At 44.9% G+C, this 144,179-nt stretch overlaps 1 protein-coding gene across 7 annotated transcripts; it reads left to right on the top strand.

Moving 5' to 3' along the window:
- On the top strand, positions 90,318-137,762 carry ADGRF1 (G protein-coupled receptor 110). 7 transcript variants are annotated; one of them, XM_021098132.1, is made up of 16 exons: positions 90,353-90,599; positions 105,407-105,477; positions 106,667-106,820; positions 109,748-109,805; positions 110,554-110,703; positions 112,603-112,776; positions 114,840-114,940; positions 116,270-116,328; positions 119,690-119,841; positions 122,131-122,294; positions 124,128-124,316; positions 125,758-127,131; positions 128,644-128,685; positions 130,455-130,514; positions 135,941-136,007; positions 137,546-137,762. In XM_021098132.1, exons 3-16 carry the CDS (start codon positions 106,701-106,703, stop codon positions 137,617-137,619), a joined length of 2,784 nt encoding a protein of 927 aa, XP_020953791.1. In that variant the 5' UTR covers positions 90,353-90,599; positions 105,407-105,477; positions 106,667-106,700; the 3' UTR covers positions 137,620-137,762. The 7 variants fall into 7 exon arrangements, with proteins under 7 accessions (XP_020953794.1, XP_020953792.1, XP_020953795.1 ...); XM_021098134.1 differs by having other exon boundaries at positions 90,354-90,599; positions 106,730-106,820; XM_021098135.1 differs by lacking the exon at positions 124,128-124,316 and having other exon boundaries at positions 90,318-90,599.

Genomic DNA, 144,179 nt, shown 5'->3' with positions numbered 1-144,179 from the left:
AAGCATTTAGGACTCTTTTTGTGGTAGCTCTGAACCTCCTCAAAGGTTTTCTCTTTCTGACTTCTTGCATCATTTAGTATCCACTCTGCTTCTCAACTTGGGCGACGTATCCTATCTTCTGTTAAGTGTTTCCTTTCCTACAGTTCAGGTCTTACTTAGATCCAGAGCTGTGTTATCAGACACAGGGCAATCATGAGGTCATGTGATCTTTTTTGGGGGGCGGTGGCTGCCCCACATCATATGGAAATTCCTGGGACAGGGATCAGATCTGAGCTGCAGTTGCAATCTAAGCTGCAGCTGTGGCAGCGCTGGATCCTTAACCCACTGTGCTAGGCTGGGATTGAACCTGCGTCCCAGGGCTCCCAAGACGCAGCCCGTCCCATTGCGCCACAGCAGGAACTCCACTGTCATGTGGTCTTAAGCCTCTTTGAAAGTTCCCACTTCAAGTCTAGGACTTCACACGGCGGGGGTGCTCTGTACATCCTTGTTAAATACATTTATGAATGACGCCCTTTGCAAGAGCCGTGTCTCCACTGGTAATATGGAAACAACTGTACCTATTTCATCAGAATTCCTGCAAAAGGGGTAACTTCTGGTAAATTTTTTTAAAAATTCAAAAACAGGAATGAGTAATCAAGGTTTCATTTATTCCCACATTCCCAGGAATGGTTTATTTGCTTTTGCACCAGGGTCTACGTTTTGGCTCTTGGGGAAAATAAGTGGGGATTTCAGAGCAGGCTGAAGGGAGAACTGTTGTTGTTGCTGGTTTTTTTTTTTTTTTTTTTTTTTTTTTTCCTTGTTTTTTCAGGCCATACCTGCGGCATGTGGAGGTTCCCAGGCTAGGGGTTGAATCGGAGCTGAAGCCCCTGGCCTACACCACAACCACAGCAACTCAGGATCTGAGCCATGTCTGCAAACTACTCCACAGCCCACGGCAATGCCGGGTCCTTAACCCACTGAGCGAGGCCAGGGATCGAACCCACAACCTCATGGCTCCCAATAGGGTTCCTTCACCCCTGAGCTTCGAAGGGAACTCCAGGGGAACCTGTTTGAGTCGGAGGTATGTACACTCCACTTGTGGGGGAGGGGAACAGGGACCCCGGGGCTCCTGCCTACTGGAGCAGGATTGTCGCAACTGATGCCACCTCACTTCCTCCGCCTCTTCCTTTACCCCCATCTCCTTGCTTTCTCAGGACCACCCTGTTCTTCCTATCTAGCATCCCTTCTTCTCTCTAGTCCTGCAAAGCGAGACCAGGTAGGGCTGGCCTGATCCCAGCATCCCCACAACCACTTTCCAGAGTGTTCCCGGCAGAGATCCACAGCCGATCCTGCTTTTCCTCTGCCTGCCTCAGATAATGACAAGCTGGGCTCAGTCACTTCCTGGGTATTTTCCCACAGCAGAAATCTTCAGAGTAACCCCGTCAAACCCGGGTCAGCCTCTGTAACCGAGACCGTTCACATTGTTAATTTTCTTTCCATCCCCATTGTTTCCAATAAATCTCTTTCCAAAGGACTACTTACGAGACACGTAGCCACCTACCACTTTTTAAAAATTTTTTGTCTGTTTGATTCCAGGAATTGGATTTCTTCACAGGAATCATTGCCCAATCTCTTGAAATGATTTAAGACAAAGGTTTTCAATCTAATGAGATGGGATTGAAGAGAATGGGTTCCAGTTTTCTGAGCAAAGAATAAAAGATACCTGGATGGAAGGGCTTTGGGTAACTCCCACAGAATGGGGAATCTAGTGTCTGAAACTCACAACCCCCTGTTTTGGGCACAACTCCATGCCCCCACAAATACCTTTGTAAATTAAGAGTCATTTGCATTTTTAAAATCTCAAGCCATTCATAGAAACACCCTATTTTGCCTTTCTATTTTTCTTTTTTTTTTTTTTTTTTTTTTTTTTGTCTTTTTGCCTTTTCTAGGGCCACTTCCCATGGCATACGGAGGTTCCCACTTCCCATGGCATACGGAGGTTTCCAGGCTAGGGGTCTAATCGGAGCTGTAGCCACCAGCCTACACCAGAGCCACAGCAACAAGTGATCTGAGCCACGTCTTCAACGTACACCACAGCTCATGGCAACCCACTGAGCAAGGCCAGGGATTGAACCCACAACCTCATGGTTCCTGGTCAGATGCGTTAACCACTGTGCCACAGTGGGCACTCCCTTTTTTTTTTCTTTTTGCTATGCCTGCAGCATATGGAAATTCCCAGGCCAGGGATTGAACCCTGTACCACAGCAGAGACCCAAGCTGCTGCAGTGACCAAGCCCAGTCCTTAACCTGCTGCACCTGCCACAAGAGAACTCTCCATTTTGCCTTTTATTTTTTTTTTAATTTTTTGTCTGTTTAGGGCTGCACCCGCAGCATATGGACGTTTCCAGGCTAGGGGACTGAATCGGAGCTGCAGCTGCCAGCGTATGCCACAGCATCAGTAACACGGTGTCTGAGCCACTTCTTCGACCTACACCGCAGTTCATGGCAGTGGTGGTGAGGGAGGCCAAGGATCAAACCCGAGTCCTCATGGATACTAGTCAGGTTCGTTACCTCTGAGCCACTATGTGAATGCCCCATTTTGCCTTTTAAAAGCCAAAGAATCATGTTGGAATAATTTGGCAGTGAAGTGACATTCAGATTTACACAAGGAGGAGTGGGGGGGGGGGAACCCATTTGTCTATCCATCCTTAGGGGAGGAAATGCATCTTTAAGAAATTAAGGGAGAGAATAGTTTCATTTAAAAGTCATTCAAGTTTCTTTCTGAACTGTCAGACTTAATATCAATTATCCATTTTCCTTTCTTTTTGTGCTAGCCTTAGAATCCTTCCTGACTCAGAAGCTAACTTTCATCTTCTGCTTTGTTTCAAGGCCTGTATTAGATTAACCTCCTTTTCCTTCCTTGGAGAATGACTAATGAACAAGCAGCCATTAAATGTAAAAATTCAACTTCTCTATATAGTGGATTTTCTCAAGCCCAGTAGGCCTTGGTGGTGATATGAATGGGATCCACTGTAAAGGCTTCACTTCGTGCTCCGCTGTGGTTGCCGGAAAGGCAAAATATATTTTAAACCCGCATCTTGAATAACCGATACCAAGTGCTTTTAATCGGCTCTTCTCTCCCCGCAGGGTGAGATTTCAGGTTTGAGTGTCCAGGGTCTCGGAAAGAGGACAAGACATTTTCAATGTCCGCAGGACACAGGCATGTGGTAAGAAATACTTCTGATAATTGTAGAATTCAGGATTAAAAGGGTCCAAGGCTATAATTTAATGCCTTCATTGTAAAGATTAAGGAAATAAGATGCAAAGTTAATAATGGGTGTAGCCCGCAGGTTTATACAGGTCTGGCTACAATTCCCGTGAATGCTTTCTCTGATCTGCTATGCTCCGAATTCAGGCACTGGAATGTCTGATCCGATTAAATTCCGCCTGTTCTGAATGTCAATTAATTGCTCCTTCTTATGGGGTGTTCCCTTGAGGGCTCCCCAAACCTATTCTGATCTCTGTTTCTTTCCCCCCCTTTTTTTTTTAATGGCCGCATTTGTGGTATATGGAAGTTCTCCCCAGACTAGAGGTCAAATCTGAGCTGCTGCTGAGGCCTACGTCGCAGCCACAGCAGCTCAGGATCTGAGCCGCATCTGCAACCTACACTGCAGCTTGTGGCAACTCCGGATCCTTAACCCACTGCCCAAGGCCAGGGATGGAACCCATATCCTCATGGATACCATCTGTGTAGGGTTCTTAACCTGCTGACCTCTGTTTTTTTCTGTCTTCCTTTTCCTCCTATCTTTTTTCTTTCTCTCTCTCTCTCTGCTTTTTCTTGTTAACAAGGCTAAGACCAGCATAAAGAGCCAGGTAATAGATGCAAGTATCGTGATAAAGATGATAATGTTGGTTCTGATAACAATACCTTGCATGCCATTGGTTTTCCCAGTGTGCAAAGCCTTCTTTTTTCTTTCTTTTTTTTTTTTTCAGGTACACACCTACAACATATGGAAGTTCCCAGGCTAAGGGTCAAATCAGAGCTACAGCTGCTGGCCTACACCACAGTCACAGCAATGTGGGATCCGAGCCGAGTCTGTGACCTACACCACAGCTCACAGCCAGACTGGATCCCCAACCCACTGATCTAGGCCAAGAATTGAACCTGCATCCTCATGGATACTAGCTGGATTCATTTCAGGAACTCCATTTTTTTCCCCAGTGTGTAAATCTCTTTCAATTTCATTTTTTCATTCTATCACAACCCTTGTTGATAAATTAGGTTGATATTTGACCATATTACATGGAAACCAAGACTGGGGAAAGTGAGCCGATATGCCTGAGGACCCCACCCCAGGAAAGGAATTGAACTCAGGGGTGGAGCCTGTGTTTATAGACTCTGAGCCCAGGACCACCCTGCTTCTCTGGGGGACAGTCCACTTAGAGAGTGAGTCAAAAGACACCTTGCTGTCAGAAAGTTCAAGGTGATTAATTTATCCCAAAGGTTTCAGGTGGACAGAAATTTTGACAGGTCCATAAAACATGGGAATTGTTCACTAAAGGAGATTGTGTAATCCACACCCCCACCCCCCAATAGAGCGTTTACCTGAAGAAGCTGGTTCTTAGTTATTCCCTGAAGCATTCCAAAGTGTGTTTCCAGAAAATGATTTGGTGATATGTGTCATAAACCTTAAAAAACAAGACTAGTGGTGATCCTGGGCAAATTACTCAGTATCTTCTAAGTCCATTTCTTCATCTGGTAATAATAGGATTTGGGAGAGGATTAAAGAACATGACGTAAGTATCCTGGCATAGCGAGTGCATTCAAAAAATATTGCCAATCTTTATTTTTTTTATTTTTTTTAATTTTTTTTGTCTTTTCTAGGGCTGCTCCCGAGGCATATGGAGCTCCCAGGCTAGGGGTCGAATCAGAGCTGTAGCCACCGGCCTACGCCAGAGCCACAGCAACGTGGGATCTGAGCCGCGTCTGCGACCTACACCACAGCTCATGGCAACGCCAGATCGTTAACCCACTGATGCGTTAATCACTGTACCACAATGGGAACTCCACCAGTCTTTAATCATGATGATGTTTTCACTTGTAGAAGGAAACAAACACAGAGATTTAGCCATACAGACATTCTTAGCTATGTTATTATAAATAATAATGAAATGTTGGAATCAACCAAAGGTCCAGAAACAGGGAAGTGGTAAAAAGGCCTTTTGGTCCAGCTAGGTGCTAGACTGTTCGGCAGTCAATGACATGATTATAATTTAAATATGTTAAACTTATTTGAATTAGTATTTAAATTATAAAGTATAATTTATATTTTATAAATCATAAGAGATGTTATTACATGGTAAGAAGTTAGCAATTTCTTTGATGTCTTTTATTATTGTTATTTTTTTGGCCATGCCTGAGGCATGTGGAAGTTCCCAGGCCAGTGATCAAACCGATGCCACCAGAGTGACCTGAGCTGCTGCAGTGACAACACCGGATTCTTAACCCATTGTACCACAAGGGAGCTCCAATTGTATTTTAAGAGAGCAAATCATAAAATATTAAGGACACCGATTTTTTTGTGAAAGTGTGTATGTGTGTGTGTGTGTGTGTGTGTGTGTGTGTGTGACAAATACAGACATAAATACAACTCTGGGTGGGTCTATCATTCTGTTAATGATAATTGACTGGGGACAGGATTATGGATGCTTTCAAGTTTCTTATTTTATTTATCTGTTTAAAATGTTTTCCCGGAGTTCCCACCATGGCTCAGTGGTTAACGAATCCGACTAGAAACCATGAGGTTGCAGGTTCGATCCCTGGCCTTGCTCAGTGGCTTAAGGATCCGGCGTTGCCGTGGGCTGTGGTGTAGGTCACAGACAGGGCTCAGATCCCGTGTGGCTGTGGCTCTGGTGTAGGCTGGCGGCTACAGCTCCAATTACACCCCTAGCCTGGGAACCTCCATATGCCGAGGGTATGGCCCTAGAAAAAAGGCAAAAAGACAAAAAAAAGAAAAAAAAATTTTTTCCCAACAATGAACTGATAGTTTATGTGAACACGGATATATTTATTTTTAAAATTCCAAGCTTTCTTACCTCCCATTGTCTTTGCTACGTTTGCTGCTAGGGCCTAGAAACAGACCACATTCACTAAACCCTCACTTAACAAATAACGCTCACTTATCCGCTCCGGGCCAGGCGATGTTCTAGGCACTGATTGTCAAGATAAAACAAGATGGACCAAGCTGCCCTCCAAAGGGCTAAGTGGAGGGAAGCTCCAAAATAAGCACATAAAGGAGTTTTCTCGTGGCTCGGCAGTTAAGGATCCCGTGTTGTCACTGCAGTGGCTCGGGTCACTGCTGTGGCATAGGTTTGATTCCTGCCCGGGAGTTTCTTCATGCCATGGGCCGGGCCAAAAAAGAGAAGCACATAAAGCACATTAATGCAGAGACTGCTAGCATTCCCTGCATGGGGATGACACACAAATTTGTGAAGCGTTTCTTTTTTTTTCCTTTTTTTCATTTCTTGTGTTGAATGGAGAAGCAATGAGGTCGTACTGTACAGCACAGGGAATTACATCCAGTCTCTTGGGATAGGACATGATGGAAGATAATTGAAGAAAGAGAAGGTGTGTGTATGTATGCCTGGGTCGCTTTGCTGTCCAGCGGGAATTGGTGCAATATTACTTTAATATTAATATACTTTAATATTATTAAAGTATATTAAAATCAAATATACTTTAGTCAAAAAAAAAAAAAAAAAGAAGGGGGAGCAGACCTCACATTCGGATGGAAGAGCAGCCCTGCCTAAGAATTCTGGGCTATTCACTTCCGGCTCCTCCAAGCGCCCTGCCGTCTGAGGCCAAAGTCATTTACTTGGATAAAGTCTGCTTATCTCTTGTTAGCTCCTTGTGGGGAGTGTGTTGTGTCAATATTGGTAACTTATACCTTAGAGTGAGTCATTTCCTGAGAGCAGATTATCTGACCTTAACGGGGAAAAGGAGAGGAAGTCAAAGGACACCGAAGACAAGGTGGGGGCCAAGGAACTGACTTCGCAGTCCCGCCAGTCTCAGAAGGGTAGGGGAGAGTTCCCACCATGGCTCAGCGGTAACAAACCCGACTTGATCCGTGAGGATATGGGTTCGATCCCCGGCCTCGATCAGTGGGTTAGGGATCGGATGTTGCCATGAGCTGTGGTGTAGGTCACAGACTCGGCTCAGACCCTGTGTTGCTGTGGCTGTGGCGTAGGCTGGCAGCAGTAGCTCCAATTCAACCCCGAGCCTGGGAACTTCCATATGCCATCCGTGGGGCCCTTAAAAAAAATAAATAAAAAGAATAGGAGATGAGGAGATGAGGGGGTGGGAGGCAGGCCCCGGTGTGCAGTAGACCCTGAAGTGGAGAATCGGCAGGTGAGTGGGGTCCAACCTCACGCCCTTTTCTCAAGTTTCCGTGTACTGATCTCAGTTCTAGCAGCTTCCCCTCAGATCCAAAAGCCAATGTCACCTTCTCATCTCTTCGCTTCTCCTATTGCTTCCCTTCTATTGTGCACAAGTGAATTCATGTTTTATTTATTATTTATTTAGGTCTTTTGTCTTTTTAGGGCTGCACCTGCGGCATATGGAGGTTCCCAGGCTAGGGGTCAAATCGGAGCTATTATTGCCGGCCTACGCCACAGCCACAGCAATGCCAGATGCAAGCCATGTCTTTGACATAAACCACAGCTCACAGCAATGCCAGATCCTTAATCCACTGAGCGAGGCCAGAGATCGAACCCGAAACCTCATGGTTCCTAGTAGGATTCGTTTCTGCTGCACCATAACAGGAACTCTGAATTCGTGTTTTAAATGTAGTTTAAATGTTAGCTTTGCCATGGGCTTGATCTGCTGGACCCCTTGACCTCACTTTATTAGATAACATTTGTTCACGTTTCTCCTATGCAAGGATTAATTTTTTTTTCTTTTTATGGCCGCACCTATGGCATATGGAAGTTCCCAGGCCAGGGGTTGAATCTGAGCCACATCTGTGACCTACACCGCAGCTTGGGGCAATGCCGGATCCTTAACCCACTGAGCAAAGTCAGGGATTGAACCCTCAACCTCACAGGCACTATGTCAGGTTCTTAATCCGCTGAGCTGCAACAGGAACTCCAGGATAAATTTTTACATCGTGTCGTAGTTAGAAATGGAGGGACTTCACTTTTCTTATAAATGTCGATATCATTGTGGACAGGGTTTCTGTCTATGGATATTTTTGTGAGGTTCAATAGCATCTTTCAGCAGACGCAAAAATACTCTCTTCAGGGTGGCACAGTCTTGGGTACATATTGGGTGTCTGGTAAATATTTGTTGGAAAAGTTGAGTGAAGAAACAGAGGAATGCAAAATTTATTTGCTACAGGTGGGTACCACTCAGCATCCACACTGGAGCTTCAGGCAACAGCAAGTTGCCACGGCAACAGCCAGACTGGATCCTCTGCCATTGTGTTCCATTCCCACCCTTCCCTCTGGACCACGGCGTGTGGAAAGAGGCAAAGCCTGGATCTGAAAGCATTTGAGCCATGGGGCTGCGTCATAGCCACAGGATGAAACAGAAGATCTAGCGACCAATCTGACTGGCCCGGTGGGACCAGTACCATGGTAACTGGGTGATAATTTGGCATAGATCAAATGGCTCTTGGATTTTTCTGAGGGAAAGGAAGAGCCAGAGAGAAGAGAAATATTGCTTGGATGGCAAGAAATTTCAAATACCAGCTAGGTGTTTAACACTGTTGAATTTCCTACGATGCCACTGAATGTCTGCCAGGCTTTCCTCTGCTGGTCAGACCCAATGGTCTTGTAAGGCTCTTGAACTCCAGCAAGCAGAGAGAGGCTAGAACTTCTGGCAGGTATATTTATGGGCCATTAGAGACAGGAGGGCAATCATAATTCCTGCAGTCTACATCCTTCCCACCTAAAACCTAAACAAATGTCACCCAGCAGCATGGGTGTGCTAATCCCTCCTCACCCTGACCATATCCCTGCCCTTTACTGCTTCCCTAGAAACTAGACAGTTTCTAGGGAACGGGAGAATGTACAGGGAGCCACAGTAAACAAAATGAATTATAGCAGCACTGATACAGTGGAGGGTGGAGGAGTTGATCTTACATAGCATATGGAAGTTACCAAGCTAGTTCCCAGGGGTTGAATCAGAGCTATAGCTGACACCCTGCACCACAGCCACAGCCACAGCCACAGCCACAGCAACACCAGATCCGAGCCCCCATTTGTGACCTACACCACAGCTCACGGTAATGCCGCATCCTTAACCCACTGAGCAAGGCCAGGGATTGAAACCCGCATCCTCGTGGGTACTAGTCGGTTTCATTTCCACTGCGCAACAATGGGATCGCCCTTCTGTGGGCTTTTTCTGTGTTTCTCATCTTCATCTCCCTCCATCTTCTTGGTTGTGTTGGTTCTCATATCTGTACCAGGCAGATGGAGTTGAGCCTTGATAACTTCCTGTTTTCAGAAAGATCGATCCGAGAAGAGCGAAAAGCGAAGTGTGACTTTTCCTAAATTCTGAGGTTTGACCAACATTATTTTTAGAAACCGCATTTTTATTCTGTTCTTATTATGTGCTTCCACTATTCAGATGGCACCAGTGAGACCACTGGTACCAGTTAACACTCCAGAGGAAGTGCTGTTTATTATGTTTTAAAAAGGTCCAGTCTCTTGAGGAGTTCCAACTAAGAACCATGAGGTTGTGGGTTCAATCCCTGGCCTCACTCAGTGGGTTAAGGAGCTGGCGTTGCTGTGAGATGTGGTGTAGGTCACAGACGCAGCTAAGGATCTGGCGTTGCTATGGCTCTGGCATAGGCTGGGAGCTGTAGCTCCGATTGGACTCCTAGCCTGGGAACGTCCATGTGCCACAGGTGCGGCCCTAAAAAAAGACAAAAAAGACAAAAATTAAAAAGATAAAAAAATTAAAAAGGTCCAGTCTCAGAATTTCCATTGTGGCTCAGTGGAAACGAATCTGACTAGTATCCATGAGGACGAAGTTTCTATCCCTGGCCTCGATCAGTAAGTTATGTTGCCGTGAGCTATGGTGTAGGTTGCAGATGCGGCTTGGATCTGATGATGCTGTGGCTGTGGTGTAGGTAAGTGGCTACAGCTCTGATTCAACCCCTTAGCCTGGGAACCTCCATATCCCACAGGTACAGCCCTAAAAAGACAATAAATAAATAAATTTAAGATAGGGTTTGCAGGACGGGCAATCCTGAGAAGGTGACACTTGACCAAAAGTTTGAAGGAAATAAGGGACAGAGCCATTTTGAAATCTGAGCAAGGACATTCTTAAAAAAATGAGGCCAGTGGAAAGGCCCCTGGGTGGGGAATAGAGCTGGTGGGTGTTTGAAGAAGCCAAGCTGGGGCCAGAGGGGCTCAGGCTGGAGCAGAGGATGTACCAGAAGAGGAGTAGGAGGTGGGAGCTCAGATGAGGGAGTGGGACAAGGCTTGGGGAGTGGGAAAGTGCCTTAGCTTTGGCTTTGAGGCGAATGGGAATGGGAATATAAAGATTTATTTATTTAAAAAAAAAATCCTTAGGAGTTCCCGTTGTGGCACAGTGGTAAACGAATCCGACTAGGAACCATGAGGTTGCAGGTTCGATTCCTGGCCTTGCTCAGTGGGTTAAGGATCCCGCGTTTCCGTGAGCTGTGGTGTAGGTAGCAGACATGGCTTGGATCTGGCGTTGCTGTGGCTCTGGCGTAGGCCGGTGGCTACAGCTCCGATTAGACCCCTAGCCTGGGAACTTCCATATGCTGCAGGAGCGGCCCTAGAAAAGGCAAAAAGACAAAAAAAAAAAAAAATATATATATATATATATATATATAAAATAGTAAAAAAATCCTTAGAACAGGAATATCACTTCGAAGGCTACGGCTGTAGCCCAGACCAGAGATGTTGCTGCTCAGACTGGTGTGGTGACCGTGGAGGGGGTAAATGGTCAGATTCTAGATGGTTTACGAAAATGTTGCTAATAGGATTTCCTGGTAGGTTGAAGTGAAAAAAAAAAAATCTTAATATGATACGCACATGTATGCTTGCCTGGTTAAATGAATGGGAAACATACCAAACAGTTAATAATAGTTACCTGGAGGGGAGGAAGGGAGTGGAGGGGAGGGGAGGAGGATTTTGGCTTTGAATGTGTACATTTCAGTGTGTTTGGCTGGTTGTAAATCATGCCGTTGCTTTTGGCAGTTTAAAAGCAAAAACCCAATCACTTCCTTGTAAGAAGAATGTTCCTGATGCTGCTTTGACTTGCCCTCACCTGCCTTTAAATGTTGGTGGGGCTCACTGAGCCATTTGTCCCTGGCCCATTTCCCAATCCTAAAAGCAGGGCTTTGGCCATCCGTGTTGGTTTTTCTCACCATCTGCCAAGTGGCTTCGCCCGGCAGGAAATAATGTGTACCCTTCAGCTCCATATATACTAAACACAAATTTTAAAAAAGGAAATATCATCTCTGAACACTTCTGCTGTCTCTGGTGACGCTGGGGGTTACAGCAGAACACCTCCGGCCGTTTGGGTGTTTCCCACCTCTGCTAGTCCTTTAACTTCGCATGTGACATTTTGTGGCACAGTCTTTCTGAGTAGCAACCAGGGTTGTTCACACAGAAAAAAAAAGAAGAAAACGTGAAGCACCCCAGACTCTAAGCCAAGAAGAGACTGGGGAGATGGGCTGCCAACATTTCCTTCCCTTGAAATTCTTTTCTTATTTTTTTCTTTCTTTGCGCTGTTGCAGGTCTCAGGAGGCAGAGATGACAAGTGGAAGGAGACAGCTGTGGCTTTGTCCTGGGTCTGCCTTTCACCCACATTCCTGCTCGGCTCACAGAAATATTATCATGCTGGAAAGAAAAAAATGCCTTCTGCAGCGCAAGGAGCTATGTAGCCTTTGTTTATTCCGTTCCATGGAGGGAGCAGGGGGCACTCCACATTCTGCCTAAAAATATCCGCAGTGTGCTTCAAAATATTTGTCACCCATGCAGAGAATTCTGCAGATCCTCACTGCAGAGCCTTGGAAAGGAGGACACAGAAAGGTGGGCGGAGAAGGACTTCCTCTCACCTGCGTCTCCCCACAGCAATTCCAGAGAGCAGATGTCTTGATCTTCTGGGCCAAGCTCTGGGCTTTCCATGTGTTTGCATGGCTTTTGCTGTGTTTTGCTTACTGTGCTAAATGCAAACTTGAAAGAGACACATCCCTTCCCCCATGAACCCGAGATTCGTCTTGCATACTGGACCCAGGGACAGTTCTGACCCTGCGGTCTCCATTCAATGAGCCAAAGTGTCCCAGGTATCATTCTGTCAACATCTGCCGTCTAGTCTCTGTTGAGCAGTTCCTCATCCAGGTCCAGTGGGGCACCCCTGGTGCCATGCACTCCCAATCCTTTGCTTAAGTCACAGAAGCTCAGTTTGTGGTGGGTTAAAACACTTGTTTCTGTGAGTGTAAATGCTTTTTATTGATACTTAGGTGCCTTTTCCAGGGACCCTCTGGGTACTGGGGTGGAGACCAGGTTCCAGGCATCCTGAGAGCTGCGGGTCTTCAGACTTGAGGGTACAGAGGCTGGTGTCACTCAAACTTGCTTGTCCCTGACACTCACAGACAGCAAGGCACTGGTTTTCCTTTCCTTCTTTCTTTCTTGCTTTCTGTAGGGCTGCAACTGTGGCATATGGAATTTCCCAGGCTAGGGGTTGAATCAGAGCTGTAGCTTCCGCCTATACTACGGCCACGGCAACACCGATCAGGGCCGCATCTGCAACCTAGCCTGCACCTTGCAGCAGCACTGGATCCTTAACCCACTGGATGAGACCAGGGATCGAACCCGCATCCTCACGGATACTATATCGGTTCTTAACCTGCTGAGCCACAACAGGAACTCTGAAACATTAAGTTTGCCAAAATCTGGCATTGACTGAACCAGGGAACTTTAGATCTTCCAACTGAGCTATTTTGGCCCCCACTCTCTTTTTTTCCTTTTAACACGTACAAATGCAATTGCTGTCAAATCCCTAAAAGCGGCATTTCCTCAACTTCTCTTACGTGTGATGAGCCATCCCTCGGCTCTCTTGGGATGTTACCTCTGTTTTTATTTCTTTTTCTTGTTAATTGTAAACATTAGCAGAAACCAAAGGACTGGTTCCTTCTCCCAGCAATTCTGATTGAGGACATATTTCTCCTGTACTAAAATAAAATTAAACTCTCTTCCTGGAGTTCCCGTCGTGGCGCAGTGGTTAACGAATCCGACTAGGAACCATGAGGTTGCGGGTTCGGTCCCTGCCCTTGCTCAGTGGGTTAACGATCTGGCGTTGCCGTGAGCTGTGGTGTAGGTTGCAGACTCGGCTCGGATCCCACGTTGCTGTGGCTCTGGCGTAGGCCAGTGGCTACAGCTCCGATTCAACCCCTAGCCTGGGAACCTCCATATGCCGCGGGAGCAGCCCAAAGAAATTAGCAAAAAGACAAAAAAAAAAAAAAAAAAAAAAAAAACTCTCTTCCTAAAGAGTCAGCTGGTTTGAGAACTCAGGACCCTCTCATGCTGCCTGGGTTTATCCACGGATAAATGCTGAACCGTGCTCTTGGGTATAATTGAGTTTGACTCCAGTGTTTACTCATTGAATAGTCTGTTTTGTTTCGTTTTGTTTTTTTCCTTTTTAGGGCTACACCTGTGTCATATGGAGATTTCCCAGGCTAGGGGTCAAATCAGAGCTACAGCTGCCGGCCTCCACCACAGCCACAGCAACCCAGGATCCAAGCTGCATCTGCGACCTTCACCACAGCTCACGGCAACCCAGATCCCCAACCCACTGGGGAAAGCCAGGGATCAAACCCAAGTCCTCGTGGATCTTTGTAGGGTTCGTTAACCACTGAGCCACGAAGGGGACTTTGAACAGTCTATTCATTAATGACCCAACTCTTAGACCACACCTCCCTGTGGTTCCCCCAGCTTATGGCTTTTGACCTTAACTCTACAATTAATCCTTTCAGTACCCCAGGAAGTAAAATGGGAATTGTCCCTTCTTCAGTGGGTATGTAGAAGACAGGTATGAGACGCGACCTGTGTCACGATCCTCAGAACAAAGAGTCTGTGGACGTGAAAGCGCCACTGTGGTTATTAGAACAAATAATAAGAGAAGTTGGCATCACACGCATGCAGTTACACAGCCCTGCTCCCACCTCTGCTAGTCCTTTAACTTCACATGTGACATTTTGTGGCACAGTCTTTCTGAGTAGCAACCAAAAACCCACTTAGGTAGAAAGAGCCCTGTAGGATCTCACGGGAGTCCTGGCCTTGCCGTTAATGTGTGGGAACTCAGCCAAATCAACTGATCTTATTGGCAACTGTAGGATCCACAATCCAGAGCCATAAATAAGGGACTTATTCGTGGTCTGGATGGCTGGGGGAAAAAAGAGAGAGAGGAGAGAAAATTTTACCTGTAGAGAAATGCCACCCTATTATAGGTGTTTTATTGAGAAATGTCATCTTTTGAAACATAGCTTCTATAATATTAGTTCACTGTCAACTGGTTACTTTTTTTTATGCTATTAATAAAATCAGCATTAAGTAACTGTAAGTGTATTTACAGTTGCTTCTGAAAACCCATCAAAGGAACGTAAGTGGAAGGAGATTATTTTTTCTACTTGAAGAGACCATTAAGAGTCTAAAATAAAATTTTGAAAACATCTGTCTTACTTGAAACATTCATAATTTTCTAGCAAATAAAGGTCACGCATATAGCAGTTAAGAACATGGGCTTCAAAGCTAGAGTGTCTGGGTTCCAAGCCTGGCTATGCTGCCCTGGGTGACCTTGGAGGAGCTGCTTAGTGTCGGTTTTCTCATCTGTAAAATGGGTATGACAATAATAAGTAACTCACAAGGTAGTTGAGAGGCTTGTATAACTATCATTGTTTCCTGAACACGTCTTATTAATTGAATACTTTCTATTTCTAAGCCCTTAATTTCCAGAACCACCCCGAGAGGGTTGTCCATATACGTCAATTAGGCGATGCATGCAAAGCCCTTCAGACTGTGCGCAGCCATTCTCAGGCTCAATCAAGGCTACCTAGTGCTTTATGTCCCCAAAGAGGGTGCCAAGTGAAATCAGCATGCCGTTGGAACGAAATAAATAATTTAACAGGAGGAAGGATGTTTCAATGGGAGGCAATCACCATGAATCTCACTTCTGAAGTGAGTTCATTTGAATTTGTCAACAAGCTCCTGCTAAATGAAATCGGCTGGAGAGCTATAACTTAAGGCTAAAATTAAAGGGTGAATTAAAAACAGTGCCAGCGGGTTAGGTGGTGGGGACGGGCCTCGCAGAGTGCCAGGCCTGCTCTTTTTGGGCTTCCTGTTTCCCTTAATCTGACCCAACAGTGCCATTGATTTAATGGTGGAAAAGCAGGGACTAGGGGTTTGTAGTGTGTCAAGCAGGCTGAATAAAAAGCAAAATGATGAAGGAAGATTAAACACGCTGCAGCAGTGCTTTTCACACTTTTAAATTTCAGGATTGCTCTATATTCTGGAAAACTTATTGAAAATCTCAAAGAGGGCTTTTGTGTATGTGGGTTGTTTCTACCTTATTGGATGTTAAAAAAGTTACATTACTTAACAATCATAAAGCATGTCTTGATCACATGAATGATAATTTTAAAATAAAAAACAGCCATTTAAAAAAAAAAGTGTTATTGGAGTTCCTGCTGTGGTTCAGCTGGTTAAGAATCCAGGAGGATGTGGGTTTGATCCCTGGCCTCACTCAGGGGGTTAAGGATCCATTGTTGCCACAAGCTGTGGTGGCATAGGTCTCAGATGTGGCTGGGATCCAGATTGCTGTGCCTGTGGCACAGGCTGGTAGCTGCATCTCTGATTCGACCCCTAGCTGGGGAACTTCCGTATGCCATGGGTTTGACTCTAAAAAGAAAAGGGGGGAGTTCCCATCGTGACCCAGCAGAAACAAAACTGACTAGCATCCATGAGGATGAAAGTTGGATCCCTGGCCTCGCTCAGGGGGTTAAGGATCTGGCATTGCCATGAGCTGTGGTGTAGGTCAGAGACAGGGCTCGGGATCTTGAGTTGCTGTGGCTGTGGTGTAGGGTGGCAGCTACAGCTCCAAATCGACCCCTAGCCTGGGAACCTCGATATGCCACGGGTGCAGCCCTGAAAAGACAAAAAAAATTTGTTTTTAAATTAAAGTGGGAAAAAAGTGCTATTGCTTCACATTTTTGCAAATCTCTTTAATGGTTGGCTTTTCAATAAATAGCTTGATTCTCATAATTGCTTTTTCATTCACTCTGTTGTGATATATTGTCTTGGTAGAAAATCTAATCTAGTATTTAGCTGGAAAAAGGAGAATTCAATAGCATTTCAGGAAAATATGGATATTCTTCTTTGATAATACGCTAAAATTTGACAGGTGTTTGGTTCTTTTTTTTTTTTTTTCCATTTGTCTTTCTTAACGTTTCCAAGGAAAACTTTTCTTTCTTTTTTATTGTGGAATAGTTGGCTTACAACATTATATTGGTTTTCAGGTGTACAATGTAATAACTGGATATTTTTATAGAACATATGCTCCATACAAAGTTCGTATAGGAGTTCCTGTCGTGGCTCAGTGGTTAGTGAATCTGACTAGGAACCATGAGGTTGCGGGTTCGATCCCTGGCCTTGCTCAGTGGGTTAAGAATCCAGCGTGGCGGTGAGTTGTGGTGTAGGTCGCAGATGCGGCTCGGATCTGGTGTTGCTGTGGCTGTGGTATAGGCCAGTGGCTACAGCTCTGATTAGACCCCTAGCCTGGGAACCTCCACATGCTATGGGTACGGCCCTAAAAAGACAAAAAGGCCAAAAAAAAAAAAAAAAACCCCACAAAATTCATATAAAATATCAACTACATGCCTTCTGCTGTACATTACATGCTTGGAACTTGTTTACAGGTATAGGACTTTGTCCCTCTTAATCCCCTTCACCTGTGATTCTTTTAACATGTCTTTTTTTTCTTTTTTCTTCAGTCTTTTTAAGGCCATACCCAGGGCATATGGAGGTTCCCAGGCTAAGGGTTGCATCGGAGCTGTAGCCGCCGGCCTACGCCACAGCCACAACGACACCAGATCCAAGCCACATTTGTGACCTACACCACAGCTCATGGCAACGCCAGATCCTTAACCTACCAAGCCAGGCCAGGGATTGAACCTTCTTCATGAACACTAGTCAGATTCATTTCTGCTGAGCCACAATGGGAACTCCCCTTTTTTTTTTTTTAAATAATTTTTATTTTTTTCCCTGTGATTCTTAAAGACTCATTTCAATGTGACATTTCAAACTATACCAACAAAATTTTCATACTCTGTATAAATGGGACACAGTGAGGGTGAAAAGGGAAAATCATGCCCCCTTCTCTCCTCTCTCCCCTCCCCCTTCTCTCCCCCCCTCCCCTCCCCTCCCCCTTTCTTTCCCCTCCTCCCTCCCCCTCCCCTCCCCTCCCCCTCCTCCTCTTTCTCCTTCTCCTCCTCCCCATCCCCCTCCTCTCCCTCCCTCCTCCCTTCCCCTCCCTCCTCCTCCTCTTCCTTCTCTCCTTTACTTCTCCTCTTCCCCCTCCTCCTCCCTCCCCCCTTCTCTTTCTCTGAAAGAGTTTTAACCTCAAAGACATCCTGAGACGGTCTCAGGGTCCCCTAGGGATTCCTAGAACACAGTCTGAGAACCATTGTCTTAGGGAGATAATTCCCCCACCATCACTAGCTCCCCCGCCCTATCTTCCTCTGGGCTCTTGTGGTCGCAACGAATACAAATTTGCTCAGGTTATCTCAGAAGAGGCGTCTTTATTTTCTGGCTATGGATGACCTTGACCTGTGCAGTTGTCTCCGGCTCAACTTCAGGACCACGTGCTCTTTCCCATGACACCTCACCACCTCCATTCCTCCCTCTCTTTTTCTCATCCTTTCTGCCCCCTCAACTTGCAGCTAGCCTCCTTCTCAATTGCAAGACATTTTAGACTCAGCTCCTGTGGATGACTGCACATTCCCCTCATGTTCCGCAGCTCACATTTCTAAGAGAAGAACTCATATTGGTCCTATTTCGGTGCCAGGCATAGCATATTCATCAGTGATGCTAGAATCAACTGTGCTTGGGCCAGATGGCCCTCTGAGCCCCTCAGCTGCAGGTGGTAGAGTAATTCACAGGGTAGAAAGCATATTTCTTGTGTGGTGGCTGAGAATGTACCCCCAATATGATCAAAATCACACTTCCTTTTGAAACATTCAAGCAGGCTCAGTATTCTTCATGGGCAGCCCCTAAGACTCCACCCTGCTAGGAGGTGTAATGCAGCAGTGAAACCTGAGGTATAGAGACACGAGATTGGATTTTGATCCACTTGTTACCTATGTGACCTTGGGTACATAATTTAACCCCTTAGTCCTTGAACATAAAGTGAAGATGATAATGGTACCCACCCTTAGGGTCCTATAGGATTAAGTGGGGGCCGCAGTGTAAAGTATTTAGCCTCTAATAAGTACCCCTAAGAGTTAGTGCTCATCTCTGTTTTTCTTCAGCGTTGGACAAGGGGGGGTAGTTCTACCAGAGGATGGAGACCAGCAACGGGGTCAGCTCACTCATATGCCTCTTTTTCTCTTGATTGACTCAAGCCACCTTATCCTCAATCACCCCATTTGCTCATTTGGAAATAGCGCTACTCTCGGCCACTTAAGCGCTAGGAACCTTAAACACCTTTGCTGTTTTCTTCTCAGTTCCGTGCTTCTTCCCCAGCTGTCACAATCTTCCCCCTCTTTTCTACTCTCCCACTCCCTTTCCCCTTGCCATGTGGTCCCTCTTCTTCCTCTGTCTTTCTCTTAGTTAAGGTACATGATAAACTGTGATAACACAAAGCACCCCCCCAAGATGTTATAGCTTAAAAAGGGCAAAGAGTTTGTTTCACCTTTCGAACTGGTCCAGAAGCAGTGGTGCAAGGAATCTGTTCTCTACCAGGTCATTTGAAGGTGCAACTTCCCTTCCTCACGTGGTTCTTCCGTCTCCTAGGATACGAGCATCACCTGCATGGTTGAAATTTGTTCACTCTGCATCCTCATTGTCCAGACCGCAGTAAATGGGGAGAGAGGAAGTGGAGGGCAAGCAGATTTCTTTTCAAAACACATATTTGGGAAGTTGGCACATTGGCCAACACTTAGTTACAAAGTCACGCTTAGCTTCAAGGGAATCTGGGGGTGTTGTGTGCTCAGAGGCATTCCTGCTATGGTGCAGTGAGTTAAGAATCTGACTGCAGTGGCTCAGGTTGCTGAAGAGGCACGAGTTCCATCACCAGCCTGGCGCTGTGGGTTAAGGATCCAGTGTTGCCACAGCTGCAGCGTGGCTTGCAGCTGTGGCTCAGATTCAATCCCTGGCCTGGGAATTTCTAAACAAAACAAAATAAACCCTAGAGGAGATAAGACTTCTAAAAGGAAGAAGGGGAGTATGAGAGACAATTCTTAGTCTTTGCCCTGACCATAGGTCTATCATTGGAACTCCCAGGGCATAGAACTTAAGGTTTTAGCAGCATGTTTCCCAAACTTTACAGTAATTGAACATGCTATCTGTTTCTCTAACTGAAATGCTTCCACCACTCACCTCTCCATCTTTGCCTGGTGTTTCTGTGCCTGAATCTGAAGCCCTTGGGCCTCCCCTTGGGCCAGATGGACCCAAGAAGGGAGGAGAGGAGTCACTGACCCCTATGGCTCCCTACCCATCCTGAGGCCCTCTTTCTGCACCTGTTTCCAGCTTTCTCACTTCCCTTCCCAGGGTAGGTGGTCTCTGATGCCCTGGAAGTAAGAGGACCTTACCATAACTCCAATGGCCTGGGAAGGTTATTGCAGGGCTGGGATAATGTTAGTCCCAACCAATCAAATCTTCTCCTTTTTTTCAATGTTTTGCTTTTAAGGGCCGCACTCATGGCCTATGGACGTTCCCAGACCAGGGGTCGAATAGGAGCTATAGCTGCCAGCCTACATCACAGCCACAGCAACTCTGGATCTGAGCCACCTCCTTGACCTACACCACAGCTCACGGCAACGCTGGATCCTTAACCCACTGAGCGAGGCCAGGATCGAACCCACATCCTCATGGATACTAATTGGATTCGTTTCTGCTGTGCCACAAAGGGAACCCTCAAATCTTTTGATTGAGACCAAGTCCATGTCTATGGACATCAGAGGAGATAAGAGTGTGGGCTAGGCTGGAGATTGTTCCACTGAGGAACTGTGATTGCCCATAGGAATTCCTAGCTGACAAGAAACTCAATTTAATTCACTTAAAATTTTTTATTATGTGAATATCAACATGCTTATAAAGGTTTTCCTCTGCCCTCTTTATAATCATGCCCTAATCTGCCACTCAATTTCTCCCATTCTTGAGCTTAACTCAGTGGGAAACATCACTTTAAGAGGGAAATTATATTTTAAATGGCTTTTTGTTATTACTGTCTTTGTGTCAAGACCCAGAGTGATTCACATGTCTGTGCAACCACATGGAGTTCCCATTATGGTTCAGTGGTAAGGAGCCTGACTAGTATCCATGAGGATGCGGGTTCAAGCCCTGGCCTTGCTCAGAGGGTTAAGGATACAATGTTAACGTGAGCTGTGGTGTAGGTCACTGATGTGGCTCGGATCCTGTGTTGCTATTGCCGTGGCTGTGGTGTAGGCTGGCAGCTGTAGCTCTGATTTGACCACTAGTCTGGGAACTTCCATATGCCGTAGGAGTGCCCCCCCCCACCTCCCTAAAAAACAATTCGACCTGAAGAACCCAGTTGAGAGGGAGGAAAATTATATCGTCTGCTTCCGTGACCTTGGTTTCCTTCCCCCCAAGTCAATATTTTTATCAAACATTGGAAAGGAGTTCCCATCATGGTTCAGTGGAAACAAATCTGACTAGGAACCATGAGATTGCAAGTTCAGTCCCTGGCCTCGCTCAGTGGGTTAAAGATCCGGCGTTGCCATGAACTGTGTAGGTCGAAGACATGGCTCGGATCCTGCGTTGCTGTGGATGTGGCAAGACAGGCAGACTAGACCCCTAGCCTGGGAACCTCCATATGCTGCTCTAAAAGGACAAAAGGCAAAAAGAAAAAAAAAAAATTGAAAGAAATCTTAAGTGGCCTGATTATTAATTTGGGATAATACAAAGTTGGCAAGGATGGTTAGTGAGAAGTGAGAATCCAGATTGGAAGATGTCTCAATGAGATTGGTGGGCATTGACCATCTCTATTGTACAGTTTAACATGGGTAAAGCTTCGCCTTTAGTCAAAAAAAAAAACAACTAAAAAAATATAAAAATATAAATTAAGTATAAAAATATAAAAATATAAATTAAGTAGGCATTCCTGTTGTGGCTCAGTGGTAATGAACCTGTCTCGGATCCGTGAGGATGTGGTTTGACGTGTGGCTTGGCTCAGAGGGTTAAGGGTGTTGCCATGAGCTGTGGTGTAGGTCACAGACACGGCTCAGATCCTGAGTTGCTGTGGCTGTGGTGTAGGCTGGCAGCTGCAGCTCCAATTTAACCCCTAGCCTGGGAATTTCCATATGCCACAGGTGTGGCCCTAAAAAGGCAAATATATATAGACACACACACATATATATAATAAAAATATAAACACTGAAATTAACTGACCAAAAGGCAATACAAGTCAATTGCGACTGCCATACTGCTGCTAAAAATTCAGTGTGGTCTTAGGCTGCATGAAGAGAAAAGCATGGCCAGCCCAAGAGGGGTGATAGCTCTGTCCGTTCCGTTCATTTTGTTTTTCTGAGATCGTATTGTGTTTAGGGATGTTTCTAAAGTTCTGGATGCTACATCTTCTGAAGCACACTGATAAACTAGAATGTATTCAGAGGAAATTAAGTGTCAAGGATTTTGGAAACAGTCATGTATGAACTGAGGACTCTTCTACTGAAAATAGATGGCTTTGGGGGGAGACTTGGGAATGAGTCTTAAATCCTGAAATTAGCTGAGAACTCAGGGTTTTTATTTTCTCCCTTATATATTCTCCTATAATTTCCCTCTTCCTGGGAGATTATCCCGGAAATGTAAGAATGCTATTCTTGTATTATATGTATAAATGTCAAGGCTTTTTTTTTTCTTTTTTTTCTTTTTCTTTTTTTGTCTTTTTGCCTTTTCTAGGGCTGCTCCCACGGCATATGGAGGTTCCCAGGCTAGGGGTCGAATCGGAGCCGTAGCCGCCGGCCTACACCAGAGCCACAGCAACACAGGATCCAAGCCGCATCTGCAAGCTACACCACAGCTCACGGCAACGCCAGATCCTTAACCCACTGACTGAGGCCAGGGATGGAACCCGCATCCTCATGGATACTAGTCAGATTCGTTTCTGCTGAGCCACAAGGGGAACTTCCTTGTTTCTTTTCTTATCCCTTTGCTGGTCTAAAGGTAAGGTCGCCCCGAACAGGGTTTGTGTCTGTTTAGCTATTTGCCACATTCCCAGAGCCTGGTAAATGCATCACATATAATTGCTGACAGATACTTTGCATTGAGTCTGACATGAGAGATTTTATAACATCCTAGAGGCCTTCTGAGTCTAAATTTTTTTTTTTTTGTCTTTTTGCCATTTTTAGGGCTGCTCCCATGGCATATGGAGGTTCCCAGGCTGGGGTCCAATCGGAGCTGTAGCCGTTGGCCTATGCCAGAGCCACAGCAATGCTGGATCCAAGCCGCGTCTGCAAACTACACCACAGCTCACGGCAATGCCGGATCCTTAACCCACTGAACAAGGTCAGGGATCAAACCCACAACCTCATGGTTCCTGGTCGGATTCGTTAACCACTGAGCCATGATGGGAACTCCCCATCGAGGCATTTTTTAGTGTTATCTTGTAGTATCCCCTTCCTATTCTTCTAGCTGTCTCCTGTGACTAATAACAGTGCACCCTCTCCCACCTTCAGTCTTGGGAAATACTTTCATTTAGCTAACGAGGTGCATCCTTTCTGGAACAAAGGTCTCAAGGCCCTTGAAAATGACTCCATGGGTCTGCTCTCCTGTCATCCCCACTTCTTCTTCCACTTCTTTTTAAAAATTTTTATTTATTTATTTATTTTTTGGTCTTTTTGTTGTTGTTGTTGTTGTTGCTATTTCTTGGGCCGCTCCCGCGGCATATGGAGATTCCCAGGCTAGGGGTTGAATCGGAGCTGTAGCCACCGGCCTACGCCAGAGCCACAGCAACGCGGGATCCGAGCCGAGTCTGCAACCTACACCACAGCTCACGGCAACGCCGGATCGTTAACCCACTGAGCAAGGGCAGGGACCAAACCCGCAACCTCATGGTTCCTAGTCGGATTCGTTAACCACTGCGCCACGACGGGAACTCCTAAAAATTTTTAAATTAGAGTATAATAGATTTACAGTGTTGTACATCTTCCACTTCTTGACTTGCTTATTCCATTGGCTCAAAACCACAGAGTCACCTTTCGCTCATTCTCAGTCCTGAGATGCATCCCGATTTCGTCCATCACACAGTGGCCTGGCCCAATGCAGGGACCTTGACCAGAAACATGTGCATCCTACCATAAGTGGCAGTGGTATGTGTGTTACCAAAGGCTCCTGTTGAGGGCAAACCAGAGATTCTGAACGTGGGACGGAGGCTGGAGAATCTTCGAGGACTATCTCTACCTGTCTGACTCTGGCAGATGTTCAGGAAGGTCCCACTCACAAAGCCGTGAGACAGGAGCGCATCTTGCGATCTGAGTGCAGTTCCTAAGAGGCAGAGGAATGGCCTGGATGATCCCTAGAGTCCTTCTCAGTTGGAGGCATGGGACTTTGCCTTGAGAAGCCCCAGCGTGGAGAACAGCTGCGGCTTGGACAGGAAATGGTAGCAGATGGGAATTCAGCATGAAGGGAAAGGCCTTTGTTGTCCTCGGCCTCCTGGGTCTCCAAGGCTCGGGGCCAAAACACTGGAGACTGGGAAACGCAGTGGGAATGTCTATAGCTCCAGGTCTTCAGATGGAAACTTAAGCAATTGGCTTCTAACATCTACAGTGGGAAGAACTTACCTCCATGAATCGTGTGGGTTGAGAGGTCACCATGGTTTTCATTCCACCCTCTAAGGGCTGAGGTATAGCCCAGGACTTTCACGAGGGCAGAGAGCTGAAATCAGGAACGTCCAAAGGTCTTTCTCTCTCCAGTAGAGGTGCCCTACCTTGAGCATCCCAGCCAGGAAGTTATCTTTTCAGTAGGTCTGGGGACCAGCCTTCACATCTCTTTCAGGACCTGCAGAGTTCCCAGCCACTGGGAAGCCTGGCAGGAAACTCTGGGAGCTGGGGACATGTGTGACCCTTTGGTCCCAGCTCTTCTGCTCCCAGCTCATGGATCTAGGACATAGGGTCAAAGTGGTGGAGTCTGGGGAGTTCGGGGTAATGCTGCAAAACACAAGCTGCAGCTGGTCCTCCTCCCCCTGCCTCCTCCTCCCCCCTGTTACCTGCTCCTGATCATCTGTTGTGGGAACCTCTCCCCAGTTGACGTAGGGAGTCTTCAGGGATGCTCCTCTTCTTGGCTCTGTTCCATCCCTGACACAGTGCTTTTCAGGGACTGTCAGGAGGGGCAGGTGAACTCCTAGGACCCCTTGGCCCTGGGGAGTCTGTTTGCAGCAGCAGGTCAGTCACAGCTGAAGGTTTCTATGATCTGTTTCGGGATGTTCACGGGGTCATGTTTTCCTCTTGGCGGGCCTTCCCACAGCTTCAGGTCACAGACTGGCTTGTTATTGGTGGGAAATTCTTGATGGGACCAGAAGGAAAGTTTTCCCTCTGTGATGCTGCTAGCATTATGGGCTCTGGCTATTGTGGGGTTTTGGTTTGTGTGTTTGCCTTCGTTTTTTGTTTTCTATCATTTCTACTGTTCAAACAGAAAAAAAAAAAAGCATATCTATTATTAGCATGTTACATTTTTAAGAAAGACAGATGCTACTGCTGCCCCATTCATATTTGCATACGTGCCAATCCTACTTTTTTTTGGGGGGGGGTGCACCTGCAGACTGCAGAAGTTCCTGGGCAAGGGATCAAACCCTTGCCACAGCAGCCATCTGAGCCACAGCGGTGACACCACCAGATCCTTAACCTCTAGCCCATCAGGGAACTCCAATCCTACTTTTTACAAGCACTTTTGAGATGTGATTGATATTAAACAAACTGCATGTATTCAATGCATACGATTGATGGGTTTGAATATACACATATTCCTGTGAAATCATCACCACAACCAAGATAATAAACATTTCATTATCTCCAGAAGTTCTTCCTATAGGAGTTCTGACTTTGGATTAAGACTTCTATGGTGATAAAATAATGATAATAATAATAATAATGATAATAATGATAATAATAATGTATTGTGTGCTTGACTGGGACCAGAGAGTGTGCCAAGGGCTTGTTGCTATTATCTTCACAACAATGCTGTGAATAACATACTAGCCTCATTTTTCTGATACAAAAGCTGAGGTTTAGGTAGGGTAAGGCATCTTTCTAGAGTCACGCAGCTACTGAATAACAAAGGGGAGAAGGACCAAGTGATCTTCCCTTTAATTGCTACTCTACAAAAATGGTCTGTTCTCCTGATCTCACCGGTGAACTTGGCTATGAACATGCCAGCTATGATGAGCTCTCCTACACAGGCTTCTTGAAATTCTGAGAGGGAGAAGAGTATAGTTTTTTCTACAGCAGTTTAAAAGATATCCCACACCTTATAATTCATAATGAAAGACAAGGTAAGTCATTCCGCAAATAGGAAGGAAGGAAGAGAATGAAAGCAAGAGAAAGAAAGAAACAGAAGAAGAGAAAGAAAAGGGGTTACCATAATACCACTAATATTTTGACAGGTTTTTCTATAGTCTTTATCTAAGTCATAACATTTGAAGAATAGAGACTTAAGAAAAAAACTCAAAACCTTGAAACTCTAATAGCTTCCCTAACCGGGTGATCGTGGATCATTGATTTAGAAAGTTCCATGGGGGCACAAGTTATCAGTGACTAAGATTAGAAAATGTGTCTGAAACAGCCAGGAGAGGAGGTTCAGGATTGGGGATCCTGCAGGTGGGTCTCATCTGGCTCAGGACAGTGGGTAGCAGAAAGTTCTGGAAGCACGAGGTGGCTCTGGAATGCTGGTGGGGTCCTGCAGTTGAAGTTTGCCTGGGAGCCTTAGAGACTCTTTCTAGAGTCTTCAAGGTCAAAGTTCTGACTCAGTCCCCTGCTCAAAAACAGTGGCTATTGGTTGCGTTTCTGTCAGTGACACAGGGGATCACCCTTTAGCAAGTTAGAAAGAGCGTAGTTAGAGGAAGAAGAGTTAAGACAGAACAGAACGTCTTGAGGATGAGTCACTGACTTCCAGCCTTTCAGCCACTGTCATTAGCAGAGTGGTGTTAGGAGAGCTGGAAAAAAGAATAGGACGGGTTGTGCCTTTTTTTTTTTCCCATTATATATTTTGTTCAATGTCCTTTCTCAGAGCATCTCCCCACTCCTGGGGTAGACCTGAATAGACAAGCAATTTTGGCATTTGATTATCTTCTGTAGTTTGTGTTATGAAATTTCCTGTGGGAGACAAAAAAATCTGTTTCTTAAATTTTCAGCAAATATAAATTCATTTGCACCTAAAAGCAATGTTTGAGAGCTCTTTTCTTTCCACCTCTATGATAGAAACTTGTGCAAGATTCTGAGAAAGCGTACAACTTTGTTCTAACTTCGGAAGATCTAATTAAGGATGCAAGACATAGAAACATAAAACAAATAATAATGGGAGGTCTTACAGGGCTCACAATGGACAAGAATGCTCATGCTAGAGAGGAGAAAGATTCATGCCTCAGGACTCAAAGTTTGATGATTCGATAATGCATGTTTTTCAAACTCTGAGTCTCAATTTCTTAGTAGACTGTAAAATTGAGTGGATAAAAAATATGGTAGATGGGGAGTTCCCATTGTGGCGCAGCAGAAATGCATCTGACTAGGAACCATGAGGTTGCAGGTTCGATCCCTGTCCTCGCTCAGTGGGTTAAGGATCCGGCATTGCCGTGAGCTGTGGTGTAGACTGCAGACGCGGCTTGGATCTGTCGTTGCTGTGGCTGTGGTGTAGGCCGGCAGCTGTAGCTCTGATTCAGCCCCTAGCCTGGGAACCTCCATATGCCGTGGGTGTGGCCCTAAAAAGCAAAAAAAAAAGTAGATGGGAGTTCCCTGGTGGCCCAGCAGTTAAAGATCCAGTGTTGATACTCTGTGGCTCTTGTCACTGCTGTAGCATGGGTTTGATCCCTGGCTGGGAACTTCTACATGCTGTGGGCTTGACCAAAAAATATATATGTGTAGAAAATATCAAAATGCATTGCAGGTAGGAAGGCTATGCATTTCATGAGCATTTAAAAATTTTATTTATTTATTTGTTTTTTATTTTAGGGCCACACCCACAGCCTATGGAAGTTCCCAGGCTAGGGGTCTAATTGGAGCTGCAGCTGCCGCCCTATACCACAGCCACAGCAATGCAGAATCCGGGCTGCTTCTTCGACCTACACTATAGCTCACGGCAAGGCTGGATCCTCAACATACTGAGCAGGGCCAGGGCTTGAACCCACATCCTCATGGATACTAGCTGGGTTCGTTACCGCTGAGCCACCATGGGAACTCCCATGAGCATTTTTTTCCAAAACTGTGACTACCCACACATCCATAGACACAAGTGTATGTGATAGGTTTTCCTATCACGTATTTCTTCTCACAGATTCAATCACTCAAGTTTCAAAGATGCTCCATTCTCCCAAGTAATCTCCAATATAGATCTTCATTACCATTTACTAAATGCCTAAAACTCCCCAGGCCCATGAATAACAATGCTCAAGGAAACTTTTTAGGAAATGACAATGACATACTCCCAGTACACACGTCAGCCAGAAGACGTCTCCACGATGACACCAGCTCACATTCACGGAACATGATTCGTGTGTTAGGAATTGTGCTAAACCTCTTTCATACATTATCTCATCTATTTCTCATAACAACCCTATGAAGAGGCTACTCTTCTTCATCTCATGTTTTCAATGATCCAAGAGAGGTTTCAAGAGCTACAGTAACTTGCCCTGGGTTCCCCAGTTAATAGAACTCAAGCCCAAGCCTGTCTAACTCTAGAGACAAAGGATCACACCACAAAACTGCATTGCTTTTCCAGAACAAACCCCTCGGAGTTCCCATTGTGGCTCAGTGGATTAAGGACCCAGCTTTCTCTCTGTGAGGATGTAGGTTTGATCCCTGGCTTTGCTCAGTGGGTTAGGAAGGCAGGTAGGCGCCAGTGTTGCCATGGCTGTAGCATAGGCCGGCAGCTGCAGCTCTGATTCGACCTCTACCCTGGGAAACTCCATATGCCCCAGGTGCGTCCATAAAAAGAAAAAAAAAGAAAAAAGAACTCGTATCTCATGGAAAGCTTTGTGATTTGTAACACCTCCTTTTGTGGACTTTAAAAATGTTCCTCAGTTAGCACTAGTGAAACTGACACCATTTATGACTTGAACCCAGCATACACCCAGATTGGGACTTGAACTCATGGTTTTTAAATTAGGATCACTCGCCTGGTATCTGGACTTACTGAGGGGTTCAGGCTTTTTGTGCCCCAGCACAGAAAGAATTCAGCGAGAGACAAAGTGACAGGCAAGAAATAGATTTATTAAGATAAGTCTCTCGGGAGAGATGCAAGCGGGCAGGCAAGGAGGCTCTGCCCTGAGATTAGGTGACCGTTTTATCATCTAAGGGAAGTGGGGGTGGGAAAAAAACCACCTCTTCCTCTTTCCTCCAGTGGTAGCTCCTCCTTGGTATCAAGTAAGAGAGTATTTGACCCTATAGGGTCAAACGAGGACTGCCATGGTGCTTATTCAAATCAGCAGAAGGGTGGTCCTTAAACTCCTGCCCTTGGTCTGAATCTGAATGCAGCAGGTCTCACTCCGTCCCCCACCCAGTGACCTGAGACATATCTCACGCCTCCACTAGTCAAGCAAGCCTGCCTCGTTCTGATGGCCCTCTGAGCAATTATTAACTTACGGTGGTCTCCCAAATCCCCTAGGTGTCTCTCTCTATCCGTCGTCTCCTATTGGGACTTCTACACCTACCTGTGTAACTAGTCTACTCCATCCTCATCACAAGAGTAATTTAACCCCCTTTGCTCCCTATGGAAAGTGGATAAAGGGAGTTTCGAGGGCTGTGGGTGTGGAGGGTGGGGTGGTGTTGGAGGAAATTGATTCCTGATCTGATTCAAAGAAAGCTGCTCTGTCCTCCTCCTGCAGACCATCTGAACAGGCCTAAAGGCTTCGATTCAGAGGCAAACCTGCCTTCCCTCCCACTGGACAGTGGGCATGCTCCTCATTCCTCCTCCTTCCTCCCCTTCCCCGAGAATGAAATTTCCTCTCACCCGAAAAGAGCAGCAGCAGAACATGTGAGGAATCCTAGGAGCCCCAGAACTAGCGTTAATCTCTCTAGGTCAGCAATCAGCACACTTTTTCCACAAAAGACAGGATAGTCAGTTTTATTTTATTTTATTATATTTATTTTATTTTGTCTTTTTAGGGCTGCATCTGCAGCATGTGGAAGTTCCCAGGCTAAGGGTCGAATTGCAGCTGCAGGTGCTGGCCTACCCCACAGCCACAGCAATGCCAAATCCAAGCCGAGTTTGCAACCTACACCACAGCTCACGGTAACGCTGGATCCTTAACCCACTGAGCAGGGCAGGGATTGAAATGGTGTTTTCATGGATACTAGTTGGTTTTGTTGCCACTGAGCCATAATGAGAACTCCAATATTTTATTTTATTTATTTATTTATTTTTAATTTTTATCTTTTGGCTGCACCCATGCTACATAGATGTTTCCAGATCAGGAATCAAACCCAGGCCAAGGATCGAAGCCAAGCCACAGCTGCAACCTACGCCACAGCTGTTTCAACACTGGATACTTAACCCACCGTGCCACAGCAGGAATTCCAAGGATAGTAAATATTCTAGACTTTGTGGACCATATGATCTCTGCCACAACTCTTCAGTGAGGCCATTGCTGTGAGAGTGGACAATGCTTGAATGAGGCCAGGTTTGGACGGTAGACTGTGGTTTGCCAACCCGTTCTAGATCCTAAAATGGAATCTTCTCGGAGTTCCTGTCATGGCACAGTGGTTAATGCATCTGACTAGGAACCATGAGGTTGTGGGTCCGATCCCTGGCTTTGCTCAGTGGGTTAAGGATCCGGTGTTGCCATGGGTTGTGGTGTAGGTTGTAGACGCGGCTCGGATCTGGCATTGCTGTGGCTCCGGTGTAGGCCAACGGCTACAGCTGCTATTCGACCCCTAGCCTGGGAACCTCCATATGCCATGGGAAGCGGCCCTAGAAAAGGCAAAAAGACAAAAAATAAATAAATAAATAAAATAAAATGGAATCTTCTTGAACAGCCAGTTCAGGAGAAGAAAAGCATAACTTTGGTCGTTTTTTAGTTCTATGTTCACCTGGAATCCCTTCTGGGGTGTGTCCTCGTGCGCCAATATGCAATGGCCTTTCCCCAGCAGGTCTGCAACAAGACCTAGGAATCTGCTGAGTATGGCGTGTTCCCCAGGTTTTGCCGTGGCATCCTCTTGCGTAGGTCAGTTGACCTGTTGTCGTGTTGAAGTGTGTTCGTGTGGGAGGTCTCCTCCAGCTCCAAAAGAAGGACGCCTGCGAGGTCCTTCAAGGTTCCTTTCTGCTTCACCCAAGAACGGGGCTCTAGAATAGTCCTCACCAAATGAAGCCAACATCTTCCACAGAATGGGCAGCAAAAATGACCCACCTGCCTAAGTCACGGGTAAATCTGTGGTAAGTAAGGCCTGTTCTCACACAGGAAGTTTCCCTCCACTAAGAGAAAGCCCTCTGCGCCCCCAAATCCCACCCACGCCAGAGGACGGCTATTTGCATTTTCACTCTCTGGAATTCTACTCTGTTAGCTGGCGGCCAGCTTCTTTTTAAAATTTCTTCCATTTTTAAAATTTCATGGCCACACCTGCAGCAGATGGAAGTTCCCACGCCAGGGACTGTATAGGAGCCATCGTTGTCACCTACACTGTGGCGGCAGCAATGCCAGATCCTTTAACTCACAGCACCAGCCTGGGGATCAAACCCGCACCTCCGCAGGGATCAGCTTCGGTTGGATTCTTAACCCACTGCACCAAGGCAGGAACTCTCAGTCCAGTCTCTCATTAAAAAGAGGAGAGCCATCCCAATACAGTGTTGAGCTGGAAAATAAAGGTGCGAAATTTTACGTAATGTGACCTAATGGTTTTCCAAAATTATGTGTATTTGAATTCCTTCAAGGAGTCACTCTTTCCTTTCTCCCTTTCTTTCTTTCTGTCTGTCTGTCTTTCTTAATTTCTTTCTTTCTTTCTTCTTTCCTCCTTCCTTCCTTCTTTCCTTCCTTTTTCTTTCTCTCACTGTCTTTCTTTCTTTTTTATTATTTTTAAAAAACTTTTTAGGTACGGAAAAGAACATTTATTCAGAATCGTAAATCACAGCAAATTTCAATAAAAATCAGCTAATGAACATCACAAGTATTTCTTTCTGGTTTATGATTTTGGCTTCTACTTGGATAGTTCTCTTAGTATATTTGAATTTGGGAATGCTCAATAATTCTGAGAAAAGAGTAAAAGGAATCTGAAGTTAAGGAATACACAAGAGCAAGATAAACATATTCTAGAATTGCTGCTGTGTTTAATGGACTACATAATTGTGTAATCAAATTACTCTTTCATAATATATATTGAATAAATAACATGTAGGTGCTTAGTCACAGACATGTTTGTTTCTCCAGGACTTTCTTTCCTTCCTCCTTCCTTCCTTTCTTTTTTTCTTTCTTCCTTCTTCCTTCCTTCTTCTTCCTTCCTTCTTTCCTTCTCTCCCCCTCCCTATTTCTTCCCCTCTTCCTCACTCTCTTTCCTTCTCTTTCTCTTTTTTTTTTTTCTCCTTATTAACAATCTCCTACTGGGAGTTCCCATTGTGGCGCAGCGGAGACAAATCCAACTAGGAACCATGAGGTGGCAGGTTCGATCCCTGGCCTCGCTCAGTAGGTTAAGCATCCAGTATTGCCATGAGCTCTGGTGTAGGTTGCAGATGCGGCTCAGATCCTGAGTTGCTGTGGCTGTGGTATAGACCGGCAGCTATAGCTCCAATTCGACACCCGGACTGGGACACTCCATATGTCACGGGTGCAGCCCTAAAAAGACAAAAGACACACACAGACAAAAAAAATTCTCCTACTACTAAGACAATATATCCTAGGAACCAGCAGGTCCTTTTTCCACCTACTTAGAGGGTAGGTGTGGGGATATCAGCTTAAAGGAAGAAAGGTGAACTAGACTGCTCTCTCTGGGAAAGGAAACACGGAGAAGCTAGAAGAAAGATCTGGGCGTGAGGAGGATGGTACCGAGGGAAATGAACTTGCAGGGTGTTGAGAGGAAGGCTGGCATTGAGGTGGAGACAGGGGTGGTGAGAGGTGTGGGTGGGCAAGGTGACGAGCCTCTTCCATCTCCTCTTTGGAATCTTCTGTGACATTTATGTCTAAAGCATTGTGGCGTTGAGTCTTCATTCTCCGAGCAGATAAGGAAGCAAGTGAGCGCGCTGTGGAGACACATCTCCCCACCATGACAGCGAAAACACGTGCTTTCTTCTCTTTCTCACCCTCACACACCCACACACACCCACAATCTATATTTATGGAAATATTTTCCTTTTGTAGATATGTAATGTGCAGCAAAACACACCAAAATCTTCACTTTTTTTTTTTGGCTTTTGTCTTTTTAGGGCCACACCTCTGGCACTTGGAGGTTCCAGGCTAGGGGTCAAATCAGAACTGTAGCTGCCAGCCTATGCCACAGCCACAGCAACTAGGGATCCAAGCCACGTCTACGACCTACACCATAGCTCACAGCAATGCCAGATCCCTAACCCACTGATCAAGGGCATGGATCGAACCCGAGTCCTCATGGATATGAGTCGGGTTCATTAACCACGGAGCCACAATGGGAACTCCCAACATCTTAACATTGTTAATTCTTCATGGTGGGAATAGTGGTCATTTTTATTTTTCATGCTCATTTTTTTTGTTTGGGTATTTCCTGAACTTTGTAAAAGGAACATGTATAAATTTTATCCCCAGAAAAATGAAAGCAAACAGGCTTTTATCAGTTGTTTTCATCTAAGTGTTTATATAGAAGGAGAAAAAAGGGAGAAAGACATTTGAGAACACTGAGTATTTGAAGGGAGCTCCAGGAGGTGTTGGGAGGGGAAGCTGGGGGATCCCAAATCTTCCCAGACCCCATTTTCACGAGGGATGCTTGGATAAGAACATTAGAAAAGCATAAATATAGCATTGCGTTTCCTTTCCGAAATCCCTCAGGGAAAAGGCGTGGAGGGGGAGCCGGAGTGTTGGTTGATGAGACACTTTCCCACGTTCTGGGTCCAGAAAGGGAGATGAACTTGCTTTAAACATTAGAAGGTGGGGAGTTCCCGTCGTGGCGCAGTGGTTAACGAATCCGACTAGGAACATGAGGTTGCGGGTTCGGTCCTGCCTTGCTCAGTGGGTTAACGATCCGGCGTTGCGTGAGCTGTGGTGTAGGTTGCAGACGCGGCTCGGATCCTGCGTTGCTGTGGCTCTGGCGTAGGCCAGTGGCTACAGCTCCGATTCGACCCTAGCCTGGAACTCCATATGCGCGAGAGCGGCCAAGAAATAGCAACAACAAGAACAACAACAACTAAAGACAAAAGACAAAAAAAAAAAAAAAAACATTAGAAGGTGGGAGAGGTCCCGTTGTGGCTCAGCAGGTTAAGGACCCTACCTTGCCTTTGTGAAGATGCAGGTTTGATCCTTGGCCTCGCTCAGTGGGTCAGGGATCTGGTGTTGCCATGAACCATGGTGCAGGTCGCAGGCATGACTCAGATTCTGAGTTTGCTGTGGCTGTGATGTAGGCCGGCAGCTGCAGTGCCGATTCAACTACTAGCCTGGGAAGTTCCCTATGCTGCAGGTGTGGCCCTAAAATGAAAAAACAAAAACAAAAACAAAAAGAATTAAAAAAAAAATGGAAGGTGGGGAAATGGATTTTTTAAACTTTTATTGCATATTGGACTACAGTTGATTTACAATGTGGTGTTACTTCCAGGTGTATAGCACGGCGCTTCAGTTATATGTACACCTCTACCCACTCTTTTTCAGATTCTTTTCCCATATAGGTTATTACAGATTGGGAAATGGATATTTTACATTCTTTTTCTTTTTTAAAAAAATTTTATTGGAGTATTTTATTTTTTTATTCTTATTTGTTTGTCTTTTTAGGGCTGCACCCGCAGCTTATAGAGGTTTCCAGGCTAGGGGCCTACGCCACAGCAAGGAGGGATCCGAGCCGCATCTGCGCTCTATGGCACAGTTCATGGCAACGCTGGATCCTTAAGCCGCTGAGTGGGGCCAGGGATCGAATCTGCATCCTCATGGTTGCTATTCAGGTTTGTTTCCGCTGAGCCACGACAGGAACTCTGGAGTATTATTGACTTACAATGTTGTGTTAATTTCAAGTGCACAGAAAAGTGAGTTTTAAATGAACTCCTTCTGTATTTCTGTTTTACCATATTTCAAAATACTATTATCATACTTTTTTGTCCCTCCACCCAGGCTGACTCTGGGCAATCTAATTCTCGAAATCTTCAATCGCCTTTTTTAGAGAGGGTTTGTTTCAGATGGGTTTTTGTTTGTTTGTTTGTTTTTGCTTTTTGCTTTTTAGGGCTGCACACACGGCATATGGAAGTTCCCAGGTTATGGGTCGAATCGGAGCTGCAGCTGCCCGCCCACACCACAGCCACACCAGATCCGAGCCATGTCTGCAACCTACACCACGGCTCAAGGCAACACCCACTGGTGAAGACCCCCTGAGGGAGGCCAGGGATCAAACCTGCATGGATAATGGTTCATGACCAATGAGCCACAGTGGGAACTCCTTACATGTTTTTTGTTTTGTTTTGAGGAGCAGTGTTCAGTGAGATGAAATGAAGATGTTTAACGAGAAGAAATAAGGACAGAAGCAGAGGATAGACAGAGGGTCTGGAGTCCTTAGACCAGTGCAATGAACATTTAGGGAGTGCTTATTGGAGGGGTGATAGCATAACAAAGGATGATGGAGAAGGCCTCCCGGCACCCATCAGAGGCAAGTGGGGTCTCATTGAAAAACGTCGCACCAGACCACCTGACCAGAATCTCCAGGGCACCTGACCAGGGTGCTCCAGGGTAAAGATCCAAGTGTCATTATTTGCAAAAATCACCAGAGGTGGCTCCAATCCGCAGCAAAGGTTGCAAACAACAGTCTTAAAGCCGAGGCAGTCAATCAAGTATATTCCATTAAAAACAAATACATAGGGAGGAGGGGGGAGTGGGAAGGACAGGGAGTTCAGGGGTAGCAGATCAAACTATTACATTTCAAATGGATGAGCAATGAGGTCCTACAGGGACCTGTGTCCAGTCTCTTGTGATAGAACCTGATAGGGGATGATATGAGAAAAAGAATGTATATACATATATGTACGCCTGGGTCACTTGCTGTACAGCAGAAAATGGTACAACACTGGAGTTCCTGTCATGGCTCAGTGGAAACAAATCTGACTAGCATCCATGAGGATGTAGGTTCAATCCCTGGTCTCACTCAGTGGGTTAAGGATCTGGCTTTGCAGTGAGCTGTGGTGTAGGTCGAACATGCGGCTCAAATCTAGCATTGTTGTGGCTGCGGCTCTGATGGGACCCCTAGCCTGAGAACCTCCATATGCCTCAGGTGTGACCCTAAAAAGACATAAAAAGGGGGGGGGCTACAACATTGTAAATCAACTCTACTTCAATTAAAAAAAAGGAAAAAGATAACACACACAAAAACACAGAAATAAAAGCCAAGGCAAAGCAGGTAGGTGGTTGCAACTGCATGTGCAAGGAAAGGAATGTATGAGTCCGGATTGGTCACCGAAGAGGAGGAAAAGATTGATTTTTTCCTTGAGAGGTGACACCGGGTGAAAGAGTCACAGAAGAAGGGACACATGCTCCATTGTAAAGGACACGAAGTTTACTGAGTTAGACAAAGGGGCTGGGTGGGGTGCATTCCAGGCACAGAAAGCAGCCAGTGCCAAGGTGCTGGGAGATGACACCTGTGACACTCCGGTGCTGTGTAGGGAGGGCCAGGCAGCATAATCCTTTGTGAGGCTTCGGTCACACACCACAAACTGGGTGACTTAGACATCAGGAATGTGTTGTCTCAAATGCAATGAGCCTGCAGCATGGATTAAGGTACAGGTAGAGGTGAGAAGGAGCCCGGGATAGTGACTTGTTTTTCTAGCACTCCGGGTACAAAACGTCAGCAGAAAGCTTTTACGAAGGGAGACCAGATAAGACTTGAGGACCAGATGATGTGCCAGGAGGAAGTGGGAAAAGGGGACTAGACCCAAAAGTAACTCAGAGGTATGGCCGGGAGAATGGTTGTGTTTGTTTGGTTTTGTTTTGTTTGAAATGATTTTTATTTTTTCCATTATACCTGGTTTACAGTGTTCTGTCAATTTTCTACTGCACAGCAAAGTGACCCAGTCACACATACATGTATACATTCTTTTTCTCACATTATCCTCCACCATGCTCCATCATAAGTGACTAGATATAGTTCCCAGTGCTATACAGCAGGATCTCATTGCTTATCCATTCCAAAGGCAGTAGTTTGCATCTATTAAACTCCAGACTCAGAGTTCCGACTAGGAACCATGAGATTGTGGGTTTGACCCCTGGCTTTGCTCAGTGGGTTAAGGATCTGGCATTGCCGTGAGCTGTGGTGTAGGTCACAGATGTGGCTCGGTTCCTGAGTTGCTGTGGCTATGGTGTAGGCTGGGAGCTGTTGCTCCAATTACACCCCTAGCCTGGGAATCTCCCTATGCCACGGATGTGGCCCTATAAAGACAAAAGACAAAAAAAAAAAAAAAAAAAAAACAGACTCCCAGTCCATCCCACTCCCTCCTCCTCCCCCTTGGCAACACCAAGTCTGTTCTCCAAGTCCATGAGTTTCTTTTCTGTGGGAAGCTTTATTTAAAAATATGGAGGAGTTCCCATCATGGAGCAGTGATTAACAAATCCGACTAAGAATGATGAGGTTGCGGGTTTGATCCCTGGCCTTGCTCAGTGGGTCAAGGATCCGGCGTTGCCATGAGCTGTGGTGTAGGTTGCAGATGTGGCTCGGATCCTGAGTTGCTGTGGCTCTGGTGTAGGCTGGTGGCTACAGCTCAGATTCGACCCCTATCCTGAGAACCTCCATATGCCACAGGAAGCAGCTCTAGAAAAGGCAAAAAGACCAAAATAAGTAAATAAATAAATAAAAATATGGAATGCTTCACGAAATTGCGTGTCATCCTTGCGCAGGGGCCATGCTAATCTCCGTATGCTTCCATTTTAGTGTACATGGTACCGAAGCAAGCACTGGTTTTAACAAAGATGGGGAAACATCTTTTGGGGGGACGTTTCAGGCTTGCCGGGAATGAGGTGGTGGAGACCACCTCCTGGACCTGCCAGCAGAGCACCAGAGATACAGGACCACAGCTCCAGAGAGGAGATCTGAGACCTAAAGAGGAAGCCAACTGCAGAGGGGGCATAACTGAACCCTTGAGGTGTTCATGGCCTGGAGGCAAAAAAGGACAAAACTAGGTCAAAGGAGGGTCCTCCGTTTGGCTGTCCTTGTGCAGGAGTCCTCTCCTGCCTCTCACTGTAGGGGGGCTAGTTCTGGAGGCCAAAGACAAATGATGTCTTGGCGTCTTCTCCTGGGCCAGCGTGGATGGCTGTGACCGCTCTGGGCCCTGTCTCACAAAGCCTGTCGGGGAGGGCGTGAGGTCCTCTAAACCAGAACAGCAGGGCGGGTGCACATTGTCCTTGGAGGATTGGAAGTCTGGGCTGCCATCAAAAGCCAGGCCATCGAGTTTCCCCTAAAGTCTATATCCACATTCCACTGGGTCTCCAGAGAAGACCAATATGGCCTCTGGAGGGATTAGCCTCTCCACACGTAAGGATGACTCTGAATCTTCCTGTTCCTGTGCAAGTTGGCATCCTGCTGCTCTCCTCGTTTCCACAAATGGATCTAGCCTAAAGTCTGTGCTCCATAATTAGGGCCATTAGGCCAGGAACTACATGGAAAAAATACTGGATTAGCCATTGGAAGAGCTGAGTTCCAATTCTGGCTCAGGACTGGGTGAGCCATTGAGGGACCTGAGTTCCCATCCTGGCTCAGGACTGGATGAGCCTCTGGGAGACCCGAGTTCTAATCCTGGCTTAGTACTAGATTAGCCACTGCGGAAGTTCCAGTCCTGGTCAGGACTGGATGAGCCATTGGGGGACTGGAGTTTTCATTCTGACTCAGTTTCTTAGACACTCCACAAGTTACTTTATAGAGACCGAAAAAAAACCAAAACCCTGAATTTACCTCTTCATCAGTAGAAGGAACGAGGTCAACCAGAGGATCTCTAAAGCTCCTCGAAGTCCCAAAAGTCCATGATTTTAGATCGAGAATCTTCAGCATCTGCTGTACCCGAAATTTCAATCCAGACCAATATATTTGTAAGAATGGAGGGGTGAGTTGGTTCTTTGCATACCTTTTTTTTTTTTTTGCCTCCTTTGGCCCTAAAGCTGCTTTTCTCCCCTCTGCTGTCTTCTGTCACCTGGTGTTTACTCAGAGAACTATAAACCAACAAAAATTGCTAAAAGCAAGCAGTTTGGGCTAGATTGACTTCTCAGCAATTAAACCAAACGGTGACCCTGAGGATATATTTGTTTTTTCTCAGCCACTTCGGCACCACAGACAGACTTCTCCCGCAGCAATAGGGCCCCGTTTGCCAATTCATGCAGGTAACAAGCCTGTCTCTTTCCTTGGTGATGGAGACTTTCCTGTTGTGGCATGAAAGGAAGGCATTATCAGTTTTATTATTCTTTTTGAATGAAAATGGTTTGAATCATTTATTTGATGACGCTTCCTTTACAGCCTGGGTGGAGTAATGACTAAGTTAGGAGAGGGCCTTATAGGGCAAGCTGGGTCTTCTTAGTTATGGAAAGACATCGTTTCTTTTCTTTTTCTTTTTGCCTTTTAGGGCTGTACCCACAACATATGGAAGTTCCCAGGCTAGGGGTCATATTGCAGCTGCAGCTGCCAGCCTACACCACAGCTATAGCAACGCAGGGTCCAAGCCTCATCTGTGATCTATGCCTCAGCTCACTGCAATGCCAGATCCTTAACCCACTAAGTGAGGCCAGGGATCAAACCCACATTCTCATGGATACTAGTCAGATTCATTTCCACTGCACCACAACGGGAACTCTAGAGGAAGACATTTTTCTTGAACAGAAAACACTTTGCTTGACCAAATCCAGGTGGCCAAGGGCCAGTCATTTCCGCTGCTTGAATTTTGGTTCTTGAGAAATAAACGTGAAATCAGAAAATAAGGGGTCTGTGTCTTATAGAAGGAGGCCTACCATGGAGAGGTGGGGTAATGTGCCAGGAACATCTTAGATTTTGTGATAGAAGAGGTAAGATCAGAACCTCATGGGCCCCCATTTAATCCAAGATGCCATGCTTCTTTACATGTAAATATATGCATTGGCATCTTATAGAACACATGGGATACTCTCCTCAACCGTGGTTCTCAGCATGGTTTTCCTCCTAATATTTTATACATCCTCATTGTATAAGGAAAAGAAGTGTCTCAGATGCTGCTATGAGACTAATACTAGGATAAGGGATTCAGGGTGTTTTAGGGCACAAGTCCTTCTAAGGACTGGAAATAATACTACATTAAAAACAAAAATTAAAAAAAAAAAACTGAATTCCAGAGTTCCTGTTGTGGTGCAGCAGAAACAAATCCGACTGGGAACAATGACGTTGCAGGTTCGATCCCTGGCCTTGCTCAGTGGGTTAAGGATCTGGCATTGCCATGAGCTGTGGTGTAGGTCACACACGAGGCTCAGATCTGATGTGGCTGTGGCTGTGGTATAGGGTGGCAGCTGCAGCTCCCATTCGACCTCTAGCCTGGCAACCTCCACATGCTGAGGGTGTGGCCCTACAAAGCAAAACCAAAACCACCACCACCACAAAACTGAATTCCATTTCTCCTAGACAGTGGATGTTTCTGTCCTTTGGAACAATCCCACAAAAACCAAGCTATGAAAGAGACCAGGCCTAATTATGAACCTATGGGCAACATACCTTAAACATGCACAAAGCTGTAGGAAGAGTATAGAAAAATAATATTTCTGAAAGCTGAGGTTAGAAGGAAACTGGGGAAGCCACAGCCTCCATCTCCCTGTCCCTGGGCAGCAGTACATGTAAATTACGAAGGTCATGTTCACTGCTGAGATCACAGGGCCTGGTAATTCTATTACCCCTTCTGAAGGGCATTTTAAGAAACTTTCATAGGAGTTCCTGCTGTGGTACAGTAGGTTGAGGATATGGAGTTTTCTCTGAAGAGGTATAGGTTCACTCCCCGGCCCGGCACAGTGTGACCTTGGTGGCAGCTACACTTCTCCAGTTTGATCCTTGGCCAGAGGGATTTCCATAGGCCATGGCAGCTAAAAAAAAGGAAAAAAAAACTCTTCATAGCCATCCTTTTCCTTTATCCATTCGAAGTCTCTTTCTCTCTAATTGGAACTGCATATTCTCCAAAAAGTAACAAATCAAAAAGAGAGATCTAATCATTCATCGCATTTACTTTCTAGGTTAATTGGCACTGATTTCTTCATCTTTTCTTCACATCTTTAAAGCTATTCTTAGACATCTGTTGTGGGATCAGCTTATCACTAATTCCTAGAACTTTCTTATTTCACAATCTCTCTCGGACTGTGAAGGGACTTCTCAGGTCAGTTCCTGCATAACTCAGGGCAGAAACATACTTTTGTATAAAAGTCCAGAGTCTCCCTACCCTCACCCAGGGGCCTCTTTTTTGGCGACCTGACCTTTAGGATGAAGCATCTCGATAATAGGAAGCCGTAATCCACAATGAAGGAGACAAAAAAACTGCAAAAGCAGACAACAGACTGGGGCCAGGGATGAAGACAATGTATCAGACTGGGGCCAGGGATGAAGGCCCCAGCAGCTCTTTACATCCTGACTCCTGGGCAGCCATTATGGCTTAAAACACCTTAAAATCAATAGCTGATGTTTATAAACATGACCACGGGTCATTCAGACAAGATGCCACCAAGGGTATTAGCAGTAGAATCAACTGAAAGACTTGGAGAAATGGGGAGTTCCCATCGTGGCTCAGTGGTAATGAACCTGACAAGTATCCGTGAGAATGCAGGTTTGATCCCTGGCCTTGCTCAGTGGGTTAAGGATCGAGCTTGCTGTGAGCTGTGGTGTAGGTAGCAGACACGGCTTGGATCTGGCGTTGCTGTTGCTATGGTGTAGGCGGGCAGCTGTAACTCCACTTCAACCCCTAGCCTGGGAACTTACATAGGCTGAGGGTACGGCCCTAAAAAGACCAAAAAAAAAAAAAAAAAAGAGTTGGAGAAATGTGTTTCTTACTCTAGAATACTTTCGAATCAAATTTATTCCAGGAAAGTTAGTCTTGGTGGAAAAATTAGCTAGAAACGTTACTGGTGGATATTGTCAGAAAAATGTCACTCAAGAGATTTTGTTGTTGTTGTTGTTAGTAACTCAGAGAGATAAGGAAATAGGAAACAATGAGGAGAGACGTGTCCCGTTGGAAAACGAGGAACAATCCTGAGGACCAGGTCTGATTGGTTAAGGGTTAGGAAAGTTATACCTGAATATGGGTTTCATTTTGTATAGAAATTTATTTTGAACACTCGATTTGAAAATGCAGAGCAACCTCCCATCAGTATGCTGGGTTTTTGTTTTCTTTTTTTCTTTTTTATTTTTTGCCTTTTCTAGGGCCGCTCCTAGGGCATATGGAGGTTCCCAGGCTAGGGGTCGAATCGGAGCTGTAGCCACCGGCCTACACCACAGCCGCAGCAACGTGGGATCTGAGCCGAGTCGAGACCTACACCACAGCTCACGGCAACGCCGGATCCTTAACACACTGTGCAAGGCCAGGGATCGAACCCTCAACCTCATGGTTCCTAGTTGGATTCGTTAACCACTGAGCCACAACGGGAACTCCCCGCTGGGTTTTTGTTTTCATTTTGTTTTCTTTACAGCACATGGAGGTTCTAGGCTAGGGGTCAAATAGGAGCTGCACCTGCAGGTCTACACCACAACCATGGCAACATCAAATCCGAGTTGCCTCTTTGACCTACAGCGCAGCTTTCAGCAACACTGGATCCTTGACCCACTGAGTAAGAGGGACTGAACCCACATCCCCATGGATACTAGTCAGGTTCTTCACCTGATGAGCCACAAGGGAACTCCCCATGAGTACTCTGAACATGTGTAATAGTGTGGAGTTGGAAGAAGTTAAAACTGGGCTTTCGACTTAAAAGTACCTCCCCGTGGCCTTGGTTGATGTCCCCAGCATCCTCTGGCTTTTCGCATAAGTCACCCTATCTAGAGCCATTCACCTCTGGCTTCAAAGGACAGATGAGGGTGGGGAGATAGGCCAGGAAACCCAGTTTGATATCATACCTATATTCAGCAACTTCGCTTTGACGATAAATTCATCTTTATCAGGATCACCTTTTAGTTTGTTTGGATCGTAATCGCATATGGCAGTTAGGTCATACCCTCCTCGACATCACAAACTTGAACCCATGGAAGCCGTGCCAAGCTCTGTAGATGTTCTTAATAAATTATTCATCCCATGGTCACTTAACAAATATTTATTCATGCCAGCTCTGTGCCAGGCAACGCTCTAGACATGAAAAAAGCAGACCAAAGTTCCTACCCTGATGGAGATTGGCTTTACGGAGGGTATATCTAGTTTCTGTATGCGCTGCATTTTTTTTGCTTATCACCAAAATGAAATTCAAAGAGCGCAAAATGAGAAGCAGGAACCAAAAACACAGATGAGAAAAGAGGGATGAGGAGCCCTCAGCAGGGAGCTCTTTCAGGTCTGCTGTGCCACAGAATCATCAGGGGAGCTGTTAGAAAGACAGAGCACCAAACCTCACCAGACATGCCTCGGGATGCATCTTCCAGGTGTGAGGTCTGGGCGTCATCCGAGGTGGGGGGCCCAGAATTGTTCCCCAACTTCCTGTTTGGAAATCACTGAGCTGGATGTTCTTTTGCTATTTGTATCTGTCCGTGTTCCAGCGGGGAACAAAAGGCACATTCAGGGGAATAAATGAAGGAAAGTTTACAAAGGGATGAGATTCAAATGTGTGGGCAGGCTGTTGGGAAAGCCTTGAAGGATGGCCAGTCACAGGGGGCAACTGTTATCATCGCTAAGCCTGAGGGAGAGAGAGGAGGCTACCCCCTCAGAACCATAGGCATGGAGTTCCCGTCGTGGCGCAGCGGAAATGAATCTGACTACGAACCATGAGGTGGCGGGTTCGATCCCTGGCCCTGCTCCGTGGGTGAGGGATCCGACGTTACTGTGAGCTGTGGTGTAGGTCGAAGATCCAGCTCGGATCTGGCATTGTCATGGCTGTGGCGTAGGCCTGCGGCTACAGCTCCGATTAGACCCTTAGCCAGGGAAGTGTGGCCGTAAAAAACAAAAGACAAAAAAAAAAAAAAATAGAGGCAGAGGGTGGAGGGGGCCTCTTGACAGGGGTTGTGACTTTGAGTTGGGAAAAACAGCCAGTTGGTTTGATTCAGGAAGTCCACTGGTCGAAACCGCCCAGGCCAGCATCCGAGGGTGCAAAGATGGATGGAGGATATAACTGCAAATGAGGATATTCTGCCCAAGCCCTTTCTCAGCTATGGAAGCATATGCACATATAATGCTACCCCAGTTGATCTAAAGCTATATTCCTAGTATTTCAGGGGAAAATAGTTTTCATGAATGATCTCTTACCACCTTATTAACTCCACTTGGTGCCGTGGAGACAATAAAATATCAGGTTTGTGTTCTTGCCTTTTTTTTTTTTTTTTTTTTTTTTCTTTTTTAGGACTGCATCCTTTGCATATGGAAGTTCCCAGGCCAGGGGTCGAATCAGAGCTGCAGCTGCCGGCCTACGGCACAGCCACAGCAACACCAGTTCCGAGGCACATCTGCAACCTACACCACAGTTCACTGCAACACGGGATCCTTAACCCATGGAGCCGCAACAGGAACTCCAGCTTTTTTTTTTTTTTTTTTGAAAGGTGTTAATGAGTAATCATTATATTCCATGTACTGTGATAATTTTTTAAAAAATTTATATAAAAATTTTTAAAAACAACAAAAAAAGGAGTTCCTGTCATGGCTCAGTGGTTAATGAATCCGACTGGGAACCATGAGGTTGCAGGTTCGATTCCTGGCCTTGCTCAGTGGGTTAAGGATCCAGCGTTGCTGTGAGCTGTGGTATAGGTTGTAGACGCGGCTCAGACCCCGAGTTGCTGTGGCTCTGGCATAGGCTGGTGGCTGCAGGTCTGATTAGACCCCTAGCCTGGGAACCTCCATATGCTGTGGGTGCGGCCCAAGAAAATACAACAAGACAATAAATAAATAAATAAATAAATAAATAAATAAAACAAAAAAGTTATAGAAGTACACTTCAAAGTAGGAATTATTATTCTACTGAAAAGAAAATTAATGCACAGAGAGGTTAAGACAGTTACCATGGGTTACCCACCGTGTAAGCATAAAGCGATAATTTGAGGTCAGATCTGTTTTATAACAATGTCTATGCTGTTAATCTTTATGCTGTTTTGTGAAGCTTCTTCTGGAAAATGTAAATCCCACTCCCCTCAGGAATTTGGAAGGCTATGCTCTGGGCAATTTTATCAAGAACAAGAAACCAAACTTCCTGAGTTCCCTCATGGCTCAATAGGTTAGGGATGCAGTCTAGTCACAGCTGTGGCTCTGGTTACAGCTGTTGTGTGGGCTCGACCCCTGGCCTGGGAACTTCTGCATGCCACAGACATGGTCAAAACACAAACAAGAAAACCACCAACCCAGCACAATTCCTTGTGTTCTTGAATATAGGCTCATATTTATTCATGATATCAAATATTTTTGTTTGTTAAATATTATGTAGCTCCCCATTCATACTGAGGAAGCAACTTGGCCTTGTAGATTGCACATGTATGATTTCCTGCATTCATGGCTCAGGGCTTCAGCATCAGGTTGGTATGTTATCTCTGTGCTCTGCTAGTGCTTCTGGGTTTGGAACAGAGCTAGGACGACCAACTGTTCTGATGTAGCCTGGACGGAGGGGGTTCCAGGATCTGGAGCTTTCATGCCAAAACCGAGACTGTGCCAGACATATCAGATTAGTTGGTAAATGCCAGGCTTTTTATTTTTATTTTCTTCTTTTTTGGCTGCCCCGTGGCATATGGAGTTCTAGGGCCAGGGATCAGATCCGAGCCACAATTGTGACCTATGCTGCAGCTGTGGTCAGATCCCTAACCCACTGTGCCCAACTGGGGCATCAACCTGCGTCTCAGGGCTCCAGAGATGCTACCAATCCTGTTGCACCCCAACAGGAACTCCATATGCCAGGTTTTTAAAAAGACAGCTTCAGTTTTACAATGAGAGCCTCAATAAATTCTTAAAACACACGAAAAAAATTTTAACTCTAATTTTTTTTTTTTGGTCATATTTTCCCTCTGTTTAAGACCCTGGTTAGATTTATCCCTGCAGTAACCTAAGTCTACGTTTTGGTCCTTCCTTAAGACAAATTAAGGACTTCCCACTGTGGCTCACTGGAAATGAATATGACTGTTTTCCATGAGGACGAGTGTTCAATCCCTGGCCTCCCTCACTGGGTTAAGGATCTGGCATTCTGTGAGCTGTGGTGTAGGTCGCAGACACGGTTTGGACCTGGCATTGCTATGGCTGTGGTGTAGGCTGACAGATGTAGCTCCGATTCGACCCCTAGCCTGGGAACTTCCATATGCCAAGGGTGTGGCCCTAAAATGTCCAAAAAAAAAAAAAAAAAAAAAGACAAATAAGTTGAGACAGAAGGGTTACATAATAGGATAGGGATAGGGAATTCAAAAAAGGTTCAGTCCAGACGAGTCATCTTGGCAGCCAAGTCAAGGATGGTGAGTGATGAAGGATGTGGCTCGTCCTCAATATAGCCCAGATCCCCATCTCTTAAGGTTTCAGTCCTAGACATGTGATCCTTGGCTTCGAGCACACAGGACTTATTGCACGATGCTGTCACTGCTTGTTTACTTCTTGTTTCCCTTGTTAGACAGAAAGATCACTGAGGTCAAGGGCCCGGCAGGCTCAGGACTTAGAACTGAGTCTGCTCCATGGCAGGGGAGCATCGGGGATACAAGGCGATGGTATATTTACTCCAGATTTGTTTCTAAACTTCCTCTGCTCAGTGTGACACTGGGCTTTGGTATTGCCCTTGAAGTACAGAAGGCATTTGAAGTGGGGGCCGGGGAACAGGGTGCCTCTTATCATAGGAGAACTTCCTGCTAAGTAAGTTTCCAATTTCATTCCCTAAAGATGGATCTGTCCTGGTGACTGTCAGTCCACCCCCCGCCCCGACCCCCACCCCCCCGACTCTACTTCACAGGAGTCGGGGTACACAAATGAAGACAGCCCCAGGCCCCCTAGGTCAGCTGGCTCTCAGATTCTCACAGGGCCCTCACTCATCCCTGTTGTTTGGGGGATGCCAGACAAATGAAAAAAGTTTATTTTTTACGGAAATAAAGGTGAGGTTCACGTAAGCCACTGAGGTTTCCTAATTAGGAAAAAAGAACTCATCCATCCTGTATGGTATTTTTTTTTTTTTTTTTTTTTTTGTCTTTTTGCTATTTCTTTGGGCCGCTTCCGCGGCATATGGAGGTTCCCAGGCTAGGGGTCTAATCGGAGCTGTAGTAACCGGTCTACGCCAGAGCCACAGCAACTCGGGATCTGAGCCGCGTCTGCAACCTACACCACAGCTCAGGGCAACGCCAGATCCTTAATCCACTGAGCAAGCGCAGGGACGGAACCCGCAACCTCATGGTTCCCAGTCGGATTCGTCAACCACTGCGCCACGACGGGAACTCCCTGTATGGTATTATTAAAGGGAGAGATGGAGTTCCCATTGTGGCTTGGCAGGTTAAGAACCCGACATAGCCTCTGTAAGGACGCAGGTTTGATTCCTGGCCTCACACGGTGGTTTAAGGATCCAGCGTCGCCATAAGCCGCAGTGTAGTTCGAAGATGTGGCTTGGATCCCACGTTGCTGTGGCTGTGGTGTAGGCTGGCAGCTGCATGCTCCGATTCGATCCCTAGCCTAGGATCCTCCATATGTGGCAGGAAAAAGAAAAAAAAAAGTAGCGAGAAGGATAGTAGAGAAGGAACTCATACTTACAAAGCACCTACTTTGTGTCGGGCAGAGAGCTAGGTTTTTCCATGTCCAAATGACTTGATTCCACGCCAGACTATTCTGAGATGATCATTTCTATTTACAGGCATGGCTGAGATGTGGCAGCATAATTTACCTAAAGTCATACAGCTGGCAAGAGGCAGAGGAGAGATCAGAAGCCTGATCCACGACACTCAAAAACCTCAGCCCTCGTTTGCTAACATGTAGTCCTGAAGTGTCACAGCTGCCTCCTGGTGGCCCTGAAAAATCTCTGGATTGGCTCCTGAGCCACCAGATTTCTTTCAGTTGCTAATGTTACCCAGTACTAATCATGATCAGGAAATACTCGGTTCTTGGCAGAGAAAGCTTACAAGATGCGTGAAGCTAATGGTGGGGATGTGAGCAACCCTTCCTATAAAGAAGAAACCATGGTTGTGGGGCTTCCTTATATTATTTGAGTGAAGACAGGCCCTTTGTCAGTGCTAATACAGTCTCGGCTTCAAGGTCACCAGTATCAGTTATTCACAAAGAATTAAGGCTGCTGAGGCTCGCCTTCCCTGGAGGGTGGACAGCTGGCCTTCCCCAGGACCTTTTCTGAGGGTTTGGGCTTTCGTATTTTGAACATCAGCGCCCTCTGGAGGTGAATGTTAGAGAAGCAAATGCAAGAGAGGACTCCCAGAGCTTTTTGCTCCTGCCTCCAAGGGCATTAGACAAAGGGCTGGGGACTTTGAAGGAACTTTTCCCCTAGTGGGACCCCAAGTAGGAAATATCATGGCACCACTGATAAGGAAATCAGTGGTCCCTTAATTCCGTGTCCAGCTTTGTCCCCCATGATGGATCTTCCCAAGGGTTCCATCCTGTTTACCTGTCTCAAGGTAATTAGGGCTCCAGCAGCAACTTTTCACCAAGGGGAGAGGAGGGATTCCTGGTGAAAAGGCAGTACCATTACACACAGAGTCTGTATTTTCTTTTCTTTTCTTTTTTTTTTTTTTTTTTGTTTAGGGCCGCACCCACCACATATGGTATTTCCCAGGCTAGAGGTTGAATTGGAGCTACAGCTGCTGGCTTGTATCACAGCCACAGCAACTTGGGATCTGAGCCACATCTGTGACCTACACCACAGCTCATGGCAATGCCGGATCCCTGAACGAGCAATCTGAAGGAGGCCAGGGATCAAACCCATCATGGATACTAGTTGGATTTGTTTCCTCTGTGCTACAATGGAAACTCTCAAGTCTGTGTTTTCTTTTTTTTTGCTATTTTTTGGGCCGCTCCCACGGCATATGGAGGTTCCCAGGCTAGAGGTTGAATCGGAGCTGCAGCCACCGGCCTACGCCAGAGCCACAGCAACGCTGGATCCGAGCCGCGTCTGCAACCTACACCACAGCTCACGGCAATGCCGGATCGTTAACCCATTGAGCAAGGGCAGGGACCGAACCTGCAACCTCATGATTCCTAGTCGGATTCGTTAACCACTGCGCCACGACGGGAACTCCTGTGTTTTCTTTATTAAGATAACAAGAAGTCCTAGAGAGGGGATGGAGATTCATGCCATGACTCTGTCCCTGCTGGGTAGTCCTAAGCCAGTGGTGGTAGGAGCTGGGGTGAATCCAGCCTAGTGCTTGTTGAACACCCCACTGTCTGCTGGGTTATACTTAAAAACTCATTGATTTCCTTAAGAAGAGGACTGCTATCCTTTGGTTCTTTTAAGCCCTTGGTTTAGTTCATTTCTAAAAGACAGACTTGTCCCTTCACTAGAAGGACCCACAGTAGGAAGAGGAAATGAGGTAGTAGTACAGTCCCAACAGGGTGAGCCTGGCAAATCTTGTGCCTGTGGTTAGGGTTGAAGGGCAGAAGAAGCCTCCTGTTTTTCTTCCCAGTAAGAGCAATTTAAGACATTCAGACTTACCATCTCACCTAGAAAGCCTTTGCTGCTGGTCTATACCTGACTTCAATACCTGTTTGGAAAGCTAGGCTTTAATTGTGTTTCTCAGTGTCAGTAATAACCACCTTGTAGTAACAATTCTGGTGACTAGATCTGTGCCATCTTCCTGTGGCTGAGGCCCTGACTTAATAATTGAAGCAGACACTTTATGTTCCCACCCCATCCTTTCAACCCCTGCCTTTACTGAGCTCACTGGTTCAACTTGCAACTGCCAGCACCTGTGTCCACTCACCTGCTGGCTTTCTGAGGCAGGAACTCACTCTGGGCATGTGCAAAGCAAGCCAGAAGTGCCAGGGAATTGATGGCCACCTTCCCAGCAGCCTTCCACCAATAACTGTAGGAAATTTGATATACCATCCACAGAACTTAAGGACAGTGTGAAACCTAGTATATCAGCAAGATCATGTTCAGAGGCAATGCTTAGAAGCCTCTTTCTTTAGAATGTCCACAAGTGTTTTAAAAGCAGATTGGGTCTTTATTAGGATTTCAGGAGTTTCCTGTTGGCCTAGTGGTTAAGGATCCAGTGTTGTCACTGTTGTGGCTTGGGTTCAATCCCTGGCCTGGGAGAATGCCATGGGCCCAACAACAACAATAACAAAGTAATTCCAAAATCTGATGCCAATATCAGTCAATAACTCTCTAAATATCATTGGACAAGATGGTATAGCTAGTATTCATTGGGATTTATTGCTCAATCTAAAGAGATTCTAGCCTGGTGTGTTTAGCAGACGATGGTCTCTTCCATTCAATTTACCTAACTTGAAATAGTTTTTGTATTAGTTATCTCTTGCTGTGTAACAAATTTCCCCAAACTTAGTGGCTTAAAACAATAATCATGTGTTATCTCTCACAGGAATTCAGGATTGGCTTTTCTGGGTGGTGGCTCAGGGTCTCTCATGAGGTGGGCCAGGGCTGCAGTCATTGGGAAACTTGACTGGGGTTGAGGATTCACTTCCAAGTTTACTTACTCACAAGCCTGGCTATTGGTGAGATGCCCCAGCTGCTCTTCACATGAGCCTCTCTGCAGAGCTGCTTGAGCATCCTTACAGCATGGAAGCTCACTTACACCAGAGTGAGCCATCCAGGGGGCCAAGGTGGAAGCTATGATGTTATTTCTGACCTAGCCTCTGAAATTATATGGCCATTTCTGCTTCATTTAACTGGTCACACAAATCAGTCCTGATTCAGTGTGGAGGGGGCCACACAGGGAGTGTGTGGCAGATGGTGGTCTTCTTGGAGGCTGGTTACCATGGGTTTCTAGGGAAAAGTTCATTCCATGTAAGGGTTTACAGAGAAGTCCCCTTGTGGCACAGATGGTTAAGGATCTGGCATTGCCACAGCTGTGGTGTGGGTTCAATCCCTGGCCCGGGGAACTTCCATATGCTGCGAGTGTGGCCAAAAATAAGGGGAAAGGAGTGGTTAACTGGAGAGATGAATGGAACAACAACAGATTCAACTTACTTTGGAAAACACCCATTGACTGGAAGACCAGAAACATTTAAAACATCATTCTTATTTGTAATTTCCCATAATGCTATCTAAGACAATGGGTAATGGTCTGCAACATTCTTTCAAACATTCTACCACCTACAGGATAGCTTTGCCCTGATATCGAGAGGGAAACTCCTTAGGAACATGTAAATGGAACCACAGTTGAGCAAAGCAGAGAGGTTTTTGTTTTTGTTTTGTCTTTTTAGGGCCACACCCACAGCATATGGAGGTTCCCAGACCATGGGTCTAATCAGAGCTGTAGCTGCTGGCCTACACCACAGTCACAGCAATGCCAGATCCAAGCTGCATCTGTGACCTACACCACAGCTCATGGCAACGCTGGATCCTTAACCCACTGAGCGAGGCCAGGGATCAAACCTGCATCCTTGTGGATATGGATACGGGTTTGTTTACAACTGAGACATGACAGAGAGTCCAAAAGCAGAGAGTTTTGATGTGGAAGAGTCAGCATTCAGATGGCAGGCTTTCTTCTAAGATCTGGGAGTTCTCGGAAATCTAAGTCAGAATCTTGAGCCCCAGAGTCAGGCGGGGCTGAGGTGTGGGTCCTGCTACTTGCTGACATTTTCTGGGCTGGGGATAAAGCTGCATAGAGGAGCTCTTTGTTAATCTCCGGGCAGAAGGAGTCCCCTGGCCTGATTGCCTCGGGGTTTGTTTCCTGGCCAGGAAGCTTCCATCACCTGGTGGATGGAACTCTCCAGAACAAACAGGCTCACACCACCAAGCTTTGAGCCCTGGGCTGGGCCCTGAGCTCCAGGCAACAGAGATGAACTGTGGACTCACCATCGGCGGCAGCCAATACCAGGGCTCTAAGAAGTTTTGGAGTTCCCGTTGTGGCGCGGTGGTCAACGAATCTGACTAGGAACCATGAGGTTGCAGGTTCGGTCCCTGGCCTTGCTCAGTGGGTTAAGGATCCGGTGTTGCCGTGAGCTGTGGTGTAGGTTGCAGACGTGGCTCGGATCCTGCGTTTCTGTGGCTCTGGCATAGGCCAGCGGCTATAGCTCCAATTGGACCCCTAGCCTGGGAACTTCCATATGCCACGGGAGCAGCCCTAGAAAAGAAAAAGTTTTCATGTTCGCTGAGTCCCTGCTACCAGGGGTCGAGTTCCTGCTGTAGGAATGGGAACAAAACAAAACAAAATCTAGGAGTTCCCGTCGTGGTGCAGTGGTTAACGAATCTGACTAGGGACCATGAGGTTGCGGGTTCGGTCCCTGCCCTTGCTTAGTAGGTTAACGATCCGGCATTGCCATGAGCTGTAGTGTAGGTTGCAGATGCAGATCGGATCCCGCGTTGCTGTGCCTCTGGCATAGGCTGGTGGCTACAGCTCCGATTCGACCCCTAGCCTGGGAACCTCCATATGCCGTAGGAGTGGCCCAAGAAATAGCAAAAAGACAAAAAAAAAAAAAAAAAAAAAAAAAAAAAATCTAAGGAGGCAGCATTGAAAGAAACCAGGGCAAAGGAAATGGCAGCAATTGGCAAGCTGGGCTCTATTTCTCTGCCATGGACAGAAACTGAGAGCGCCAATCTTATCTTAGGGGGAGGAGTCCTTTTAGCCATTCAAAAATAAAATAGGAGTTCCTGCTACGCTGCAGCAGGAGGGGTGGTGTCCCGGCAGCACCTGGACACAGGTTCAGTCCCCCCCGCCCCCTGGCCTGGCACAGTGGGTTAGAGAATCTGGTCTTGCTGAAGTGGTGGCATAGGTCGCAAGTGCGGCTCGGATCTGATCCCTGGCCCAGGAAATTCCTTGTGTGGCGGGGGTGGCCAAAAAAGAAAAAAGAAAATAATAAAATGAAATAACAGTGCTATGGAATTTTCAAAAATAGCACACTATGATATGTTTGCTTCATGCTGCAATATGTTGAAATACATTCTCTTTTCACTTTGTCACAACTTTCTGAGGTTGGTTGTATTTGCTTCTGGCTGCTCTAACTAAAATGGCACCCTCCCCCCAAAAAAACCTACCCTCTTTCCCTCTCCTGGGAAATATTTATTTATTTGTTTATTTATTTACTGTCTTTTCAGGGCCACTGTAGCATATGGAAGTTCCCAGGTTAGTGGTCAAATGCGAGCTACAGCTGCTGGCCTACCCCACAGCCTCAGCAACGTGGGATCCAAGCTGCATCTGTGACCTACACCACAGCTCACGGCAACGCCAGATCCTTAACCCACTGACTGAGGCCAGGGATGGAACCCGCATCCTCGTGGATACTAGTCAGATTCGTTTCTGCTGAGCCACAAGGGGAACTTCCTTGTTTCTTTTCTTATCCCTTTGCTGGTCTAAAGGTAAGGTCGCCCTGAACAGGGTTTGTGTCTGTTTAGCTATTTGCCACATTCCCAGAGCCTGGTAAATGCATCACATATAATTGCTGACAGATACTTTGCATTGAGTCTGACATGAGAGATTTTATAACATCCTAGAGGTCTTCTGAGTGTAAATTTTTTTTTTTGTCTTTTTGCCATTTTTAGGGCTGCTCCCATGGCATATGGAGGTTCCCAGGCTAGGGTCCAATCGGAGCTGTAGCCGTTGGCCTATGCCAGAGCCACAGCAATGCTGGATCCAAGCCGCATCTGCAACCTACACCACAGCTCACGGCAACGCCGGATCCTTAATCCACTGAACAAGGTCAGGGATCAAACCCGCAACCTCATGGTTCATAGTCGGATTTGTTAACCACTGAGCCACGACAGGAACTCCATTCTGAGTCTAAATTTGATGCCCTCTTTATTGTGCGGTGCTCCCTCCCCATTTTCTCAATATAGAGCCAAAAGCCCACGTCTAAGGAAACGGGCCACGGAGCTGCAAAACTACGTAAAGGAAGAGCTCACATCAAAACCCAGAGCTTCTGGAATTTTGTTAGTTGGTGTTGTTTTTGCTGCCATGGGCAAGCTAAGGATTTTGTGCCAATACATAAGCTTAATGCTTAGATTGGAAACCATCCTTTTGCTTTTTCCATTGTGGCTGGTTTGGCTTCTTGGTTCATAGGTCTGGAAACACACTTTGGGTAGAACTCAGCACCATCACATCCCATCCCTTTGCTCTTCCACCTCTGCTATCAAAATGGCCTAGGAGTTCCCATCATGGCTCAGCAGGTTAAGAGCCCAACATAGTGTCTGTGAGGATGCAGGTCCAATCCCTGGCCTCGTGCAGCGGGTTAAGGATCCAGCGTTGCAGTTGCGGCTCGGATCCAGTGTTGCTGTCGTGTGTCATAGGCCAGCAGCTGCAGCTCTGATTTGACATCTACCCCAGAAAACTTCCATATGCTACAAGTGTGGTCTTAAAAAGAAAAAAAAAATGTCCTATAAGGAATAGCTTGCACACAGTTACATGCTGCTCAGATGTAAATGTCTTAAGTTGCTATGTGGGAAGAGCTTACATCTAAAACTGTGAGCAAAATATCTGCAACAGAACTTCTATGAAGCCCCACGGAAGTTCAGACGAGATCTTGTTTGTTTTGATTATGTATTTTCAGGGTCAATAGACAACTGTTCTTCCATCTTTGGCTTGACCTAGGTTTTCTTCTTTGCCTACTTCTGGCTTTCTTCTTTGCTTCTCCACTTTTGTCCCTCCTGAGAGCTGAAAAGTAGCTGTCAGGATTGAACATGCCTTTTAAACCACCCAGGAACTCTGGTTGCCAAGCTGGGGAAGCCACAGCAACCACTCCCTCATGGCCATGGGCTTGCAGAGCCAAGAACAATCAAAACACATCAGCTGGGAGTCCACCCTTACAAGCAAACAGATTGGTTCAGCTTATATCACTGAAATAGCTTGTTGACGGAGTCCAGTTCTACTGAGCAGAAACACATGTTTATACCCAAAAAACTCAGTTCGGTATGTTCTCCCTGAAAACAGGATTGGAACCCATGAGCCTTTGGCCCTGGTAGATTTGTTTTACAGGCTCCACCTTACCCATCGCTGCTGGAGTGAACTGCCTTTCCAAGTCTTTGCTTTGCATCTCAGTGGTGGAACAGAACAGCACTGCTTGATAAACTCCTTGAGAACAATAGCAATTAGGCAGAAACTAAATTCAGTGGTGGAACAAAACAGCCCTGCTTGATAAATTCCTTGAGAACTATAGCAATTAGGCAGAAAATAAATGCATTTTTCCCCCCCTTGGTTGGTCCCTGAATATATTGCATCAAGCAGGTGCATGTAAAATTTCCCAATAACTTGTTAGATTTCCTTGTTATTTTTTTTCCTTTGGAAAGATAGCAACAAGGGAAAAGAATCCATGGAAAGATCCCAAGTCGTGGGATGTGGGTTCAAATCCTACATCTGCCATTTATTGACTGTAAGCCCTGAGTGAGTGGGTTCACGGTTCAAAATATCCTGTTTTGGTTTTCACCTATAACCCAGGTACAATCACAGCTGTCTTGCAGGGTTGTTATTAGAGTTTGGAGAATGTGAGTAGGGAAACGGACAGGGTCCCGTAGACAGCAGATCTTCACGCCTGGAGGGATTATTATTATCATCATTTGTTAAATAGCTGCTGTATGGGTCAGGATTAGAGCAGCCACAGTCTAACTGAAAGGCAGTGGAGAGGAAGCTGGGGGGAATCTTTTGTTGCTGCTGAGTCTTATGTTCCTTGGATAACCTGGGCCTTAGCTTTTATATCTTAAAGAAAAATGAGGAAATACCATTCTCCTCGCTTAAAACTAACGAATTAGGGAGTTCCTGTCATGGCGCAGTGGTTAACGAATCCGACTAGGAACCATGAGGTTGCAGGTTCGATCCCTGGCCTTGCTCAGTGGGTTAAGGATCCGGCGTTGCCGTGGGCCATGGTGTAGGTTGCAGATGCGGCTTGGATCCTGCGTAGCTGTGGCTCTGGTGTAGGCTGGTGGCTACAGCTCTGATTGGACCCCTGGCCTGGGAACCTCCATATGCCGCGGGAGCGGCCCAAGAAATGGCAAAAAAAAAAAAGACAAAAAAACAGAAACAAAAAAACTAACGAATTAGTATTTTGAAGAGCACATGCTGTTCCAGGTACTCCACTAGGTTTTCCTTAAAAGATAACCTCATGGATTTCCCGTTGTGGCGCAGCGGAAAAGAATCCGACTAGGAACCATGAGGTTGTGGGTTTGATCCCTGGCCTCCATCAGTGAGTTAAGGATCCGGTGTTGCCGTGCTCAGACGTGGCTTGGATCTGGCGTTGCTGTGGCTGACAGCTGCAGCTCCGATTCAACTCTAGCTTGGGAACCTCCATATGCCACGGGTGCAGCTCTAAAAGGACAAAAGACAAGGACAATCACAACCCTGGATTGTTGCTCAGGTTGTGCATATATAGAAACAAAACCCCAAAAGATTAAGTAAATGGGACAGAATCCAGACACTAGTGAGTGGCAGGGTTGGCATTTCGAGCCCAAATTTTTTAAAAATGGAAATACAGATGATTTACAATACTGTGTTAATTTCCGGTGTCTGGCAAAGAGACTATATATCTATTCTTTTTCAGATTCTTTTCCGTTATGGGAGTTCCCGTCGTGGTGCAGTGGAATTGAATCCGGCTAGGAACCACGAGGTTGTGGGTTCAATCCCTGGCCTCACTCAGTGGGTTAGACCCCTAGCCTATGTCGCAGGTGCAGCCCTAAGAAGACAAAAGACAAAAACAAAACAAAAACAAAAACAGATTCTTTTCCATTAAAGGTTATTACAAGATATTGAAAGGAGTTCCTATTGTGTCTCATTGCTAGCAAATCTGACTAGTATTAGTATCCACGAGGGTGCAGGTTCAACCCCTGGCCTCGTCCAGTGGGTTAAGGATCCAGTGTTGCTGGGAGCTGCAGTATAGGTCACAGACAAGGCTCGGCTCCCGAGTTGGTGTGGCTGGTGTAGGCCGGCAGCTGCAGCTCTGATTCCACCCCTAGTCTTGGAACTTCCATATGCCGCATGTGTGGCCCTAAAAACCAAGATGGGAACTCTCATATCTTTTTTTTTTCTTTTAATCTTTTAGGGCTGCACTGGTGGCGTATGGAGGTTCCCAGGCTAGGGGTCAAATAGGACCTGTAGCCGCTGGCCGCAGCAAGGCCATATCTGAGCCACGTCTGCGACCTACATCACAGCTCACAGCAATGCCAGATCCTTAACCCACTGAGTGAGGCCAGGAATCAAACCCGAGTCCTCATGGATGCTAGTTGGGTTCGTTATCCACTGAGCCACGACAGGAACTCCCCATATCATTTTTTGAAGGTTCCTCTTGAGCCTGAATTTTTTGACATACGTCATGCATAAAATGAAGATACTGCATTAAAACTTATGAGTACCTGGAGTTCCCATCATGGCTTAGCAGAAACGAATCTGACTAGGATCCATGAGGACACAAGTTCGATCCCTGGCCTTGCTCAGCGGGTTAAGGATCCATCGTTGGTGTGCGCTGTGGTGTAGGTGGCAGACCCGGCTCAGATCCCACATTGCTGTGGCTGTGGTGTAGGCTGGCAGCTACAGCTCTGATTCAACCCCTAGTCTGGGAACCTCCATATGCCATGGGTGTGGCCCTAAAAAGACAAAAACAGAAAACAAAACTTATAAGTATCGAGTTGTTTATTGTTATTTTTTCACATACTGATTATGTTATTACTGCAGGCCCAGATGTTTGGGGTATTTGGGATATAAAGAAAATAGTAGGAAACCATCTGTCATGTTTGAGAGATAGAGAATCTCTTTGGGATCTTGTGTTCTTTGGCACATAAAAATTGCCTTCCCAAAATAGAAATAATTTTCCTTTTTTTTTTTTTTTCAAAGACATTAAAAATGTAATTAGCCTTTCCTTTTGGAAAATGAGGAAGGGAAATGGGAGGGTGACCCCAAAGCCTTGTGCAGACCAAATGAAATGACTAAAAAAAGAAGCTTGGGAAGTAAAAGACATGATTTAGATATAAGGCAGTGTTGTTATATGTATTAGGATTATTTGTGGTATTGATGCACCACTGCTGCATCGAAGGTGCTGCCATCCTTGCAGAGCGAAGGCTGAAAGATCACACATGTGAGGAATGCTGAGTGAGGGGTAGAACAAGAGCCACAGGAGTTTGGAGGAGAACTCTGCCAAGGGTGATGTCTGCAGGTAGCCTGAAACGCAGAGATCTCTAGATTAAAACCAAACACCTTGGAGGTGATTCATCCTCATAGGATTTGAAGTGTCCACCTGAGTAAAGAAAGGGTCCTTAAGTCTTCTGGTCTCCCCTGGACAGGTAGGGCTGGACCAAGAGCACATGTGAATGTTATCTTTACAGACAAGGAAACTGAAGTCTCCTGATGTGTTCAGCGTCCAATAGGAAGGGCGTGGTGGAGACCAGATCTTTCCAACTTGGGTTAAGGAAAGTGGAAAGAAACCAGCATTTAGAGCCAATCCCTCCCTTGACTCGTGATGTGAATTCAGACAACTGACACTGAAACTTTGAGAGCCTCATATTTTTTTTTTTTTTCCATCTGTAAAAGGAAGGCAAAGAACAAAACATCAGTGACCTCCTTGGGGCTGGTCTGGGGAAAAGCGATATAGCACAGGTGAGAATACACCTGGTACAGAAGTGTGTTTCTCTCTAGCCATCCCTGTCATTGAGGTAAGGAATTTAACCCCTTTCTTTTCCCAGCAGAAACCAACAAAGAACTCACGTTTTGTGCGCTGGAAGGAAGGGGAGATTTTATTTCCGCCTTTACTGGAATGAAGATGTAAACAGCTTCCAAGATGGGCTTTATTTTCTCTTTGTATTCTCAGCCACTGTCAGAGAGCCTTGAACTTGGGAGGCACTCCAGAACTATTTCAGAAGCTGAAAAATATCACCAGGGTGTTAGTAAAACTGCAGACTGTCCCTCTGCCTCCCCATCCCATTTTTACATTAGAAGAATATCAAAGCAACATCATGTGAGAGAGTTTTGCTTTCTGGTTGGGTCAAATAGGCCCTATTGAGCCAACTCTCATAAAGATACAAACTATAGGAGTTCCCGCATCATGGCTCAGTGGTAACAAACTGGAGTAGTATCCATGAGGACTCTGGTTTGATCCCTGGCTTCCCTCAGTGGGTTAAGGATCCAGCATTGCTATGAGCTACAGCGTAGGTTACAGCCTCAGCTTGGATCTCACCTTGCTGTGGCTGTGGTATAGGCTGGCAGCTGCAGCTCTAATTTGATGCCTAGCCTGGGAACTTCCATATGGCTTGCATGCAGCCCCCAAAAAGACCAAAAAAAAAAAAAAAACAAAAAAACAAACAAAAAAAAAGATACAAACTATAAGTGGTGGAAAAAATCTACAGAAAACCTCAATTACTTGAAGACACTAGAAAGTGAACAAACATGGACAGTGGAAGAGAGACGATTCATGTACAAAGTGGATGACATTGGGTACATTTCTCTTTATTTTTAATTTTTTTAAAAAATTTATAGCTTTCAGCCTAAGAGCAGGCCCCAAACTATTTCCTGTGAAGGTGAATAAAGCTAGTGGAAAATGGTATCCCAGATGGAAGAACCAAAAGACAGAATCCAGGGCAAACGAAACTGCTGGAAAGCAAAGAGAAAAATCCTGAAAAGGATAGACTCAGAGAGGGAAAAAGTCCATCTTTTTCTAAACTCTGCCTAAATCACTGACTGACCTCTGAATCATGTGCACAAGGAAGGAACATTTAAAGAAATCAATATTCTTCAGCAGAATGTAACAGAATCCAGAGTTACTGTAACATATTTTTCATATGGTCTGAAATATAATGCAAAATTGATTGATGTATGAAGAAACAGGAAAACCTCCTCTATACATAAGGAAAGTAAAAAAATATGGAGTTCCCGTCGTGGAGCAGTGGTTAACGAATCCGACTAGGAACCATGAGGTTGCGGGTTCAATCCCTGCCCTTGCTCAGTGGGTTAAGGATCCGGCATTGCCGTGAGCTGTGGTGTAGGTGGCAGATGTGGCTCGGATCCTGCGTTGCTGTGGCTCTGGCGTAGGCTGGCAGCTACAGCTCTGATTCGACCCCTAGCCTGGGAACCACCATATGCCGTGGGAGCGGCCCGAGAAATGGCAAAAAAAAAAAGAAAAAAATATAACATTGTCATATGGAGTTTATAATGTTTGTGGATATAATACATATTATAACTATGACATTAAAGATAGGAGTTTCTGGAGTTCCCTTCATGGCTCAGCGGTTAACGAACCCGACTAGGATCCATGAGGATACGGGTTCAATCTTTGGCTTTGTTCAGCAGGTTAAAGGATCTGGCATTGCTGTGAGCTGTGGTGTAGGTCAAGGGTGCGGCTTGGATCCCGCATTACTGTGGCTGTGGTGTAGATGGCAGCTACAGCTTGGATGCAACCCCTAGCCTGGGAACTTCCATATGCCATGAGTGCAGCCCTAAAATAGCAAAAAAAAAAAACACAGATGAGTTTCTATACTCTACATGAAGTGGTACAATATTAACTCTAGACTGTCTGTGAGAAATTAAGACTGTACACGGTCATGTGTAGAGCAAACACTAAAAATGTAAGGCAGTAGGTACAGCTAGGCAGTCAATAAATAAAATCCAAAGTTTCTGTCGTGGCGCAGTGGTTAACGAATCTGACTAGGAACCATGAGGTTGCAGGTTCGATCTCTGGCCTTGCTCAGTGGGTTAAGGATCCGGCGTTGGCGTGCGCTGTGGTGTAGTTCGAAGACGCAGCTCAGATCCCGCATTGCTGTGGGTCTGGTGTAGACCGGTGGCTACAGCTCTGATTAGACCCCTAGCCTGGGAACCTCCATATGCCATGGGAAGCAGCCCTAGAAAAGACAAAAATAAATAAATAAATAAAATACAATCCCAATTATTTTCATTTGATTCCTGCCTCTCAGATGTGATTCCAATTGCAGATTTTCAGGTTCACCCAACAGCCGTCTCAGATTATAAGCACAACCCATAAAGGGGCTCCCCAGAGACCTGACTCTCTCTAGCCTTCATGAGAACAAGAAGGAAAGAAATAGAATTCAGAAGGGACATCCTAGATTTAGGAACACAGGCAAGACCAGAGGCACATAAACAAAAAAGCGCAAAGTCCCTGGAGTGGCAGGATGGGAGATGGGTAAGAAGCTCAGGATACTTTGGTTTTAAGCCTGCTTCCTGTAGCAGGTTGGCCTGAGACTGAGAGAGGGAGGTGAGGACCAGCCACGGTCAACCACAACCGGCATTTTGGACCAATTGGGGTAAACAAGTTAACCGGCTGCTAATTACGCTTCCAAGATATTTCAGAAGGAAGGAAAAGCACAAACAAAAGGCTTTTCTCTCTTCAACCTGGTGTTTTTGCACCTGTGTTGCTGTGTCACAATGTAGGGAAGTTGCATAATGTGGTTACTATCCACCCCTTGGTCTATTCCCGCACCACATACACCCTGAGGATACAGTTTCCAAGTCAGTGCTGGCTATTTCAAAATTAACAGCTGTGGGGGAAAGAAGGCACCTGAGAAGTCCCTATTAAGCCAGCCCCACGTCCACGTGATTTGTGTCTAAACAAGGAATCACAAAGACTGAAGAATTCTTGGGGATGCGAGTTCCACCGGGAATGTCAAACCATCCTTTGGCTCAGATCTGGTGTTGCTGAGGCTGTGCTGCGGACCTGCAGCTGCAGCTCTGATTCGACCCCGAGCCCAAGAACTTCCATATGCCGCAGGTGTGGCCACAAAGAGAAAAGAGAGAGAGAGAGAGAGAGAGAGAGAACTCTCAGAAGCAGGAAACAGTTGGACTGGGGGGTGATGGAGTCCAGGTGGTGGAGAGAGCCTTGGCCAAAGAATCAGCTTCTCATCCACATCCTGCCTCTAACTTCCCGGGATCTGGCCATACCAAGCCCTTTCTTTTTCTTTTCTTTTCTTTTTTTAATTAATGATTTTAATTTTTTTCCCATTATAGCTGGTGTACAGTGTTCTGTCAATTTTCTACTGTACAGTAAGGTGACCCAGTCACACATACATGTATACATTCCTTTTTCTCCCCCAAGCCCTTTCTGAGCTCCTGTTTCTAGACCAGTAAAATGAAGTCGTTTTTCAGATGTGTATTAGCTGGGGCCCTTTCCTCAAATGAATCTAAGCTGGTGGCCATAGTTAGAAGCACGATGGATCTGGTGGAACTTGGGGTGTGAAACCACGACCCTGAGCTGCTCCGCTTTGCCTGACGCCCTCTCAGAGTTCCCTCGGAAACCTCCTCCCCCATCTCGGGCTCCTCAGAGCAGAGTCTGGTAACACTGCATTCAGGGATGATCCAGCATTCTCTGCCAGCCCAGAAAAAAGCCCTGCCTGTATTTCCCTGTTGACAATGTGACAAGGAAAGTTCATGCACATCACAACAACCAGCGGCGCCTCCAGCCCTCAGATTGTGCTTTTGGGTGTGTCCTGTTCTGTGTCTCGTCAGCAGGGCCCCTGGAATCAGCAGAAGCATCAGGAGACTGCAGTCAGCCTCGCTCTGGCCAGTGCACTTCTACAGCGGAATGAGGCAGGCTGCCAGGATTTTAACACGAAGCAGGCACCCCTGGGGAACACTGACAAATGATCAGGGGTTGTCTACACATGGCCAGGAGCCAGCAGCAGCCAGCTGGGCCTTACTTCCTGGTGAACATGACAGTTCCAGGCCCGTAAATTTTCCAGGACTGGAAGCAAATGAATTCTAGCAGTATTCAGAATAGCACCGTAGTCCTTGTCCTCTTTATTAGAATTGTTATCCTCTCGATTACTGCGACTGGTATTCACTTGTGATGGGTCTTCAAGGATGAAACAGCCCACTCTTAAAACACAGGTGCAGGGAGACAGTGGCTATAGAAAGGAAGGAACTGACAGATCCAAGATGGAACCTCAGTTCTACCTCTTGGTAGTAGTGTTATGTTGGTTTGCTTGTTGTTTTGTTTTATTTTAAACTTGTCTGAGTTCCAAGTTTCTTTATTTCTTTTCTTTTTTTGTCTTTTTGCCTTTTCTAGGGCCGATCCATGGCATAAGGAGGGTCCCAGGCTAGGGGTCGAATCGGAGCTGTTCCCTCCAGCCTACACAACCCACAGCCACAGCAACGCAGGATCTGAGCCACGCCTGCAACCTATACCACAGCTCACGGCAATGCCAGATCCTTAATCCACTGAGCAAGGCCAGGGATTGAACCTGCAACCTCAGGGTTCCTAGTCAGATTTGTTAACCACTGCGCCACGATGGGAACTCCGCCAAGTTTCTTCATGCTATGATGGAAGTAAATTGCCAATAGAGCTGTATTTATTTCCGTCGATGGAAAAGAATCAAGCACCACCCTAAAAGTTGCCGGTTATGTTTTATTCAGGGAACTTACTGAGGACTATAGCCTGGAAGACAGCACTGAGGATCTGTTCCAAACAGAGAAGGGAGGAGTTTTTGCTGAGCAAAACCAAACAAACAAAAAGCACAAAAAACCAAAAAACCCTGTAGTCAAAAATCAAGAACAGACACTAATGGATGTTTTAAGTGGTGTGTGGGAGAAATCTTTCCATGTGATCTTTTGGTGCCTCCATTACCTTTGTTAATTTTTTGGTGTTCCTGAAATGATCTAATACCTGGAACAGTCCCTGGCAAATAGAAAGCCCTCAATAAATGCTAGCCGTTGTTATCATATTCCCCAGTCCTATTTTCTATATTGAATAATCATGTGTATTTATTGAGCACATGTTCTGTGTCAGGCACTGTTCTAACATACTTCAGGTATAATTCACTTAGTCCTTTCAACAATCCTGTTTTGTGGACAGACCATTAAAAATGAGGCAACCAGAGTTCCCATTGTGGCTCAGCAGAAACAAATCTGACTAGCATCCATGAGGACAAAGGTTTGATCCCTGGCCTTGCTCAGTGGATTCAGGATCCAGCCTTGCCGTGACCTGTGGTGTAGGTCACCGAAAATCCAACGCAGCTTGGATCCAGAGTTGCTGTGGCTGTGGCATTGTAGGCTACAGCTCCGATTCAACCCCTAGCCTGGGAACCTCCATATGCTGTGGGTGGTGCGGCCCAAAAAAACAAAAAGAAAAAATTAAAAAATGAGGCAACTGAGGCGCCGAGGTTAACGAGCTGATCTAAGGATACACAGCCAACAAGCCACAGAGTTGGATGAGTTATGCATGTCTGCGTTGTATTTTAATCGTCACTTCCATGATTGTCTCTTCGTGGTGGATTGCTTCAGTGTGGGGCTGGATGCTTTGCAGCATTTTGAAGCTCTCAAGTATGCATAGTAATTCACTCCAGCTGTGTTTGTCTCCTCCCTGTCCTGGGAAGTACCCTGCTCCTCGTCTCATATGGGTCTTTCTTCTCGGAATGGCTTCACCTCTCATCTCCGATCACCCAGATCCTAACCATCCTTTAAAAGTCACATCAAATTTTATCTCACCATTTAGTTTCCCCTGATCTCTTGCTGTACATCACCTCTTCAGCAATGAACTCCTACATCTTTTATTGTATGTCCAAGTCATTTCTGCTCAAAACAATTTCCTGCCACCACCGGCCCTGACACACTCCTTTTTGATAGAAGTTATGTTCACAGATAGATCCGTTTCCATCGGCTAGACTGCAAGCCTGGCAAGCACAGAATCAAGACTTGTTTGCTATTTTTCCAGGATCTGATGTAGTGCCTGACTCAAAGAAGACGCATCCTAAAAACCCGTTGATTGGGAGTTCCCGTCATGGCTGATTGGTAATGAACCCAACTGGGATCCATGGGGATGCAGATTCGATGCTCGGCCTTTCTTAGTGGGTTCAGGATCCACTGCAGTGAGCTGCAGTGTAGGTCCCAGAAGTGGCTCAGATCTGGCATTGCTGTGGCTGTGGCGTAGGCTGGCAGCTGTAGCTCTGATTCAACCCCTAGCTTGAGAATGTCCATATGCCTCAGGTGTGGCCCTTGAAAGCAAGCAAACAAACAAACAAAAAATCTGTTGATTGGATGAATGAATCAATAACCCATTTTGTGTGTGTGTGTGTGTGTGTGTGTGTGTGTACATTTCCTGTTTGTCTGTGTTTTTTTCAGATTGTAAGGTCCTTGAGACCCAGACCTGGTTTTCAATTTAAGACCCTAATGTTTAGCAAATGGTAGGGCCAGGGCAGAAACATTTATGGAGCTGAATCGGAATTGTCTGTCCTAATAGATGGCTCTTGCTCTGGAATTAGGACAGCTCTCTGTCAAAAGCAGGCAGTCCCCTGTGAACTCTTACATAGAATGAGAGACATTTTTCATCTCTGAGCTGGTTGCATGGCGGGCCCTCTGTGGGCTCGTTCCATTACTCTGCATGTGACTGAATGTCCTTGACTTGACCTTGTGGGAATAAGTAAACTGTGAGATTCGAAGAGAGATGTTTGTGGGAGGAGGGGACCATGTGATGTGGAACAAAGTTTATTTGTAATCCCCTGACTCAGGAGTGACTTCTGGGAAGTAGCCAGAGGTGACTCCACCAAGAGCCTTGCCAGCCTCTTCAAAGACAAGACTCTTTTTATGGGGTGAAACTGTGTACCAGACCCCAAATCTTTGTGTTCTGAAGGCTTTTCCTTTAGCCTCCCCTCAGTCTCAAAAGCCTGACTCAAGAGTTAATGATGAGGAAATATTGTTACAGCTAAAAACGAGTTAAAACAGTCTCCATGATGTTATGTCCTGCCTTCGCCACTCACTTATTACTAACGTTTACTTTCTAGGTAGAGATATATCGCACCCAGTGTCCGGCTTTTCACAAATGATCTCTTCCTTGCTTAACTGCTTTCTTTTACTAATGGTTCCTTTCTAGTTAGAGGTAATTTTCTTTTGTAATTGAAACACTCCCTAACACCCCTTCTCTGTAAGCAATCTTCATTCCCCAGAGAAGGTCAAGGAATGATAACCGCGAAGACAACCAGAAGCCATCACCAGATCCACGGATGCCGGATCTGACAACTCGGAAATGATCTATGGACGAAGACTAAGACAGACACCTTAATCAATAAACCCTGTCTTCCAAGCTAAACCTATAAAACCCCTTGCTATCCCCTCTCAATTCAGGACATAGTTTTGAGGCATCGGCTTGCTGTGTCCTCCTTTGTCTGGCAAAGCAACACAGCTGTTCTTTCTCTTCCTCCAAACTCTGTCTCCGAGACTTAATTGGTACCAGTGCACAGAGGCCGGATTTTCGGCTACAGGGACGGCCCCATGCCAGCTTGACAGGAAGTGGGAGAACAAAGGGACAGCTGCCTCCAGGTCCCATCCTGACCAGCACCAGCTTTTTCTGGGCTAGTTCTTAGCATGACGTTTCTCCTTCAGGAGTTGAAAGCTGAGCTCAAGGAATAATGATGTAGCCTTTTGTCCTGGAAGACCAAATTCACTTATTTTTATTAAAAATTAATGTTTAAAATGCATCCAAGAGCTGGTACCCCAATGCACATCTTTATAACAGGAGCCATCTGACCCTCCCTGCCTTCTAAGTTTATCTATTTTTGGAAATATACCTGATCAATATCGGGAGTTTTACAAAGAAATATAAATTTATCTTCAAAGAATAGGAAAATGTCAGTGGCGTGTGGAACAGGGAGGGGGGAGGTTCATTAAACGGAAAGTTGATTATGCTTTGGAGAATGTTTCAACCTTGCTCTCAAAGCAGTGCCCAGATAACATCATGTTCAACTTTAAGGTCACTCTGTCTGCAACGCTTTGTGAAGCTGGAAAAATGAGGGCTCCTTCACTTGGGGTCGGGATAGGGTAGGGAGAAATTCTGGGCATTGACAGATGTAGGAAGTGCTTGTTGTCTCTTAATTGTCTTTGCTTAAGAAGAGAATAGACGTCCACACGGCTCTTTGAAGCTCTGTGGGACTATTTTCCTTGTGATCACAGAGAAAGCTCATGATTGTTCCTGGAACGCTCGTCTCACCATTTCACCATTTATTGTCCTTGGATTTAATGCCTGCTTTGCATTTGGAAGAAAGATTCATTCATGCTGTGCCAAGAAATAAAGAATTCTATTGTCTTCCTGCCCAAATTGTTCCAAGACCATCTTTATTTTTTTCCCCTCCTGAGGCTGACAAGGCCAGATAGCATCTTGCTTGGCCCCATCATCTGGTCTCCAAAGGAGATATTGTGATCTTTTTTTTTTTTTTTTTTTTCCCTGAGTATTTCTGCTGTGATAATGTTTCACAGAGCAGACTGGGCCCTTTGGTACCAGGAGCCCCCTTCGCCCCACAAATTGCCAAATCAGACTGACTATAATTCTCCACCATCATGATGGTGGAGTCACTGGCCTCGGCAGAGCCATGATGAGCCCTGGGTGGCCGCTCATTCTATCCTCAGGGAGCTATGAATGTAGCTGGTTTCCGTGATGGGACTTGCTTCATCCCAGACTCTTCCTTTATTACTCACCAGAACCAAGGCCAATTTAATTAAAATGAACATAGAAGGGTGAAAAGGGGCGGGGGGGGGCAAAAGGAATTCTGAGTAAATTGGATATTTCTTCAGAGGAGAACCAGCCCCTAGGGCTGCAGCCTAAATGATTTCCCATAGAATGTTCGTAATCATTTAGATAGTTTTGTTCTGGAGTTCCCATCATGGCTCATCGGAAACGAACCCGACTAGTATCCATGAGGACTCAGGTTTGATCCCTGGTCTCACTCAGTGGTTAATGATCTGGCGTTGCCGTGAGCTGTGGTGTAGATCACAGACACAGCTCGGAACCTGAGTTGCTGCGCTGTGGTGTATGGAATGGATAAGCAAAGAGATCCTGATTACAGCACAGAGAACTATATCCAGTCTCTTGGGATAGACCAGAATGAAGGATAATATGAGAAAAAGAATGTGTGTATATATATATATATCTACATACATATACATACACATACATGTGTGTATGTAAGTGTGTGTGTGTGTGTGTGTGTGTAACGGGGTCACTATGTTGTATAGCAGAAATTAACACTGTAAGTCAACTCTACCCTAGTAAAAAGTAAATTTAAAAAAAAGAGAGAGAGAGAGAACACGACTTTCTCACTCCCAGACCACAAAGCTGAGAAAATGGTTGGGACAGGACCCTAAAGACCTCATTGTCTGAGGCAAAGGGCTCATACCCTCAGCGGGTTTGGCTTCTATGTCGCTCTGGTCTCCATGATCACACCTTTCTGCCTGAAATTCTACCCTTGATTTCCAAGACACCAGCACTTCCCAATTCTCCTTCTCCAGCCCTGAGGATTTCTCTTCACCCCAACCCTCAAATGTTGGGGTCCTTGGATTCTATCCCTTCTTACTCGCTTCCATGTCCATGGCTCCACCATCTACCAGCACACAAATGATCCCTATCATTGTATCTCCACCTTCATTTTCCCCCTATGTTCCAACTGCTTCCTTCAAGAGCCCTTCTCCTGGATGTCACAGAAGGAGCTCAAACTCAACTTTCTCAAAATTGCATATAGCTTACCCGTAAACACGGTTCTTCCTCCTGTGCCCCAATCCAGGAGATGACACGACCATTCATCTACTGACCCGAGTCAGAAACTTGGGTGGTCATCCTAAATTTCTCTCTTTCTCTCATGTCCTATGGCCAATTAGTGACCAAGTCTCATAGACTCAGCCTTCATAGCATCTCTGATATGTATCTACGTACCCTCCTTTTGCTCCATCCCTACCTTTCCCTGGGTTATTAAAATGTTCTTCCCACCTCTAGGTTTTTTTTTTTTTTTTTTTGTTTTGTTTTTTGCCTGCCATCTATGTCCCACAAGGCAGCTGGAGGGATGTCCCTCAGTGGCTCCCTCTTGCTTTTAAGATGGGGCCCCACCTCTTTCATGGGACCAATAAATCATGTACCCCAGCCTACGCCTTCCCTCCCAGTTCTCCAGTTTTATCTCTTATAAAGGTTTTCCACTCCATTCCCCCACATAGAGACATGCTGAACATACACTCTCTTTTCAAATTACTCTGAATAATGCTCTTACTTTTCTGACCTTCCTTACTTGCCATTGATCCACTTCCCTCCATCCTAAACCCCACTGTATATCGTATTATCAACTTGACTCAATTCCAGAGTTATTCCTCTTCTAACCACTAGGAGGCTTTTCCTAAGTAAGAGCCCAACCTCTACCTCCAGGTACAATCAAGGGTACCTTCCTTTGAGTCTCAAGGCATTCTGCATGATATTTTGCATGGAATCAATAGCCCTCTACTACCAACATTGCTCATTTTCATTTCAGCACTTATCACAACTGAATAAACGTTTCTCTGAGTGGTCAAATGAATGAGTGAATAGACTCGCAACCATCCCCAGTTGGACAAGCGCAACTTACAATTCTCCAGTATTAACCACTGAAGACTTTTGCCCTAGAGGATGTCTGCTATGAGAAAGGAGATAAAGCCATTTGGCTTACCCAATATTTTTAATAATCAAGCATATGACTTTTCTCTTATTTAGCATTTGGGAGTGGTTACTGAGTGTTAGCACAGAAGCATTCCCTATTGTTTGCCAAACATTAAAATGGCTCTTTCAAGGTAAGCACTTTTAATGTTTTTAAGTATGTTGAAGATCAAATTCCAGTTTTTCGTTAGGGAATACTTTAGCAATTTGGATTTTTGTGTTTTGCAAATGGATTTGTGTTTGACTCTTCTGTGCTAGCAACACAACGAATTTGAACGTGTGGACTGCTATTTTATGTTTTGCTTCATAGCTGTGAGGAACAGATCCTCAGGTTCATCCATGTGGAATATTTGCCTAAAGATGGCAGAGGAAAGACACATCATTCCTATGGATATTTACTGGCATTTACCCTGTACCAGGCACTTTCTCTGAATCATGACAACAGTCCAGGGATGCAGGGGTTCATTTACAAAAGAGGAAAATGAGGCTCTCTATATGTAATTCAATAGAATGATTCCTGTCCAGTAGTGGGTTTTGTTTTGTCTTGTTTTTCCATTTTTGGCCACCCAGCAGCATATGGAGCTCTGGGTCAGGGATCAGATCTGAGCTGAAGTCACAACATAAGCAACCTAAACCACAGCTGTGGCAACACCCAGTCCTTAACCCACTGTGCCAGGCTGGGGATCAAACCCATGTCCCAGCACTCCCAAGATGCTGCCAATCTCGTTGCATCACAGTGGGAGCTCCTAGTAGAAGGTATTTAATCAAGAGCCTGCTTTGATTTTTTTTTTTTTTTTTTTTTTTTTTGTCTTTTAAGGCCACATCTGGGCATATGAAGTTCCCGGACTAGGGGTTGATTCCGAGCTGCAGCTGCTGGCCTACACCACAGCCACAGAAATGCCGGATCTGAGCCACATCTGCCTGCACCCTACACCACAGCTCATGGCAGTGACCGATCCTTAACCCACTGAATGAGGCCAGGAATCAAACCTGAGTCGTCATGGATACTAGTCAGATTCATTTCTGCTGAGCCACGACGGGACCCCCTGATTTGATTTTGATGATGTCTTTGAACAGAGTGTGGTAAGGAGGCAAAAGTCCTTGTCTGTGAATCCTTGTCTATCACTGGCCTCCAGTACCTGCCAGTCACCCTGTGTCTTGCTCTGCCCTGAGGCCTCCATCCTTCTCTAACCACCCAGCATAAAGATCTGGTTGTATCATTCGACCCTGTTTCTTTTTTTCCTTTATTTTAGAAAAAAATTTTAAAGTATAGTTGATTTACAAAGCTCTGTCAATTTATGCTACCCAGTTGTACTCTATATACCACTTCTTTTCTCGTGTTATCTTCCATCATGGTCTATCCCAAGTGACCGGATATCATTTCTTGTGCTATACAGCAGGGTCTCATTGTTTATCCATTCTGAATGGAATAGTTTGCACCTACCAATCCCAAACTCCCCTTCCACCCCACTCCCTCCCCCATCTCCCTTGGCAACCTCAAGTCTGTTTCCATGTCTGTGAGTCTGTTTCTGTTTTGTGGATAGGTTCATTTGTGCCATATTTTAGATTCCAGATATAACGGATAGCTTATGATATTTGTCTTTCTCTTTCTGACTTACTTCACTTAGTCTGAGAATCTCTAGTTGCATCCATGTTGCTGCAAATGGCATTATTTCTTTTTTTTTAATGGTTGAGTAATATTTCATCATATATATACATCTTCTTGATCCATTCATCTGTCCATGGACATTTAGGTTGTTTCCATGTCTTGGCTATTGAGAATAATGATGCAAGGAACATACGGGTGCATGTACCTTTTTGAATTGTCGTTTCATCTGGATAAATGCCCAGGAGTGGGATTGCTGGATCATATGGTAATTCTACATTTAGTTTTCTGAGGAACCTCCATACTGTTTTTCATAGCATTTGTACCAATATGCGTTCCTACCAACAGCATAGGAGTCTATCCTCTTTTTCAGTGCCACTCATTTCCATGCTCCCTGATGACCTAGTTTCACATTGTTTCACCCTCTGAAATTTAACTCCTCCGAAATTCAGAAATTCAGCACGAACCAGATGTCCTTTTCAAGATCAAATAAACTAATCTTCCAATCTTATAACCTAATCTATATGAATGGGCGATGGAGGAGGGTTAGAGAATCTCTATCTTTCCCATTTATATAGAAAATTCATATTAAATATTTCCTTGAAACGATGTGACAGTGCCTTTTACCCAAAGGTTGAGTCTTGGAGTAAATTTCAAGACTTTGAAGTGGGAAAGGGTCATGTCCCAGTAGGCTAGAAGCTATTGTCAGGAAAATGTGAGGCCTTGAAGTGAAAGTGAGCTCAGAATGAGCTACAAGAGTGTCGCCCAATAGAAATATCTATTAGGCACATACTTGCATATGAAATTTGAAATTTTCTAGGGAGTTCTCCTTGTGGCTCAGTGGAAATAATCCAGCTATTATCCATGAAGATTCAGGTTCAATCCTTGGCCTCGCTCAGTGGGTTAAGAATCCGGTGTGGCTGTGAGCTGTGGTGTAGGTCACCGATGTGGCTCGGATCCCCCATTGCTGTGGCTGTGGCTGTAGCCTAGGCCGGCAGCTGCAGCTCCAATGTAACCCCTAGCCTGGGAACTTTCATATTTGCGAGTGAGGCCCTAAAAAGCAAGAGTAATAATAATAATAAATAAAATTTTCTAGGAGCCACATTGCAAAAAACAGACAAACCAGGTGAACTAAATGTTAATAATACGCTTTATTTAGCCTAATCAATTCAAAATATTGCCATGGTAACATGTAATCAACATGTAAAAAGTATTTGTGATATATTTTACCTCTTTAATGCTGAAACATTGAAATCAACTATGTATTTTACATATTGGACTAACCACATTTTGAGTACTCAGTGACTAGTGGTCACTCTATTGCATAGCACAGCTCTAGAATCTCAGGGCAGAAAGAGAGCTCAAGTCATTAAATCCTACAACTCGGTAAGGGTCTGAAACCCCTAGAGAGCATCCAGGTTATGGGTGAGACCACTCAGGAACAGAAAACACCACTTTCCAACCCTGGGATGCTCTCATCTTTAGCGAATTTTTGGACTCTGATTTCCCCAAGTCGAAAGGACACATTTTCAACTACCCTAAGACCATTGCGATGCCTGAGTTTGTTCTTTAGGTTAAGCTTACCTAATTTTTTTTTTCTTTTTAGGGCCACACTTGTGGTACATGGAAGTTCCCAGGCTAGGGATTGAATCATAGCTGCAGCTGCCAGCCAACCCCAGAGCCACAGCCACAGCAACCCAGGATCCGAGCCACATCATCGACCTATAGCACAGCTCTTGGCAGCCCTGGATCCTTAATCTGCTGAGTGAGGCTGGGGATCAAACTTGCCTCCTCACGGACCCTAAGTAGGGTTCTTAACCCCCTGAGCCACCAACAGGAACCCCTTCCCTAATGTTTTTAACTGTTCTCGGTATGAAGGGGAGGATGTCCAGAGTCAGAGTCAGAGGAGGCAGGACACAATTATCTTTTAAGTGCTTTCCAAATGTCCTAAAGCTTCAAATATCCAGCTGCCACCTTCAAGACTCGGCATAAAGTGGAAGTGAAAAAATTCAAAGGAAGAACTCGACCAAGTAAATGGACGAGTTCTGTGTTCCTGTCCATGTGTTATAGAACCTAGAATCAATTAAAAGGGAAAATAGTGATATTTCTGCATAGATCCAGAGCCTCCTCTTTTCATAGTTCTTAACCCGCTGCATGATGTATTGTTCTCTTTGGGGGCCACCAGAGCCCTTTCACCTGCTCTACAGTTTAATCTCCCCTATGCCATCCCATTACACAGAGCCATCCCCGCAAAAGCTCTCAGAGAATGATGAATGAGTCATTGTTTCCAAGGGCTGAATTATTCTACCCACCCCTGCAGTCAGGTCTTGGCATTTGGGCCCACCAACATCTGCAGGGCAGAGCTAAGTAACCTCTTCAATTTCTTTCTGGTCAAATTTTCTTAAACCTACCCTCCCGATTTTTTCCTACCATGTCCCAGAAGGACCTACCATTAACACCAAGGGCACAAGTTAAAAAGAAAGACAGGGAATTCCCGTTGTGGCTCAGTGGTAACAAACCTGACTAGTATCCATGAGGACGCAGGTTCGATCTCTGGCCTCGTTCAGTGGGGTAAGGATCCAGGCTTGCTGGGAGCTTTGGCATAGGTCACAGACGCTGCTCGGATCTGGTGTGGCTGTGGCTGTGGGGTAGGCTGGCAGCTGCAGCTCTAATTCGACTCCTAGCCTGGGAACTTCCATGTGCCACAAGTGCGGCCTTAAAAAGCAAGGAAAGACAAAAGCCTGCATTCTGAATACCAAGACTTTCTTCTTGGTTTCTCCCGTCCACTCTCAGGTGCCCTGCTCCCTCTAGAGTGCTTAGGGAGAAGCTGGGCAACCAGCTCCTGACAATGATTGAGAGCAAGGAAGAGGCGAAAGGGAGAGGGCAAAGGGAAGGGGTAGGAAGGGGAGAAGAGGAAGAATGGAGTCGGGTGCTGGCAGGTAGGACATGGAAGAACTCCTTAAGGCTGTAAGGATGCTGCTGATCTACGAGCAAAACCACCCAGCACAGCCATCGGGAGGCACAGAGGCATGAATGCACCCAGGGTCCCACTAGCCTTTCTGGAGCCTTTGTGAGTGCCAGAAAAGGCAGCCTCTCTGGGCAGATGTGGCTCACGCTTTGGCAAGTGGAGAGTGGGCTGGGTTTCAGCCCCAACTGGGCAATGTGCCCTGGAGAAGGTACAAGCTGTGTGGGTACCTCGGTGCCCTCATGGGGGTCCCCATGGCGGCTGCCTCCTTACTGGGTGTCAGGTATGATCTTGGCCCCGGGCTGCTGGTTGCTCTCACCAGGGAACCTCTCCTTCAGAGTCTAGGGAGGACCTGGAGGCAGAGAGGCCCTGCCTGGTTATAGATTGGGGCAGGATCCCCCATCACACACCCCTGCTTCTCCTGCCCCAAGAAGTCTCCAAGCCCCTCCCTCTTCTGTCTCTTTCTCAGTGCTCCTTGAGATAAGTCACGACATGAAAGGAAGCAAAGATGCTGGCTGTCTCTCCCAGCATCCTTCCCATTTACAACAAGTCTAAATGGCAGGGGCTGTCGGGTCCTTCCTGGTTATTTCCTGAGACAGAGAGCAGGCAGAGGAAGGGCTGGGAGCCAAGGCAGGCAGGAAAGAAAATGTTGTTGAACGCTGCCCGATTCAGCAGACGAAAGCCTGCAGGCTTTTGGCTGAAGACAGCCCAGACAGCGACAGGCAGAGCCAAACTCCAATCATTCCCCCTCATGTTTACATCAGGGGCCCTGGGCACTGCCCTGCTGGCAGCTGGGGTGCTAGTAGCTGTTGGCTTGTGGCCTGATTGGAGAGAGATTCCAGATTTTGGAAGGAGTGGAGAGGAAATAAGAACAACATGTCCTGCTCACTCAGAGGGGTTGGAGGCCTCGAGAGTGGCCAGATATATAGGTCACCACTGGCTGCAGGAGGGCAGGTGATCTACCTCCCACACTCAGGGCCACGGGCACCAGGAGGACCCCAGATCCGAGCTGGAGGAGGTGCTTCAATAAGATGCAGCTCAGCTCTCTGACCTTTGCTAGGAAAATGGGAACCTGCCCTGTTTATAGATAAAGCTATCAAAGCCTGGCCTTATCTTTTTTTTTTTTTTTTGTCTTATATCTTTTGTCTTTTTAGGGCTACACCTGCAGCATATGGAGGTTCCCAGGCTAGGGGTCAAATCGGAGCTACAGCTGCCCTCCACAGCCACAGCCACAGCAACGCCAGATCTGAGTCACGTCTTCGACCCACAGCGCAGCTCATGGCAATGCCAGATCCTTAACTCACTGAGCAAGGCCAGGGATCAAACCTGCAACCTCATGGTTCCTAGTTGGATTTGTTTCTGCTGCACCACGACGGGAACTCCAGCCTGGCCTTATCTTGGGTGATCCAGCTAGAAAGTAAATTGAGGGGGAAGTTGGGGAAGATGGAAATACACTCTCTAACCCCTTCTGTCCCCTCTTGGGGACACGCTGGCAACCTGGCCAGCCTGGACCAGCATGAGCAACACTGTGGAAACAGTGCTTGCCTGTCTGCCCCGTACCTACCCTCAAACCATCCACATGCCACCACTTCCTTCTCAGAAGTTGCCAGCAACTAATAAGCCCATAATCCAAGGCTTGAGTATGTAGCGTGAGTTACTTAGGGGAAGTCATTCCTATAAGAGCTGGAATAGTCAGGGAGAAAGGAGCCTTGGAAAAGAGAACTTGATTCAGGCTTTAAAGTGTCAGCTGCAGGAGTTCCCATCATGGCTCAGTGGAAACGAATCTGACTAGCATCTATGAAGATGCAGGTTCAATCCCTGGCCTTGCTCAGTGGGTTAAGGATCCGGCATTGCTGTGAGCTGTGGTGTAGGTCACAGACGTGGCTCAGGATGTTGCTGTGGCTGTGGTAGGCCAATGGCTATAGCTCTGATTTGACTCCTAGCCTGGGAACCTCCATATGCTGCTGGTGCCCTAAGAAGACAAAAAAAAAAAAAAAAAAAAAAAGTCAACTGCAAAAAAAAAAAAAAAAAAGTACAACCTGAGAATTATATTTTATCAGCAAACTTGGACTTGCTGAGGATTTACGCCCGGGAAGTAGCCTCTTACATAGCTGAGGGACAGCTCTGAGGAGGTAGGGGAGGATCCAGTCTACATAGCAGTTTTTGCAATAAAAACCAGGTAGTTGGGACATCAAAAGATTACTGTTAATGAAAGAAAAAACAGACATTTCAAGTTAATGAATTTAACACATTTCTATGTATGGGATGATGCAAGAGTCTGGGCTTCTTGAAATCATTCCTTTGAGACGCTACCTTAATTATCTGGGACCAGTATCCTGTTTTTCTCCATCTTGAATCCTCTCAGTGCACAATCAGGGGTGGCTGCAGTGGCTGATGGCTTGATGGCCTCAACATCCTTTGTTTACTGATATGGTGGGTGACATTCTTTGTCCATAAAGTCCCTGTAGGATTTGATGAGATGGAGAAGAGGGAAATGAGCATTCCAGGAAGCTACATTTTTTTTAAAGCATTTATTGGAGTTCCTGTCATAGCTCAGTGGTTAATGAACCCAGCTAGTATCCATGAGGATGTGGGTTTGACTCTGGCCTTGCTTAGTGGTTAAGGATCTGGCGTTGCTGTGAGCTGTAGTGTAGGTCACAGATCCCAAGTGGCTCGGATCCTGGGTCTCGAGTTGCTGTGGCTGTGGTGTAAGATGGCAAGTATAGCTCTAATTTGACCCCTAGCCTGGCAACTTCCATATTCCACAGGTGCGGCCCTAAAAAGACAAAAATAAAATAAAATAAAATAAAATAAAATAAAATAAAATAAAATAAAACAAACATTTAGTATATGCTAGTCATTAGCAAAGACCTCTATATCCATTATCTCATTTAATCTTCACAACAACTCTAGGAGGCAGGCATGAATTCCTCTAGTTTTATGAATGAGGCTTGTGGGGAAAGGATAAAAGACTTCATTTAGCATCATCGCTAATGAAAAGGAACTGGATTCAAATCCAGCAGTTGTCTCCCTGAGTCCTTATTCTTAACCCCTGCACTATACGCTTCTCATGGTAGAACAGGAAAGAGGAGAAGGTCTCTTCTGAGAAGAAATGGGGAGTGGAGATTGACAGGCACAGTGGGTGCAATTGACATACATTCTCTGTGGTCAGATATGGGTTAGGTGCTCAGTAGTCTCCTGGGCAGCTGCTGATGTCATGAGCCATTGTATTAATGCCATAGCGCATCCTGCTGTAACACCTGAAATGGGATCTGGCAAATTCAGGTTCATGTGATGTATGGTCAGCTCATCGGATGGTTAATGCAATGACTTGGATGAATCTGCTCATCATCAGTCCTATGAGACCCAAATTCCTATTATTACAGGTGATGTGTTTTTATTCTCACTGTTTGTCTGTGTCCTTTATTAATTTGTTTATTCCCTGCGAACAAGGGTTGTTAGTATTTAGTTTCATTAAGTCCCTCAGGAATGGAAGGGACTCTCTCCAATTCCTTTGGTCCTCTTCACTGGCTCTCAAGTTGAATTAACTAAATCAGATTATTTAGTGATGATCATTTCATGATGCATACATACATCAAATCATCCCATTATACACCTTCCACTTATACAATGCTCTATGTCAATTCCATCTCAATAAGGATGGGGAAGAAAAGAGAAAGCATTTATTTTCAGTAGAGTTACGAAGAAGTTAGACTTCAAGGCCTCCATTACCTCCTTCTCAAATGGTCCAACTCCTTTTAAGAATTTAAAGCAACAATTTAAACTTATATTCTGGGACCCAAATAAGTGACCTTCCTTTTAACCACTAGGTCCAGAGACTCTAAAGTGACCTTCCTTTTAACCAATAGGTCCAGAGGCTTTTATGCATTGTGCATATTGGAGGGGAACTTCATCCTTTGAAATGTCTCAAAGACATCTTGTAAAGTTTGCTTGAAACCATGTGTTTAAGGTCTTGCAATTTCTAAATTTGGACAGAGGACAACTAAGGCATGACTTCAAGATCAATAATGAAAACCTCAGGGACCCAAGGTGGAAAGACCTGACGTCCAGAGTCAGCTTTTCCACCAATTGCGTGCCTGTGGGTGAGCTGGCTAACCTTTCAAAGCCTTGGTTTCATCATTGTATAAGGGAAGAAAAAAATAGAACCCATCATAGGAGGTTGTTGTGAAATTTAACTGAGAAAATATATCCAAAGAATTTCCTGGCACTAGGAAATCTTCCATAAATGTGAAAATAGAAGGTGACAAAAAAAAAAAAAAAAAAAGGAAAGGTACTGACTCAGCTATTTTCATTCAAAGTCTATTTGTGTCTCCTAGGAAGGAGTAGGTGACAAAGGAGGCTGGGTCGGGGGAGGAAGTGTTGTGGTGTGTTTGTTGTGGAACAGCAACGTGGAAAACCACTTCAACAGGTTTGCATGAGTCAGTGGGGGAAACACAGGTGGTGGGGTGCCTGAAGAAATTCACTGCTACCCACATCCCCATCGAGAAAGGAAGAGCCTCACATTTTGTCTGAAGGGCAGTTCTCCTTGTTTCTAAGTATAGAAACCTGTTCTGTGGGTCCATACACCTTTTCCCAAAGGCCACCCAAGAGGGTCTACCCTCAACCCAACACTTCTTTGCTTTTCCTTGAATTTTGTTTCGTATCTAGGGATGCAAGCCAACATCTGGAAGAGTCCAAATGACTGGAAGAACTGATTATTAGTACCTCCAGTGCCTAAGTGGTCACTCTGAGAGATGGTGCTCTTGGAGACCTCAGGATGTTGGGTCATGATAAACACAGTAATGATGCTTGCTGAGTGAGCCTGAAGGACCCAGGCATTGTTTAGCTAGTCAGAGCTGTTGGGGGCAGTTGGACTTAGTCTTGGGCTCTTCGTGTGCTGTGTGTCCTCCAACCAAGGTCATGGTTCTCCTGAACCAAAGTCATGGGAGTTGAGGTGGCTAATGTGCTCCAAGTGAAGTACCAGCAACTTTCTGTACCATCGACAAAAGATAGCAGGCTCTTGATCTATTGATGGCTTCTGTATAATGCTTATACCTCATGGATTCTTTTTCTTTTTCTTTTTTCTTTATAGGGCTGCTGGTGTCACATGGAAGTTCCAGAGCTATGGGTCAAATTGGAACTGCTGTTGCCAGCCTACGTCACAGCCATAGCAATGTGGGATCCGAGCTGCATCTGCAACCTATGTATGCCACAGCCTGTGGCAACGCTGGATCCTTAACCCACTGAGTGAGGCCAGGGATTGAACCCACATCCTTATGGTTACTAGTCAGGTTCCAAACTCGCTAAGACACAATGGAAATCCCTTGATTTTTATCTCTTCTGGTTGATTAAATAGATGGGTGTCAACAAAACGTATAATTTCACAATTTTTAATGAACTTGGTATAAACCATGGGAGCCCTGTAAGAGCAGCATGAACAGTCTAGAACCACAGGTCTGGGTGGACAGTCTATGGTAATTAACTTGGTGCTGCTGCTCATTTTGATGTTGAGTCAAATGGGACAGAGGATCCCCAGATATTTGGTCAAAGAGTATTTGGGATGTGCTTGTGAGAGCGTCTGGGGATGGGATTAACATCTGAATTGGTAGATAGAGTAAAGCAGATGGCCCTCCCTAATGCGAGGTGTGGCTCTCGGCCAATCAACTGAAGACCAGGAACAGAACAAAAAGGCTGACCCCTCTGTGAACAGAGGGAACATCAATCCTGCTTCATTGATTGAGATGGGACATTGGTTTTTTCCAGCCTTCAGGCCTGGGCTGAAACATCTGCCTTTTGGGATCTGAGCCTGCTGGCTTTCAGAATGGAGCTTCCTTACTCCGTGGGCTTTTCTGATCCTTCCATTTCAGACTCAGCCTGGAGCTACGCTTTGGCTCTTTTGGATCTCCAGCTTGCCGACAGCCCATCTGGGACCTCTCAGCCTCCGTAATCACATGAGCCAAGTTTTACAATAAATCTCTTTCTATCTATATAGATATATGCATATATCCTACTGGTCCTGTTTCTATGAGGAATCCTGACTTGGGTAAATTGAAGACGCTTTGGTCTGGCTATGTTAGTGTGTATAGGCAGTCAATGGGCCCCTTAAATTTGCTTTCCCACATTTAAGTATCTGATCCCCAAACCCTGGCCTGCTGCCTAACAGTGAGCTGCTGTTATGGGAAGGAATTGGGAAAGAGGATACGGATTTATAAAGATAAGACTAGACCTCCTCCTAAAAGCTTCTACATTTATGTGGACTTTTTAAAAAGTTTTTGTTACAAAATTTTGTGTATGAGGAATTACAAATTAGGTCTCCAGCTTGCAAAGTGTAAAGGTAAGAATGTGCCCAATCATATTTATGAATAAAGCCCTACAGAATATAGAAAGAAGCAGTAAATTTGAGAATACTCTGCTTGAGTGTGAGAATACTCTGCTTAATTTGAGAATACTCTGCACTCTTAAGTCTAATTGAACAAAGTCTTTTAAGAGGGGTTAGAATAAATTCCATAAGATGCTGTCATGTGCTGAAGACAAAATAAGTTCAGGAAAAGGTTAACAATTTCATGTAAGATACACCTGATGGTTTACTAAAATAAGCAGGAAAACCAAAAGTTAGAGCCCCAATCTGTGGAAGGTGACATCACAGGACAAATTGGCTTGTGCCACCACCGCCAGTTTCACAGGAAGCAAGAAGACCCACAAGCGTGATGTAGCTTAAGATTTTGACTGAGTTCTTATGATATTGTGAGTATTCTTCTGCTTGCTACTTTTATTGAATGTAAGGAGGTAACAGGCATTGGGAATGTTCATTGCCATGTTGAATATTGTTCTCAATTTTCTTTATGCATTAGTGCCAATTCCCAGGCAAAACCGTCAGGTCCTTATAGCCTGGGACCCGGAGTATTTCTTGTTGTGTCTCTGACAGTATTTAGATAGTAGTAGTTAGTGTGGGGCTCTGTGCAAAGAGGGTCTCAGGATATACATGTTGAATAGAATTAAAGTTATCATCTGCTCAAATAGGCACAGAAGCATAATAATCCTAAGTGAGCAAAGAATGATGGAGATGATAAGGACATGAACAGACTAAAACCTAGGAGAGTAAACCAAAGATACACACACAGCATTGTTCTTGTACAAAACACAACTTCCTTAGTATATCTTACAGATCCAGATGTTATGCTAAGAATGCTACATATCTTCTGAGTAGAATCCCATTATTTGGCTATGTTTGAATTTGGCCATCTTTGAATTTGGCCCTTTGCCTGTGGATGGACATTTGGATTGTTGCCAGATTTAGGCTGTTATCAATAAAGTTGCTGTGAACATTGCATATACCTCTTTGTATGAATAGAGTATTTTCATTTCCCTTGCGTAAATATCTAGAAGTATATTATAAAGCCACAGCAAATTGTGTTGAGCGAGTCTTGAGCAGACGTAGATAGAAGAGTAAATCAGACTTGCAGATTTGTACCCACACTAGCTGTGTATGAGGCTGTCTGTTTCCTTCTACCTGCAATAATATTATCAACTCTTTTGATCTTCACCTGAGAAGTGAAACATAGTGTTTCATTAATGTTTCATTTTTCATTTTCAAGTTATATTAGACATTTTATATTTTTATTGCTTTTATTTTATTGCAATATTTATACTGCATTTCATATACTTTAGAACTATTTTTATCTTTCCTTGTGTTTTTTTCCTATCCCTTTGTCCATTTCCCTCTTTGGCTGTGTTAAAAAAATGATCAAAGAAGACAGTTTAGTTGATACAAACAAGCTGTCTTTAACACTTCGTGAAGCAGACAGTCCCATTTGCAGGAATCTTTAAAGGGTAAAGAATAAGGACTAAGGGGAGTTCCCATTGTGGCTCAGTGGTAATGAACCCTGAGGATGTGGGTTCAATCCCTCATCCATGAGGATAAGGGTTCGATCCTTGGCTTCACTTGGTGGGTTAAGGATCTGGCATTGCCGTGGCTGTGGTGTAGGTTGCAGACTCAGCTTGGATCCTGAATTGCTGTGGTTGTGGCATAGGTAGCAGCTGCAGCTCCTATTCGACCCCTAGCCCGGGAACCTCCATATACGGTGAGATTGGCCCTAGAAAAGGCAAAAATACAAAAAAAAAAAAAAAAGAATAGTTTCCATATTCAAGAAAAGAGTCACTTAGGATATACATTGAAAATAGTTTTCCAAGTAACTATTTATTTTTGGATGCTATTCATTGCATTTTTTGCTGTAAAGATCCCTCTTTTCTTTTTCTTTTTTTCTTTTTTAGCCTCTCTGCAGCATATGGAGTTCCCAGACTAGGGATCAGATCAGAACTGCAGTTGCAACTTATACTACAGCTGCAGCAACGTGGCTCCTTTAACCCTCTGTGCTGGGCCAGGAACTGAACCTGTGTCCTGGTGCTTCAGAGATGCAGCTGATGCCCTTGCACCACAGTGGTAACTCCCCTCCTTTTTTAATAGAGTCAAATCCCAACTGTATCTTTTTGTCATGTCTGGGATATGGTTTTACTTTAGAGAGCATTTGTCATTAAATCAACAAATCAAGGCATGCTACAGTAACAGCTCCTTGTTTTCTTCTAGTATCTTTACAGTTTTGCATTTCATTTTAAAATCTTTCATCCAGATGAAATTGATTCTGATGTAAGTTTCTAGGAGAGGGTATGTACTTACACACCCTCTAACTGGTAAGACTGGGTGCTTTTGTAGAAGCTCTGTGGGCTGTGGAGCAAGAGTTGCAGGAGACATGTCAGCCTATTTTGGTCATTTTGAGTTTTGTACCCCATTCATGTAAAATCCACCCCAAATTCACAGAAATAAGTAAATTCTTAGTGGTGATGGGAAAAACAACAACAGCAACAACAACAACAAGATGGGAAGCCTCTGCTCAGCTCCAGCCAAATGTTACCAAGGCAGGAATATGGAAAGAGGATTGTCAGATCTGCCCACTTTGCCCCAAAGAAGCTGAAATCTGGATTTCCATGTGAAATCCCCAGATGTTTAAATGTTAGCAACTAATTCAGAGTTTCAAAAACATTGTCCGGGCCAAGCAAAACACATCTGTGAGCCAGATGGGGCCCTCAGGGTGCCAGTTTGAGACCTCTGGTTGAGACATGGTTTCCTCTTGCCCTCAAAGATTCATTTAAGTATCTCTTTGATGGGCTGCGTAGTGTGGTCAGCCCTTATCATAATGGATTTTAACTTATGATTGGTGGCCTAGTCTTTCTATTAAATGCTAGCCTTTATATTATGTTATAAAGCTATAAGTATAAATAAATATTTTGATGTAAGATTCTAGGGGAGAGTATGTATTTACACACCCTCTAACTGGTAAGACTGGGTGCTTTTGTGGGTCCCAAGGGCTAGCACAGTGTAGACGTTTAATATGAATGTTTGCGGAACGAATAAGTAGGCGAAGGAATGAACTCCACTAGCAAGTAGAATCCCTGCCAAACATCTGGACAAAGTAGCTCAGGTACTCAGAGGTTACCTGGCTCTCTCCTCTCTCCTCTCGCCCACCCAAGTCCCCCAGGACACTCTCATGGCCCTCTGAATAGTTGTTCCCAGAAGGGATTTTGTAAACAGGTAGCCTCTTCCATGTTGTAAATCTTGGCCACTAGGGGTCTCCCTTTGCTTAGAGGACATTCTGAAAGCCCTGGGGTTTGCTAAAAAAAAAAAATACTTAAGTAAAATAAAATAAAATAAAATAAAATAAAATAAAATAAAATAAAATAAAATAAAATAAAATAACATAACACAAAATAAAATAAAATAAAATAAAATAAAAAAACAATGCCAAGTGCTTCATCTCAGGTCACATCTTCTACAGATGCCTGTCCTCTTGAAGAAGTTGAGGACAGGCACAATGTCAAAGAAAAACACCCCAGGGACAGAATCAGATTTACTTTGTTCCAGGAGAGCCTCTCATTCACAGGAATGCACTCTCCATGGCCGTTCTGCAGAAGCCTCATTTGTGTTACTTTTCTCTGCTGCTTTGGGCGGATGGAGACATGCTTCTTACTGTTAAGGGTCTGAGACTCTAGACCCCGTGCAGTAAAAGCAGAGTCGTCATAGGCTGGATCAGGACTAACTTTGCCACTGAGGCTGCCTGGACTTACCCCTAACCCTTGTGAATTCCTGAGCCTGATGTGAACACAGGGGCTACATCTCGGTGCTTGTGGGTTGTACCTTTCCAAGCTTTCTGCTGAGCTTGGAAAGGTGGGCTGCTTGGTGCTGTATAAATCTCATTTCAAAGACAGGCAGAGTGAGGTGTAGAAAGATCTCATTACTTTTTTAGTCCATGGCTTTCTCTTCTCAATGTTATCTCTGACATTCAAACACAGTACATTCTGAACTGATTGAAGGCAGTGCATGGAAGATTGCCTGGCTCTATTAAATTCAACCAGGACCTTGAATTTAATGACACTTGAAGCTTGTTTGAATAAAATGGAACTGTGGATTCTATTGCAGCTTGGGTCACTCTCCAATTTATAATGAAGATGGTAAGAAGTCTTGTGTCTCTTCCGAACCCAAGACTTAGCCTTGCCTTTACCTTTTCTTTGGTTATTTTGAAAGGTTTGGCCACTTCTCTTTGTATATCTCATCTTTCTTTAAGAAGCAGTAGAGGGAGTTCCTGTCGTGGCTCAGTGGTAATGAATCCGACTCGTATCTGTGAGGATGCAGGTTTGATCCTTAGCTTCTCAATGGGTTCAGGATCTAGTGTTGCCGTGAACTATGAAGTAGGTCACAAATTCAGCTCAGATCCAGCTTTGCTGGGGCTGTGGTGTAGGCTGGCAATTCAATCCCAAGCCTGGGAACTTCCATATGTCGTGGGTGGGCCCTAAAAAGACAGGAAAAAAAAAAAAAAAAAAGAATCAGTAGCGTATAAGTTCAGGAAGCATATTTTTTCTCTGCATTTTTTTGGTGATAAGTTTTTATTTTTTATTGGGGAGGCTAGAACCATTTTTTTTTTTTTTTGTCTTTTTGTTGTTGTTGCTATTTCTTGGGCCGCTCCTGCAGCATATGGAGGTTCCCAGGCTAGGGGTTGAATCGGAGCTGTAGCCACCGGCCTACACCAGAGCCACAGCAACGCGGGATCCGAGCCGCGTCTGCAACCTACACCACAGCTCAAGGCAACGCCGGATCGTTAACCCACTGAGCAAGGGCAGGGACCGAACCCGCAACCTCATGGTTCCTAGTCGGATTCATTAACCACTGCGCCACGACGGGAACTCCTAGAGCCATTTTTATTTGATATTGGAGTATAGTTGATTTACAATATTGTCTTAGCTTCAGGTGCACAGCAAAGTGATTCAGTTATACATCATATATCCATTCTTTTTCAGCTTCTTTTCCCATTTAGGTTATTACAGAATATTGAGTAGAGTTCCCTGTGTCATACAATAGGACTTTGTTTAAAAAAAAAAAGACTTTGTTGTTTATCTATTTTATATACAGTAGTGTGTACATATTAATCCCAAACTCCTAATTTATCCCTCCCCGACCCCAGAAAACAGATTTTTTTTTCCTTTTTTGACCACTCCGCAGCATGTGGAGTTTCCAGATCCCAGCCCTGCTTGCAACCTATGCTGCAGCTGCAGCAACGCTGGATCCTTAACCCACTATGCCTGGCCGGGGATCCAGCCTGCATTCCAGCCCTGCAGAGGCTGCCACCCATCCAATTGTGCCATAGCAAGAACTCCTGAAAATGGATTTTGAAGTCAGACTGTGTTCGTGTCCTGACCCATCTTTTCCTCAACTGCTCTGTGTCTGCATTTCCTCATCTATAAAATGGGGACCATTGTGGTAACAGCTTCACAGGTTACTGAGAGTGTACAAGCACATGGAAACTACTCAGAACTGTCCTCGGAACCCAGTTCTCAGTAAAGATAGCTGATACTAAATGCTTGAGAACTCATCTCTTTCTCTGCTTTCCTGTCCAGGCCAGCTCCCCGGTTTGAGGATTGTTAGACTTGTCTCTCATGTGGCTGGGCAAAGAGTTCCTACAGTTTTGTGAACGCTCCCCTTGTTTATTGGAATATCTCTTAACTAATGAGTGAATTAATTTATGGTGGCCCCCACGGCACTCAGAAATTCCTGGACTAGGGATCAAGCCACAGCAATGACACCGTCAGACCCTTAACCTGCTGAGCCATTAGGGAACTCCTGAATGTCCTTTATTTTAATGTTTAATAGTGGCACAATTATTATGCAATATCACTGCCCCCCCCCACGGTTTCTCATAAGTTACACTGACCAAGTTCTGTCCTCATGTTGTCCAGTAACGCCCCGCCTACCTCTCTTTAAGTCCTGGTTCTGAGTGTTAAGAGACTACATCGATTTAGATTGTTTTGCCGTGTTGGTGGACTTACCATATTACTCGCTGTAATTTACATTTCACATTCAACTCTTCCCCTCTATATTTCTCCTTTCATTTTTTTCTAATTATATCTGATTTTTTTTTTTAAAAAGGCATGTAACTCTTTCACAATCATGGAATAAAGCCACTGAAAACAGTTCAGAACCTGTCTCTTCCTTGAGTCGACCTATCACTCAAAGGGGCCCTTTCTGTTTGCAGCTCCTGGATCAGAGCTTCTCAAAGACCAAGTTCAAAGCATATCTAGCCCTTCTGATGGGTGGACACTCCTGGGCATGGGTTCATGGCTTTCTCAGGTCCACCTGCTGAACTAATTCAGATATTGTCTCACGCCCACAGCAATCACTCAGGGAAAGTTTGCAGATGTCATAAGAGTTAGAGAACTAGTTCCAATAATATAGCTCTCTATATAATAGCTTACGTCTGCTAACACCAACCTCCCACTCTATCCACGTAAGCTATTATATATAGAGAGAATAAACAACAAGGTCCTATTGTATACAACAGGGAACTATATTCAATATCCTATGATAAACCATTATGGAAGAGGGTATTTTTTAAATGTGTATATATATATAAAATATACATGACTCACTTTGCTGTATTCTAGAAACTAACACATTATGAATTAACCATCCTTCAGTGAAAAAAAAAAATTCCATTTGCTGTTTCCTTTCTCCCAGGCCTCAACTTCATCACTGCTTATTTATGTGGCTCTGCATTTTTGCCAGGAAACCAAGCCATCCGACTCTTCAGGAAACCAACACAGACAAATAGCAACTGGAGAGAGAAGGCTCAAGGCTCTTCCTCAGTCCCCAGTTTTCCTTCTTCTTCGGTCTTTGTGGGATGCTGGACACAGGATGGCCAAGGAAGCTCTGTGGTCAGGTCAACAGAGATACAATGTAAAGTAGACCAGATGGCTCAAGACACATTTGTTTAGCTGCCTTCTCATGCTCAGGTGAATAACACATCTGGTTCCTGCTTCATAGTTTAGTGCGTGAGAGTCTGTGTTACAAGGACAACACTACCCAAGCAGCAACAGTGCTCAGTTCCGCCTTTGCAGAAGGTGGCTCTTCTTGGGTTCATGCAAATATGTATTATAACTTTGGCTCTCTGTCTCCTGCAGTAACGGGAGCGCCCCATCACCTGACCAGGAAGTAGTGAAGAATGCAGCATGGCGTGTGTTAGCAGATTATTAGGAGGAAGCTACAAGGGGGGATAACATGGCTTACTGGTGAGTCAGGTAATTAAAAGCACACCCTCTTTGTGAACAACCTAAATATGGGGCATGCAATGACCTCCTTCTTTCAGATATGGAGTTAGCTACCAAGCACATCCATTGATTTAGATTCAGAGTTTCACCAAAATCAGTGTACTCGGAAAATTATTGATGTCTACTGGTGGCCTAATTTTCTAGTAGCTGCTCAGATGGTTTCAGTCTAATAAGAAGCTATAGAAAAAATAATGGGGTTCCCTTTGTGGCACAGCAGAAATGAATGTGACTAGAAACCATGAGGTTGTGGGTTTGATCCCAAGCCTCGCTCAGTGGGTTAAGGGTCTGGCGTTGCCATGAGCTGTTGTGCAGGTCGCAGACGTGGCTCGGATCTGGCCTTGCTGCGGCTGTGGTGAAAGCCTGCAGCTACAGCTCCGATTAGACCCCTAGCCTGGGAACCTCCATATGTCGCAGGTATGGCCCTAAAAACACAAAAGACAAAAAAAAAAAAGAAGCTGTAGGGAGTCGCTTTGGTTCTGAGGGTCATACACCAGCCCTCAGAAGTTGCTGGGCTTCATGACGCAATGAGCCGGAGGCAAGTAATAAAGCTTCCATCTGAGCTGCAAGCCCTCACCACATTGAGCTCCACACCGATTGGCCATTTCATCTGATCTTCTGCAGCTAAGTTTCTCCCTAAGTTATGATAAATTATTAGTCCCATTCTATAAACACATTCCCACTGAGAGGTCTGTGATTTCCATGCTTCTCCAAGCACTTGCATTTTAATACAGACACTAGGAAAAGATGGCTTCTCATTCTAGGACTGTGTAGACAATGGATCAGCTGAGTGAGCGTATGTATTTCTAGAAGTCCTTGACCCTTTGTATTGAATGGAAGTGGAAATTTGGTCCCCATTTACCTTTGGTGGATACGGAAAACAGACAAAACTTTGCAGAAAGGCACATGAGGAGAATGGACTTGACTAAATTTTCAGACGGACAGTATTCCACGCGGGCTGGTGGGGGACACAGGAGTGATGGTTGATACCCTCGAACAGTTGGGGGTGGTCAGAATGGCTTCATTCTCTTGATGACTCTTCCACCAGACCAGATCTAGGCCCGGTCCTGAGGAGTTAGGATATGGACTCGGTGGTCCGGCTGGTGTTGGAAACAAGAGGGTCACATTGAGTCTAGACCCATTGAGTCTAGACCCGCTTGACACTGTAGGTCTTCAGTGTGACATTATGGGCTCCAACATTATGGGAATATCATTCACTCTACAGAGCAAAAGAGATTTCTATCAGAATTTAGTGCTCCAAAGACCATTTTCTCCTTCCTGAGAAAATACATGCTTCCTCTTTTCTGAGAATAAGACCAATGTATCTAACCAGCTTCCTCTTCTCACTGCGAAGAAGCTCTGTCCCTAGAGTGAAGTTTTAAATTTAACAAAACAGTGTAACCACCTCCTAGGTTTTTATTTACACACTTTTTCTTAGTTGACACTCTACTTTTATAGTTTCCTTTTTTTTTTTTTTTTTGTTTATAGTGCATGTGGTTTCTATTGAGAACTTTTAGAGTTTATGTTTCTTTTTTTTTTTTTTTTTTGTCTTTTGTCTTTTTAGGGCTGCACCCACAGCCTATGGAAGTTCCCAGGCTAGGGGCTGAATCACAGTTACTCCTGCTTTCCTACACCACAGCCACAGCGGCACCAGATCCAAGCTCCGTCTGTGACCTACACCACAGCTCACGGCAACACTGGATCCTTAACCCACTGAGCGAGGCCAGGAATCGAACCCGCAACCTCATGGTTCCTAATCTGATTTGTTTCTGCTGCGCCACGACAGGAACTCCTAGTTTATGTTTCTTTACATCTATTCTAATGTCATTTTCTTTTATGCATAAGTCTTGTAAACCTCTGCACATCATTTATAAAACATAGAGGGGATTCAGGTGCCAGCTATCTCAAGGCATGTGTAAATGTGGAGTGTTTGTTTTCAAATTAGATGGCTCCTTAGAAGGAGATTTGGTTGAAGGAAGTTGTTAAGGTTTAGCTCTAGGTTTTCTTTTCTTTTCTTTTCTTTTTTCTCTTTCTTTCTTTCTTTCTTTCTTTCTTTCTCTCTCTCTCTCTCTCTCTCTCTCCCTCCCTCCCTCCCTCCCTCCCTCCCTCTCTCTCTCTCTCACTCCCTCCTTCCCTCTCTCTCTCTCTCACTCTCTCTCTCTCTCTCTCTCTCTCTCTCTCTCTCTCTCTCTCTCTTTGTCTTTTGTCTTTTCTAGGGCCGCACCCATGGCATATGGAAGTTACCAGGCTTTAGGTCTAATTGGAGCTGTAGCTGACAGCCTACACCAGAGCTGGCACACCACAGGGTTTTTTTAGGGCTGCACCCACCGCATTTGGAAGTTCCCAGCTAGGAGGTGAATCACAACTGCTTCTGCTGACCCAGACCATGGCCACAGCAATGCCAGATCCAAGCCTCATCTGCGACCTACACCACAGCTCATGGAACACCAGATCCTTAACCCGCTGAGCGAGGCCAGGGATTGAATCCGCAACCTCAGGGTTCCTGGTTGAATTTGTTTCCGCTGCGCCATGACGGGAACTCCTAGCTCTAGGTTTTCTAAGGACAAAGCACATACTGAAAACATTCACCACGGGCATATACACCGTGGCTCTCTTTTGCCAGCCCCGGTCCACAGTGTTCCTCCCAGAAATCTCCGGTGCCTTTATCTGGGAAAGTAGCTGGTTGATTCTTTAGTCTTGAGCGAGAAAGTCAGAAGAAGAAAAATAATATCTACCGCTCCCCACACCCCACTGGAAAGATCCCCCCTTCTCCCCCCACCCAAAACCTATGCATGAAGGGCCGAGTTCCTTCCACTTTATGGGGTGTGACACCCATGGTCCCAAAGCTGGATGTGAAAACCCAGCAGAGTGACACTGTGTAACAGGTGAATTGCATCCAGAAGTATCCTGCCTCCCCTTAGAGCATTTTTCTCCCATTTTCCTTCTGTGATTTCTGTCTGCGGGGAGAATCACTGGGCTCTGAAGTTCTTCCTCTTACCAGGCCTGATAGGGGCTCTAAGTGGGAGGGAATGTCAACAGAAAGGTATTGTCTCTTCCTTCTGGGAGGGGTGTGTTCTGGGCTTGTCTGCCTGCAGGGCTGTAACCTGCAGCAGGAATCAGTGGCCTGGTACACCGGCCAGCGCGCTGCTGTGGCTCAGATCCTACACTCTTTCGAACAGAACCAGAAGTGACTGAGGCAGGAGGACGCCAGGCACAGGGCTCCCCGGGACTGTGACCTGAAGCGAGGAATCCCAGGTAAGCCCCACAGCTGGGACTTCATGCCTTAGAACTGCCCTGCTGTCATTCTTCCTGCATGTTCATCTGGGAATATTTCTCCCCTCCCCACGGGGAAAACTCTGATTTCAATAGCCCATGTCCTGCCAAAGGTGAACTAAAGGAGCAGAAGGTGGAAAAAACAACCTGCAGATATGACGGCGTTCAGCTTCTTAGTAACTGTATACATTGAGCTGATTATATGAGTCTTGAACTTGAGGTTTTCTGACTCAAAGCACACCCTTCTCTCTACTGATCACAACACAGGATCCCTTATTCTTGGGGTGTGACTGGGAGGGGTATTGGCTGGAAGAAAAGAGACACCACCAGGGATTACTGGGTAAAAATCTCAATCGTGTAATACATTAGCCTCAGCAATCCCTTGAGAGAAAAATACACTCGAGAAGATCAAGTTTATTTTCACTTTGAGATGAATTTGTTTAAGCTTTGCCCTACTTGGTATATGTCCGGGAAGTACTTCCTAATTTAACTCCTTCCCTAGACTGAAAAAATCCAAAAATTGACCCTCCTAATCATTTCCTCTGCTCCCTCCCCCAAATAAATATAAAGCGACACAGTGTATTTTCTGACCAGCCTTGAAAATGTGTCATTTTCCTTTTCCTTTTTCTTCTTTTTCATGAAGAATCCATTTATGCAAACCTGCTAGTCTACATAATTCACCCATGCCAGAGACTACATGATGGGAATTTACTGAAGGAGGAATGAGAAGAAGGTCAGGGTGGGGAGGGGGGAAAAATGATGGCTTTGACGTATCCATGGAGACATCCATTAAATCAAACTGGGTAATAATAAGACACGTAGGTTGCAGATTACAGAGAGAAGGGAAGTAATAAAAACAGATAAAGATACCTTCCATAATTTAGCAGACTATTAGCATAAGCCTTTTGTTAAACTGCTGCTTATTATCTGTAACCATAACCCACATTTAAAAAGATCATGTTATGTGGCCACATATAGTGCTGTATTCAACCATTAATAAGTGGTATGACCTTGAACAAACTATTTAGCTTTTCTTGTTCTGGTTTCTTCCTTTGCAAAACTGTAGCAATGAGCATGAAGCCTTAAAACGTACTTAAAATGTACTCATGTTGAATCTTAGGAGCTTGACTTGCAAACACTCTGATTTCAGTTTCATGACCACGGTTGATGTAAATTATTGCTGACATGCCTCATAGGGACAAATGTCTTGCTTCTCTGAAAAGACAGTGTATTTCTTTATTCCTTTTAAAAAGCAGAGACAGGGGTCTCATCGCAGGGTCTATCTCTTGCTGTGCCGAGTGTTTGGTGAACAGCACACTTAGGCATCCATGTGCCCTCTGATTCCACAGTTAAAGGGATATCCTCCTAGGAAAAGTCAGGGAAGACATTTAATCAAACTAGGGTGTGAATGGAGTTCCCTTGTGACACAGCAGGTTAAGGACCTGGTGTTCTCACTGCAGGGGCTCGGGTTGCTATGGGGGCAAAAGTTTGATCCCTGGTCCAGGAACCTCCACAAGCTGTGGGTGCTGCCAAACAAACACCCACCAAACTAGGGTGTGAGTGACAGTTTTTAGCTCTTCCATCAGGAGCAAGTGGAAACTGGAAGAAGCAAGAGGCTCCCAGGAATGGAAGGGCATGGACAGTGGCAGAGCTGTTTCCCCAGAGCGAATGCCTCAGAAAGTGGAGGAGGGACATTGAATTCACAGTTTTGCTTAAGGACACTCTTTATGAAACCATGTTCCACCCAGTCTAAACATACATCTTCCCAACTTTCAAAATATCCTGCCTTGTTCTCCTTCTGAAGTCCTTTGGCAGGGAATCCCCATTGTTCTGCAGACAGTGTTTGAGCGGAGACGTGCTCATGTTAATGTCAAGTCTCCATCATCCTGGACTGGAAACACTTTCTTTCTTTCTTTTTGTCTTTTTAGGGCCACACTCGCGGCATATGGAGGTTCCCAGGCTAGGGGTCTAATCGGAGCTGTTGCTGCCGGACCTACGCCAGAGCCACAGCAACGCCAGATCCGAGCTGCATCTGCCACCTACACCACAGCTCACAGCAATGCTGGATCCTTAACCCACTGAGTGAGGCCAGGGATCAAACCCGCAACCTCATGGTTCCTAGTCAGATTCGTTTCCACTGAGCCACAACAGGAACTCCGGGAAACACTTTCTTGATAGCTGTAAAAATAATTAGAACCCTGGAGAGCTGGTGCAAAAGACTAGAGCACCTCCTTTCTCCTAGGCACAGCTGGTTCTAGCCACGGCTGCAGTACCTGAAACCAGAGGAAGCTGGGGTATGGGTAGCTCTCACTGCACCCTCTCCCCAGCAAGCCACAGACCATCTCAGAGGGCTCTGGTCCAACAGTAGATGCAGATCTGGGCTCTGGCATGTTGAGAATGAAACTGCATAAAATTAGTAAGTGTGAAATTGTCCTGGCATTTCCTAGAGTTATAGTAAATTTCCCGTGCGCAGTCAGTTGAATAAATAAAATGCAAAGAGGTTCACAGCCATGAGGCACGTAGGTCTAAAAAATGTGCCAAATATAGTTAAATCTTGTTGATGAGGATTACCTGGTCCCCACGGTGTCTCTGGGACCTCAATGCAAGTGTCAGTTTTTAAGAGGCCCGCATACCATGGAAATTCTAGAGTCTTTTGTTTTGTTTTGTTTTAAAGGTAGTCTTTCCAAATAAGACTTTAAATAAAGGCTTGGCAATAATTTCCTTATCATTTGCTTTTCTCATAAGATAACATTTTAAAAAATCTGATCATTAAGTGTTTGTGTATTATTTGGGGATAAGCAGGCGTTTACTATAAACTTGTATGGTGTTAGGACAGCTTGTCACGGAACAGATTCACACCTGCAAAGTTTTGGGTAAAGAGACTTTGTATGAATCAGATTATACTTTCCATGAAAACCTTTCACACTTGTGTTTGTACTTTAACCTAATTTCGCTTGAAGACATTCCTATGCTTAATCTGTTAAGAGAATCAGGCTAATTTATTTATTTATTTAGTTAGTTAGTTAGTTTTTGCTTTTCAGAGCCGCATGTGGCTGCATGTGGAAGTTCCCAGGCTAGGGGTCTGATCAGAGCTGCAGCTGCACCCTACAGCACACAGCACAGCAACAGGGGATCTGAGTCTATGTGTTCGACTTACAGCACTGCCGGATTCCTGACCCATTGAAAGAAGCCAGGGATCAAACACTTCAATGTTGTTGACCAAGATCCCAATTAAACAAGTAACTAGCAAATGAAAAAATAGAAGTAAAGAAATATTTAGATACTAATAGCAGTAGAATTTTTAAAAATTGGGTTTAGAGTTCCTGTAATGGTGCAGTGGAAACAAATCCAACTAGGAACCATGAGGTTGCGGGTTTGATCCCTGGCCTCGCTCAGTGGGTTAAGGATCCAGCATTGCCGTGAGCTGTGGTGTAGGTTGAAGATGTGGCTTGGATCTGGCACTGCTGTGGCTGTGGTGTAGGACGGCAGCTATAGTTCTGATTCGACCCCTAGCCTGGGAAACTCCATATGCCACAGGTGCAGCCCTAAAAAGCAAATAAACAAACAAAAAATTAGGTTAGAAATAGAATAGTAGTAGAATTTAAAAATATTTAGGATAGAATTTTATTATGTGACAATGTGCACCTTAAAATTGATAAGAATTATCAAGAAGGTCTTGACAAAGAGTGGTTTAGTCAAGAAACATGGTTGGGATAACTGGTTATTCCTCTGAAGGAAAATGAAATTAAACCCCTATTTTATATCAAAGCCTAAAATAACTCCAGAAAGATTGAAGATTTAAATGTATATAACAGGAGTTCCCGTTGTGGCTTAGTGGTTAACTAATCTGACTAGGAACCATGACATTGCAGGTTCAGTCCCTGGTCTCGCTCAGTGGGTTAAGGATCCAGCATTGCCGTGAGCAGTGGTGTAGGTTGCAGATATGGCTTGGATCCCGGGTTGATATGGCTGTGGTGTAGGCCGGCAGCTACAGCTCTGATTGGACGCCTAATCTGGGAACCTCCATGTGCCACAGGTGCAGTCCTACAAAAGACCAAAAAAAAAAAAAAAAAAGATAAAAATAAAATAAAATAAAATAAATGTACTATAACAGGAGTTTCTGCTGTGGCGCAATAGGATCAGCAGCATCTCTGCAGCACCAGGACACAGGTTCAATCCCCAGCCAGGCACAGCGGGTTAAAAGATCCAGCCATTGCTGCAGCAGTGGTGTGGGTCAGATCTGATCCCTGGCCCAGAAACTCCTATACCTTGGGGTGGCCAAAAAAGAAAAAAAAAATGTATGTAACAAACCAATGAACTAATTCACTTAAAGAAGTATCTTAAAAAATTTAAAAATTAAAAACTAAAAAAAAGTGTTAGAAGAAAATATAGGAGGATATTTTTTCAATCTTGTTATAGAAAAAAAAATTCTTAGCATGACCGCAAATTTAAAACCCACAATGGAAAATATTGACAGATGTGATTCCATGAACATTTAAACCTTTGTGCCAAATGGGACAACATAAAAAGTTAAAAAACCAAATTATTGGTTTGTTATTTATAACACGTGTGACAAAGAGCTGATATCTATGCTTTACGATGGGCTCCTAGGAGCAGTTCTCACGAAAAAGATGAACACTCCAGTAGAAACACTTAGGATAATGACTTAAATAGTCAAGGCAGGAAAAAAAATACATAAATGGCCAATAAACATCTGAAAAAATGCTTAATCTTATTAATACTCAAAGGCACAAAAATTAAAACAATTAGATCAAAATTTCCTTAACAGGTGGGAAAGCATTAAAAAGATACTGGGGAGTTCCCATCATGGCTCAGTGGTTAACAACCGACTAGTAACCATGAGGCTTCGGGTTGGATCCCTGGCTTCGCTCAGTGGGTTAAGGATCCAGTGTTGCTGTGAGCTGGGGTGTAGGTCGAAGACATGGCTTGGATCCCACATTGCTGTAGCTGTGGTGTAGGCTGGAAGCTGTAGCTCCAATTTAGCCCCTAGCCTGGGAACCTCCATGGGCCATGGGCGCGGCCCTAAAAAGACAAAAGATACACACACACACAAAGATATTGGTGCCAATGTGATGAAATAAGCATTTCTACGTCTAACCAGAGACTGTAAATGGGTACAAACTAGGGCGGTCATCTGGCTATGTCTATCAAAACTCAAAATGTAATAACCTGGAATTAAGAATGCACAAGAGCATATATGTGTATATGACTGGGTCACTATGCTATACAGAAGAAATGGACAAACATTGTAAATCAACTATACTCTAATAAAAATAAAATAAAATAGGGGGTTCCTATTGTGGTCCAGCAAGTAATGAACCTGACTGGTGTCCATGAGGACATGGATTCTATCCCTGGCCTTGCTCGGTGGGTTAAGGATCCAGCATGGCCATGAGCCGTGATGTAGGTTGCAGATGCAGCTTGGATCTGGCATTGCTGTGGCTGTGGCATAGGCCAGAAGCTACAGCTCTGATTTGATCCCTAGCCTGGGAACTTGCATGTGGTGCAGCCCTAAAAAAAAAAAAAAAAAAAAAAAAAGGATCAGTGGCGTCTCTGCAAGGCCAGGATGCAGGTTCAATCCCTGGCTCTTAGCGCAATGGGTTAGGTTAGATGATCTGGTCTGAACTTGCCTTGCCGCAGCTGTGGTGTAGGTCACAACTGTGGCTCAAATCTGATCCCTGGCCTGAGAACTGCATAGGTTGCAGAGTGGGGGACACACACACACACACACACACACACAAGAAAAAAGTTAATAAAAGGAACATTTGAGGCAGATTGTAGGAGTCCAAATAACAAACTTAACACAACGTGTTTGTTTTTCATCTGCAGAGAATGTGAAGCCTGGAAGTTTTTTGAAAATGGATTGACATGATATTTGCAGGACAGGTGAAATGTCAGGCAATCAATTTTATTTCTAGAAAAATCATTTGGGAACGATGATTGAAAAACCTTCTTTTGCTCAAGGAAATTGTGATGAAAATACTCTTTATATGCCTAGGGAAACTTAAAGAATGACCAAACTGTTTTTTGATAGGTTCAAAACAAGGTTTGTGAGTGTTAGCATTGAGTTAAAGTCAGATATTGTTTTACTCTTATTTATTTATTTGTTTGTTTGTCTTCTGTGTTTTTAGAGCCACACCCACAGTATATGGAGATTCCCAGGCTAGGGGTTGAATCAGAGTTACAGCTGCCGGTCTACATCACAGCCACTGCAACACAGGATCTGAGCAGCACCTGCGACCTACACCACAGCTCACAGCAATGACGGATCCTTAACTCACTGAGCAAGGCCAGGGATTGAACCCACGTCCTCATGGATGCTAGTCGGGTTTGTTAACCACTGAGCCATGAAGGCAACTCCTTGTTTTACTCTTATTTAAAAATAGATCCTGCAAGAATAGCTTGTGACATTTTTGTTTGTTTTTTTAGGGCTGCACCAGTGGCATATGGAGTTTCCCAGGCCAGGGGTCCAGTCGGAGCTGTAGCTGCTGGCCTACGCCACAGCCACAGCAACTCAGGATCCCAGCCGAGGCTGCAACCTACACCACAGCTCACGGCAATGCTGGATCCTTAACCCACTGAGCAAGGCCAGGGATGGAATACACAACCTCATGCTTCCTAGTCGAATTTGTTTGCACTGTGCCACGACGGGGAACTCCTGACATCTTTCATCAGATTTTGCATGGGTGAAGACCCCACGAAGCCTCTTCCGTATGTTCTCTCCAGTAGGCTTGATGGGTTGTGTTTTCACCCTTGAAGAGCTGAGCTTCCTTCGACACTGGTTACACTCACATGTTTAGGAGGATCGTTCAGAAACCTACATTCTTTTTCCTGGACAAAGAGAGCTTAATTGTCAGGAACTCCCCTGGGGATCAAATTAACAGTCATGATTTTATTAAAATCATGGTCCGAGCAAACAAAATAAACTGGGCCCATCGCCCAAGAGAAATATTGGGTTCTTTGGGGAGAGAAATTTAAGGAAAGAGTTGAAAACTTCTTTTCATTGAGGATTTGGGTTTACCTTTCTCATTTTACACAAGTGTGAAACCAAAATCCTTCCCACTTAATCGAGTCACTACATAGAAAAGCATTTTGTGGATTAGAATTCTTCTTCTTCCTTCTTGTGTTAACCCTCCCCTCCCTTGAGTGCTCTTCAGGTACTTTTGCAAGCGGGCCAAGAGGAAGCTCAAATTCTCTGGGTTATAGTGATTGGAAGTAAGCAACGTCACCTGGGGAAGATGGGCAATGATGCCCTGGGGATTCCAGGAAGGCTGCGACCCCATTGCTAAGTCTTGGCCGTCACAAAGGGCTTGGCACCTTCTCTGGAATGACACTTATCATCCTGGTCATAACTGCTGCTCTACAGAGCCATGAGTGACAGGAGAACATCTCCAGTTACAGGGGGTGGAAAAGAGCCAAACCATGAGGCTGGCTGTCAGGCTTTTTACAACAGAATTGAGCTGGACTTATCTGTGGGAAATGAACTCTACCAGGACACCTGAAGATGTATTGGGTGACAAGCCAAGACCGACAAAGCATCTTGTATCTCTACTAAGATACAAAGCAGAGATAGTTGAATGTAAAAAACCAGAATCAGAGTTCCTGTCATGGTGCAGCAGAAACGAATCCGACTAGGAACCATGAGGTTGAGGGTTCAATCCCTGACCTTGTTCAGTGGGTTAAGGATCCGTGAGCAGTGGCATCTTTTTATTTGCTGTAAGAACATAACCAGGCATGTCTATACAGTCCGTTGTGCAAAAAAAAAATTTTTTTTACAAGCAACACTGAACATCTAGATCTGTACATTTGCTCAATTAAAAAATTAGCAAAGGCTGAAAAGTTTCAGACGCGGCTCGGATCCCATGTTTCTGTGGCTGTGGCATAGGCCAGCAGCTGTAGCTCCAATTAGACCCCTAGCCTGGGAATCTCCATATGCCACAGATGCAGCCCTAAAAGGACAAAAAGACTAAATAAATAAATAAATAACCAGAATCTTTGGGAGGAGGGAGCAGACAGTTGTGCTAGGCTGACTGCACCAGCAATAGGAGAAAGGCTCTTGAGTTGAAGTTCCACTTCGAAGCAAAGCACACAGGGCTTCATAAAAATGCGTCTCAATTTTTGGATGACAAAAGAGGTTTACAATCTGGACTCTGAAGGGAGAGCAATCGAAGGAAACATCAGAGAGTTTAAATAGGGACCTTGTCACAGAGAGACCCCATCAACCCAGCTGTTGTTTTCAAAAGTGGGTCTAGGCCCATCCATGCTGCTGCAAATGGCATTATAATTCATTCTTTTTTATGACTGAGTAGTATTCCATTGTGTATATATATACCACATCTTCCTAGAGATGGTCATACTAAGTGAAGTAAGTCAGACAGAGAAAGATAAATATCTCATGATATCACTTATATGCGGAATCTAAAAAAATGATAGAAATGCATTTATTTACGAAACAAAAACAGACTCACAGACTTTGAAAACAAACTTATGGTTACCAAAGGGCAGTGAGGGAGAGGGATAAATTGGGAAGTTTGGGATTAACATATATACACTACCATACTTAAAACAGATAACCAACAAGGACTTACTTATAATGCGGGGGAATCTCCTCCATATTCTGTGATAACCTACATGGGAAAAGAATCCGAAAAAGAATGGATATATATTATGTATAAGTAGTTCACTTTGCCGTACACCTGAAACTAATACAAAATCATAAAGCAACTACCCTCCAATAAAAAATAATTTTTTTTTCAAAAAAAAGTGCTTCTGATCACAGCATTTGGATCTTTTCCAGGTGGGTGGAGCTACGGTGCTAAACACCTTGCCTGCCTGTGTTGTGACCAGCCTGTGCCCGGCACGGTGCCTGGGATATATGAGGCTCTCACATAGTGATTGAACGAATTAGAGTTGAACAGGGCTGGTAAAATGTCCAGGAAAGGGATGACTGAGCTGGGTCTTTCCTTCTGTCTCTTCCAGCCTCCTAACTCCAGAGTTCTTTAAAAACATACCACTCTTCTCAACCTGAGGACTTCATTCTTAGTTCTCATCTCAAAATCGTTCAGGAATGATACTAATCAGTACAAGGAGGAAATGGGAATAGAGTCCAGTAAAAAATGTTATCCTGGAGTTCCCGTCATGGCTCAGTGGTTAACGAATCTGATTAGCATCCATGAGGACACAGGTTCGATCCCTGGCCTTGCTCAGTGGGTTCAGGATCTGGTGTGGCCATGAGCTGTGGTGTAGGTTGCAGATGTGGCTCAGATCCTGCGTTGCTGTGGCTCTGGTGTAGGCTGGTAGCTATAGCTCTGATTGGACCCTGGCCTGGGAACCTCCATATGCCATGGGTGCAGCCCTAAAACAAAAAAAAAATTTCATCCTTCCAGGATCAGATATAATGGCTGGCAGACACTAATGAAAAGAACAACTAAATAAATAATATATAAATAGAAACTGGAAAATAAGCATATGATAATGGAATTTGAATGTGAATGGATCTGAGTGTGCCTTATTGTACAGCTTACATTAAAGAAGAGGTAATAGTCCAACAAGTTTTTTTGTTTGTTTGTTTTTGTTTTGTTTTGTTTGTTTGTTACGCTTTTTAGGGCCGAATTCACAGCATATGGAGTTCCCGGGCTAGGGGTCTAATCGGAGCTGTAGCCACCAGCATACACCTAAGCCACAGCAACGTCAGATCCGAGCTGTGTCTGCGACCTACACCACAGCTCATGGCAATGCTGGATCCTTAACCCATTAAGCAAGGCCAGGGGGAGTTCCCGTCATGGCGCAGTGGTTAACGAATCCGACTAGGAACCATGAGGTTGCGGGTTCGGTCCCTGCCCTTGCTCAGTGGGTTAACGATCCGGCGTTGCCGTGAGCTGTGGTGTAGGTCACAGATGTGGCTCGGATCCTGCGTTGCTGTGGCTCTGGCGTAGGCCAGTGGCTACAGCTCCGAGTCGACCCCTAGCCTTGGAACCTCCATATGCCGCGGGAGCGGCCCAAAGAAATAGCAAAAAGACAAAAAAAAAAGCAAGGCCAGGGATCAAACCCAAAACCTCACAGATTCTAGTCAGATTCGTTTCTGCTGCACCACGATGGGAACTCTGGTTTTGGGGGGGGTTTTTGTTTTTGTTTTTAACTTTCACAAATTCTAGCAGATAAGGGACAAAGCCAAGGTTAGGGTCTAATTCATCTTGGTCTTTTTCCATTAAGTTTATCCAACATTAGCGTATTCAAACATGCAAAAGTATAAAATACGTGTTTAAAACTTGACTGTGGACACATGTTTATAAAGACAGTCATTGAAATTTTGGAGTTCCTGGTAGCCTAGTGGGTTAAGGATTTGGCGTTGTCACTGCTGTGGCTTGGGTCCGATCCCTGGCCCAGGAACTTCTGCATGCCAAGGGCGTGGCTAAAAAAAAGACACCCGCTGAAATTTTAAATACCTTTGTTTTTCTTTTTATGGCCACACCTGGGGCATAGGGAAGTTCCCGGGCTAGGGGTCAAATCAGAGCTGCTGTTGGGACCTATGCCACAGCCATACCAACTTCGAATCTGAGCCGCCTGGGTGACTTATGCCGCAGCAACGCCCATCCTTAACTTACTGAGGGAGGCCAGGGATCAAACCCACATCCTTACAGAGACAATGTTGGGTCCTTAACCTGCTAAACCACAACGGGAACCCCTGAAATTTTAAATAGCTTTAAATTACGGTCCTTCCAGAAGTAGCTTATGTAGCTCATAAAATTTACCAAACCACTAAGCATTTTTCTGGATATGAAACTCATTATCTTTTCTGTTTCCCCATCTATCTTTCTACCTGTCTTCTCTACCACATCTGCCTCCTGAAACGAACACAAAGAAACTCTTCTTAAAGGACAAGGCCCAAGGATCCCCATACGAAGGCAGATCCCAAAGAAAATGTGACCAAAAACTTATAAAATTAGAATTAACATAAAACCAGGATTTTAGGATTTCCTGTCGTGGCTCAGCAGAAACGAACAAATCCAATTAGTATCCATGAGGACACAGGTTCGATCCCTGGCCTGGCTCAGTAGGTTAAGGATCCGGCATTGCCAGGAGCTGTGGTCTAGGTTGCAGATAGGGCTTGGATCCCTCGTTGCTGTGGCTGTGGTGAAGGCCGGCAGCTGTAGCTCTGCTTCCACCCCCAGCATGGGAACCTTCATGTGCCACAGGGGTGGGCCTAAAAAGACAAAAAAGAAAAAAAATAGGATTTTACAGATCCTCTGCCTGTTAACCAGTTCTCTTTGAATCATGATTTCTTTCAGATCCTAGCTGGAGAAACTCTCTCTCCGTGTATGTGTGTGTGTGTGTGTGTGTGTGTATGTGTGTGTTATGCATATGTGCACATGTGAGTCCAAGGCAGAGGCAAGGATGACAGCCCTACCGGGAATTTTATTTATAGGGCAAGAAACATAATTCCTTAAATACTGATGCCAGGAAAGTAGCCCAGAAGTTCAACTCTGCCTAAAATTAGACCGTTGCCGTAAATTCTGCAGCATGTAGGTGAGGGCAGTTCCAATTAAGCACCACTGTTGATAAGAAGACAGCTGCTGACATACATAAATGATATTTGGATCCTAAATACATAACTGGAAGGTTGGGGAGACAATAGGCGGCTGTCTCCAGAGGCGTAGCAGCAAATTCTAATGATTGTTCTCTGAACACTGAAGGACAGGGATTATCAGAAATGAATTCACTTGAATGAATTCAAGGAAGCGAGGGGGCTTCCACCGTGGCCAAGCCTTCCCACGGATACCAGGGCCCACACAGCCTTAGATCAGGCACTCCTGGCCCTCAGAGGCACAGAGCCAGGTGTGATGCAAACACACACACACACACTTACTGTGATGACAACAGCTCCTGCTCTGCGGCAAGGACACATGGATTCTGAGATTATTTAAATAATCAGGACCCCTCCCCCCCCATCTTGGAAGGAAGTGCTGAAAATACTGTGGGGTTTGCTTCCAGCGAAGGCAAGTTTAAGTAGGGTTTAAGATCACAGCTCCCTCCTCCAAAAAAAAGATCACACCTTCCCCGAAACACACACATACACACACACAGTATTTCTTGGCATCCCCATGCTGAGACTCTGCTTTGAGTCAGATAACTCAGTTCTTTTCACTATCTCAAAGCTGGGCTGCTTTGGAACATGGGAGCACTTTTTTTTTCTTTTCTTTTCTTTACTTTTTTTTTTCCTAGGGCCACACCTGGGGCATATGAAAGTTCCCAGGCTAGGGGCCAAATTGGAGCTGCAGCTGCCGGCCTACACCACAGCCACAGCAACACGAGATCCAAGCTGCATCTGGGACCTATCACAACTCGTGGGAATGCCAGATCCTCAACCCACTAAGACCAGGGATCCAACCAGCATCCTTATGAATGCTAGTCGGGTTCGTAACCCAGTAAGCCACAACGGAAACTCTTTTGTTTGATAAGTTAATTTGACTCAGAATTGAGGTCAAATTCTGACACAATCCAACAGTAACTATAAGAACTGAGGGTAAGATTTATGGCTAATATTAGTAGCTATCAATAGTTGAGGCTTGCCCCCTGCCAAGCATGACTCTGGTGACTCTATATGCAATTACTCATTCAATTCTCTGAAATTCGATACCACTTCCCCCATCTTCTAGGTGAGCCAACTGGGACATAGGAAGCCTAAGAAAATGTCAAAGGACCTCCAGTTGGTAAATGTCAAAACCAGGACCTGAATCCTGGGCCATCCAACCACAGAGCCTGTTTTGACTCGAGCACCTCAAAATATCATTTTCCTGCCTTTGACTAGTCACATCCAGGATGTCCAGTTAAATCCAAATTTCAGAAAAAACAACAGCAATTCTGGGGAATGAATAGTGTCCCAAATAGTGTGTGGCCCATACTAACACTAAACAATTTTTCGTTATTTATCTGGAAGTCAGTCTTTTAACCCTGAGGGAGCTGAAGGCATCAAGCAAGCAAAGAAAAAAAATCGATACGTTTGAGGTTGGGTCCCAAACCCCAAAGGAGAATCACAAATCACAGTATTAGCCCTAGTGCGAACTCTTTTTTCCTCTCCTGGTACCAGTTTAGAATAACAGTTCTAAACGCTGCCTGGATATCAGCCCACTTGGGATGTTTATTTATTTATTTATTTATTTATTTATTTAGTGTATGTACGTGTGTGTCTCTTTTTTTTTTTTTTTTTTTTGGCTGCACCCACAGCATATGGAGGTTCCCGGGCTAGGGGTCAAATTGGAGCTATACCTGCCGGCCTACACCACAGCCACAGCAATGCTGGATCCTTAACCCAGTGAGCGAGGCCATGGATAGAACCTGCGTCCTTAGGGATGCTAGTCAGATTCGTTTCCTCTGAGCCTTGACGGGAACTCCACTTGGGATGTTTTAATCATGCACATGGCTGGGCCTGGGCTGCCTGAGATTTAATAGGTTTGGGCTGGGATGGGGTTGTCTGTATTCTCAAATGAGCCCCGAAATATTTCCTTTCCTCCTTCCCCACCCCTTCTCCTTCTTTGTCATAGAAGATGGACTATGGACCAGTGACTGGGAATCACTGGTCTGAAAGCCATGATAATGAGTTACTATTTCTAGCAAGTCCAAGGAGACAGTCCAGAATCCACCCTGGAGATTGGGAGGAAGAGATAAGGAGAGGATGAGCCAGTTTCCTCTCAATGCCCGGGGCTCTGGCCCTGGCCTGCTGGCATTGGGTTGCAGCCTCAGGCTGCATGGGACAAAGGTTTTTTGGAAAGAGAGAGAGATGCAGAGAAAGAGCCAGGTAAGGACCAGGCCTCCCGTTTGGAACCAGGACCTGGCACAAGGGGGAGGGCAGGTCCCATCCATGTCCACGCAAACCCAGACAGTTATGCTCTAGGAGCACCCGAACCACAGAGCACGGCCCTCGTGGTACGCAGGGATTCACATTACAAATTCCCTGGAAGGGGAGAAAAAGTGGGAAAGAGGCTTGGAGGGGCACAAGCTCCATCGGCGACGTGGCTCCCTCTAGGAGGGTCCTGGGAGATCCATCCAGCAGGTTGCGGCCGCTTATGAGGAAGGAGGGAGGGAGGAAGAAAAAAGGGAGAAAGGAAGGGAGGGAGGAAGGAAAGAAGGAAAAACAAGTAGAAAACATCCAACAGCAGAAGGAAAGAATTAAGTTCTGTTTCATGAAACTGTTCAGTTATTTTACATAAATAAAATTTTCATTAAATGTATCTACATATGTATATGTTTTATGTGTACATGTGTATATTCTATGTATACATGGATACACCACACACACACACACACACACACACACACATATATATATACACACACACATATGCTTTATTATGTGTGTATGTCTATATAAAACTCGGGCTATAAAATTCTTTTCTTTTTATGGCATCAAAAACTTTTGAAAAGCACCACTCCAGAAACAAATAACTTTCAGAAAGCAGAAAGCACAGGCCAGAAGGAACAGATCTCAGAGCAGATAATCTTGGAGAAACTAGATCGAGGCAAATGATCTGGAGCCCAGGCTGCTGCCCAAAGCAGATTAGAGTCTTGACAGTCAGGAAGGGGTGGGGGTGGGGGGGTGAGCAGGGAGAGGAGAAGTCCCTCAGGGGACAAAGCACATACAAAGGGGACCTGTCTCGTGGCTTATTTTTCCTGCTTCTCCAGAAAGCCCTAGAAAGAGTCCCCACTGACCCAGAGGCCACCTCTGTGGGAGTCGTGACCATGTCTCTAATATCTTTTTTCTTATGGATCAGAGAGCAGAGCTGCGGCAGCACTGTTGGGATGGCCGGGTGCTTGTGAAGTTCACGTGCATCCAGGGAGCCAGGTAAGGGCCTGAGAGCCAACCCTGGGTTTCTGCGCTGCTGCCTGGGCACTTATTCCAGGGGATGGGTATCAAGTTTGGGAATCATAGCTTTTCATCTTTTCCTATGGAGATAGAAAGGGAAAGGAAATTTTATGACCATGACTATGTGCTAAGTTTTGTCACAATTATCCTGAGATAACCATGACCTTGAGGACAATTTGTGGCTAATTTCCTTAACTATGAAGAAGGAAATTTGCTGGATTCTTTCATTATTGTTTTTACATTGAAACACTGGGATTCTGTCTTTATAGTAATGGTTCTAGGGTCCTTGGTTATTTGAATGCTTATCTTTACGGACGAGAAAAGAAAACCTCAATGATATAAAGGGCTGAAGGTTAAATACACCCAGTTGCAAATTTATTTATTTATTTATTTATTTATTGTCTTTTGTTGTTGTTGTTGCTATTTCTTGGGCCGCTCCCACGGCATATGGAGGTTCCCAGGCTAGGGGTCGAATCGGAGCTGTAGCCACCGGCCTACGCCAGAGCCACAGCAACGCGGGATCCGAGCCGCGTCTGCAACCTACACCACAGCTCACAGCAACGCCGGATCGTTAACCCACTGAGCAAGGGCAGGGACCGAACCCGCAACCTCATGGTTCCTAGTCAGATTCGTTAACCACTGCGCCACGACGGGAACTCCTAGTTGCAAATTTAAATCATGACTCAATAGTCTCTGTTGAGTCAAGAAGAGAATTTTGGAGATATTTTGTAGTAAGTTCATGGAGATGGAAATTCACTACTTCTTCAACGGGAGTGCAAGTGATGGTGTCACAGGTGGAAAAATAACCAAACTTTCAGAGTTTCTGATGAGACCAGTAAAGTTTTACCCTTATGGGAATTTTATTTTATTTTATTTTATTTTTGCTTTTTAGGGCCACACCCACAGCATGTGGAGGTTCCCAGGCCAGGGGATGACTCGGAGCTGCAGCTGCTGGCCTATGCCAGAGCCACAGCAACGCGGGATCTGAGCCACGTTTGCGACCTACACCACAGCTCACGGCAATGCCAGATCCTTACCCCACTGAGTGAGGACGGGGATCAAAGCTGCAACCTCATGGTTCCTTTTCGGATTCGTTTCTGCCTCGCCATAACGAGAACTCCATTGTGGAAATTTTTAAATTTTGGCTTGACCTGTTTTTGTGCCTCAGCCTCGCATGGGACATACCTGTCCAGTCTTAGACTATGAATCCAGCTGCTTATGTTCCATCCAGGACCAGGAGGGGCCAGCGGAAGATGAGAGTCCCCGTGCTCTTTCTCATCTCCTTTTTCACGGTCACTGAGGGCTCAGACAGCTTCCTGGGGGTGAGTTGGCTCATGTCCTATTTTCCTCTCTACCACCTCCCTGCTGTCCTCAGGCACATTTAGCCTCCATCAATCTCTGGGCAACTGAAATGACATAATTTCATAGACCCGGATTCAGAAACACTGGGCTCTTGTCTCAACATTACCGCTATTAGCTGTGTGACCTTGGATGAGTCATTTCATCCCTTGGGGCTTAGATAGCCTGACTGCAAACCCAGAATCATAGACTAAGTCATCTTGGAGATCTCTCTCTCTACTTTTTTTTCTTTTCACTATCACACCTGCAGCATACAGAAGTTCGCAGGCTAGGGGTCGAATCAAAGCTGCAGTTGCTGGCCTACACCACAGTCACAGTAACACTAGATACGAGCCCCATGCTGGTGGCAACGCTGGATACTTAACCCACTGAGTGAGGCCTGGGATCGAACCTGCACTCTCACAGACACTATGTGGGTTTTCCCTGAACCATAATGGAAACTCTGATCTCTTCTCACTCAGCACATCGTCTCCTAGGTCTTCTCTGATGGAGAAAAGGCATAGAGATCAACTCTAGCCATCCTTGACCTCTTCCCTACCCATACTCATTTTTTTTCAATAACCATTTTTTAAAAATTGGGGTATAGTTAATTTATAGTTTATGTTCCCTTCAGGTGTACAGCTAAGTGATTCAGTTATACATACATATGTATGTATATGTATGTTCTTTTTCAGATTTTTTCCGCTATAGGTTATTACCAGACATTGCATATACTTCCCCGTGCTACACAGTAGGTCTTTGTTGTTTATCTGTTTTATATATATTAGTGTGTATATGTTAATCCCAAACTCCTAATTTATCTCCTCCACCCCACCCCTCTGGTAACCGTAAGTGTTTTTTTTATGTCTGTGAGTTCATTTCTGTTTTGTAAATTCATTCGTCTCTTTTTTTTTTTTTTTTTTTTTTTTTTAGATTCCTTAGGTGTGTTATCATAGGATATGTGTCTTTCTCTGTCTGACTTACTTAATAAAATAATCTCTAGGTCCCTCCATGTTACTGCCAATGGCGTTATTTCATTCTTTTTATGGCTAAGTAATATTCCATTGGATACATATACCACATCTTCTTTTTCCATTCATCTGTCAACAAACATTTAGGTTTCTTCCATGTCTTAGCTATTATGTAAATAGTGCTGCTATGAACATTGGGGTGCATGTATATTTTCAAATTACAGTGTTCTCCAGAAAGATGCCCAGGAGTGGGGTTATTGGATCATATGGCAACTCTATTTTTAGTTTTTTGGAGGAAACTCCATGCTCTTTTCCATAGTGGCTGCACCAATTTATATTCCCACCAACAGTGTAAGAAGGGCCCTTTTTCTTGACACTATACTTGCTTTCTCATTGTTCTCTTCTGGGGTCATGGTTTTAATGTTTTCTGCCTGCCCAAGAGTCCCAGATTTGTGTCTCCATCTCAGACCTGTCCCCTGTAGTTCACACTCACGTATCTACTATCTACTGATTTCTCCAGTTGGGTGCCCCAGAGGTCCCTCAACTTAATATGTGCGAATTTATTTTTATTTATTTTTTTGTCTTTTGTCTTTTTAGGGCCAAACCCATGGCATATGGAGATTCCCAGGCTAAGGGTCTAATCGGAGCTGTTGCTGCCGGCCTACGCCAGAGCCACAGCAATGCCAGGTCCGAGCCGCATCTGTGACCTACACCATAGCTCACGGCAACGCCAGATCCTTAACCCACTGAGCGAGGCCAGGGATCGAACCCACAACCTCATGGTTCCTAGTCAGATTTATGTCTGCTGTGCCATGACGGGAACTCCAATATGTGCAAATTTAAACTCTCATTTTTTTTTTTTTTCTCACCAAATATGCTCCTCCTTTCGCATGTCAGCAAATGGTATCACCACCTCTCCAGCTGCTTAGGCAAAACACTTATTATGCTTGACTCTTCTCATAATCCATATCTAAGTCACTGGCTCTTTTTTTTTCTGGCTTGTTTGGGGGCCTCACCCATGGTATGTGGAAGTTCCTGGGCCAGGGATCGAACTTGTGCTGCAGAAGGAACTAAGCCATAGCGGTGACAATGCCAGATCCTTAATCCATTGACCCACCAGGGAACACCTTTCTGGCTTTTTCTTTAAAATAGTTCCCTGGATTAAGGATCTGGTACAGCTGCAGCAGTGGCTGAGGTGGTAACTTTGTCTCAGGTTTGATCCCTGGCCCAGGAAGGTCCATGTTCCCCCAGGTGCAGCCAGAAGAATAAAATAAAATAAAATAAAATAAAATAAAATAAAATAAAATAAAATAAAATAAAATAAAATAAAATAAAATAATAAAACCAGAATCCAGGCCCTTGTCACCAGCTCCATGGTTCCCATCCTGATCCAACCTTCATTATCTCACGACAATCTTATTTCAATCACTTCTGAAATGCTCTTATTGCTTCTTATGCCCATTTATTCCCAATACAGCTGCAGGACTGAGCCTTCTGAAAAGTGGAGGGGAGTATGCCTTCCCTCTGTTCAGAACTCCCCGGCAGGCTCCATCCACTCAAGTAGAAGCTAAGCCCTGATTCACAGCATGGATGCATCTACAGGACCTGCCTCCCTGGATACTCTCTGACGTCACTTCCTGTCCTTCTCCTCCTCCGCTTAGCTTCGCTGGCCTTCAGGTGCCAGACCTGTTCTTATCCCAGGCAGGGTCTTTGCATGGGCTCCTCTGCCTGGAAAGTTCCTTCTCAGGGATTCTCACTTCCCCCCCTCCTTCAGGTTTGTGTTCAAAAGGTGCCTCCGTGATGCTCTCTCTTTCCCCCTCCCCATTATCCCTGGCTTGGATTTTAGATCCATGGTTTCAGTGTAATGGGAAATCCAATAAGGTCGACAAACATGACAAACCTTGCTGTAATTCTTCTTTTTTTTTTTTTCTTTTCAACAGACAGGTGATGGCATCAAAACAAAACAAGAACTCACTGTGAATAAGGAAAAGCTTCCAGGTAGGACTCCCCCCAGGAGTGTGGTCCAGAGAGCAAGGTTCACACCCCAGAGGTGCTTCTGATGGGTTGTTAAGATCTTTGACCTAGAGTTCCTGTCAGGGCTCAGCAGTTAACAAATCCGACTAGGAACCCTGAGGTTGCGGGTTCGATCCCTGGCCTTGCTCACTGGGTTAAGGCTGTGGCATTGCCGTGAGCTATGGTGTAGGTCGCAGACGCAGCTCGGATCCGGTGTTGCTGTGGCTGTGGCGTAGGCTGGCGGCTACAGCTCCGATTAGACCTCTAGCCTGGGAACCGCCATATGCCATGGGTGCAGCCCTAGAAAAGACAAAAAATAAATAAAATAAAAAATAAATAAAATAAATAAATAAATAAATAAAATAAAAGATCTTTGACCTAAACACCTTAAGTCTATAAAAGGATAATAATAGTAATTCCAACTGGCAAAATATTTGTGAGGACTCAACAGTATAATAAAGGCAGAATGTCAGGAGAGGGATGGCCAGGCTGGGTCAGAGAGCTCGGAGCAGCTGGCTTGGCAGAAGAGAGAGGAGAGACGCATCTCAGGCACACGTGGAGGGTCTGAATGCTTTGCTCCGTAGGCTCATTTATAGGTGGACTTAAATACCGAGCAGAGCAGCAGCCTGGACCCCGGGACTGAATTTGATGATTGCCCTGTGGTTCTTGGCTGTGCATTATCTCCCTCAGAGCCTGCGAAGTGAGGTCCTTGATTCCCTCTCTCTCTCTCTAGGCCCAAACCAGGAATATGAGCTGCTGCTTCAGGTGGCCTACCGCAATTCCAAGGAGAAAAGAGACGTGAAGAACTTCCTGAAGCTTCTGGAGGCTTCACCCTTGTGGTTCTCTGGGTCAATGAGGATTCTCAGAGCAAAGGCCACCACGTGTCAGTCAGTCTCTGGGGACCGGGAGTGGAGATGGGGAAGGCGGTGTTTGAGTCAGGGGAGGTTAGGTTAAGCCATGGACTCCGTCATCCCCCCAATATCTGTGGCTTGAAAGAATAAATGCTTTGAAGTCCCCTCTGTGGTACAACAGAGGCATTTCTGGAGCACTGGAACACAGGTTCGATCCTCATCCCGGCACAGTGGGTTAAAGATCCTGCATTGCTGCAGCTTCAGGGTAGGTTTCAACTGAAGATCGGATCTGATCCCTGGCTTGGGATCTCCATGTGCCACAGGGTAGCCAAAAAAGAAATGAAAAAACAAACAAACAAACAAACAAAAACAGAAGAAGAAACGCTTGCGAAAAGCATTTGCCAACAGCGCTAATGACCACAACAGTGGGGTTAGGAGAAGTTAAGTGTTTGATCTAAAGCAAAAGTTCTCAGAGTGTGGCGCCCCACCCATAGTAGCTGCAGCATCAAGAAGCTTAAAAGAGGAGTTCCCGTCCTGGCGAAGCAGAAATGAAGCCGACTAGGAACCATGAGGTTGCAGGTTCGATCCCTGGCCCCACTCAGTGGGCTAAGGATCTGGAATTGCTGTGAGCTGTGGTGTAGGCCAGCAGCTACAGCTCCAATTTGACGCCTAGCCTGGGAACCTCCATATGCCACAGGTGTAGCCCTCAAAAGACAAAAGACCAAAAAAAAAGCTTAAAAGAAATGCATATCCCTGGCTCTATCCCAGACTTACTGAATCATAAACTTTCCCCAGAAGGTTCTAACACATGGTAAAGCTTGAGAACCATTTTACTATACACCATTGTGCATATTTTCATAACAGTATCTGGTGACTTTGCCCCATTTTTTTTTCCTATGAAAAAAGAAAAATTTTTCAGTGGGGGTTTTAGGTCAAATAGAAGGAAATGAGCATACAGGACTAGCTAATGACATTTTTCATTTTTCTTAAAAAAGGGTCTCTCTTGAGGTTCCTGTTGTGGTTCAATGACTTAAGGACCCAACTTTGTCTCAGTGAGGATGCAGGTTTGATCCCTGGCCTCATTCAATGGGTTAATGATCTGGCATTGCCATGAGCTTTGATGTAGTTTGCAGATGAGGCTCAGATCCCACGTTGCTGTGGCTGTGGTGTAGGCCTCAGCGGCAACTCTGATTCAACCTCAAGCCAGGGAACTTCCATATGCTGCAGGTGAGTCTGTAAAAACAAGCAAATAAACAAACAAACAAAAAGATCTCTATGCCTTTGCCATATTGCTAACAGGGCCCATGTCGGGTGATGCTGGGTGGATGGGAGCCTCTGATAAGACAGTGGACAAATATTCTCTAGAACCCTTTAAATAACTCAGGAGTTAATGTCCCTTCTTCTGCTTCTGTCTCCATTCTCTATCTACTGGGCATACATCTTTCGTTCGGATGCTGGCCCCAGCCATTTAATTTTTTTTTTTTTTTTTTTAAGGCTGCCCCTGTGGCATATGGAGGTTCCCAAGTTGAGGGTCTAATCAGAGCTGCCGCTGCCAGTCTTACGCCACAGCAGTTTGGGATCCGAGCCAAGTCTGCAACCTACACCACAGCTCACAGCAACGCTGGATCCTTAACCCACTGAGCAAGGCCAAGGATCGAACCTGCTTCCTCATGGATGCTAGTCGGGTTTGTAACCCACTGAGCCACACCGGGAACTCCTTATTTTTATGTTTGCTGGGTTTCTGATTCCAACCTCCGTATCTCCTAAGCAGGACATTTTTTTTAACCTCAAACACACTTCCATCTTGGTTTCATCCTTCTCGCTTTTGGCGAGAGAGATACTTGCAGCCTTCGGTTCAGGTTCTATGTCAGAGCCAAAGATGAGGACTCAGTCACAGCCAATTTATTGACCAAGCTCTGTTTTTCGCGCAGACTGTGCCAACCAGAACGGGGTCCTGCGCTGTGCCTGTGAAGACGGCTACGTCTGGTTTCCTCCCTCGTGCCTCGACCCCCAGAACTGCCACCTTCAGGGGGCAGGATCGCTCCAGAGCTGTGACTGTCATCTCAACAACCTCACCCACAGTGTCAATTTCTGCGAGAGAACAAGTAAGCGCGGAAGGATACCAAGAGCGGCTTCTAGGCGGGGGCATAGGTGACAGAGGGACCTCTCCGTCTGCGTCCCGGTGTTTCTGTTTGCCTCCCAGTGGAGAGCTGGTGTTTCCAGGGAGAGCAAAGGGCAGAGATCCCTGCTAGGCTTGGCTGGACACGTGACAGCTTCATAAATGCAGAGGATTGAGAAATACAGGTTAATGTTGGAGCGTCAGTTCAACCAAGAGGTACACCAGCTCACCTCTATAATTCTACGGTTCTTTTGAAATTTAGGAAGATTCCCTGAAATTCCAAGTAGGGAGAGAGCTTGTATACATAACATCATTTTTCTTTTTAGGGCCACACCCAGGGCAGATGAAGGTTCCCAGGCTAGGGGTCGAATTGGAGCTTCAGCCGCCAGCCTACACCACAGCCACAGCAACACGGGATCTGAGCCACATCTGTGACCTACACTACAGCTCAGGGCAATGCCAGATCCTTAACCCATTGAGTGAGGCGAGGGATTGAACCCGCATCCTCATGGATACTATTCGGGTTTCTTAACCGCGAAGCCACGATGGGAACTCCCGTCCTGTAAATAACGTTTTTCTTCCCACTTTCTTTTCACCTCTTTGGTCACCTTCAATTTCCAGAAAATAAAAGTTTGGAGCTGTGAAAGCAGGGAGGGTTACCTAGCGATCATATCGAAAGAAATGCGCTAAGACACAGCCACAGCAACGCAGGATCCAAGCCATGACTGCAACCTACCCACACAGCTCACAGAAACACCAGATCCTTAATCCACTGAATGAGGCCAGGGATCGAACTCAAATCCTCATGGATACTAGTTGGGTTCCTTACTGCTGAGCCATGACGGGAACTCTCAACAATTAGTGATTTTTCTTTTCTTTCTTTCTTTTTTTGTTTTTGTTTTGTTTTGTTGTTGTTGTTGTTGTTTTCATTTTTTATTTTTTATTTTCCCACTGTACAGCAAGGGGATCAAGTTATCCTTACATGTATACATTACATTTTTTTCCCCCACCCTTTGTTCTGTTGCAACATGAGTATCTAGACATAGTTCTCAATGCTACTCAGCAGGATCTCCTTGTAAATCTATTCTAAGTTGTGTCTGATAACCCCAAGCTCCCGATCCCTCCCACTCCCTCCCTCTCCCATCAGGCAGCCACAAGTCTGTTTTCCAAGTCCATGATTTTCTTTTGTTTTTGTTTGTTTTTTAGGGCCACACCAGTGGCATACGGAAGTTCCCAGGCTAGGGGTTGAACTGGAGCCATGGCTGCTGGCCTACACCACAGCCCCAGCAATATAGGATCCGAGCCATGTCTGCAACCTAGACTATGGCAACACTGGATCCACTACCCACTGATCGAGGCCAGGGATCAAACCCAAGACCTCGTGGATACTAGTCGGATTCATTTCTGCTGTGCCACATCAGGAACTCCCGGTAGCGACCTTAAAAATATATTTTTTAATAGGGACAATGTTTAACCTTCGTGCCTAGATTGGGATATTTCCTTGCTTAGTGACTGCCTTTTATAATCACATGCGAGGGGCCACTCATTTACCTGCTTATAAGGCCACCTTGATTGCCGGCACATTCCCATGATATTCCAAATCCACAATAGAAACTGTGGTTTTATGTATGCTTTCTGTATTACTTCAGGTGAACATTCATCATAAAAGGAAATCAAAGTTCTGCAATCAAAGAGATGGGCTGAAATAGGAATTCCCACCATAGCGCAGCAGAAACAAATCTGACTACTATCCATGAGGACAGAGGTTCGATCCCTGGCCTCGCTCAGTGGGTTAAGGATCTGGTGTTGCCATGAGCTGTGGTGTAGGTCGCAGATGGGGCTCGGATCTGGCATTGCTGTGGCTGCAGCTGTAGTTCCGATTAGACCCCTAGCCTGGGAACTTCCACATGCCACGGGTGCGGCCCTAAAAATGACGGGGAGAAAAAAAAAAAAAAGGAGATGGGCTGAATTAGACTTTTGTAATTTTATTCTATAATATAATCAAGTGAGTTATCTTTATCTCTGTAAATTTCTTTTTATTTTCTGTAGAGGTTTGGGGCACTTTCAAAATTCAGGAAAGATTTGCAAAAGACCTTTTGGATTCATCTTCGGCTCTATATGCCAAATATACCACTGGAATTGAAATTCAAGTAAGTACCTTTGACTTATTGCATAAGAAATCTTTGGCTAAATATAAGTTCCCAATTCAACATACGTATTTAACACATATTCTTAGTTATTCATTTTCAATGAGTTACTACACGACAGTTGACCATTCTGCACAAGTGATGTACTCTGAACATTTTCTTTCAAGGAGTGTTAAATAATTGACTTCTTTCCCTTTCTTTGGTGTTCAGTTTTGTTCATTTGTTAGCACAATGTGGTACGAAGCTTTCTTGATTGCTTTGTTTTTCCTTTGTCCAAAGTTTTCATGAGCTAAGCTCAGTTGTCAACTTTTTGGATTTTTTTTTCCCTAAAGAAGCCTATTTTGTTAGAGGCTACAAAGAGTTACTGAGGGAAATTTTGGACTTAATGAAGCCACCTAAAACTACCTGTGCCCAGGATGGTGGTTCAGATGTGCTTCTAACAAAGACATGCGCAGACACTTTGCAGGCAGAGTCCATTTAAGTATCTGTTGAAATCAATGGCTTATTTTGCGGAAGGAAAACTTAGATGTGGGGTGAATTTATTTATTTATTTATTTATTTATTTATTTATTTATTTATTGTCTTTTGAGGGCTGCACCTAAGGCATATGGAAGTTCTCGGGCTAGGGGTCAAATTGGACCTTCAGCTGCCAGCCTACACCACAGCTACAGCAACGCAGGATCTGAGCCGTGTCTGCGACCTACACCACAGCTCATGGCAACACCAGATCCTTAACCCACTGAGCAAGGCCAGGTTTTGAACCCGCATCCTCATGGTTACTAGTCAGGTTCATTAACCACTGAGCCAGGATGGGAACTCCTTGGGTGAATTTTTTATATTACCTGGCACCTAATTCACCTTCTAGTCCAAGGAATTGGTTCTACACTCTTTATTAGCAACCTCGAAAACAAATTATACATGTTTGTGCATGCATGCATGTATATCTGCTGCTGTTATTTTAGTTGTATTTCTTTTTTAAAAATTTGTATTTGAATTATAGTTGATTTACAGTGTTGTGTTAATTTCTGCTATATAGCAGTGATTCATATATATATATATGTATTCTTTTTTCATAATCTTTTCCATTATTGTTTATCACAGGATATTGAATATAGCTCCCGTGCTATAGAGCAAAACATTGTTGTTTATCCAGTCTCTATATAATAGTTTGTTAATTGTATTTCTGTAACACGCCACTGCTTCCCACCATAGCTCTTTCCTTTGGTCAGCGCTTCCATTGGCTGGTCTATTGTCTATGTCCATTTTTTGTAAAAATGTCTTTCTTGTGTGGGGACAAAGATCAACATATTGTCCTTTGCTCTCTTTGTAAAGCTTAAGAAATCCTTCAAAGGAATCCCAGGTTTCGAATCAGTTCGAGTTACTCAATTTCGGTAAGTAACACAGTGGCCTTCAAAGGGGCATCCTTGGAATCGTGTACCATTCCTGCAGGATGCCTCTTGCTGTTCCCAAGTAACCTTGATAGAAAATAGGTCACAGAATTGGTCTTTGAGATAGGATTCTTATAAAAACTGGATAAAATCTGTGATGCTTTGGTAAGTCTGAAGAGGGAGTTCCCATTGTGGCTCACCAGTAACAAACCCAACTAGTATCCATGAGGATGTGGGTTTGATCCCTGGCCTCGCTCAGTGAGTTAAGGCTGTGGTGTTGCCGTGAGCTGTGGCACAGGCTCAGATCCCGCATTGCTGTGGCTGTGGTGTAGCTGGCAGCTGCAGCTCCAATCTGACCCCTAGCCTAGGAATTTCCATATGCCTCAGGTGCAGCCCTTAAAAAAAAAAAAAAAAAAAAAAAAGTCTGGAGAGGATAAGTCTATATTCTCATTGAAATGCATTTGGGGACATAAATGTTGAATGGCATTCTCAAAGCTATGTATCAGAGACTAGAATTAGAAACACACAAAACAGGGCTGAGCTTGGAAGGAAGCTTGGTGTGTGTGTGTGTGGGAAGGGGTGAGGGGTGGGAAGGAGGGTTGTAGGTTATGGAAGGATGGGTTTTTTTCCTTCCATGAACGCAGGGGTATGATGTTGTATAACCGAGGGCCAGAAGGGGAGCCTTGGGTAAAATATTATATTGGGGGTTAATATCATGTATGCACCATAGTTCAAAACCCATGAATCACTGTCTACAGCAAACAAAGAGATATTTGGTAAATTATCCTTTTGTTTATGATTCAATTCAAAAATTATTTGGTCAGCTACCCATGTGTGCATTGATTACCAACTATTTACAGTCTGCTCGGTAGAGGAAGTGACTTAGAGGTCAGAGAACGTAACTTCTTACATATTTTTTCACAGCTAGTTTAAAGAACAGCTATCAGAAATTTTCAATAGCATTTGCTATAAATACACTGTCCTGGTCATTATACTTTAAGCCTTCTCATGTATTTATATAAACATTCATGTGTATAATTTTCTTTAAAGTTCCATGCTAGCGAAAGCACTGCTTTTTTTTTCTTAGATCAAGGTCTGTATAATTAATAAACTTCTGTTTTTGACTTTGCTGTCATTGAACTCATAGACAAAATGGAAACTCAGTCACAAGTTTCTATTCAATATTCACATTTTTCTTTTCCTTGGTTTTCTGTTTATATCTCTAATTTCTATTCCATTATATATATCTTACAAACGGTCTCCAAAAATTTGTAGATAAAACAGCAAAAGTAAGCCTAAGTCTAAAAATATAAATATTTAAATTTTACTCTTTACATACATAATGTACAGTAAATCTTAATCTCTGTCTCTGGAGTTCCCATCGTGGTACAGCGGAAATGAGCCATGAGTTCGAACCCCGGCCTTGCTCAGTGGGTTAAGGATCTGGCGTTGCTGTGAGCTGTGGTATAGGTTGCAGATGCGGCTCAGATCTGGCGTTGCTGTGACTATGGCATAGGCTGGCGGCTACAGCACCAATTAGACCCTGAGCCTGGGAACCTCCATGTGCCTCGGGTGCAGCTTAAGGAAAAAAAAAAAAAAAAAAAAAAGGCAGACCATTTCCATTATCCTCAAAGTTCCCTTGTGCTCCTTTCCAACCAATCTCCTAGCCCATTCCTTCCTACCCTCTCTAACAGAAATAACCATCGGCTTTATTTCTATCACCCTATGTTAGTTTTGCTCATCCTAGAATTTCATGATCGTCTGATACCCAGGGTTTTTTTTGTGTGTGCCTGACTTTGTTTGCTTAGCATAAGGCCTTTGTGACTCATCTCTGTTTTCCTTTTCTTTCTTTTTTTTTTTTTTTCTTTTGCCCATTTCTTGGGCCGTTCCCACAGCATATGGAGGTTCCCAGGCTAGGGGTCGAATTGGAGCTGTAGCTGCCCTGCCAGCCTACGCCAGAGCCACAGCAACGCGGGATCCGAGCCACGTCTGCAACCTACACCACAGCTCACGGCAACGCCGGATCGTTAACCCACTGAGCAAGGGCAGGGATCGAACCTGCAACCTCATGGTTCCTAGTCGGATTCGTTAACCACTGCGCCACGACGGGAACTCCTCATCTTTGTTTTTCTGAGTATCAGTGGTTCCCTCCATTGCATTACCCAGTAATAGTCCATCATGTGAATACACTCCAGTTTGGTTTTCAGTTCCTTGGGGGTTGTTCTTGACTAGTTTCTTTCTCCCACACCTGAAATCTTCGCCATTAGCACGTCCTCTGGCTTCTATCCTTCAATATAACCTGAATCTAACCAGTTGACCTCTCCCCACCTGCACCGCTGCCCAACCAGTTCAAGACACCACCCCCTCTATCTTAACTAGCATTCCTGCTTCCCTGCTTTCTCCCTTCACCCGTTTTCCACAAGGCCACCAGAGGGATGATCTTAAAAAATAAATGGGACCATACCTTTTAATAAAGAGTAAAACTTTTTAGTAAAAAAATGAAATTGAAATTCTCAGGTCCTGTTCCATCAGGCTCTTGGGTTTGTCATAGGAGATGTCATCTCCTATCCATCTCTACCTGCTCATGGAGTTTTAGTCATGTTGTCTGACTTGACGTCTGTCAGACTCACAGCATTTTCTTGCCTGAGGCTCTTCTCAGATGCTGGCAATGCTATAGCAATGTGTTTTGTATCACTGGCTATTTCTTCTCATCTTTGGGTCTGAGCTTCAAAGACCTTCTGCACAGAGAGAAGGCTTTCCTGACCACTTTTTATTTTCTTCTATTTTATTTTTATTTTATGTTATTTTTTGGCCATGCCTGGGCCAAATCCTTTACCTGCTGAGCCACCCAGGGAAGGGAGCCCTGTAGTTCCTGTCCTGGCTCAACAGATTAAGAACCTGACATAGTGTTCGTGAGTGGGTTTGATCCCTGGCCTCATCAGTGGGTTAAGGATCTGGTGTTGCTGCAAGCTGCAGTGTAGATCACAGACGCAGCTTGGATTCAGTGTTGCTGTGGCTGTGGCATAGGCCTCAGCTGCAGCTCTGATTCAACCCATAACCCAGAAACTTCCATATGCCACCAGTGCGGCCGTAAAAAGAGAAAAAAATAAAATTAAAAAAGTGGGCCTCACTTTTACTTGTTATTCTTATCAGTAAGTGTCTGCAGTGACACTTAACAAAATTTGTAACTATTTGTGACTTGTTTCTTATTTGCCTCGCCTTCTCCACTAGCACTTAAGCTCCATGAAGGAAAGACCAAACCTGTTTGATCTATTCCTGTGAACCCAATGCTGTGACCACACAGAGTAAGCCCTGCATGACTGAATGAATGAATCTCATTTTTCTTTCCACGTCATCTCTGTAGAGATGGAAGCATCATTGCTGGGTATGAAGTTATTGGATCCAGCAGCACAACTGAGCTGCTGTCAGGCATTGAACAGGTGGCTGAGAAGGTGAAGGCCAGCCTTCGCGAGCTGTTCCCTCTAGAGGACGACTCTTTCAGAGTGTTTGGAAAAGGTAAATCTGGCTTCCAGTCCTCTGGAGGGAAGCAGGTTAGGGGCATCTGATTAGTTGATGGCATATTGGAGGTGTTCCTGAAGTAGAATTGTTCTAAGACTGACTTTTAGCGGAAAGAAGCAGTTGTTCCCCGGTCCACCGTGATGAAACTCAGTTTCAGCTATTTCAGACCTTGCTAATCAGTAACTGGATCTCCAACTCTTCGCGTAAACATCACACAAGACTGATTTTACTGCAGGCTGTGATGCAAATGCTTCAACTGTAGTTTACTGATCTACATGTTAAAAGAGCCCTGAGGCTGAAAATGTTCCTAAATCATAATCCAAGGGACGGACCAAGGAAAGAAGACATTTTTCCCATTTAAAACAAATTTTTTTTAATTAATTTATTTTTTTGGCTCCCCGGCATATGGAGTTCTTGGGCCAAGGATCAGATCCAAGCCACAGTGTCAACCTATGCCACAGCTGCCACAATGCCAGATCCTTAACCCACTATGCCAGGCCTGGAATCAAACCTGCATCTCAGTGCTCCAGAGACACCTAGGATCCCATTGCACCACAGAAGGAACTCCTTTTCCAGGTCTTTTATGTATACCCAGACACAAACACACACAAACACTCCCACCCCACTTCTCTTCTTCAGATTAAAAAAAGCAATTCTTTTGTTTTTGGGTTTTTTTTTTTTTTTTTTTTTGGCTTTTTAGGGCCTCACTTGCAGCATATGGAGATTCCCAGGCTAGGGGTCCAATCAGAGCTGTAGCTGCCAGCCTATGCCACAGCTACAGCAGTGCCAGATTTGAGCCCATGTCTGTGACTTACACCACAGCTCATGGCATTGCCAGATCCTTAACCCACTGAGTGAGGCCAGGGATCAAACCCACAACCTATGGTTCCTAGTTGGATTCGCTTCCCCTGTGCCACAATGGGAACTCCTAAAAAAAGTAATTCTTTACATTTAATTTTAAACCTCTCTTACCAAGATCTGTGCCACTTTCAACATATATTCAATAAGTATTTACCACGTGCCTAAAATGTTTAGGCATTTCAGACAGCAGCGAACAAGGATGTGGGTTCAATCTCTGGCCTGACTCACTGTGTTAAGAATCCAGCATTGCCATAAGCTGCAGCATAGGCTGCAGATGCGGCTCAAATCCAGTGTTACTGTGGCTGTGGTATTGGCTGGCAGCTGCAGCTCTGATTCAGCCCCTAGCCCAGGAATTTCCATATGCCACAGGTTCAGCAATTAAAAAAAAAAAAAAAAAAAGACACAGCCATGGGGAAAAGAAACAAAAAATCATAGCCCTTAAGACTTCCTCCTCCCAGTCCCTATCATGTTAAGAATATATTTTTAGGGCTAGCAGCAAGAGGAGCTAAGGACTGGTCACGATCTGAGAATCCTTTAAAGGGGTACAAAGCAGGACATGTGACTCATAGCCAAATGGCAATGACTATCTTTCAATCACATCATGCCTGCTTTGTCCCATGGTGTCTTGAAGATTTTCTGGTTTGCTAGCTTTCCCTTAAAGACTGAAACTATTTCCTGGGAGTGACTACACCCTGTCTTATTTTCACCTAATACTTATTAGTGGTTGGCCCATTAAAAGTGAGATTGCTGGGCGTTCTCCTGTGTTGCAGGAGGTTAAGGATCCAGCATCTAGGAGTTCCCTTTGTGGCTGAGCAGGTTATGAACCTGACTAGTATCCATGAGGACACAAGTTCGATCCCTGGCCTTGCTCAGTGGGTTAAGGATCCGGCATTGCCATGAGTTGCAGAGCAGGTCGCAGACATGGCTCAGAATCCAAGCTGCTGTGGCTGTGGCACAGGCTGGCATCTGCCACTCTCATTTGACCCCTCGCCTGGGAACTTCCATATGCTGCATGTGTGGCCGTAAAAAGCAAAAAAAAAGAAAAAATGATCCAGTGGTTAAGGTCACTTCTGTGGCTTGGATTCTATCCCTGGCCCCAGGAACTTCCATATGCCACAGGTACGGACAAAAAAAAAAAAAAAAAAAAAAAAAAGAAGAGAGATTGTTGGCATAAATCAGACATCTGGAGAGAGAGGAACCTGCCTCAGGAGGGTAGAACATCAGGAAAGAGGAAAAGGAACTAAAAGGATGAAGCTGAGCATCACAGACAAATTTCTCCTGCTCCTGAATTTTGCCTGGCTTTTGTCTCCACGGCTTCTTTAGCACTGTTTTTTTAATACGACTTTTAAAGCACTGCTGTATAGTTTATAGAGAGGGTCAAGATATTCAGAGACATTTTTCTTCTTTGTTTCCATTCTTTTCCAGCCCAGTGTAACAACATGGTCTTTGGATTTGGGGCTAAGAATGATGAGTATACCCTTCCCTGTAGCCGCGGCTACACCGGGAACATCACGGCCAAATGCCAGCCCTCTGGGTGGCACATCCTCAGGGAGATGTGTGTCCTCTCTGAGCTGGAAGAGCTGAAGAAGGTAAAAAAGCATTTGCACCTTGCAGACTTGCCCTGGTTTTGTGTTTCACAGTGGGTGTCTCCCAGCGAGCACGGCTAGAGGTAGAGGATAAAATATATTCATTTGTCTCTTTGGTCAGAAGTCGAGGATGACATCAGACCCTGGGGACCCCAGACAGTGTGACATGAGTAGTGAGTCTGGGTTGTGGCTGAGAATGGCAGAAAAGGTCAGATTGGATGGTTTGGGGGGGAGGGTGCTGCAGAGGCATGAATCAACGCTGAAGAGTCTAGGAGAGAGGGTAGTACAGCAACTGAGCTGGCTTCAGAAGACCAGAAAACCTGGGAATTAAAGACCCAAGTGAGATGTGAGTCAGAAGCCATAACCTGCATATGAGTAAGGATGTACACACGTCAGAAACCAGGGCAGGGAGTGGGTCAGCCAGAGGTGAACTACATAGGGTGATAGAACTTCCATGGCCCTTCAGGGTCATTTGCTTGACTAGCTTCCTTCTGTAGATCAGAAAAGACTAAGGGGCTAATGGTCCCTCTGCTAGCAATAGCACTGAACTAGAAACATGGTCAAATGATGTTCTCTTAGGAAGGTTCAAAGTTAAGACACAGTAGATAGATAGGAGCCCGAGGAACTCATGAAAAAGAGGCTCTCTAAGACCAGCACATAGACGGTATCCTGCAAATAGATCTTCATAGCCAGCAGAACATCAGCCAGAGACTCTGCCACTGAAGCAGAGGACCCCAGAATGGGATTTACCACCAAGGGACGGTGGAAGGTTTACAGCTCTCCTTCTGGACCTCAGTTTTCTCATCTGTAAACTGGGGAGGGAGAAGGGAGCAGATGGCTTCTGGAGTTTATCTTTCCTCTTGCCTTCTTTGCTTTGCTCTGGACAGGGACCATAGCTGGGACTTGGCCACTTCTGGGTGTGAGGGCAGGTAGATCCCAGGTGCTCTAGGCAGAGAACAGCTCTGTCAGTTGAGAAGAGGAAAAAGATATGGGCAATAGACAATATTCTTAACTTGCAGCAAAAGCAATAGAATACAAAGATTAAACTTAAAAAATGATGCAGTAGATGGAGTTCCCATTGTGGCCCAGTGGAAACTAATCTGACTAGGAACCATGAGGTTGAGGGTTCAATCCCTGGCCTTGCCCAGTGGGTTAAGGATCTGATGTTTCTGTGGCTGTGGTGTAGGCCAGCAGCTATAGCTCCTATTAGACCCCTAGCCTGGGAAGCTCTATATGCCGCGGGTGTGGCCTTAAAAAGACAAAGGACAAAAAAAAAAAAAAAAAGATGCAGTATGGGTGGTCAGATGTGTTCTCCCCTATTACAGGTGATGTTTGGAAGTCACTGAGTCTCAAAGAACACCAGGTTCTGTATAATTAGGGTAATAATTTATGTGAAAATACCTTTATTATTATGGCCACACTGGTGGCATATGAAGTTTCCAGGCCAGGGATAGAACTCACACCTCTGCAGCAACCATAGCTGCTGTAGCTGGATTCTTAATCCATTGTACCACAGCAGAAATTCCATGAAAATTCTTTTTAATGGGTCTCTTCAAGTTTCAGATTCCTTAATGATAAAGTGAATGTAATCATGGTACCTCCCTCGAAGGGTGATGTAAGAACTACACGAATCCTCTGCAAAGTATTTAGCACAGTGTTTGGAATCCAGAAAGCACTGAACGGCAGCCATTATGTCATTATCATTGTTATATAATTACCTTATGTTACAATGCACCATACACTTGTTCATCCCCTGTGGCCCCGGAAACCTGATTTAAGTCTGATAAAGCGCTAGCGTGTCATCGTTTTCTAAGGCTTCTCTGTTTTTCTTGCTAGAATTTCAGTGTGATTGCCCTCAGCGCCACTGAAGCAGCCGTGTCATCCTTGGTACAAAATCTTTCAATCATCATTCAGCAAAACCCATCAACCACAGCCGGGAATCTGGCTTCTGTGGTGGCTCTTTTGGGCAATGTCTCCTCCTTGTCCCGGGCAAGCAACTTCAGCGTGTCCAATTCGACAATGGAGGTGAGGTCTGCCGGGGCTCGAAGGGCTCGCTGGAAATGTTCAGCCTTGTAGAAGGAATGGCAAGAGCCCCAGGTGGTGGTGGTGCGCTGTCGAAAAAGAGCAGAGAGCCACTGAGTGGTCGTTGTGTGAGCTTCACAGCTTCTTTTACAGGGTACAAGGAACCCCTGGGATTAATTATGGGAGTTCAGGGAGCTCGCTTGTGACTCAGAGGTAACAAACCTGACTAGGATCCATGAGGATGTGGGTTTGATCCCTGGCCTTGCTCAGTGGGTCAGGGATCCAGCATTGCCGTGAGCTGTGGTGTAGGTCACAGACAAGGCTCGGATCCCACATTGCTGTGGCTGTGGTGTAGACTGGCAGCTGCAGCTCAGATTCAAGCCCTAGCCTGGGAGCTTCCATTTGCTATGGGTGTGGCCCTCAACAACAACAAAAAAAGTGGAATTCAAAGTAAGAGGGAGCTACCTCCAGGCAGCCTGCCTGGCAGCACTTGGCTGAGGGGAACCTGTGAGTCTCTGCCTTGCATGGCACTGAACGACGCAGGTGCGAACTTTTTAATATTTCATATTTAACATGGAGTCTACAGTTGTTCTCTCCTGTGGCCACAAGCTCTTACTTTACTCAATTATATTTAGTATTTTTAAAAAACATTTTTTTTGTACTACGGAACTCATGTTTCAGTTTGGATATTTAAAAATTCACTTTAGAATTATGCAAGTGAGGAGTTGTCACTGTGGTGCAATAGGATCAACAGTGTCTCTGTGGCAGCAGGGACATGGGTTCCATCCCCAGCCGGGCACAGTGGGTAGTATTCCATTGCATAAATGTACTGCATGTTCTTTATCCATTCATCTGTCCATGGACATTTAGGTTGTTCCTATGTCTTAGCTATTGAGAATAGTGCTGCTATGATTGTCGGGGTGCATGTGTCTTTTTCAAGTATAGTTTTGTCTGGATGTATGCCCAGTAGTGGGACTGTTGAATCATATAGGAACTCTCTCTCTCTCTTTTTTTTTAGGGCCGCACCCATGGCAGCATATGGACGTTCCCAGGTTAGGGGTCAAATTGGAGCTGTAACCACTGGCCTACACCACAGCCACAGCAATGTCAGATCTGAGCCACATCTGCGACCTACACCACAGCTCACCGAAACGCTGGATCCTTAACCCACTGAACAAGGCCAGGGATCAAACCCTCATTCTCATGGATACTAGTCAGGTTCATTTCCGCTGAGCCACAACAGGAACTCCTGACCCATTTCTCTTAACCCAAACAGGCTGCTGTGCAGAGCACCCAAGCTGAATGTCTCTGTTGAGTTTTAATGTCTTCAACTGAGCTGATTCTCTGGGCGATTTTCCTGTGCTTTATGCTAATGACTATCCACTCTGTGGTCCTCTGACCTGTTCACTCAAAATTGCAACTGACCTTCATCCTTGTATTTCAGAATGTCATCGGTATAACTGACCACATCCTTAATTCAGCCTCAGTAACCAACTGGACCGTGTTGCTACAGAAAGAAACACAAGCCAGTTCCCAGTTACTTGAGACACTGGAAAACATCAGCGTTCTGGTACCTCCAGCAGCTCTGCCTCTGAATATTTCTCGAGAATTCATTCACTGGAAAGGGATTCCAGCATCCCAACATCAACGGGAGATGGGTTACAGCTATAAGACAGAGCTGTTCCCCCAGAATACCTCCATTCCTATCAGAGGCCAGGTGTTAATCGGGTCAGAGCAATTCCAGGGGTCCCTTCCAGAAACGATCATCAGCATGGCCTCCTTGACCCTGGGGACCATCCTACCCCTTACCAAAAATGAAGATGCTCAGATCAACGGGCCTGTGATATCCACCGTTATCCCAAACTATCCCATACGTGACGTTTTCCTGATTCTTTCCAAGATAGAGTCGAACCTGAGCCAGCCTCATTGTGTGTTTTGGGATTTCAGCCATTTGCAGTGGAACAACGCCGGCTGCCACCTCGTGAAAGAGACTCCAGACTCGGTGACATGCCGTTGCACTCACCTGACGTCCTTCTCCATGCTGATGTCCCCCTTTGTCCCCCCTGCCATCGTCCCCGTTGTGAAGGGGATCACCTTCGTGGGGCTGGGCGTCTCCATCGCAAGTCTCGTCTTATGCCTGGTCACTGAAGCTCTGTTTTGGAAGCAGGTCACCAAAAGCCAAACCTCACACACTCGTCACATTTGCATGGTGAACATAGCCCTATGCCTCTTGATTGCGGATCTCTGGTTCATTGTCGCTGCCGCCGAGGACACGGCGGCACACCCTCCTGGAATCTGCATCGCGGCAGTGTTCTTCGCACACTGGTTCTACCTCGCTTTGTTCTTTTGGATGCTTATGCTCGGCTTCCTGCTGGCTTACCGGGTTATCCTCGTGTTCCATCACATGGCCACGCCCTTGATGATGGCCATCGGGTTCTCCCTGGGCTACGGGTGTCCTCTCATCATATCCATCATCACCATTGCGGTCACACAGCCCAGCAATAGCTACAAAAGGAAAGATGCGTGTTGGCTTAACTGGTCTGATGGGAGCAAACCTCTCCTGGCCTTTGCTGTTCCCGCCCTGACGATTGTGGCTGTGAATTTGGTTGTGCTGCTGCTAGTTCTCGCAAAGCTCTGGAGGCCTGCGGTCGGAGAAAGGCTGACTCAGGACAAAAAGGCCACTGTCGTCCGTGTGGGGAAGGGCCTCCTCATTCTGACCCCGCTGCTGGGGCTCACCTGGGGCTTTGGCATAGGAACCATGGTGGACAGCGGGAATCTGGCTTGGCACGTTATTTTTGCGCTACTCAATGCATTCCAGGTGAGAACAGTAAGAGTCACCTGTGACAGCATCAGGGACTATATAACTCAAACTGCCAGGCAACAGTGAATAGAAAAAAAAGAGATCCATTTTCCCCAACAGTTATTCTCATACTAAAGCAGAATATTAGACATCTTCAGTCATTCATCTCAGGATTTTTAAATGTGTTAAGAGTTCAATAGCTAACACTACTCTCTCTTGTCCTCTTAGGCTTGAGCAGATCCCTGTGAAAGCACACAGGGAAAGACAAATAAATCAAGAGTACTTTTTGAGTCTGAATGGTACCAAGGCAAGTCCCTAAGGGGCCCTAGAGCCAGGGCTGGCAAATTGCAGGCAGCACTGTTTTTACAAATAAAGTTTTATTGAAATACAGCCATGGCCATTCTTGAATGTATGGTCTGTGGCTGTTTGCAGTAAACAGGCAGAACTGAGCAGCTGTAAGACCCTGGATGACCTGCCAAACCAGAGCTATTGGCTATCTGGCTCTTCATAAAAAGTTTGCCAACCTCTGCTGCCAAGATTGGGTTTTACCTGCCCATGATCAGAGAGTGTTCAGAGAGTTAAGTGGGAAAAGAAATCCTTAGGTTTGGGTGAATCTGAAAGAGAGCCTTCAATTCTGGTTCAGGGAACGTCTGCTGGGGCTCCTCTGGACGATGGCTCAATGTTTGAGCTCTGGGCTCAAATATGCTGCGTGGTCTAAAGGTGTGACCACTCACAAATGACTTCACTTTCTCTAGCAATTCTCTCCTCTGGTAGACAGGGATAAGAGTACCCTATCGCAGCGTAAATGTGAGGATGAAAAGAGATCGTTTAGCACTTGGTGCAGTGCCTGGCCCAGAGTAAGTCGTCAGTAGATGTCTCCTAAAAAGCTGGCCAGGAACCAGGATTCACCTAAGTGGTAGCAGAGAGAACATCACGAAGAGCATGCATCTAAGGTGACAGGTTTAGGGAGCTTCTGTGCAGGCCAGCCCTTGGTGACATGCTGTCTGAGCAGGTACCAGCTGAGGGCACTCTGACAGGGAGAGGATTTCAAGGTCCAGAAAGTCTCTGCCAAGAGTTCCTCAAGGGCAGGACCTGATGGAAAGGATGCTAATAAAGGTCACCTTCCTCCATGTGACCTTGGGGTTGGCCTTCAGTGCCTCCTGCCGTCATAGTTACTTAGTAAATGTTTGCGTGATGCCTAAAGAAAAGCTGAGATGTAGAAACAAATGGAAGTTCTTTGGGGTTTCGAATGACACAGAGGGGGACATGAAGCTCCATATAGGCTGAAAACTTTTTTCATTCAATGATCTAATTATCCATTCAACAGAAAAAAAAATGTTTGTGTATTTTGTACTCATCCACCATGAAGGTCATCCCACAGTGTCCTTGCCTTCAAGGAGCCCAAAGCCAATCAGGGGACAAGAAGAAGAGGATATAATAGAACAGTGTGACATATTACATGTGACTATTTTCTTTCCTGGGAAAGAAAAGACAGTACATGGTACATGTGCTTTATTCCTTTTTTTTAAGGGTTTTTTCATCTTATGTTTTGGAATGCTCTTGGATAATAAGGTATGTGTATTCATTCTTCTCTTCCTCCCTTAATCCAGGTGTCTAAGCCCTCCCCCTCAATTTGGGGCCCTTATTCATATATGAGAGTTTAGACCATGGGTACTTTCATAATAAAATTCTGTAATTTCACAAAAGGCAGACTCAGTCAGGAGACACAGGAACGAAACACTAACTTCCGATAATAGAGCTCCGGAGAACTAATCTCAACATATAATGTGAATATTGTAGAAAAAACAGGGAAATTTGTTTTCAACAATTGATTTTTTTTTATTTTGCTTTTTTTAGGGCCGCACCCATGGCACATGGAGGGTCGCAGGCTAAGGGTCTAATCAGAGGTACAGCTGCCGGCCTGCACCACAGCCACAGCCATGCAGGACCTGAGCCACATCTGCAACCTACACCACAGCTCATGGCAATGCCAGATCCTTAACCCACTGAGCAAGGCCAGGGATCGAACCCGCAACCTCATGGTTCCTAGTCAGTCATTTCCACTGTCCCATGATAGGAACTCCTGTTTTCAACAATTAATTTTTCTTAACTAACAAGCAAAAAAATTTTCCTTAGAGTTGAATTCTTTTTTGCTTCTTAATTTATTCATTTACTTAGAATATGTTTCTCAAATTTTATTTATTTATTTAGACCACAGCCATGGCATGTGGAAGTTACTGGGCCAGGAGTTAAACCTGTATCACAGCAGCAACCCAAGCTGCTGTAGTGATAATTCCAGGTCCTTAACCTGCTGTGACACAAGGGAAATCCTAGAATTTAATTAGATAGCTTCTAACATTAAATAGAACTCCAAAGAAGAATGGCCAATGTAACTAAAAGCAATAGAAAAAAAACAAACTTCTGGAGTTCCCCGTTTTGGCTCAGCAATAATGAACCCAACTAGTATTCATGAGGATGCAGGTCCGATCCCTGGCCCTACTCAGTGGGTTAAGGATCCGGCATTGCCGTGAGCTGTGGTGTAGTTCACAGACGCAGCTCAGATCCCACTGCTGTAGCTGTGGTGTAGTAGGTCAGCAGCTGCAGTTCCGACCCCTACCCTGGGAACTTTCATATGCCGTGGGTGCAGCCTTGAAAATACAAAAAAAAAAAAAAAGGAAAGGAAGAAAAAAAGAAAAAAGAAACAAAATCAAACTTCTTTCACTATTTTTCCAAGGTTTAAGCAATTCTGCAGAGAAGCTTAAAGACAGTAAACTAAAAAAGGTAGTCTTTGTTTTAATAAGATGATAAGGCTATTTTATAATTACCATAATTACTGTGCCTGCCCCAGATGAAGCAGTATGCTTTTTGTTTGTTTTCTTTGGCCACTGTGTACAACAGCTTAATGTGGAATCTCAGTTCCCAGATCAGGTACTGAACCCAAGCCTCAATAGTGAGAGTGCTGAATCCTATCCACTAGACCACCAGGGAACTCACTACTTCTTTCTTGATTGGACTGAATCTGTTGTTTGCACAATTCACTCTGCACTTCAAAGATAAACTTCAATTTAGCAATTATTGCCCAATGACTGATGTATAGAATCAGAATTATTATGGCTTTCGTTACTGTTGTGTTTCATTTAATTCTAGTCTTGTTTACAGGTTAAGAAAAGAAAAAAAAATAAAAGGAACTCCTTTCATCAGATACCCATGCTTATTAACTATTAAGTACTTCCAGGAACTACTACCACTAAATAACAATTTCGTTCTGCAGTTTTGTTCTTGCTTCATCTGTGTATGGTTGCATATGTGTAACTCCTCAATATTTCTTTGTTGCCCTATAGCTTCGACACTTGCTGCTCAACAAGTTGTCCCCTTTAAGCTCCTGGAAGCAACCATCAAAGGTAATTATCTCTTGCTGTCATCGGGGCAACGTGTCAAGCACCAGTTTTGCACTCTTCTCTTTATGCGGTCCTATGGCAAGCCCATTTGTGTGTAAACCTCTTGAGTTTCTGTCACCATTATGTTCCTGGTATCTGGCGCAATGCCCAGCACACGGCCAATGCTCATTAAAATGTTGTTGAATGAGTGATTGAATGAATGAATGCATGGATGAATTCAAAGGCGTGGAAAGGTTCAAGGATGCTTAAGTGTGGGGGGCAGTGTGGCCATTATGAGCAAATACCTTTAATCAGTATCTTTTTCTGTAGTCTGACTTACCCCCAATATCTAGAATCTGTAGAGCCCTTATCTCTGCCTGACATTCTGGATTTCTTCTAGATCCCTCTTCCTTCTCTAGAAAAGCAAAGGGGGCGGTCTTGATTAAGTTCTAACCTATAAAACACTCCTTGTGATTTTTAGCTCCTAGGTCTGCAAACTGACGTTTGTATGGTAACAGAGTATTTCTGTTTCATTCTTTGCCACCAAAATACAATCCATGTAAGGAGGGTAGAGTTAAGAAACAAAAGTACTTCCATCCCTATTTTGCATTTTTGGTATGAACTTAGACTTTTGCTTTCTGATAAGACACAGAAAGGGTTCTAAAGGAGTTCCCACTGTGGCACAATGGAATCAGCAGCAACTCTGCAGCACCAGGATACAGGTTGGATCCCTGGCCCGACACAGTGGGTTAAAGGATCCAGTGTGACCGCAGTTGAGGTGTAGGTTATCACTGTGGCTTTGATCTGATCCCTGGCCTGGGAACTCCATATGCTAAGGGTTGGCCAAAAAAGGGAGGGAAAAAAAAAAGAAAAGAGAAGAAATGGTTCTAAAGCAGAAATTTCTGTGTTTGATAAAAATCAACTGACTTAAATGCGTGAAAAATGACATGGATGTTTGGAGGTTTTTCCCAAGGAATAATATAAGCTCTTGAAATAATAATAATAATAATAATAATAATAATAATAATAAGACAGTGAGGAAATTAGCCTCTGACACCAAGATAATTTTTCTGGATCTGCATTTCTTAGGAGCGGGCTGTGAGTTAGGAAGGCATGGCCCAGGAGCTGGCAGACCTGCCCTGTGTTTCTGACTCAGTAACCAAATGGCTGTGTGATCTCAAGATAGTACCTTTTGGTTTCAATGTTCTCAAGCTGTAAAAATTAAGGTGGAGGTAGTTACACAAAGCAGAAATTCTAATGGCCTGTGATTTTGTTTTTATGTCTTGAAGAACGAAAATCCCTTGAACCAGAAAATGTGAAACTAATGAATCATTCTCTACTCTTAGGAAAAGTTGAGAGTTACAGCATATATGAGTGTATGAAGGAAAAACCTTTAGTTAATAAAGCAAAACAGGACATTCCTCACCCTACAAAGCAGGAAGTCAGGATTTTTCTCCTTGGGAAACCAAAGAGACAAAACCACTCTAAAGGAAAATAAAACAAAACCCAAAATAGACATGCCCAACAGTGTTTTTCTTCTCTTCATCACGTTTCTTTTTTTTAATATATTTTTTAAAAATTAAAGTAGAGCTGATTTACAGTGTTGTGCCAATTTCTTCTGTACAGCAAAGTGATCCAGGCATGCAGCTCCAATTTGACCCCTAGTCTGGGAACTTCCAAATGCTGCAGGTGCAGCTCTTAAAGAAATAAAGAAAGAAAGGGAGGGAGGGAGAGAGAAAGAGAGAAAAGAAACTGGCTTACAAATGAAGAGATGGAGGGCAGTGTAGACATACAGCTGGGAGGGAGTGAGAGGGTCGAGCAGAGATGCCATGTGAGCAACTCCATGTGTTGGAAGGAATAAGCCACTAAAGAGTGTGAAAACAAATGAAGGGGGAGGGTGATGGACAGAAGATTCCTGAGAAAGCAGATTGAGAGTCTGGATGGAAGATGGAGGGATTAGCCTCTTCCTTAGGGACAGGAAGTATCAGGCTGATGCAGACAGAGCAACATGTACTGATCGGGGTCATGATGTCGAGAGAATTCAGAGACCTGGATACCTTTTTTTTTTTTTTTGGTCTTTGTTTCTTTTTTCAAGGGGATACAAAGCCGTCCACTAAGAGATGGGAAAAGGGATGGTGAAGTAGGGATCTTGAAAAGGCAGTGCATTCGGATAGTCGGCTAAAGGGAATAGACAAAGCCCACTGTGGTCCCAGCAAGGACCATCCCTCAAGCTGCCATGATGTCATCTGGACCACGTGTGGCTTCGCTCAGGATCCTCTCTCTGCTGTGGGCTCAGGGCCCCTTCTTGGCCCTTCCATTGTCCCTCGCGACATTCTCTCAACTCCTCACCAAGAGGCATCCTCTGGTGGCCTCTGCAGACTCCCTCTCCACAAAGATGGGCTGATCTATTTCTAGTTCCAATGACTCAGCTTCTGTTGACTAACAGCTTAAAGCCATGTAACCTTTCATGCCTGATGAAGCTGTTCTTCCCCAGACCACGTAGCTTCCTACTGTGTTGAAATCGAAAATTGTTTTCTCCAAATGAAGCAGGATGCAGGGAATTTTTAGATTTACATCTTTAGTTTTTAAATTTATTTTATTGACGTACAGTTGATTTACAAGCAGGTTTTTGTGGTTGTTGTTGTTGTTGATTTTTAGGACCGCACTAGCAGCACGGGGAAGTTCCTAGGCTAGAGGTCAAATTGGAGCTGAAGCTACCAGCCTACACCACAGCCACAGCAATGCTGGATCCTTAACCCACTGAGCGAGACCAGGGATCGAACCCGCATCCTCGTGGCTACTAGTCAGGTTCGTTACTGCTGAGCCACGGCAAGAACGCCACAGGCAGTTTTGTTAAATTGGAGTATAGTTGATGTGTAATATCATATAAAGTACAGGTGTACAATAGAGTGAATCACAATTCTCAAAGTTTATACTCCATGTATAGTTATTGTAAAATACTTGCAGAGTTCCCGTCGTGACGCAGTGGTTAATGAATCCGACTAGGAACCATGAGGTTGCAGGTTCGATCCCTAGCCTCGCTCAGTGGGTTAAGGATCCAGCGTTGCCGTGAGCTGTGGGGTAGGTTGCAGATGCAGCTCGGATCCTGTGTTGCTGTGGCTCTGGCGTAGGCCAGTGGCTATGGCTCCGATTCAATCCCTAGCCTGGGAATCTCCATATGCCGTGAGAGCAGCCCTAGAAAAACGCAAAAAGACAAAAAAAAAAAAAAAAATTTGCTATTTCCCCATGTTGTGCACTATATGCAATCATCATGACCTTAGGATTTTATTTTTGTCTTTTCGTCTTTTTAATGTCGCACCCACGGCATATGGAGGTTCCCAGGCTAGGGGTCCAATAGGAGCTGCAGCTGCTGGCCTACACACCACAGCCACAGCAACGTGGGGTCCAAGCTACATCTGTGACCTACACCACAGCTCAGGGCAACGCCGGAGCCTTAACCCACTGAGCGAGGCCAGGGATCAAATCCACAACCTCGTGGTTCCTAGCTGGACTCGTTTCCACTGCGCCACCATGGGAACTCCATGACCTTAGGATTCTTCTCTAGGATTAGAGTATTATGTGTTTACTGAGCCCTGAATTTTAGAAAATCAATTCTTTGCTTGGAAACTCTCACATGTTTCTCATTCCTTTTTCTCTAAGATAATTTTTTTCAGAGCTCAATGTGGGGTAACCACTCATATTTTTTGGTGAAAAATATGGAAACTATTCCTGGGGTGCATATGGCGTAGAACAAACACCTATTTCTCCCATCTTGATTTAGCTTCTCATGACATGGACCATGGCAGGAGGTAGAGTTTATTCCTTTCAATATCCGAGGTGCCTAAAACAGTGTCTGGCATATAATGGCAATGTGAGATGTTACATTAATAAATCCATCAGTGGGCAAAGGATATAAGGTCCCTCTTTTTATCTTTCCCAAGAAGTACGTGTTGTTTATTTTAAATATTTTATTCCAGTGTCATAATTCAGGTTTTAAATTTTTGAACTCTGGGTAGCCTTTGTGCCAGTGACTAAAGAATTACTCATAAAGAGATTTGACTGCTAAGATGGGTGAGAGCAAGGCAAAGCTTTATTTTGTTTCTTTTGTTTTCAGGGCCACACCCGAGGCCTACGGAGGTTCCCAGGCTAGGGGGCGACTCGGAGCTACAGCTGCTGGCCTACACCACAGTCACAGCAACTTGGCATCTGAGAGGTGTCTGCGACCTACACCACAGCTCACAGCAGCGCCAGATCCTGGACCCACTGAGTGAGGCCAGGGATGGAGCCCGCAATCTCATGGATACTAGTCGGATTCGTTTCCACTGAGCCACAACAGGAACTCCCAAGGCAAAGCTTTGTTAGAGACCATTTTCACTAGCTGTATTGTTTTTCCCTCCGCTGGTCCTCTTTTTCATAAATGTATGAACCAAAAAAATGTAAGATTAGACCCGGAAGAGGATCATATCTCCTTTAAAACTGTTTTCGGGTTTGTTGTTTAAAGTCGTATGAATATGCAGGAACACAAGACCACTTAGAAGGAAGTTCTTTGGCATTTTAAATAGGTTAAAGCAGAAGAAAGAATAAGGGATTAGCCCTCCACCATTAGCTGCCGGGCTCTGGAAAATTTTCGTATAAACTTATAGTCAACTCTCCATACTCATGGTTCACCATCTGCAGATTCAGCAACTGCAGATCGGAGCTCCCGTCTTGACGCAGAGAAAATGAATCTGACTTAGGAACCGTGAGGTTGCGGATTCAATTCCTGGTTCACTCAGTGGGTTAAGGATCCGGTGTCGCCGTGAGCTGTGGTGTAGGTCTCGGACTCAGCTCGGATCTGGTGTTGCTGTGGCTGGGGTGTAGGCCAGTGGCTACAGCTCCAATTCTACCCCTAGCCTGGTAACCTCCATATGCTGCAAGTGCAGCCCTAAAAAGACAAAAGACAAAAACAAAAAAACCAACTGCAGATCGTGAAGCACTTATTTATTGAATAATAGGTATTTATTTATTTATTTCATCTTTTTAGAGCCGCACCCACGGCATAGGGGTTGAATTGGAGCTGTAGCCACTGGCCTACACCACAGCAACTCGGGATCCAAGCCGAGTCTGCAACCTACACCACAGCTCACAGCAGTGCCAGATCCTTAACCCACTGAGCAGCCAGAGATCGAACCCACAACCTCATGGTTCCTAGTCAGGTCATTAGCCACTGATCCATGATGGGAACTCCGAATAGTAGGTATTTATTGAAAAAAAATCTGCATGTAATTGGACCTGCATAATTCAGGCCCATGTTGTTCAAGAGTCAACCAGATTCTAAATTCTTGAAAAGAGAATAGGGCGCAAGGTAGATGGAATAAGGGATTGTTAAGGACCTCAAGACATCAGGAAATGTAGACCATCCCTCAAAGGATACTTCCCATGTCTAAATGGCTTGTTTTCCTTTTATGCAGCAAAACGCATCAGATCTATCTGCCAAACCCAAATTGGAAAAGACTTTGAACGTATTCCAACACAAAGGTGGGTTACCGCAAATGAAAGGTTATGAGGGGTAGGAGGAAAGAATAGGAATACCTCACATGGGGAAAATTCAATGGCAGTTTTTCAAAAATTCACATGAGAAGTGAGCAAATATCAGCCAGCTGTGTTTGGAGCTCATCTGGATGGTACTCAGGGCTGACAAAACAAGTTTGCGGATCTGATGCTCACGGAGACCAGCAAAGGTCACTTTTAATTTCATCACGAGTCACGACCCTTTCCTCAGTTAGCCGTTATCTAAATCTGTGACCTTAATCATTGAGGCCACAGTGTGGTTAGACAAACAATTGGGTCCCTACTGGAGACTCACTCCTCTGTGCCAGCTGCTGGGTAGTGGGCATGGTGCCAAGTGCTTGTGCCTCACATTGGGCATAGCCACTTCCCTAAAGTGTCCCTGGGGAGGCAGGAGCTGTGGGTGATGGGGCACTGTCTCCCCTGCTGAGGATACACGTTATTCCTGTGCTCATATGTTAGCTGTTGTTAGAATTAACGATATTCAGCTCCTGAAAAATGTAAACCATATTTAAGCATTGGGAATAGTTGCAGTATTCCTGGAGGAGAAGGGTGTATCATGGGGGATCTGGCGTTGTCACTGTAGCAGCTCAGGTTGCTGCTGTGGTGCAGGTTCGATCCCTGGGTCAGGAACTTCCACATGCCTTGGGCATGGCCAGAAACAAAATAGGTGCAATATTCCTGGAGGAGAGGGTGCAGCATGGGAGAGTTGAGGAGAAGTTCTTACATTACAATTAAACCAAAGTCATCCTTAAGAGTGTGAGTCCTATTCCATATTAAATTACAGCGATATCCTCATTAAGGTTGGAAAATAGGCAACTCACTTTAGATGGCCATGAAAATCATTTGAACTGCAGATCAAGGTCAAGTGTCTAAACTTGAAAAGGCACTCCCTCACAAAATGTTCCATGTTTTCATCCAGAAGTTGGGTCCTGTTAATATCACCACCGGCAACCAGCATGAGGGCTTTTACTAAATCTCGTTACCTTTTTGGACATTTGTTCCTCATCAGTAAAATGAAAAACTAAGAGATCATGGAGATTCCTTCCAGCAATAACATTCAGGGATCTCAAACCTTTATCTCATGTCCCAGGAATAGCTGAAAAATATGGTCCTTCTCTTCTCAAAGGAGACACATTATAGATGTAATCTTCCATGGCATTAATAACATGATGTACCTGGGACTTCCCTGGTGGCTCAGTGGGTTAAGAATCCAGCGTTATCACCGCTGTGGCTCTGGTCACCGCCGTCACTACTGTGGCAGGGGTTGGATCCCTGACCCAAGAACCTCCACATACTGTGGGCATGGCCAATACATAAGTGCATAAATAAGTAAAATATAATAAGAATGCTGTACCTGTCAACCAATTACATCCTATGCTTTCCCTAATCTCTTCCTAAAACTGTCCAGAGTTGTAAGGAATTGCATTGGCTTATTTTCCATTTTGGTTTCATGCTTGATTCCAGCATAGTAGCAATAATTCTTATCCTCTTTTTTCCTCTCTTAGGCAATTATGTACTTTCTTGCACTGGAGAGTCTTCCAACAACATCATGCTAACTCAGTTTTCATCAAGCGAATAAAGTTGGGAAGTGCAAAATCAAGGGAAGATTTTTGGAACAAAATGACATGTAGAGCTAAATGTCAGTGAAGAAATAATGTTCAATATTCAATGGAACTTTCTGATCTAGGAGTCTGGGAATAAAGTGAAGTTTCAGAGGCTTCATGACTGCCATCTTTCTTTTCTTTTTTTAAAAAAAATTTTATTTCTATTAGGGTATGGTTGATTTACAGTGTTGTGTCAATTTCTGCTCTACAGTAAAGTGACCCAGTCATACATAAAGATACATTCTTTTTCTCATATGAACTTCCATCAGAGTCTATCCCAAGAGACTGGATATAGTTTCCTGTGCTTTACAGCAGGGCCTCATTGTTTATCCATTCTAAATGGAATAGTTTACATCTACCAACTCCAAACTCCCAGTCCATTCCCCTTCTCCCTCCCTCCTCCACCATCTTTATCTTCAATTAAATGGAGAGATTTATTTCCAAGGAGTTGGATTCAAAGGAATGGCTTCATGAATATAGAAGAGTAAGTTTTTGTCAGGAATTATGTCGGTTGTATCAGCTCAGCCTCTCACTGCCACAAACTATAGTTTCCTTTTTTCATGGCATTTCCTATCATCTGAATTGGAGCAAGGAAATATCATGAAATCACTTTAGATAAATTGATGGACCATGGTCAATTTCTTAGAAAAATATCATGCGTGAAAATTTCCTTAGAGAAATGGTTGTTTCCCTCCCAAATTTTCCAGTTGGATGTGATGTTTGTTCTTGTTTTTTAGGTTCAATCGCTTAACACTGAAAGTTAATCTAGGAGTTCCCGTCATGGCTCAGTGGTAATGAACCCAACTGGTATCCGTGAGGATGTGGCTTCGATCCCTGGCCTTGCTCAGGGGGTTAAGGATCTGGCACTGCCATGAGCTGCGGTGTAGGTTGCAGACATTGCTCGGATCTGGTGTTGCTGTGGCTGTGGCGTAGGCCGGCAGCTGCAGGTCCGATTCAACACCTAGCCTGGGAACCTCTATATGCTATGGGTGTGGCTCTAAAAAAGGCAAAAAAGAAAAAAAAAAAAGAATGTTAATGAAACAAAATGGGAAAATGGAAAGTGTCCATTTAAGATAGCTTTGTAGCTATGACTTAGGAAGCATAACAATATGGTTTCACAGGTAGAACAGTGTTTTTCAGTTGACAAGGCACTTTCTTCTGGTGCCCCATCCAGTGACATGAGATGTCCAGGCAGATCTTGTGCAGAGATGAGGAAAAGAAGGTTTGAACAGGTGGAATGACTTCCCAAAGTGAAGCCAGGAAAAGGGGATTGGGCGCTTTTAGGACTTTTTTCTCCTAGTCCATTTCTCCACCCTTAACAGCCTTGGAAATTACATGCAATCCTAAGCAAGCTTTAAGAGCCTAGCTTTGAGACTCATTCCTCCCAACATTCTCTCCATGTTAGAGGCAATTGAGGGAGAGTTTGATTGTCAGCTTTGGGGAAGAATTTAAAGCATCCTGGTTTTCTTTTATGATACACTGTCGGTACTTTAGGGAAGTTATTTACATGTAGTGCCATTGCCACTCTTGGATACAGAGCAGCTGTGAAGACGCTGGAGGAAGTGGCATTTCCCTTCCATACTGCCATCACTTTGGGGTCATCCAAGTTTCCGCCCTGACTACAGTGCTCAGAAGAACCAAGCCCTTTGATTCATCCTTACTTAGAGTCTTCAGCGATCTTTTTTGAAGATTTATTTCAATAATAATTGCGATGATGACGATGATGAAGGTAAGAAGTCAAAACAAAAGAAGCAACAGGTAGGAGTTCCTGTCATGGCACAGTGGTTAACGAATCCGACTAGGAACCATGAGGTTGCAGGTTCGATCCCTGGCCTTGCTCAGTGGGTTAAGGATCTGGCGTTGCCGTGAGCTGTGGTGTAGGTTGCAGACGCGGCTCAGATCCTGTGTTGCTGTGGCTATGGTGTAGGCCGTTGCTGTGGCTGTGGTGTAGGCTGTCGGCTACAGCTCCAATTCAACCCCTAGCCTGGGAACCTCCATATGCCGTGAGATCGCCCAAGAAAATGGCAAAAAGACAAAAAAAAAAAAAAAAAAAAAAAGCAACAGGTATAAAGCATTCACTATGTGTCAGGTGCTCTTCTAAGTGCTTTACATCTATGAACTCATGTAATCTTCACTATGAGCTTGTTGTGGGGGGGCAGTTATTATTATTCCTGTCTTACAGCCGCTGAAAGTAAGATGTCAAGAGATTAGGTAATGTGAGCAGGGAGAGTTGAATTACAATATGAAGGGGGTTAATAAGTCAGACTAACAGGATTGGCATTGTTTATCTAATTGTCATTAGAATCTTAGACTCCTTGGTCTGCAAGGAACTCGGGCATCGTCTAGTCACTATTTTCTATGTAGCCCTCATGTCCTGTCTGAGCAGCCTGTGATGACAAAGCAAGCCAGGTCCACATTTGCTGCTGTCTGTCGGAGTGTATTAATCAGCTCAGACTGTCATAACGGAATACCACAGACCAGTTGGTTAAGACAACAGAAAATTATTTTCTCGCGGTTCTGGAGGCTGGGAAGTCCAAGTTGAAGATACCATCAGACTGGTTTTCTAGTGAGATTGTGCGCTTCCTGTCTTATCTCCAAGCAGGTGCAAACAGAGCTCTCTGGCGTCTCCCCTTCTTATGAGGACACCAGTCCTATCAGATTAGGGCCATACCTTCATCAGGCCCTAAAGGACCCTGTCTCCAAATAATCACACTGGAGGTGAGGGCTTTCGCATAGGAATTTTTGCAGGGACACTATTCAGTCTATAACAAGTAGCTAGAATTTTTACTTGCTTGTTCAATTGAAATTGGGGTCTTTTAATATGCCTTCCTAGTTATTTTGTGAAGTCCCTAAGAGCCTCATGCAGGACAGTCTCACAGGTACAGTGACCACAGTCTTCCGGGGTCATTGCATACAGCCAAACAACACACAAGCTGTGTACTCACATAACCATGTGTTGTGTTTGTCTAACCCACGGATTACATGCATATATTCACCTTTTCTCTCTTTCAGAAGACTACAGAAATAACAAAAAATCAAAAATAAGAGAAAGACATTGGAATAATTTCTACAAGTGGGTTAAAAACTGCCACAAGCTTAGCGGTTTAAAACAACATGCATTTGTGATCTCATTGTCTCTCTGGGTCACGAGTTCGGGCACAGCTTAACTGGGTCCCCTGCTCCACAGTCTCAGAAGATAGCAATGAAGATGTTAGCTGGTCTGCATTTTCATCTGGAGGCTCAACTGGGGACAAATCCATTCCAGTTCATTCATGTTGTTGGCAGAATGTATTTCCTTAACAGTTGTGGGAATGAGAACCTTGACTTTTTGCTGACTATTGAGCAGAGGCTACCCTGAGATCCTAAAGGACCCCTATATGACCCTTCCACTGGCATTTTCTTTTTTTCCCTCTTATGGCCACACCTGTGGCATATGGAAGTTCCTCGGCTAGGGGTTAGAATCAGAGCTGCAGCTGCCAGCCTACGCCACAGCCATGGCAACACCAGAATCAAACTGAATCTGCAAACTATGTTGCAGCTTATGGCAATGTCAGATCCTTAACCCACTGAACGAGGTCAGGGATTCAACTGCATCCTCAGGGAGAGAATGTCGGGTTCCTAACTTGCTGAGCCACAGCAGGAACTCCCCACTGGGACTTTCCAACACAGTCACTTACATCGTTCAGCCTGCAAAGAGCGCCTCTTAGTCCAGTCTGCTTCCAAGACAGAGTCTTATGTAATATAAGGTAATCGGGGGTGTGACAGTCTATAACTTTGGCCATATTCTATCAGCTAGAAATGAGTCACAGGTCCTGGCCACCCTCAAGGGGAAGGGAATTCTAAAGGTGTGAACAGCAGGAAGAAGGGATTTCCAGTAATCCCAGACATGAACTCCCAAGAATACAGTATGAAAGAGGAAGCAATAGCAACAGAACTTTGAAGAGCAGGGGTGGGGCAGGGGAGTATGAATGGACTTAATTGGCTTAAGAAAACTAAACAGTAAGCCAGCAGTATTGAAAGCCAAGAAACAACTTATGTTACATTGCACCTTCCCCCAAGAGACCCAAGACTTGGTAGCACAAGTTTCCTAAGGAAGTGAAGTGAATTGGAACTAAACAGTACTGTGGGTTCAAAGTCAATTTCAGAAACAGAGTCTCAGGTGCCTCCCTCACCCCAAGCAGCCAAGTAACTATCCTTCCTCCATCCTAGCAAAAGACTATATGGCGATGTGGGGGGGAAATGGGACTTGGGGACTGGGAGACCCCAGAAGCATTTGAAGGAGAGTTTAACCACCCTAAAAACAAGGGTTCATGGAGTCCCTGTCATGGCTCAGTGGTTGGCAAATCTGACTAGGAACCATGAGGTTGCGGGTTCAATCCATGGCCTCACTCAGTGGGTTGAGGATCCTGTGTTGCCGTGAGCTATGGTGTAGGTTGTACACGTGGCTCGGATCTGGCGTTGCTATGTCTGTGGACGGCAGCTGTAGCTTCAATTAGACCCCTAGCCTGGGAACCTCCATATGCCATAGGTGTAGCCCTAAAAAAACAAAGAAAAAAAAAAAAGAACAAAGGAGTTCATGAAAGATAATATATAATACAAGCACCAAGTCTAACCTCCTTCAGGCAAGAGACTAGGATGGTCCTTTCTAGAGAATCTGATCATACCAGGAGGACAGTGAAATATACTGACTCTGAGCATTTGCTAATGAAATGTTCATCCAGATCACCCTACAGTGAAGCCATGAGCCATTCTACAAGCTCTCTTCAGACCTTCCAATGCCTCATTCATGTCCTACTCTGAAAAATACAGCCAAACTGTCCTGGCCCACCAGGCACTCTAGGAAAGTATCCAGAATTAAATGCAGAAGCCAAAACAGAAAACAGAAAACAGCCAGTATGGTGTCAAAAATCCAGTTCTATGGGCTCCACTAAAGGATGAAGAAGAAAACCAAGAAAGGCAGCTTATGGGAAAAACACACCTAGGAAGAGAGGGAGGGGCGGGGATCAAAACTCCCCTCAAACAGGAGTTCCCTGGTGGCTCAGCAGGTTAAGTTGCCAGATGTCTGCAACCTGGAAGAACCTTCGCCAGCCCTTGTTCTTCCCGCCTCCAGAACCGTGGTAGCTGAGTAGCTGTTTTTAATATCGCCTCCAGTCCATATTATTTTGTTTTAGCAGCGCAAATGGACTGAAGCAGCACCATTGTAAAATTTCAGGTCACAGAAGGGAAAAAGAAGATACAGCAAGGTTCAAAGAGAAAACGCAGGTTTAACTAAAGGGTCCAAATCAGAATATTGTTAGAACTCTTCACAGTAGCATTGCAAGCTAGAAAAAAATGGAAAATGCCTTCAAAATTTTGAGAAGAAGCGTTCTCTCCCTGGTGGCTCAGCAGGCTAAGGATCTGGCGTCACCCCTACTGTGGCTTTTTTCTTTTTTCTTTTATTTTTTTATTTTGAAGGGAAATCCTTTTTTAAAGGTTGAGAAGAAAAGATTGCAACCTAAACACAGTTAAGTATAAGGAAGAGTAGGAGTTCCCACTGTGGCTCAGCAATTTATAAAACTGACTAATATCCATGAGGACTTGGGTTCCATCCCTGGCTTCACTCAGTAGGTTAAATATCCAGTGTTCTCGTGAGCTGTGGTGTAGGTCACAGACGCAGCTTGGATCCAGTGTTGCTGTGGCTGTGGTGTAGGCTGGCAGCTGTAGCTCCGATTCAACCCCTAGCTTGGGAACCTCCATATGCCACGGGTGTGGCTCTAAAAAGCATCACCACCACCACCACCACACACACACACACAAATTAAAGTATGAGGAAGAATAAAGGTACTTTCAGATGCAGAAATTCTCAATACATTTCCCTGCTGTTGGGAAATGGACTGCACCAAGGGTGACAGTAAACCCAGAAAGGGAAAGACTTGGGGTGCAAGATGCTGTAGAGGAGAGAGAGGGAAAGGACGGATCGGTGGTAAAGGGAGTCTTAGCCAGATAACAGCTGGGGGGCAGGTCCAGAGGGAGACTGTTCAACAAGATGAAAATGATAGGAAACTTGATTACCTGAGGGTTACTTCCAAGAGACATACCTTGAAGTGTTTGGGGATGGAGTTTTTGGAGAAGAACACAGAAATCCATGCAAGTTAAAAAAAGAAAATTGTTACATTTAACAGAAACGAAATGTTTTGCAGGAAAAGAAGGACAATTAAATATCCTACCTGGCTCAGCTCTGCTTAGAACGTGCAGAGTGCCAATAATGTGAAATCCTTAGCCCAAGTTCATGTGCCTGATGCACAGGAAGGCCAAGTGGAAACGTCAGAGTTTGGAGCAGAGAAGTTTATTACAGGGCCATGCAAGGAGGCTTGTGTCTCCCAGAAGCCCTAACTCCTCCAAACCAAAATTGTAAAGCATTTTTTTTTCCCCTTTTTAGAGCCGAACCTGCAGCATATGGAGGTTCCCAGGCTAGGGGTTGAATTGGAGTTGCAGCTGCTGGCCTACACCACAGCCACAGCAACATGGGATCCAGGCTGTGTCTGTGTAGGCACCA

The sequence above is a fragment of the Sus scrofa genome, chromosome 7, assembly GCF_000003025.6.
Source record: "Sus scrofa isolate TJ Tabasco breed Duroc chromosome 7, Sscrofa11.1, whole genome shotgun sequence".
Classification (NCBI taxonomy): Eukaryota; Metazoa; Chordata; class Mammalia; order Artiodactyla; family Suidae; genus Sus; species Sus scrofa.
The sequence above is the reverse complement of the archived record's forward strand: the minus strand, read 5'-3'. Positions and strand labels throughout refer to the sequence as shown.

Excerpts from the sequence above, each read along its gene's own strand:
- ADGRF1 (XM_021098132.1), top strand. The coding sequence starts at position 106,701 with ATGAATCCAGCTGCTTATGTTCCATCCAGGACCAGGAGGGGCCAGCGG. Across the intron at positions 112,777-114,839 it reads CAATTTCTGCGAGAGAACAA|AGGTTTGGGGCACTTTCAAA; the intron begins GTAAGCGCGGAA and ends TATTTTCTGTAG. Across the intron at positions 124,317-125,757 it reads TGTCCAATTCGACAATGGAG|AATGTCATCGGTATAACTGA; the intron begins GTGAGGTCTGCC and ends CTTGTATTTCAG.